Raw genomic sequence first — 144,179 nt, forward strand, 5'->3', positions numbered from 1 at the left:
TAGAGAAAACAGGTAACATTAACACACAAGTCAAGAAACGTTAGAAGAAATATTAGATTGGTTAAGCACAGAGAAAGTTAAAAATCATATACAATGAGTATGGAACTTCTTAAGCAAAATGTTTTTAAGATTTGTTGAAGTAAAGGCTGCTGACATTATTTATTTGTATAGGCAAATGATTCAAATTCAAAGAGAAGGGAGGAAAGTAAACTATGTTCTATATCCTCTCTCTCCTGCCCCATATTTAATCCATTGCTTAGTTTTGTCGATATGCCTCCCAACTATCTCAAATTTGTCCATTTCTTTCCACCACATAGCCTTTACCCCAGTCCAAGTCACCATTATCTTACCTCAACATCTGATTGATTTATTCCTTTCTCTTGTTTTATCCTAATCCATTTTCCACTAAGCAACTAATGATCTTTTTTAAAAGATCTGATCTTAAATTAATGTAATCTTATCACTAACCTAATCTCATCATGCCTTCCTACAAACTTCCCAATGACAACCTACTGCCTTTAGGATTAAAAAAAAAAATCAAATTTTCTTACCATAGGCCGTGTGAGATGTAGCCTTTGCCTAGCTCATGAATCTCACCTTGCACCCCTTTCACCCTTGAACACTAATGACCATCTATAGTGTTCTCTTAGTTCCTCAAACATGAACATACTACACTCTTTTCTATATTAGGATCTTTACATATGCTATTCCCGTTCAGTTTATAATATTCCTTATTTCCTTCTTAGCGGGGCAACTCCTACCCACCTCTCAGGTCTTAGCTTTAGAGAGGCCTTACCTGACACCTACTCCCCATCTTAATCAGGTTTCTGTATTACACTCTCATAACACCAGCAGAGACCATACCTCAATTTGTATAGTTAATTATTTAATACTTATCTCTCCACTTTTCTGTAAACTCTATACAAGCACAGACTATGTCTATTTTGTTCACCAATGAATCTCTTGAAACCAGCACAGTACCTGACATATACCATGCATTCAATAAATAGTTAATATATAAACAGATATAAGAGGATTTTTGATAAGAATAAATAAGAAATCATGATGGGAGATTTTAGAATATTTTATTCATTGCTTCCATTAAAAAAACTCATACATTTTTAAGAAAAAGTTAGCTGTTGGTTTTATTTATTCATTTATTTAATTTAATTTTTATTTTTTTGCAATTTTACATCTATTTTTTACGTTTTTATTTTTTATTTTTATTATTTTTTATAACTTTTTAAATTAGTTTCAGGTGCACAAAACAATGTAATAGTTAGACATTTATCACTTATATTAGCTGTCTGCTTTAGTCAGAACTCTTTCAGCTGAAAGTAATGAACAACCCCTCAAAACAGCTTCAATAAAAAGAGGAATTTATTGGTTCACATAACTGAAAATCTAAGGATTAACATGGAATACATATGGAGCCAGGTACTTAAATAATGTCATCAGGAATCTTTCTAGTTCAGCTTTGTTTTACCTCTGTGTTGGTTCCCATTCCCACTTTCCCCTTCCCCCCAGTTGCACATGGAAGGAGAAATGGGCCTAGTAAACCTAGGCTCCCAGGCTTGATAGAACTTTTAATTTCAAAAGATGAGAACTCCTTCCTTATAGCTCCCTCCAATAAAAGTTCTGGCAGCATCCATTGCAGCCTAGGTTGGTCCACATATGCGTCCCTGAACCTGAACCATATGGGCTGAACGGAGCAGAGGAGGTTCTCCAAAGGAAAGTCAGAGAGCTATTACCTCAACCAGTGGATATATACTGAGGAGGCCAAAGAAAAGATATTCACCTAACTAACTATACAGAAAAATTATCTGAAGAGCCATGCAAATTAAAAATAAAACTGCATATAAAATATTTACCTTTGAGAGAAATTTTAGAGGAAAGGAGTTTCCCTACTTGAAAAAAAATTAGATTCTGACTACAGAAAAGCACATTGTCATTTGAGCCATGAGACAGGAATAACAATAACATAAATACACTAACAGAAATGTTTTCAAATTTGTAGTTGAACTAAACCCATAACTAATTTCTGCAAATAGAGAATTAATACAAGGATGGGTCCTGTACCAGTGAACAGGCTGTTTCAAGCACCTTTAGGTTGTTTCATTAATTAATTGAAATCATGGTCTTATATGATTGGTTAATTTTAAATTGGTCTCATCTAGTTGTCATGTAGGTCCCTAAAGGTCCTTCAGTTTGAATTATTAAAACGTTTACCCTGATTTTGAATACTAGTTATTAGTCACAGCCTCTGGTCTCCTGCCTTTGTTTTTCCAGCTACCAGGATCGGGCGAGGGTCAATCAGCAAAGATTTGTTGATTACACATCTGATGTCTTAGCTCCACCTTGTGGTAACAATTGGAATTAAGTTTGCTTTCCTTCAGAGGCAAGATCTGCTGATTAAAAACAATGGAGCACAAGCAATATAATGGGCATAAATGAGAGTAAAAAATGGACTTCTAGCTGCTTCCCTATATCTACTTTATTCTAAATAAAGATGAAATTAAAATGATATACATGGATCTTTTAATATTTTCTTCCTGTTCCCCCGCAGTATGTACTCCCTGGATTATATTTGTCCCACTTTGGAGACCACTGACCTACAGAAATCTTCACACATATGCCCCCAAAGATGCATACAATAACATTAAAAATATGATAATAAGAATTAATTATAGTATAATAATATACATACAAATATGTTAATACAATAATATATTTTTAATAATGAAGAATTGGAGGCAACCTAAATGTCCATTAACAGGTAAATGGGTAAAATTTTTAATATTCATTCAATGGAATACATGTACTCAATGGAATACCCAAGAGCAGATTAAAATAACTGGATTAGAGCTACCTGTATCATGGTGGATAAATCTGAAAAACATGGTTGAGGAAAACGAAGTTGTAGCATATGTGTGTATGAGACCACTTTAAAATGAGCACTTTAAAATATGTTAAACAATCCTATATATTATTTATGGATATATACATATACAAAACTAGTTGTACATATGCATGGCAATCAAAAACACCAAGTCAGGACAATGGTTACTCTGTAAAGGGAAGGAGAGAATTGAGATTGAGAAGGAATCTGGAGCAAATGTGGTAAAATGCTAAGATTTGACACAGCTTAAAGGTGGGTACTATGTTAGCTATATATTATTCTGAATACCTTTCTATGTGCTTAAATTATTGTGTAATATGCAAAATATTCAATAAAACAGATTAGAAAAAAAGTTACCCTAAAGAAGATATGGGAGGAAAACTAGAAGGAAAAACCCCAAATTATTTTATATCTACTTTATACCAGAGCAAACCCTGTAGGCAATGTGGATCATCTACATGAATACTAAAATCACCAAGAATTACGATAGGCATACCATAGGAGAGAATGAACCAAGAACTAAAATCTTCAAAAAACAAGGGGGAGTGACCTTGGGGATTTGTAGATGACAGTGGAGATGCTGTGTGGTATGTTCTGATAACAAGCTGAGGGTTTTTAGGGAAGAGTGAGAGGGAGGATTGTCTGGAAGAAACAAGGAGAAGGAGCACACCTACTCCATGACAAGGCTCAGTGGGAGGAGGGGTGCAAAAGAAACAGGGTCCTAGGAGAGAGCCACGTTGCCTTTAGAACAAGAACGTTAAGGGACCATTTAGAGAAGAGGATGAAGATATACTGGGGGTGCTAAAAAAATGTATACACATGACTTCATCTTTCGTTATCAGTAGATATTGAGTATCACAATTTTAATAGTTTTTTCCTTTCTTAAAATGTGTATGCATTTTTTGGCACCCTCTATAGTGGATTTTACTGTTGATTGACCATGAGTTCTAGAGGGCTCTCGATAAATGAGTAAATATGAATGGATTAATGAAAAGTGCGAATTAAAATGTATCTAATGATATGTAATCCCTACGTAAAATACAAAATATAAAGTGCTACATAAATATAGGGCATCATTATTACCTTTTTAACTCCCTCCATGGAGGAAACTTCATTCTGCTTTCATGGTTTTCTTTACATCAATTTGTATTTTCTAAATTGACAATAATCTTTCTGGCTTTATGAATTTTTGTCCCTTTTGGCTTCTCTTACATTCCCTATACATTTTGTTCTAAAATCTGTTTGGAGAAAGGGGAGACAAACTCTCCTTTTAAATAAAACACTCTAATTGCAAAATCTATTATTCTGTTTACCTTAAACACAAATATAATGATGGCAGGAATTTTAGAGCTAGAAGAGAACTTAATGTAATGCAATCTTCTCATTTTACAACTGACCAGAGATTGGCGTTACTAGCAGAACCAGGATTAGAATCCATGCCTCTTATTCAACTTCCTTTTGTTTTTCTTTGAGCAGCAGAAACCTAGAAAGCACCTCCTAACGGGGCACTACATGCTGTGGTTGAGGGCAGGCTCTGATGTCAGACTACCCAAGTTCAAACCTGAATCTGCCATTTATTAGCTGTGTGACCTTGGCCAAGTAATCTAACTACTCTGCGCCTCAGTTTCCTCATCTACAAAATGGAAGACATAATCGTATCTACTTCATAGAGTTGTTATAAGGATGAAATAAATTAATGCACTTAAAGCACATAACAGTGCTTGGCACATAAAGAGTGACCAGAAATCTAAGCTATTGTAACTATTGAGCACACACTCTGCTAGCTGCTGATATAACAGAGATTAACGGAGGTTGGGATTTTACCCACAGCTGTTTAAGAAACCAAACCAAACAAAACCTTGAGATTATGTTTACAAATCTGGATATTTCACATAGAGATCTAAATTTCCAGTTTCTCTTGAAAAATGGGAGGTCTGACATCTAGGCCAGAATTCTGATGTAGTAACAGTTGGCTGGAGCTAAAAGCAGCTGTCCCACCTAGTCCACACCATTCATACCCTTCCAGTTTCTATCTTTTAACTTTACCTGCCTGACTACTTCATGCCTTTGAAATTGCATCTCAGACTAAGACAATCCCTGCTCTCAAGGAACTCACAATCCAATAGGGGAGATGCATGCGCTAAACAATTCACAATACAGTGTGACAGAGACAAGGACAAAGTTGCGAAGTACAAAGCACAGCAATAGCCTGAAAGAACATGAGTGTATATGGTGGAGGTGATGCTGGTGATGTATGTTGTTAAGTGATGTATGTTGTGGCTTTGAAAGAGAAAAAGAGTGGAGGAGGGTTACAGAGCAAATAGGAAGTGCAAAGACATTGAAGTGGGAAACGGTTTGTGTGTTTAGTAATTGAGGAGTTCAGTTTTGAAGAATATATTAAGAAGGGAAAAAGTAGGCTGACACTAGATAATAAAATCCCCCCGTTTGGATTTTACCCTGTAAGAGATGGATAGTCCTTGAAATGTTTTCTGTCACTAAATTCTAAATCTAACTTTAATGCAATTATGCCTGGATACCCTTATCATCCTCCGTCAAACGTCTTTGGAGCTCGTGTTTGAGAAAAAAATGCTACAATCCACAGTATTCTATCAAATGTCAATAGCAAGTTGCCACTCCAAGAAGAAGTCATGTCTTTGTAGCGGATAAAAAAAACAGGCAAATGAAATTTCTTCATCTGTCAATTTGTGATAATAATAGCACCTACCTCAGGATTATTAAATTGAGAATTAAACTTGACATAACCCATGTAAAGAGCTTACTAGAACACCCGATACAGTATAAAAGTGGTCAACTAATATGACTTATTATGATTATGACATTAATTGAGTCTTCCTTGTCTATCATTCCGTTCATTGAGAAAACATAACATTTCATTAAGCCAAATACGTATTTTTCATTGAAAACTGAAGTTAATCAAGACTGGTGGCATATTCGGTCTGCATTTGGTATAAATGCAAAATGAAATGCCAAAGTAACACTTCCTTCTATATTATTGCTTGCAAAAGTTTCAAGAATAATATAGAGATTTTTGTGCAAAATAGAAAGTACAAGTTATCGCCTGCAGTGACTGATTGAACATAACAGCTCATTGGTGCTTAGGTAGTAGAGACGTTTCTCCAGTTCCTCTAGGCTCAAAGAGGAGGAAAAACATTCGGGCAAAAGACCTTTTCACATCTGACAGCTACATCTTGGATAGCCAGGGAACTCAGACAATCACTTGGCGGGAAAAGAATAAATACAGACTAAATTTGCACAATCTGTTTTCTGTTTAGTTTATAAACTGAGATCGAGTCTGTCAGGTTTCGTGCCTTGTGGGACTTGAAGTCCAGAGGGAAGAAGTAATCAGGAGTGCAGAAGCTTGAAAGCCAGCAGCCCCTGAAGGTCCGAGCGATAAAGACTACAATTCCCGACAGACACCGCAAACCCTCTCCGTAATTACGGGCAACCAACCATACCTGAGCGGGGCAAGCCCCGCCCCCCCCGGCTCGGAGGACTACCTCCACCAATGGCAGAACTCCCAGCGCAGAGCCTGCGGGTTAGGTTGTGAGGCTCCGGCCGGAGGCGGGGAGGAGCCGAGGGGTTCAGAACGAGCTCGGCCGCTGGGTGGGTCGGGGCGTTCCGCGCGCCCTTCATTGAAGCGGCGGTGGCTGGGCTGGGCGCCCGGTGTGGGAAGCGACGGCGCGGCTGGAAAATGCCAGTCCATTCCCGAGGGGATAAGAAGGAGACGAACCATCACGATGAGATGGAGGTGGACTACGCCGAAAACGAGGGGAGCAGCTCCGAGGACGAGGACACGGAGAGCTCGTCAGTCTCCGAGGATGGAGATAGCTCAGGTGCGCAAACCAGCAGGGCTGGGACCCTGAGTCCTAGCGCGGGGATCGCGACAGGCCGCTTTCCGCACGCTGGGCAGCTGCGTCCTGCTGGGAGAGCGGGGCGGGGAGAGGGAAGGGGCGGGGACTGGCTCCCGGCCCTCGGCAGCACCCGGACGGTCGCGGGGCGCTGCCTGGCTCCAGGCGGGTCCCGGTGGGCGAGGCGGGGCAGAACGCGGGCCTGGGCTTGCCCAGCTCCCGGACGCTGCGCCGTCCTGCTCGCGGTCGGATCCGCCCTTGGGACCTCCAGGCAGTGCCCGGGGCTATCCAGGCAAGCGGGGAATGCCCCGCAGCTTGTCTGGGAAGACCCTGGGAATAGCTCCTCTCCCCAAACCAAAGACCTCTTTCCGTAGTTTTCACCTTTGCAACCCTGACTGCTCAACATGGGTGGGTTGTCTGGGCCAAATTTAGATTTGTACCGGATCTTGGCTGGCTTAGAATTTATTAACCTCAGCTTCCAAGTCAGCCGTCAATCAGCGCTTGACATCAGTCTGTTGCATCTCTGAAGTTTTCAAGACTGAGAAGAGCCCAACATCAGGAGTGATTTTGGATCTTCATACGCTAATAAATTGGCTGGTTTTTGGCAGCTTGGAAATTTTCCAAATCTTTCTTACCTGCAATCTTCTAACTTTGGGCTGTTTCAGGTGGTGGGTTGTTTCTTTTTTGTTTGCTTTTTCTGCCTGGGATTGGAGGGAGGGGGCAGATTAACATCACAAATCAATTTTGCAAATTTTTAGGAAGGGTTATTTAAAAAAGAAATGGAATTGTTATTACCTGGATTCTTTCCCTTCCTTACAAATGATGAGCATGAGACTTACTCTTTTCCTTGGCCTGATTTTGGCCATGTAAAGCAAGGATTGATGACAGTCTGTTGTCAGCCTGATGCCCTCTTTTTAGGTTTCCTTTTCAAAGCAAATCTCTATGGAAGTATGTAAATTCAATCAAATTAACCACCCAAATATAATTATTTATGAGTAACTTCCTTTTGCATCATCAAGCACTACTCAGTGTGAGGCATAAATAAAGTTATGTTCTGATTTCAATTAAATAGCTTTTATAAGTCACCACTTGGTTAAATTGCCAAATGAATGCTTAACGATAAACAATGCTGTAGGAATTCAGAGGCAGAGGAAATCTTTTCAGAATAGGATGGTCACAAAAGGCTAGTTGAAGAAGGTGAGATTACCTTATTTTGAAGAATGAATAAAATTTGGTAATGGTCTGGTGTTTCTAAACGGGGAGGAATGTGAGAAAAACTGCAAAGGCCAGAGCTTAAGTCTTATTCAAAAGAGTGAGAAAAAGAGTTTGGTTGGGAGAAAGATTTGAGCTAGAAAAGGAAAAGGAGAGTATAGATGGGAAAGATTTGCAAAAAAGCATAAAACAAGATTGATGAATGCAAGTTTAAAAGTGAAGGTAAGAGGGAAAACCCAGATACAAGGAAACTGGTGGTAGGATGAACAGTAATAGAGAAATGAAAGATTTGAAATGAAGATGGAAAATAGAGTATTTCAGACAAGTTGCTTTTGAGGTGATGGTAGTATATTTAAGTCAGAGTGCCCAACTGACAGGTGGAAACATTGCATTGAAACCTGCCTGGGGTAGGAAACATAATTTGGACATCATCTTTCAAACCATGAAACTGGTGAGATTTCAAACTTGAGGAATACAGAGAAAGAACATCCAGACTGTATGTGAATACATTTCCTGGCTCTGTAAAACATTTTATCGTCAAGTTTGTTTTTTGGATGGGAGTTAGGATATACCGTGTTTCCCCGAAAATAAGACCTAGCCTGACCATCAGCTCTAATGTGTCTTTTAGAGCAAAAATTAATATAAGACCTGGTCTTATGTAAGACCCAGTATTATATTATATTACATTATATTTATTATATAAGACCTGGTATTATATTTATTATATTACGTTATATTATATTTTATAAGACCAGGTCTTATTTTAATATTAATTTTTGCTCCAAAAGACACATTAGAGCTGATGGTTCGGCTAGATATTATTTTCGGGGAAACACGGTAAGGAAGTGACATTTATTTGTTAAGAGTCTCCCTCTCTAATTTTTATGTTGAGTGTTGTGAGTTTTTTCACTGGTTTTTATTCCATCCCCAAAAAGCACAAACAACTTAGTTTGTGAAGAATGTAATGATAATTTGAATTATAAGTCAGATTTTTGAAGTGCAAAGAAATTTTTAAAATAAAATTTGCAGTTTTACTTCTTGTAAAAGTATCTCTTTTCTATCATAGGTCTTGCATGTTCAACTTCCACAGTTTTATTCTTCAACCTTGGTCCTAAAGCTACAGAAAAGACTCTCCTGCCCAGAGGTACTGGGGAGTGAGTCATCTTGAGGGACCAAGTTTTAAATAGCCAAGGAGTAAGCTATTAAGAGTCAGGCATAATTTGAATGTCTTAGGAAAGTTAAGAAAGAGAACCATACACTTCCTTGCTATATAAAAATAACGGAACATAATTTAACTCTTTCTCTAGCACGACCTTTATTTGATGAATATCAAGATGCAGATCATTTATGCTTCAGTTATTTTGATGTGTTGCATATATGTGATGTAAAAATAGAAGATATGGAATATAGGACAGACCTGGTAATTAAAGTTGCTTTTTAAAAAAGTTTGCTTGTTTTTCTCCTCATTTTTCTCTTTCTCACTGGTAGACAATAATTTGGAAAGAGGGAACAATGGGAGTCTAAGAGTAGGAGATGAAGACATCCTATGGTAAACGTAATGAGATTAGTTTTCTTTTTTATGTGACTGGCAAATCAGCCATGTGAGCAGTTCTGAAAGGGGGATTCCAAAAGTGTTTTTGAGTAATATTAGCCTTTAAAGGACATGATCATTTTGGTACTTAAGTTTTGGTGAATTGGTGGAAAATAAATCCAAAGGGGGTTAACTATTTTATAGTCATAGTTTAATGTCAGCCTTTTAAAATGATTTAAAAATGTATAAAAATAAGGTCTAGAGACTGCTATAGTTTTAACTCATCTATTTTAGGTTAAAATCTACGGTGGAAATTATTTTGGATACATATTTATTTTCTCTTAAGGCTTAATATAGGCCTGCATATCTAACTTCATGTTACAGGTTTTTTTTTTTCTTTCTTTTTTTTTACCATTTGAATTAACATTCAGATATATTTGTGACATAAAACTAATTTTATCTTTGATATTTTCCTTTTTATTAACAGAAATGGATGATGAAGACTGTGAAAGAAGAAGAATGGAATGTTTAGATGAAATGTCCAATCTTGAAAAACAGTTTACCGATCTCAAGGATCAGTAAGTAGTGACTTCAAAAGGACATTGTCACTGGATCTCAACCATGTCACATGTGTGCTAGCATAAGAGAAATTATATTCACTTTGAAGTGGTTTTCTTTTTTGTATTTTATCGGACTGACTGATCTGAAAGAGGCTTCAACTATCGTTTGCCTGCTGAAGACCTCAGTAACTAGACTGAGGATTTTTGGGGGTATAATAAGATTTTTATGTGTATGTTAAATTGTTTCCCCCAGGTTGTTGCACCCTTGGGTCTAATCTGCTTCATTCATTCCTTTGCTAAATCATTGGATAAAGATAGCATTTTTTAAATTTGAGAATAAGAGACTATTTCCCAAAGATGGCAGAATGTTTTTTGTTTATGTGTTAACATTGGATAGTACATACATTCATGTTTTCACGTGCATTATTTAGTTTGCTTCTTGCAGCAACTCTGTAAGGTTGGAAGATAGTCTAATCTCCATTTTACCTGTGAGAAAATTGGTGCTCAGAGAGGTTAAGTGATTCACCCATAGTTCATCAGAAAGTGATAAATGAAGTGAGGCTTTCTGCCACCTAGTGCGACCATGTTCCCTCTACTAAGACATTGCTTTGGAGGAAATGTAATGGAGTAGAAAGAACACAGGCTTCACTTCCAGACTTTCTCAGCAGATTAAAAGAGTATAATAATAGCTTCCTGTTACCTACTGTAAGGATTGAAAAAGCAGTATGTAAAATTCTTAGCCATGTGCTTGGCATGTAGTGGGTGCTTATCAGATACTGTTTTTGCCCCTCTTTATAACGCCATAACTATTATATGAGGTTGGTTGCACAACAATGGGCCCAGTGATTTGAGAGAACAGAATAGACGCAGATGCAGATTTTAAAAAAAAAAAACAACCTTAAAGGTGAGCTTTCACTTTGGAACTTGCTGGCAAGGTCATGGGGCATATGTTAGGAATTACAAATGAAAGAGGGAAACTTCTGAGAATACAGACCTCTTAATGTATTCAGAAGCTGGCTCTTCAGTTTGTGAATTCTTCACAATTTTGCTATTTATTCTTTTTCTCCTACTTCTTCCCTAGAGAGGCCCAAAGACGAGATGAAAACCTATGTAATATCTAGAATTGCCAGACTAAAATGGGATGTATTTGTTTACCATGTGAATCCTGCTGTTTATGCCATTTCTGGTCTTAACTTTCATTGGTATTAGAGATGAATATATAGATAATGTTCCATGCTAGTACAACAAATTAACGTAAGCAATCCAAAATAATCCAAAGTTTTAAATTTGGGCTTTAACAAATGTGGTATCATTTTCTTATTCTAAAGATTTACATTATTAATTTTAAATTAAAATGTGTTTGGATCCCCAAAGAATTCATTGTTTGGGAAACAGGAAGAGTTCATCCAGAATCATTCTGGAAAAGAGGAAGCAAATTTGTATTTTTGTATTATAGCACAAGTAGTCCATGAATGAATAATTAACCACACAATTAATAAGATATACCTACTGAGCTTTTAAACTTTACGGTTATTCAAGAAATGAAAATTACTGTAAAGCTCTAGATATTACATAGGAAAACTTTGCATCTAGTCAAGTCATTAAGCCTAATATTGTTCATCCTGGGGCTGGCAGTTGCCTTGATTTTTGCTTTTTCATGGCTTATTATGACCACCAGTCAGTTACCCCTACCAGTTTCATTCATTTCTGAAAGTATTAAAATTAGACCCATTAACCACTGTTTAATAAGGTTCTTTCTCAAGGAATTGGTATCCAGAAATATGTTGTAGAAAAACAAATTAATCTTTGCACCTGGTTTACAATTATTTTTTTCTCTTGCCCTCATTCCCTTGTTTGTTATTTTTATCCTGTTATACTGTGTGTCTCTGTAAGCTGTCTCAAATCCTCTTTAGAAGAAGTGGGAAATATACTGATATAATAATAATGATGATGATGATGATAAGAATATAATTATCCTGCTTCTCCTGTTCTAGCACCACAGGGCACAATAGCACTCCTTTCATAAGGCAGAAAATCCACCATTTGCAGTTTGTATAGTGGTGGAAGGTGAGTTCTTCCATCTCCTTAGAAAGATAGAGGAACTTATGCCAGCCAAATTTCCATTCATTTCAATATTCAGTATTGGCAAGTTTATACTTGAATTCCAAGGTATAAAAAGTATACTAGTTTTTCTATTTAAAAAAAATAGTTAATTGAATATTGTTAATTCACGTATCTTCTTCATTCAAGATGCTGTTCACCTATTCAGGATACCTTATCAATGTTTTGTGTAAGTTTGATGTTTTTAGGTACAGTCATCCTTTGTTTCAAATTTTTAGCATTTTGCCTGAAGTTGTATAGTACGTCCTCACTTAACATTATCAATAGGTTCTTCAACTTTAAGAGAAATGACATATAATGAAACCAGTTTTACTTTAAGCTAATTGATATAAACAAGAGTTAAGTTCCTTGCATTTCATCAATGTTGTAATAAAATGGCATTGAACGAAACTATGTTATTTGAGGACCTGCTGTATTTATAACTTCAAAAACTATAAGTATGTGCTTTTCTAATTTTACACATTTATCACTGTATTTTGAGTTTTAGAAAAATTTAACCGAGACATGACAAAGTATCTTTTTGGCAGTCAACTCAGATGATTTTTCCCCTTTTTTAAAAAAAAAATATTTATTGCATTAACATACAAGCTTGCTTTATTCTTTCAGAATCATCATATAGAGCTCTGTGCTAATTATGATCAATTGTAGACAATATTGATTGTCTTAATTGTATTACTTTATGTTTTCAAGAGGAGAAACAGAATTTTATATGAAAGCCAGGTACCATCGTGTTTTCAAATCATCCTTGTGACATATTATGACACATTCTTCACCTAGGATAAAAAGTAATAAATGGCAAGAAAAAAGAATTTACAAAATGATGTTAAAATTGTTAATCTGCTTTGAAAATTTTGGGATATCCTTAAAATGCCAGGATTAGAAATGCCTTTCATAAAGACTGGCAGTGTAAACGTTTTCCTGTAAAAAGAGTTAGTTCTGTCCTGCAGAATTATTGCCAAAAGTAAACATTGAGTTGCCTCTCATATTCTGTCTTTGGTAATCAAGCTAAAGGTATTGGTATGACAGCTAGCAAATTAGTGTTTGTATGTGGACTTGTAAACATGGCAACAGGTATCCCCTGCCCCATTTTTCATTCCCCATCCATGAAACAACTCACTTTGTTACAGCGTCTTCAGTTGCAGTCCAGATGAACTGGGTATGCCAGATCACAAGTTGTATATTTTTTCTGTTTTTTGTAGTATTTCTGTTGGTTTTACCTCCATCACTCTACTTTCTCTTTGTTCTTTTTAAAAATCAAGTAGGCTAAATATTGTAATACTGACTCCTTTTCAGGAAAGGTGGAGAGCAGCCAGGGAATTACTTATTTTGACAACTAGTAATGTCTCTATCTAAATTGTTCAAAATGATTTCTTTGTTTCTTTTAAACTTAGTGCTTAAATGACCTTTTCTCTTAGAATCAATTTATTGTTCTGCAGTTAAAACAAAACCAAAAATCTAGAGTGCCAAAATGTAGTTATTTCAGTTGTGTTTTTGCATTGTGAATTAACTATTAAAGAAGAGTGATATATCTAAAAAAAAAACAAAAAACAAAAAAAACAACTTATTTTGTTTTTATGTAGATAAAGTCAAATAATATAATTAAGTTTTTAACTTGAGGTCTAGGCAAAAATACATTTGGTAGGTAATTAGAATGTGAATGATATTAGGAAGAGATAATGTATAGAAATGGTAAATTGTTAGCCTTTGTTGGGCTTTTAAAATTAATATCTTAATTTTTGCTTTGTTAAGACTTTATAAAGAACGATTAAGTCAGGTGGATGCAAAACTACAAGAAGTCATAGCTGGAAAAGCACCAGAATATTTGGAACCACTGGCAACTTTACAAGAAAATATGCAAATTCGTACAAAGGTAGCAGGTAGGAAAGTGAAACATCTTTTTCATGTAGTAGAGTATGAACTCTTCAATAGATTTTTAAGGTGTTTGTCAAGTGAGTATTGTTAATTGAATTACAACTATATTTACAACTGACCAGAGTGTTTCACTGTCAGTCAGCCCACAGTTAATTATTAAATGCGTCTTGTTTTTCTATGCTGCTGTGGGTGAATCAAAAAAAAGCCCCTAAGTTGCTCATAGTGTTTGTTGAGAAGATACTTCCACAAGTGAAACAATTAGAGACCATGATACTTTCATTAAGCGATAATGTTACTATCACAGTTTAATTTCTTATTAGGTAAATTAAGGTTCAATTTAGGTACTCATAGTATTTTTCATCTGTAAAAGTGATAAGGACTTTTGTATTTATAAAACATTTCAAAGTGTTTGATCAAGATATATAGAACAGGGAATTAGCCTTCAACCTGATAATTAATGATAATTTTTAATTTTTATAAGATTGTTGACTCATTTATGGCTATGAATAAATGAAGATGTACCATATTTATATGGTTACATGTCAGTCTTCTGTTTGTAACTGGGATCCAGCCTCAGAATTGTGTCCTAGCATTTGTAGCAAGGGATATATTTATTTAAAGATCACTGAATGCTTTTTCATAGTCAAACTAAAAAAATGAATTTTAGTTAATGGGGATGCTGATTGTTTTCTTTTGGGGGGACGCTAATACACTTGTTGTACCAAAGGCATTGTTGACAATAATTTCTTTTTGTACTAAACCCACCTTAATCCAACTTTTATTCTAGAATGCTGGATATTATCTAGATGTGATACTTAGCCTGCTATCTTTACACACCCATAAAAGTAAATATATCCATAATTTTCTTTGACATTCTGAAAGAACCAAGTGAGACTTACTGGATGTTTAGGGAATATTACTTGGGTCAATTACTCTTCTACTCTGGCCTTCCTTTGCTTTTTGGTTGTACAAGAGTAGTGTGCGTGAATGTTGCTAATGGTATAGTTCTAGATATCTCTCCCTTGCCTTTACTATATGAGAAAGAGAATTACATTTCTAGGGCCAACTATGGCACAGAGTGTAGAATATACATCTAAAGCTCTTTGCCAATTTTGTGATGGCAAATTTGCATGGCCATGTTGCTTTGATACCTTTAAGTTAAATTCCCTTGAGCATCCATCCTCTAGGTAAAAGCCCTGTCATGAGCATTCAAACATCATAGATTTTGTTATATCAGTTTATATGTTTAATTCTCTTGGAATCTTTGGACTTTGAAAATAAATAACAGTTTAAAAATAGTGGATTTTGATGGCTATGCTATCCAGTTGTTACTGTGAGTGTATATGATTAATGAAACCAGAGTTTATTGATTTGTTTCCATTATGAGTCCTCAGAGATTGTTTTTCATAGGAAAAGAGTTTTATTTTCATTTTCTTCATTCTCTATCAAATGTTTAGGATTATTCTTTTGAGGAATAGAGTGAGAACTAAAATTTGCAGTGTAGTTTCTTTCTAGCTCATAAACTCAAGTTTCCTAGTCTTCTTTGATACATATTTTAACTTGAACCTTTTTGTTTTTAGATTTTTAAAGATAAAGTTAGAATCACTTGTCAGTTTCTTCCTGATTCATCTTATGAAATACAGTTAGTACAATTCCTGTAGGGAAGTGTTAATGAAACTCCTTATTGCTAATATAATCAGAATAATTGTGTTTGGTTGCAGGAATCTATAGAGAGCTCTGCTTAGAATCTGTAAAGAACAAATATGAATGTGAAATTCAAGCTTCTCGCCAGCATTGTGAGGTACTGTTATTTTGCTTAACTTTTAAGCTGATTTCATCTCTTCAAGACTTTTCTGAGTACAGAAGTTAAAAAAGTAAAATAAGTGAAACAAAATTAAATAATACTTTAGCTCATTGCTTCTGTGATTATTATTATTTTTTTAAATACCGTTGCACTGGAAGCTGTATTAGAAATAGGATGCAAAGAAAGGACCATAGAAAAAAACTAAGTGAGATAATTTTAGAAGTTTTGCAGTTACCTTAAAAAGACTTTGTAATGATTGTCATCTGGCATCACTGCAAATATTCATATAATTAGTGTAATATGCAAATATGCATATCCAATAGTACAGTTATAATGTTGGACTATATTACCAATTTCTGACTAAATCTATTTCCACATCTTTGAGCAGAATTCTCTATTTATGGGTAAAAATAGATTTACTTTTTTATATGTTCTGTTTATTTTGAATAGTGTTTAAAAAACATAGTGTTATTTTTGCAGATAACTTTTCATAAAACCTAGACAAGATCATAAGTATGCTAGTGGAAACAAGAGGACAAGTTCTATAATGAATCTTATTTTAATATATAATATCATTATAAATTATTAAAATACTAAGAGTAGGTAAGTATAAAGTGGTGGTGCTTCTTGTTTCATTGTTTTCATTATAACTGCGATGAAACATTTTTTTGATTATAACTGCGATGAAACATAACAGCCCTTAATGGTGGGCTGTTAGCCTTTGCCTCATTAACTGTGGAGGTTCTCCATATATTCTGGATACCAATGCCTTGCTGGTTATATGTTTTGCAAATATTTTTACCCAGGCAGTGGGATGTTTTTTCACTCTTTTTGATGACATGATGAACAAAAGGTTTACATTTTAATGTAGTTGAATTTATCATCTTTCCTTTATGAGCTTTTTGTGTCCTTCCCACTTTGAGGTAAAAATATGTATTTTCCTTTAAAAGTTGAAATTTTGCTATTTTTAACATTCAGATTGCTAAACTACCTTTAATTACTTTTTATGTGTAGTATAAAATACCGATCTATTTTTATGTTTTTGCACATGGATATGTAATTTCAACATTCTTACATAATCCATTGTTTTCTCACTAATCAGCATTTGTAACTTTTTTTATATCAAATGTCCATATACGAGGTCTGACAATTAAGTTCGCGAACTTTGTTGCAATGATGTTGCTCACCTTTTTTGATATCAGGGATTATTCATTATGAATTTGTACCAACTGGACAAACTGTTAACCAAGTTTACTGTTTGGAAGTGCTGAAAAGGCTACGTGAAAAAGTTAGACCACCTGAACTTTTCGCCAACAATTCATGGCTCTTGCATCACGACAATGCACCAGCTCACAGAGCACTGTCTGTGAGGGAGTTTTTAGCCAGTAAACAAATCACTGTATTGGAACACCCTCCCCACTCACCTGATCTGGCCCCCAAGGGCTTCTTTCTTTACCCAAAGATAAAAGAAATACTGAAAGGAAGACATTTTGATGACATTCAGGACATCAAGGGTAATACGATGACAGCTCTAATGGCCATTCCAGAAAAAGAGTTCCAAAATTTCTTTGAAGGGTGGACTAGGCACTGGCATTGGTGCATAGCTTCCCAAGGGGAGTACTTCGAAGGTGACCATAGTGATATTCAGCAGTGAGGTATGTAGCACTTTTTCTAGGATGAGTTCGTGAGCTTAACACTTTGTAAGCGGGCATTTTGCCGCCAAATCGCGTCACAATGCGGGGCTTTTTTGACATTTTCTCGCCAAAATTAGACTTTCCGTAAAATATTCATATCTTTCGATCTATTTGATATTTTTCTATGAAACTTTCAGTGTTTTAGTTTAAAAAGAGGTCTCTATTTATTTACTTTGCAAAATTTTTGCTGGTTCCAACTAGAGGCGATATGACGAGTTTACTCGTTTCCCACAAAAAATGTGTTAATTGTCTGACTTTGTATGTGCTGGCTGATTTCTGGCTTTATCCATTTGTTCCATTGGTCTATTTGGCCATTTCTGCAACAGTGTCACAGTGTCTTTTTTTACAGCTTTCAGTCTAGTAAGCCTTGATAACTCAATAACCTGATAATTTTACCTTGTTTTCCTTACAACTGTTAAAAATTCTTTTTTTAGTAACATCTTTTTAAAAATTTTTATTTCCTGCTGCTATTATAGAAAAATAATTTTGTATGCTATTATACCCAACCTTATTTACTTCTTTTCTTAATTCTAATAATTTGATTACAGATTCTTAGATTTTCTATGTAGATAATGTCATTTGTGAATAGCAGCAGTTTGTTTCTTCCACTCTGATCTTCCTCTTATTTGTTTTACTTGTCTTACGACACTGATAGGATCTCCAGTACAGCATGGAACAGAAGCAGTGAAAGCAAATGGTCACTATGTTCTTGATTTTTAAGGGAATGCTTCTAACAGTTTTCCAATAAATATGGTATTTACTGTTGGTTTTGGTCAATATTCTTTTATTTAAGTTAAGGAGATATACTTTTATTTCTTTTTTTCTAAGAATTTTTACCATGAATAGTTGTTAGATTTTATTAAATAAATGTCTTGTCTACATCTACTGAATTAGTCATGGTTTTCTGCTATTAATATATTAATGTGGTAACTTACATTGTTAATGTATTTTCTAATGTTAAACCATCCTTGGATTCCTGGAATAATTATTTTTCTTATGCATTACCAGATTCAATTTCCTAATGTTTTGTTTAGAAGTTTCATTTCTGTTTTTAAGTGAGATTTAACTTTTAATTCTTATACTGTCTTTAATTTGATTTCAAGATTTATAAAATGAGTTAAGAATATTCCATATATTTCTCTTCCATGGAAATATATATTTAAGATTGCAGTTATCAGTTCCATGAGTGCTTAGTACTGTATTTTGCCCTGTATAATGTGCTCCCGTGTATAATGAGCACCCACATTATTGGCCCAAACTTTCTGGGAAAAAAATCTTTCATTCAAATTTTTATTTGTTTATATTTAGGTACTCGTTTTTTGTATTATAAAGGAATTTTAGCATTTATTTTTTTAACATGATGCAAGAAATTTTATGAAACAAATAATTACAAAACACAAGAACAGATACCAGGTACAAGAAATTTTATGTACTGGTAACAAATTTACGATATTTACCCATCATAGAAGGCCAAAAACTCTTCTTTGTTGCAAGTTCGTCATAAGTTCAATAAAACTGATTATCGTATTCCAGGGTATTTTTTTCATATGGATATTGTTATTGATTCTAGAGTTACACTTTTAACTCATAAGCATAAATAAAAGAATTAAAAACATTTATAGATACGGAATTAGTACTACCCATCTATAATACACATCCTTATTTTTCCCTCACAAATTTGGGCAAAAGAGTGTGCATCATACATGGCAAAATATAGTATATCTTGTATATCTTGTCTTTATGATATATATGTATATGTATATATATATGTATACATATGTATGTATATATATGTGTATACATATATACATATATATTTCCACTGGAATATTTATCAATTCATATGAATATTTTGGGCTGTTTTGTTTGGAAAGATAAAAAAATATACTTTTTTTTTAACATTCTCATGCTTATAGAAAAATTGCAAGAAAATACAAAGGACTTTTTTGGTGAATATGAGAATGAGTTGACAACATGGTGCCTCATCACTTTTGAATACTGTAATGTATATTTCAGACAAATGAGGACGTTCTCTTTTATAACCACACTGCAATCATCAAAATCAGGAAATGTACATTGATATCTAATCCTCAGGTTCCGTTTAAGTTTTAATAGTTGTCCCAGTAGCACCCTTCATAGCAAAGAGATCCAGTTCAAAATCACATGTTGTCTTTGTCATTGCATTTAGCTCTTATGTCTTTTTTAGTCTTCTTCAATATGGAACAATTCCTTAATCTTTCCTTGACTTTCATGATCTTTACTTTTCAAAAATTTCAGGTTGTTTTGCAGAGTGTTCCTCAATTTTGAATTGGTCTTCTGTTTCTTCATGATTAGAGTTAGGTTTTTGCATCTTTGGTAGGAATATCACAGCAGTGATAGCTTGTTTTTCTCATTGAATTCTATCAGGCAGTGCACAATTTTGATATGTACCATTATTGGTGATGTGCACTTTGATCACTTGATTTAAGTGGTATCTTCCAGGTTTTTCTAAGTGAACTTACTTTTTTTCTCATTGTGATTAATAAACATACATAGGAGAGAAGTACTTTGAAACTGCAAAATCTCATTCTTCAAAATGCTTTCAATTTATTTGTTTATTTATGTAAGTATGGACTCATTGTTTCCTTAACTCATTTTGTTTTTGTCTGCTACATCTTTCACTTACTGAGGGAGGTATGTCAGAATTTCTATCTGTGATGGTAGCTTCGTTAATACTTCCTTTCATGTCTTTCCTTTTTGGTACTACTTTTCTTCTTGCTAAGAAAATCCACATACTGATCTTTTCAAAATAGTAAAGTCATTCACCATTTGAGGTCTGGAGGACAAAGGTACTAAATGATGAGATGCCCCACAATGCACATCCACTGTCTCGGGTTCATTGTAAACCACTTATCTATTTTTGCTTTTGTTGCCTGTGCTTTTGGTATCATATCCAAAAATATCATTGCCAAGACCAATGTCGTGAAGTTTAGCCCATATATTTTCGTCTAGTGATTTTACAGTTTCAGATTTTATATTTAAATCTTTAATCCGTTATTAGTTGATTTTTGTATATGGTATAAGATAAGGGTGAAATTTCATTGTTTTGCATGTTGCTCTCCAGCTTTCCCAGCACCATTTGTTGAAGAGACTGTCTTTTATCCGTTAGTATTTTTGGCGCCTTTGTTGAACATTATTTGGCCATATATGCATGGGTTTATTTCTGGGCTCTCTATTTTGTTCCATTGGTCTATATGACTGTCTTTATGCCAGTACCCTACTGTTTTAATTACTATAGCTTTGTAATATGTCTTGAAATTAGGAAATGTGAGGCTTCTAGTTTTGTTTCTTTTTCTTAAATTGTTTTAGCTATTCAGGATCCTTTGTGGTTTCATAGGAATTTTAGGATTTTTTTAAATTTGTGTAAAAAAATGCCATTAGGATTTTGATAGAGATTTTATTGAATTAATAAATCACTTTTGGTAGTATGGACATTGTAATAACATTGTCTTTCAGTTCATGAACATGGGATGTCTCTCCATTTATTTGTGTCTTCTTTGATTTCTTTCATCAATGTTTTGTAGTTTTCAGTGTACAGGTCTTTCATCTTCTTATTGAGTCCCTGAGTGTTTTGTTCTTTTTGATGCTATTGTAAATAGGATCGTTAATTTCCTGTATCTCCTTGTATTTCTATAAATTTTTGCTTTATATGTATATTGAGGTTATATTATCAGACTCATATATTAGATTTATGTATCTTTTAATAAATGGGAAATTTTAATCCTTTTTTAATGTACTGTTTTCTCTGTAACAATGATTTTTACCTTTAAAACTATTTTATCTGATAATTAAAACAGCTATCCTAGTTGTATTTGGCCTGGCATATGTCTGAAAGGTTTTTTCATCCTTTTTTTTCTACAAACTTTTTTCTGGTCTTATATCTTAGGTGTATTACTTGTAAATAACATATGCCTTGATTAAAAAATATTATAATAATCTGTCTCTTAACTGGTAAATTTAGTCCAATTATATTTATAATGATTATTTTGATATTTAATACCAACCTATTTTGTTTTCTATTTGTTCTCCTTTATTCTTTTTTATTTCCTGACTTTCTGTGGGTGTATGCAACTTATTGAATTTTAATAATTACGTCATAAAGTTATATGCCGTTTCTATCATTTTAATGATTATCCCAATACCTTCCATTTCTATATTTTAATGATTACCTTAAAATTTCAGCATGTATCCCTACGTTAGTAGAATAAAAATACTAATCAAGAACTCTGCCCTCCTCCTGAACTAACTCCATTTATTCCCTCCCAAATTACCCATTTTAGTTGTTCAGTATTTTAGTTCCATCTTGCCTTTTCACCTTTCAAATGAGATATTATTTTGATTTCATAGATTTTTTTTTAATTAAAATTTATTAGGGTGACAATGGGTAGTAAAATTACATGGGTTTCAAGTGTACAATTCTGTAATACATCATCTATATATTACATTGTGTGTTCACCACCCAGAGTCTGTTCTCCTTCCATCACCATGTATTTGACCCTGTTTATCCTCATCTACCACCGCCTTCCCCCCTTACCCTCTGGTAACCACTAAACTATTGTCTGTGTCTATGAGTTTTTGTTTCTTTATTTGTTTGTCTTCTTCCTTTGTTGCTTTCAGTTTTATATGCCACATATCAGTGAAATCATATGGTTCTCAACTTTTTCTGTGTGATTTATTTCGCTTAGCGTAATAATTTCAAGATTCATCCATGTTGTCACAAATGGCACTATTTCATCTTTTCTTATGGCAGTGTAGTATTCCATTGTGTATATATACCACATCTTCTTTATCCAGTCATCTATGAGAGGACACTTTGGTTGTTTCCATGTCTTGGCCTCTGTAAATAAAGCTGCAGTGAACATCTGAGCACATATATCTTTACGGATAAATGTTTTCAGATGATTTCATAAATTTAGTTCTTTTTATAATACATTTTACTAGTTTCTTACTTACTATTTTTGTGTTGCAACACTTTCTTGCAGGTTCATTTTTTTGCTTCTTGAAAAAATTTCTAGGCATTCTTTCACTGAGAGTCTCTTAGTGGTAAACTCAGTTTTTATGTGTCCAAAAATAGCGTTATTTACAATAATTCTGGAAGGACAGTTAAGGGGGATATAATCTAGGATGATAATTATTTCTACTTTAATATTTTTAGGATCTTACTTTCCACAGTCTGTTTAGAAGTCTGTAGAAATCATTTGTAGATAACTTATATTTCTTTCCATCACTGGCAACTTTTACGCTCTTTGTTCTTCACAGTTTCTCTACTGTGTGTCTCCATAGAGATTATTTTTCTCTCCTGGCTTGGATTTGTTGTGCTTTCTGGACCTAAGAGTTTGTTTTCCATTAACTTTGGAAATTTTTCAGCTGTTATCTTTTCCAGTATTGCCTCTCAGCTATTTTCTCTACTTCCTTCTTCTGGAACTCTAGTCAGTCATATGTAAGTCCTCATTCTATTTTCCATATTGCTTAATACATAATTCATATGTTTTGTTGAATATATCATTATCTGAAGTTGTTCAGAGTCTAATTCTGCTGTTTTTGTTTTTATTTCTGCCAAACTTCACAGCTTATTTCTTTAATTTCGTGATTCTGGAATATAGCATAGGCTTATAATGAAAAACAGCAGTCCCCTCTCCCACAGCTAAATTCTGCATCCAAGCAGCAATTATCTAACTCTCTTAGCTACTGCTTCTGGAATTTAACCTTATGTTTCTAAATAACATCAGTTTTAGACATTACCTGTTGGTTTTCTATTATGGAAGATGAGGATTCCATGATAGTTTCCCTCATACCATTCTTCTAACATTGTTGTGTCACAGTTTTTGTTTTTGTTGTAATTGTAAATATTGCTCACTGAGCCAAGAGTTATACTATGCTTGAACTTCTCTTGAACAGCGATTTTTTAACTTTGGAATTAATAATTGTTTAATTTATTGTTTGTTAGTTTTCTCCATATTTATTCCTCCCAGAGACTCCAGGTGATCTGTGAAAGTTCCCTAATGCTGTTTTCCATGTGATCAAATGCATCAGATAATCCCTGAGTCCCATTTTCTTCTGGTGTCCTCCCTCCTGGGAGAAACCCCTCCACTCCTGGATCCCCTGTCCTCCCACTCCATCCTGCTCCATCCTTCGGCTGCTTTCTAGGCCAACTCCATCTCTGTAGTCATGGAGTGTCTCTTCACCATCACCCTGGAAATTGACCTGTTTCCTGCTATACCTTTTTTTCTTTTTTTCAGTTTGGTAGAGTGGAAGAGAAAAGGTAGAGTGTCATGAGAAAGGGTATATGGAAGTTAGTTTTTTGAGACCTCTTGTATTGATTATCTATTGCTCTGTAATAAAGTACTCCAAAGCTTAGTGGCTTAAAACAACAATAAACAGTTACTATTTTGCAGTTTTGGTGGCCAGGAATTTGGAAGCAACTGAGTTGGATGGTTCTGGCTTAGGGAATCACATGAAGTTGCAGTGCCAGCCAGGAAGGCAGTTATCTGAGGGCTTGATTGGGATCTGGAGTGTCTGCTTCCGAGGTGACTTACTCACCTGGTTTGCAAATTGTTGCTGGTTGTCTGTTGGCAGCCTTATTCCCACAGGCCTCTCTACAGGCTGAGTGAGGCCCCCATAACCTGGTGACTGGCTTCTCTCACTGAGTGATCCAAAAGAGTAAGACAGAAATGCCGTGTTTTTTATGACCTAGATTTCAGCTACATTCTGTTCATTGGAAGTGAGTCATTAAGTCCTGTCACATTCAAGGAGAGAGAATTAGGCTTTACCTTAATAGGAACATCAAAGATTTATTTATTGGACATGTTGTAAAACTTCCACATCCTTCATGTCCAAAAATGTCTTCAAACTTGAGTATGAAATTCTAGCTGGTAATCGTGTTTCCTCAGAATTTTGAAGGCATTGTTCCATTGTCTTCTAACTTCCAATATTGCTTATGAGAAGCCTCTTGTCATTTTGATTCCTGATCTTTTGTATGTTCTCTTCCTGAATACCTTTAAGAACTTTTCTTCATCATTGATACTGTGGAATAGCAAGATGATACACCTTGGCTGGTCTCTTCATTCATTGCGATGGATACTCAGAGGTATCTTTTAACCAGGAAATTCATACTTGTGTCTTCAGTTCTGGGAAATTTCTTATATTGTTTCTCTGATGTTTTCTTCTCCATCATTTTCTGTTTTCCCTTTTTGGAACTCTTATTGGTTGGGTGCTGGACCTCTAAGATTGATTTTTGATTATTATATTTTTGTTCCTGTTGTCCTTCCCTCTTTCTCGCCTTACTTATTTTGTTCCTTTTGAGAGTGTATTCAACTTTCTCTTCCAATTTTTTACTGATTATTTTATTTCTATTATGTATTTAATTTCCAAGAGCTCTTATGTCCTATGATTACTTATTTTTTTAATATATTTTATAACATCCTGTTGTTTTTCATGTGCAATCTCTTTTCTGTGTGGATATTAAATATAAGTTACTTTGAAAATTTTTTTCTGTCTTGTCTCTATTTCTTTATACTTCTTTTCTGTTTGTTTTTTTCTCAGCCTTTCATTTTGAAGTCTTTTCGCAAATAACTAGTCATCTTTAGCTATCATTCATATTTAAGAGTAAGTTAATAAAATCTGTGTCCAGAGCTTGTCAGCTGCTGAGTTCTAGAAGTTTTTGTTCCTTTTAGAATGTATCATGGGCGGCCGGATGGCTCAGTTGGTTAGAGTGTGAGCTCTGAACAGGGTTGCCGGTTCTATTTCCACATGGGCCACTGAGCAGTGCCCTCCACCGCGAGGTTGAAAACAACAAGCTGCCGCTGAGCTTCCGGTGGGGCGGCCAGATGGCTCCGTTGGTTAGAACGTGAGCTCTCAACAACAAGATTTCTAGTTCAATTCCTGTATGGGATGGTGGGCTGCACCCCCTGCAACTAAAGATTGAAAACGGCGACTGGACTTGGAGCTGAGCTGCACCCTCCACAATTAGATTGAAGGACAACAACTGATGGGTCCTGAAAAAACACACTGTTCCCCAAAATTCCCCAATAAAAAAAAGTTTTTGAAAAAATAAAAGAATGTATCAGCTTTCACTTGTGAGCCTAACGTGATAAGGAGGGCCTTCTGCTCTGCAGGCTTTTCGTGTATTTTTCCCTGGACTGCCATCCAGATTCTCCTTCATTTCTTTTTAGATTTGGAAGTAGTACTCAAAGACTTTTCAGAATATTGCTCCTTCACTCACGTTGTTCCTTTACAAAGAGCACACTTGCATACATTGTACATAGTACAGATCTTGGGGTTCTAAGTTTAATTACCGTATTTAGAGATTATGGCATGAGATCGTGCCCCTCCCTTTATTTTATAACTGCAGTTGTGTGTTGATTTATTTTGTACATGTTCTTTGTACATTTCGTTAGGTCTTTGGGAAGAGAGAGTTTGTAATCTGGGTTCATTTGCTGTCTTATCCTAGAAGTCGCTGCCTAAATTTTCAAATTCTGAATTTTTAATGTTTGCAGAGCAGTAATATGGATGTCTGATAATTTATGTAGCCAAGACTCTATTATTGGATTTAACTTTGTTCCGAATTTTATGCTTTGCAAGCACTGCTATTGTGAGCATCCTGTTACATACAACTTTGGCTGAGGTTATTTCCTTAGGATAGAATCTCAAAGTGTAATTACTAGATCAAAGGATATAATCATTAAGATCCTTAATACTTGTTTCTAAATTGCTTTCCAAAGTATTGAGTCAGTTTATATACTCAATATCAGTCAACATTGTGGATTATAATTTAAAAGAAACCTAACTTTGCTAAGTGAAAAATATCACATAATGCACATTTTAATTCTCTCTCTCTCTCTCTCTCTCTCTCTCTCTCTCTCTCTCTCTCTCTCTCTCTCTCTCTCTCTCTTTCTCTCTTTCATTTTGGCCTATTTTGGCAGTATTTGGAGATAGGCAGTGTTTAGATTTTCTTACTGAGTTATCTATACTTGTTTGATGCTATCTTATGGTTATTGAGCATTTATCATGTTACAGATATTTTTTACTATCTTTTACTTTTGTTGCTTTTTAATATGAATGTGATTAAATGTATTTGTCTTTTCCTTTATGGCTTCTCCTAATTTTTGTGCTTTGAAAAGCTTCCTTTATCCCATCTTTTATTTAGTTCTTTTAGATTTCATTTGTAAGTTTAACTGTTTAGTCCATTTATTTTTATGTGTAATGTGAGGCAAAAAATCCTGAGCTTTTTCTCTATGTAGCTAAACTCTTTTTTTCTGTTTTTATTTATTGTCCGATTTCCAGATGATTTGAAAAGTCACCTTTATCATACACTAAAATTTCCCATAACCAGGGTCCGTTTCTGAGCTTTTAAATTCTATTCTGCTTATCTTTTTATTCCATTGCAGCACATGTTTAGAAAATGATGATAGGCTTATAATATATATCACTCTGGTAATGCTAGTCCTTCAAAATCTCCCAGCACTCCAGTCCTGAAGGACTGTAAGGTGCCTAAGTCAGGGAACTGCCAAAGAGGACGTGGTTCTGAACACGGGTCAGGGTGAGACCAGCCCATGGAGCCACTTTCCTGGGCTCCTTGAAGCTGGCCTGATGAGAAACAGCATAGGTGTCAGCCCGGGGAAAGGCTCAGTGAGCAGGTTCACTCAGTCTGGGGATGGGGATTAGAGGGATGTGGGGTCTACTGGAACTAGTAGATCTGGGCTCTAGTCTGATTTGCCAGACTAGAAGCCTTGTCTCTTTTAGCAAGTCACTTAGTCTTCCGATAGCTTTGTTGAGAGATTTGGATATAATCAGTCTATAATTTTACAATTTTGACTATCATGGAATTAATTTTAAATGATTATAAAATTTGTACTTGAGTCTTTCTCTTTGTGATATGTTAGTCTATTTTAATATGATGTTGAGATAGTAGTGAGGAATAAAGGCCCATTTGTTGTTCCAGTGAGAAAAATAAGACCCATTTTATAATTACATATTTTAATGGACAGGTTTTCCTTTATTGTGACTGGTGGGCCCTGCATATATTTAAAAGGGGCCGTGGGAGCTTAGTATGAGTTTTTTATAAAGTAAATGTTTACCTCTTTATCACATATAAATTTAGATGTCCTTAAACAATTTAAATATAGATTTATGGCTAAATTTATATTTAGATTCTGTATTTTGTAGCTTTATTTCTTTCATATATATATATGACCTTTCGTCTTTAAAAAAGCGAACGAAACCACCATACATTAAAGAGTAAGTTATTTAGTATTCTCAATTTTTTCCCTTCTACTTATGTGTAATCTATTTTCTTTTTCAGAGTGAAAAGCTTTTGTTATATGATACAGTCCAGAGTGAACTGGAGGAAAAGATAAGAAGGCTTGAAGAGGACAGGCACAGCATTGATATTACCTCAGGTAATGGGCGTGATGTGATTGTGGCGTTCGATTTTAGTGATACTGAACCCTTGGTTTACAGCAGTGTCTCGTAATGTCTCAGTCACTAATATAAATGTGACGTAAATGAAGTGTTCTAATGAGAGAGGAAAAGGGAAGACGTCTAAAGAATTTGATAAGATTGTGACTGTTGTTTTGATTTGAACTCACACTTCAGGAAGAAGAAAATGGAGCACATGAAAAGGGACAAAATAGAAGTGTGAAAGGAACGATAAGAATAATACAAGAATAGTAAGAATATTATTATCATACGAGAATGGTATTGGAAGACAATAAGAATAGTCTTTGAAGACATCTAGAGTATATATTCTTCCCTCTAAGTCTTAAAAGATTGTCATGTGTAAGAAGGATTAAAAACCTTTTCTCTTTCTTCTTACCACACAAACTAGGACAAATGAGTAGAAGTCACGTGGAGGCAGATTTGTGTCTCAGAAAAAGGAAAAAACCTGTTAATAATTAGAGTAGCCCAATGTGAAATTAGCTTTTTCAGGGGTATTGTGGAAAGGCTTTCTCCATTGGGTGGAATATTTACTAGATTATCCTACAGTTCTTGCATACGTATTGTTTGATTTGGTGTAAATCCTATTTCTCTGGTATAAAGTAGGTGTAGTAGAGTCAGATAAGCTGAGCTCTAATGTCACTGCTCCATTATCTGCTAGTTGGGTAAGACAGTCATTTAGCGTTTCTAAACTGGTCTCCTCATCTGCAGAATTGAAGGAATGAGAATACTTACCTCAGAGGTAGCTCTGAGGATTAGTTGAGGCAATTCATGTAATATATATTTAACAAAGTGCCTGACATATATTCATCAATTATTAGTCATTAAGTGCCAAGTTGATTTTTACTTTAGTAAAGGCAGAGAAAAACTGATAAATATATAGCTGTTCATGAAATTATATATATAGTCATGTGTATATGTACATAGGTGCCAATGAAATTTTGCCACTGTGAAATTATATATAGTGCTTTTTTCCTCCTCTGATCTCCAGACATTAGCTAATACTTGATATTTATTTACTTGCCAGAGCTGTGGAATGATGAACTTCAGTCAAGAAAAAAGAGGAAGGATCCTTTCAGTCCTGACAAAAAGAAGCCAGTTGTTGTTTCAGATATCCTTTTCCAAATTTTCTGGGTTTTTTTGATGTTGTTTTTTTGCCTTGATGTTCATTTTTGTATTGTTCATAGCTTTGTCACTTCTATTAGTATACATTGCTTTATTTGCAAGATCTTGTAATAAGCAAATGATTTATGAAACTGATGAAAGGCAGAAAGATATAGTTTAGATTAAGAGGGGTAGAAGGGTAGAAATTTAGTTACAATCTCAACTTCAAAAATTAATACAGCTTTATAGTTCACAAGGGCTTTGATGCGAAACAGCTGTTTAGTATATAGCATGATTGCTTAATTCTTGTGTTCTTTTTAACATTTTTAATGTTTCTAATATTGGAGTGTCTTTAAGTTAAATTATTAGGTTGGTGCAAAAGTAATTAATGTTTCGGACCGTGTATTTTAAATAATCATAACTAGGCTCAAACACATCTTTATTAATCAAAATAGTAACAATTACAATCAACACATTTCTGCCAACGAGAAATAAGTTTGTTTATTCCTGTAGTGTAAAAATCCGTGCTTTGGGATTTGATGAACTCTTGGGAAGCATTTTCTGCATCCTGCTGATTGTGGAAGCGTTTTCCCTGCAAAAAGTTGTCAAGGTGCTTGAAGAAGTGGTAGTCATTTGGCGAGAGGTCAGGTGAATATGGCAGATGAGGTAAAACTTCGTAGCCCAATTCATTTAATTTTTGAAGCGCTGGTTTGCGATGTGTGGTTGGGCATTGTCATGGAGAAGAATTGGGCCCTTTCTGTTGACCTACAGGCATTTCAGTTTTCGGTGCATCTCATGGATTTCTGAGCATACTTCTCAGGAGTAATGGTTTCTCTAGGATTTAGAAAGCTGTAGTGGATCAGACCAGCAGCAGACTACCCAGCAGTGACTATAACCTTTTATTGGTGCAAGTTTGGCTTTGGGAAGTGCTTTGGAGCTTCCTCAGTCCAACCACTGAGCTTGTCATCGCCGGTTGTCACATAAATCCACTTTTCCTCGCACGTCACAATCTGATAGAAAAATGGTTCATTGTTGTTGCGTCGAATAAGAGAAGACAGCACTTCAAAATGACGATATTTTTGATTTGCGGTCAGCACATGAGGCACCCACTTACTGAGCTTTTTCACCTTTCCAATTTGCTTCAAATGCCGAACGACTGTAGAATGGTCGACGTTGAGTTCTTTGGTAACTTCTCGCGTAGTTGTAAGACGATCAGCTTCGATGATTGCTTCTAATTGGTTGTTGTCAACTTCTGATGGCCGGTCACTATGCTCCTCATCTCCAAGGCTCTCATCTCCTTTGCAAAACTTTTTGAACCACCGTTGCACTGAGTTGATTAGCAGTTCCTGGGACAAATGTGTCGTTTTTTTTTTGTTTGTTTTTTGCGAGCTGTCGCCACTGCTTTACGACCCATTTTGAACTTGAATAAGAAAATTGCTCGAATTTGCTTTTTGTCTAACATCATTTCCATAGTCTAAAATAAATATAAAACAAGCAGCAAGTAGTAAGCAGCAAATAATAAGTCATTAGCAAAAAAACATGAAGTGAGAAATGCAGATTAAAATGATGTATAACATAACCACATTTATTTAAGAATGTATTCTAATATCAAATGGCACATTTCAACAATGCAAAAACTGCAATTACATTTGCACCAACCTAATAATATGTGTATTAAATCTTGGCATTCCCTGTGGTACCCTCCCATCGCCCCTGCTTTCCACCCCCACTTCAAAACAGTGATTAGGTAGGTTGTATATCTTATAATGATATCATAGAATTAAGAAAATATGGTTAATAGCATTTGAAGTACTGGAATATATCCTGGTACTGAGGTTTTTGAAGAAGAATTTGAAGTCAGAAATCAGCATGGCAAGGGATTATATCCAGAAATCATTGTTCAATTCTCTGAAAAACAGAACTTTGGAAGTATAATTCAAAGTGTGAAATTCTTACAGCTGAATTGACCTTGACTTTTCAACGTCCATATATAGTTTATATGCTACAAGATCTTGATATTCTTGAAGACTGGACAACAATTAGGAAGGTATGATTAAAGAGCAATGGAATACAAGAATATTTTTATATTCTACTTTTTAAGATTCTGTGATTTTTCACTAATACATCAAAATATGATTATTATAAATATGCTTTACTTTGCAACAGTCTCTCTAAGGCAATACTAATACAGATAACAGTGGATTGTAGGAGTATTTTAAGAACGATAGGTCAGCAGTTTGACTGTATTTTTTCTTGTAATAATGTAATAATTTATGCAAAAGTACAGAAAAGCATTTATTTAGGGACCCCAAAATAACAAATAACCATTCTATGCCTAGTCCTTAGCCTGGTCCTGGCTCACAGAAGGCACTCAATAAATATTGGTTGAACGAATGAAAGTGAAAATTTGAACCCTTACTATATGTCTTCCATTCTGTCATTAAAGATTCAAGAATTATAGGATTTTCTGTGCTTGTTTGAAAGGGGAGACTTTTGTTTTCCTTAATAATTTTTTCATTTTTAGAAACTTTTTAGTTGAAAATTAGAGATTATTTCAGGTATTGAAACACCTCCCGGAGAAATTGTTATTCTTTATATGTATATTCCTTGTGGTCTTAGGTATTAACAACTTACTAGAACAGCTGAAGATTATATTTTACTGTGTTTGTTACTGAGCTTGTCAGTAGTCACTCTATATATTAAGTAGGTGCCAAAATATATGTTGTCTATGAACTCAGACAATGTCTTTCTTCCTCTTTCTTTTTTTCAAATGAAGGCGATGGCTACACTGGGTCCACACAGAGTAAAAACAGAACGTAAGTCATTTAGTCTGACTTCAGAAATCTTCATGCAGACTTGTTGAATCAGGGTTGCTAAATCATGCACATGCTAAAGAACTCCCCATCAGTGGTTTCATTTTATCAGTTAACACTATACCTGGAATTATGAGGAATTCTAGAGTTTTTGCCTCATGTTTCAAGATTTCTGAATGAAATGTATTTTTTCTTTTAGTGTTTCAGTGGCATTACTATTACAATAGTGGATCAGTAATTTAAAAAGTATTTAGTATTTTTTTATGGGTTCAGTAATTCTATAGGGAGACTGTATGGAGCCTGTGGCTTGCCTTCAGGGAGCCTGTGGATCCTCTGGAATTGTAAAAATTTTTTCTGTGCCTGCATTTTCTACAAGAGAGATTAGGTTGCTTGCGGTGGAGTCCATCAAAAAAAAATTTACACACCACTGGGGCGGCTAGATGGCTGAGTTGGTTAGAGCTCAAGCTCTCAACAAGGTTGCTGCATGGGATGGTGGGCTGCGTCCCCTGCAACTAAAGATTGAAAACAGCGACTGGACTTGGAGCTGAGCTGTACCCTCCACAACTTGATTGAAGGACTATGACTTGGAGCTGATGGGCCCTGGAGAAACACACTGTTCCCCAATATTCCCCAGTTAAAAAAAAAATTTACACACCACTAAGATCTGCACATTCTGATATACCTTAGTAAAATTCATATCAAATTATACTTTCTTGACTTGTTTTGAAAGTCTAAAATCACTGCCAAAAGTGATGGGCATTATTGTCTTGAACTATTTCTGCCGCCTTTCATTGTATATGAAATTTCCTAATCCTTCTAAGAACTATAAAGATAGATTTTTAAAAACCATGTTTTAAATACTAAGAAGAATCACTGTCCAACAGATAAAGTAATCTATAAGAGATCAAATTCTATTTTATATTTAAACCAAGGATTTCTTTAAACTTTATATCATGTCATGAAATTGTAAGTATATTGTACTAAACTACTTCCTTTGGGAATTAACTGGAAGGGTAACTCCCTAAATCTCTAGGTTGTTAACATTTGAGTCATTTTGAGAATCTCTCTAAACTATTGAATGGGACTCCTCTCCTTACCCCTTTTGTCTTTAGCATTGTGTCCTATTTGTTTTCTTCATGGCACTTATGACAATTTGTAATTTTTAATATATTGTTTACATGTTTATCTGTCTCCTGATAGTAACCGTGTTCCCCCGAAAATAAGACCTAGCCAGACCATCAGCTCTAATACATCTTTTGGAGCAAAAATTAATAGAAGACCCGGTCTTATTTTAATATAATGAAATACCGGGTATAATATAATATAATGTAATATAATATAATACACTATAATATAATATAGTATAACAGTATAATATAGTATAATATAGTGTAATATAATATACTATTATAATATAATATATAATACCAGGTCTAATATAATACTGGGACTTATGTTAATTTTTGTTCCAGAAGACACATTAATGCTGATGGGTCGGCTAGGTCTTATTTTCGGGGAAACACGATATTATAAGCACCACAAAGGTCGGAATAATATTTCTTTCAGTCACAATGCTTAGAAAAAATATTTGTTGAATGAATGAATGAATGAATGAATGAATGCTTACTGAACACCTTCTATATACCAGGCACTATTTGAGGTTCTGGGAATACAATGATGGAAGAAGTGGACCTCCTGGAACTCACTTGGGAGAGGCAGAATAATAAATATGGAAATAAATAATTAACAAGATAATGGCAAATTGTAATAATTGCTATGAAGGAAATAAAAAGTTGTGATGAAGATTAACTGAGGTGTGGGTCGGGTGGTTGGAGAACACCTTTCTGAAGTGGGGACATTTGAATCATGAAGAGGTGCCTACTTCACGGTATACTTTTGACAATGTGCTTCTTTCCTAAAGAACATTTTTTCTCTGCATGAGTTTATCTGATTAATGCCAAACCATTTCTAGGATTTAAAAAGTGAAGTTCTACTTAGGACATTTCCTTCTTAGAGTCAAAGGCCTGGGGAGCTCTTGGGATATATATTAAACTCTGCTTTTTGGTAAATGTCAGACAGCTTCAGGGAAGAAAATATGAAAAATAAAATTTTCAATGGAAACATGACAATTGCTATTTTAAATTCTACTTAAAATTGGCATTAGTAATTGATAATGTCTTGCTTCCCCTTCTGGCACTTCTCTAGTTAATTGATGATTTAGCATATATTATTTAGCTTTGTTTAATAATTATATTAAAAACTTAGGAATTGTATTTTAAAAGTAAGAAATTAAATTCTCTTATTTCTATTAGTTTTAGGTTTGTTATCTAAGAAATATTTTTAGTGTTTTTTCACATATGTGCATGGATTGGTGTTAATTCTTAATGTTCTGCACTTTTGTTCTGACAATGTCTTATTAATATAACAGTTTTTGAACTGATCCCTTTAGCGCCTGTGAAACTGGAAAAACACTTGCACAGTGCTAGATCTGAAGAGGGAAGGTTATATTATGATGGTGAATGGTATATACGTGGACAAACAATATGTATTGACAAAAAAGATGAATGCCCTACAAGGTAAAAAGCCTTTATCATTTTAGTGTTGCTTAGTATTAGAGTTTACAACATTGTTGTCAATAAATATTTGCTACCTCCATAGTGTGTTCATAATACATCATTAGTTGCACATGGATCCTTTTTTTCTCCTGACATAATCATTTGATTAGCAAGTGTGCATATCAGTATTAATATTTATATACCAGAGTTACATATTAACTTCATGAACACAAGCATTAACACAAGGGGAAATGTTGGAATTATTTAGCCAGGTAAGAGATCTGTTACTTCTTATCTTAGATGACTTGTTAGATGATCCTAATATTATGACCGTTAAACCAGAATATTATGAACTTGACAGTGTGCTTCCATAATATATGGACCTGTTAATTTTTCCCTCTTATGGTGTTTGATAGTATTTTGGATAAAAAGAATTTGGATCAATTAGAATAGGAAAGAAATGGAAAATTAATGAAAACTTTACGAGTTACAGTAATTAAAGTATAACCTGAAAATTGCTTTTTAAAAGACTTTATCTAGGCTTAAAGTTTATAGAATTATTGATATAGCCTTCTAAGTTTTGTCTTGTTGTGGACTTTGAAAAAATACTAATGCTAATCACTGCTTTAATTCCTTCAGCAGTTAAAGATATAATTTTCAGAGTAGTAACTTTCTACATTAAGAAAGTATCTTTCTAGGTATCAGTGTGTTTACCTAAGTAAAGTGTGTTTAGAATACAGTACTCATTTTCCAAATACAGTGGTTTTAATCGGGATTGTAATTTCAACTTGCAATTTTTAGGATACGAGCAGTATTGTGTGCAGTAACTTTTCTCATGGAAGCTCATCTAGCTAATTACTAGATTATATATGATATCCCTGGATTCTTGGCTTTATTGTACTGCTTTTGAAACATTTTACTGCTACTTAGCATAAATGTGGTTAAAAAAGAGATGAACTAACATAGAAGAGTATTAAACACAAATCCGTTTTTAAAGATAATTCTACATAAAGATCAGTAGTGTCCAAAAAAATCTATACAAATACCATAGATGCTTGACACTGGGAGTTAGGGATTGCTATTTAAAAGATTTTCTACAGCCAAGACTGATAGGAGTTGGAGGTTTAATACCAAATAAGTAGTGTTTTTCAGCTCCGCTCTGTCTGGTTTTGGGGGGTGGGGTGGGGATGGAGTAGGAACGATGTGCGTTTTATAGTTCTAATAGTAGGTTTAACTAACTCTCTTAACAAAAGAAAGAAAACTACCTATTAAGTGTGTCTGAATGTGATGTGTTTGCCAACCTACCCAGCCGATAGTCAACATTCTGGTAAAAAGCAATTACATACTTGAATCTATTCTTGTAGTCTAGCTAGTTTGTTTTATAGCTAGTACTCTGAAATGAGTAGAAGAGGCATATTGTAATTCATTCATTCATTCCTTTTTTTTTTTCCTTTTAGTGCCATAATTACAACAATTAACCATGATGAAGTTTGGTTTAAGAGGCCTGATGGAAGCAAATCTAAGCTTTACATTTCACAGCTACAGAAAGGAAAATATTCAATTAAACATTCGTAATCATGATTTAAGTGTTATCTAAATCTACCTTATTAGTGTTACCAAGTGTGATGTGCCATGGGAATAAAAAATGCATTCAATAACTTAATATTCTCATTGAATCATGAGAGACTGTATTTGTAGGTAGTACTCTAAGTAGACCAAGTAGACCTCATATTGACATGTTATTAAAAGAGACAGTAAAAAAGTGTAATCACGATCATCACATTTATTTGCCTTTTAGGTCTAATGACCAATAGGTATATGTAGTAGGGATTTCTTACTAAACTTTTTTCTTGGTTTTTATGCAAATCTATGTTTAGTGAACTATGTTGCTAAATGGCTACTTTTATCTGCAATTTTTAAAACTTTTCCACATCTTTGTTACTCATCATGTGTTTGTAAATAAGCCTCATAAAATGTTTCCTATAAATAGTTTGTACTAGTACATTAGTGTTTAATCAAAATTGAAAACGAGACTTATATATGTGAGTATGTATATATGGCACCATCAGCTTATTTAGAACTGATGGCCTTACTTTACAATCTTGTTTTACCCAAAAGTAAGCTTGGGTTTGAAAGAAAAGGAGCACTTTTGTAGACTAGCAGCTTACTTTCTTCTCTTCCGTGATTGTGTGGTGGTGACCTATTTTGACAAATTATACTTAACATTAATTAGTAAAATTGATGTCAAGTAATACATGCTTCTATCTGTATTTCTTGTGAACCTGTAGAGGGCAGGTATTTCTGCCCGGTGTTTATGATGCAGTTAGAGGTAGTGAACAGTACCTGACAGTATTGTGATGCTTGCTGTGCATGTCCGATCTTTTGAAACAGATTTTTAGTAAGTGTTTTCCAGAGGCAAAACTAGGTTCTTATCCTAATTTTATTGCTAGGGCAAAATAGACAGGGATAATGTCCTTGAATCTGTTCTCAAATTAATAATTTTATCTTTGATGTTTCTACACTTTAAGGCCACTTGGTGCAATTTAGAAAGTATTGGCCTCTCTTCCGTAGCCACATTCAAAATTAACTTCTAAAACCTCAGGAACAAGTACAAAGAATCGGAACCCTCAATATAGCAGCACACTTGGCTGTAGTATGTATTAGGGTACAACCAAATCAAGTATTCCTGGTGGTCTTGTGCACTTTAATTTCTGTTATACTAAGACGTATGAGGAGGAGGAAGAGATCTACTTATTAACACTTAGGGAAGGGATATCTGCATTATTCCATTTGTTTTCTTACTATTTTACCTCTGCAAACATACAGATCACTACTTCACAGTTGCCAAATGTTAAAATATTTGACTTCTGAAATTCGTTATTGGCAAAGTTATGTACTTTGTTCTGTTTCTAATTAACCTTAGCAAATGTACATAATGCCATAATCTGATAGTATTTGACAGTACTTGTGTATACAATGTTTCATAAGCATTTTTAATAAGATTTGTATTTTTAAATTTAGTATATAATAAAAAGATGTGTTTGAGTGTCATTTGTAGTATCTTGAATTACTTTTGCATAAGTTTTTATTATTTACAAACTGTCTGCTTCCAAGAAGGATCTGAGCCATTGTACATTCATAGATATGGAGTGTTGAACAAATATTTCTGCTTCCCTAAACCACAGTTCAGCTTCTACTGGGATATATTTAGATATTTGAGACAGCTAAGTTATACTTAATTTAAAAATATGCATATATGTTATACTTTAATAAAAACGTACTGCCTGAGTTCTGAAATTCTAAATAGAAAGTTTTTTCTTTTAAAAACTATGATGGAGCACATTTACTTTCAAAACTTTAATATTTATACTGAATATAACTATTTCATAATATTGGTATTGATTCAAGTAAGTATATGCTCATTTATGACTGAAGTACTATAAAATATAGTTTGTTATTGGCAGTTTGCCATTAGATGTCTGGTCAAAAGGTTTAGTTTAGGGGAATTGTTAGAATTTGTGAAGTGTGATGTAGCAGCTACTGCTGCTGCTATTATATTTATGATCAGCCTCCGTTTTAGGATCAATTTAAGGGCCCTCCCTGTCATAGCTTCTGGTATTTCATGTTCAGTCTACCCCTTTCTATTTCCCATTAAATAATAATAATTATTACACTCTTCATTCTGTCCCTTTTCTGTTCATTTTGGTAGGCTGGTCACTAAGTATTTTTCATTGCAGCCTTCTTCATCTAAAACTTGTTCTGAGATACATATTGTTACTCAGAACTCAAATACCACTGACAGAACCATGTACACCTCATTGATAATTATTTTTTCAAAAGAACAGGGACATTGGCTGTTATTTCTAAGATTTTTGTGTTTGGACCCAATAAGTCCTGTACAGTAAAATTGAACTAAAATGAATTTATAAGATAAGGAAAATGGATGTAGGATGAATGAATATACTAGTTGACATTTATGTAGTCTCTTGCCAGATTGGAATGTAAACTATTTTAATTGCTAAAGATAAGGAAATCTAAAATATTTTTAAAAGAACATGAAAGCTCAGAATGGGGTCAGAGAAATGCATGTTCCGTATATTGTTTTTATGGATGAACTACCGGGATTGTGGCTCATATGTCAGGTGGGGTTACCTGAGGCAGTTTTCTCCTTTGGTCACTGTGGCCCAGTCTTGCCCTTTACTTCATAGACCCAGAAACTTGAACTGTATATGTACTGTTAGGGCCTGAAATGTGTCTCCCCCAAATTCATATGTTGAAGCCATCACCCTCAGTACCTTAGAATGTGACTATACAGAGGGTGCGAAAAAAATGTATATACACTTTAAGAAAGGAAAAAGCTGTATTAAAATTGTAATATGTACCGATAACAAAGATGAATGAAAGTCATGTGAATACATTTTTTTGGCACCCTTGATATTTGGAGATAGTGCCTTTAAAGAGGTGATTTAGTTAAAATAGGCTGGGCCCTAATCCAATCTGACCGATGTCCTTATAAAGAGGAAATTTGGACACCAGCTGTGCACACGCAGGAAAGACCACATGAGGATATAGCAGGAAAGCATCTATCCAAGCCAAGGAATCCGGCCTCAGAAGAAACAACCTGCTGACACCTTGATCCTGGATTTTCAGCCTCCAGAACTGTGAGAAAATAAATTTCTGTTGGTTAAGCCACCCAGTCTGTGGTATTACGTTATGGCAACCCTGGCAAACTAATACATGCCCCAAGGCGACAGCTCTGGGGAAACTAGACTGACCAAGTCACGGGATTGAAAGGACAGCGAGTGTCAGTTTAATAATTTATGCTGAGAAGTATAAATGAGAAGGAGAGCTGACTCCTCAAGTCAAGTACTTGGCACATTCCTTCCTTCTAGGAAAATCCATGTGAAAGCAAACTTGCTATCAGAATATTTCTGTTTTGGTGAAACTTCAGGTTGTCACCAGTCCTGTCCTGGCGTTGTGCTGGACGCAGTCCTATAATCTTATTTTCACTGTGTTTTCTTTGTGCCCTGATGACCGAGATCTTTCCTCTGTCAAGGTGCTGTGCAGGCCTTACCCACAGCCCCCTCTAAGTTCTTTCTAAACTATGTGCTTTACCATTCTGGCCAGTTTATCGGACCAGTGTGTCCCTCGACTCACGGCCAGCCAGTGATAATACTTACAATTTGAGTGCTTACCATGTGCCAGGAACTATTTTTAACGTGTAAATGAAAAGTCATTAATATATTTCATGTTCAAAACAAAATGAACATAAATGTAAGAATTCTGATATGCTTACTCTTTCTAAATTTATCGTATATTAGGACTGTACGATCATGATGTTTTTCTCAAGGTATGAGAGGCAAAACACTGTGGCAGTACTTACATTTCGAGTTCTAAAGCTGAGCAAGTTGCTAATCTTTTTGAAAAAATGGTTGTTACATCTATCTACCTAGAAAGCAACTGTAAGTCTAAAGTTGCTTCTAAGCTTGAAGCTAATGTAGTCTCTTTCAAAGACTGATTTTGTTATTGAAGGAAAGTCAAGGGAAGAAGTCATGTTATAACAGTTTTTGAAGTTCATTTTTCCTATATCCAATATAGCTTGGAGGTGGGTGACCTTGTCAGGAGACTGTTGCATTCTCTTAAGGCGAGAAATGCCTTAATTCTAGTACAGAAGCGGGCCACATAGTAGCATTTCATTTCTGCTAGTAAAGATTACAGATTCTGTTAAACTGCTTACAAAACCAGGGCTTTAAGCAGAGGTTAAACGACATCTGCTGTTAGAGGGATGTTGAAAGAAATATATTTCATTTATTATGGAAAGAATTTGAAAATGGCCTTATTAATGGCAGAGATACTAAAGTGCAAAGACTTCAGATACTCTTTAAAGTATTGACTACAGCAGTTTTTGATTTGAGGTTTTCACTCCATGGTGTTAACTTATATTTTATCAATATACTTATATCTGCATAAATAACACAAGGGCCAACTTGGTGTGGGCTTTTCCTACCCACACTTGAGCTGCTCATGCTCAAGGGTTCCGTTGGAGGTCTCAAGCTTAGAGGAAGTGGAGCCCAAGGGTGGTTCCACTCACCGCCCTCCCCTTCTTTAGAGCTCTCCTTCCTCCTGCTCAAGTCAGTTCTCCGTGCGGGGCATGGCGGAGGCCCACTCTGCAAGGCTGCCAAAGCTGTCAAAGCAGGAGGAGACCCAAGAAGGAGAAGCTCCTGCCCTGGCCATCACCTGTAAGATGCCTTCTGTATGTATCCTCTCCTGGTTCTCTTGACCTCCTCTTTTTCCACCTCCATTTTGAACTTTTAAAAGAGTCTGTAAGATTCTGTGCCCTAGATTGGTTATTTTTTCTGCCGGTAAATAGAATAGGACATAGCAGGATCTATTATTTACAGGAATATTACATATATTCTGCACTTCTCTTTTCTTCTTTTTTTTAAACATATCTTGTGACCTTTCCCTGTCAGTCCCCACAGATCTACCTCATTCTTTTTAATGACTACGTGGTATTCATTTTTATGGAGTAGCCACATGGAAGTGCATGGGATGGAATATCAGCACAATATCAATGGACATTTAGGTTCCTTTCCTCTCTCCCTTCCTCCGTTCTTCTCTTTCTTCCTTCTTACCAAATAGGGCTGAAGTGAACATTTGTATATACATCTGTGACCATTGGAAAGAGCATATTTGTAGCATAAATTTCAAGTAGAATTGGTTGGTCAAATTGTACAGGAATTTTTTATTTTATTAAATATTGCCAAATTTCCCTGCAAATAAAGCACACCAATTTGGAATCCCACTAACAGTGTATGAGGATGACTGTTTTTCCTTATCAGAAACACTGATTCTGATCATTAATTTTCATGGTCTTTCTTTTTACTTCTATTTAATTGTTTTCCTTCGGGCTGCATGGTAGGCCCTCATCCAAGTCCTTTGAGAAGTTTTCACTCACTTCATTGATTTCAGCGGCCACCTGTGTCCCGACAATCGCAATTCTAATCTCCGCTCTACCCCAGTTACATATTTCAAGTCTGCTGGGTACTTCCATCTGTTCCTCACACTTTTAAAACTTAACACATAGAAAACCAAATATCTCCTCATGACATTCCTCTCCCAACCCTACGTGCACTCCTCTTTTGTTCCCACCCTTGATTCATGTTACCGCCCATCCAAATTCAGACCTTGGGGAGGCTGTGGCAGGTGGTTAAATTCATGGACCTCACGGACTTTGGAGGAGACAAACTGGGTGTGAACGCTGCCTTCCCAGCTGTATGGCCTTGGGCAATTTCTTACCCTTTCTGTGCCTCACTATCCCCATCTGAAAATGGAAAGAATAATACTTAATACTTCATAGGGTTGTGGTGAGGATTTAATGAATTACTGCATGTCATGTGCTTAGAATAGTGCCTGTTACATGATAAATCCTATTTATCTATTTTGACTCCTCACATCTATTTAATTATCAAGGCCTATAGATTGTAACTCTGAAACATTTCCTGATATCATAGTTTTTTCTCCAGTTGCACGAATGCTGCCCTAGTTTAAGCCTCTAGTATATTTTACCAGGATGATTGTCGTGACTTAACTAATGTCCTTGCTTCTTGTGTTGTCCCTCTGTAAAAATATAGCAAACCTTATATTTCTAAAACCCAGAACTGATTTTTTAAAAAATTTTACCCCCTACTGGACTCCAATTCTTTTGCCTATCTGACACCCCAGTTCCACTTTTTCCAGGAAATGCTTCTTCCCCCAACCACATGGTTCTAATAGGAGCATCTATTTCTCTCATGCTCTGCCAGTCTGGGTCACAGTTGGTCAGACTAGTTGGGCATATAGTAACTCAGGCTGTCCCTGGGATCTTTCAAACTGTCATTGTGAAAAGGGAGTCAGTCTACCTCTGGTGCTGAAACTGGGAAGACAGCGATGTTTAGGAATTATGGGCAGTTTCCTGCCCTGGGTAGAAAGATGACACAGAGAGCTGAGGAGATGAGCGATGGACAGGTAGTTTATTGGCATTTAAATTCCTACTCCCAGCTGACACATCGTCCATCTGCACCCCATCTTTCTCATGGATCTTCTAATGAATTCCTTTTTATATAATTTGTTTTTGACCTGGGTTTCTGACTCTTGGAAAATTTATCACAAAAACAGGGCTTCATAGTTGGTTGATTTCCATCTTAAAAATCATAGTAAACTTCTATAATTTCATCACAAATTCAAGGAATAAAAAAATAAGGTATTGCTAGAATTGCAGCAATGTGAGAAATAGAAAAGCAGTTCCTGACAACTACTGTGTTTCCCCGAAAATAAGACCTAACCGGAAAACAAGCCCTAGTATATTTTTCAGGGTGACATCCCCTGAACATAAGCCCTAATGCGTATTTTGGAGCAAAAATTAATATAAGAACCGCTCTTATTTTTGGGGAAACACGTTAGGAACTGCCTGGCACTCACTGCTTGTCTTTGCTCTTCTGTTGAACGTAATCTCCTAAAACACCAACATCAAACAAGGCCACTCTGTGACTGTGATGAAGTTAGACAAATAAGACACCTCCCCCTCATAATCATGTCCAAGTACAGATAAAACAAGGTCAGTCTACAAAGCACAAAGATACTAACCATCCCCCTACTCTGGGTAATGGGAATGCTGCTGCTTTATCAATTACAGTTTGGGCTTCACTTCATTCCTTCTGTCTCATACATAAGATTTATTACGATCATAGTCATAGAACTGTCCCCACTTCCTGACAGTAACCTATCCAGAGCAAAGCCCCACTTCCTTGAACCCAACCAAAATCTCCCATGACAAGCCCAAATCTTGTTTTAAGTCCTTTCTGATGATACCTTCTTTCTCAGGTACCCACAGTTCCCCATGGTGTGCGTGCTCTCACTGCAATGAGCAAAAAACCCAACTTGTTCAACTATGGATGTGTTTCTGGTGGTCTTTGGCTGGAGGTCATTGACACAGGGAACATTTAAAACAATTTGGCTTAAAGAATTTTTCATTAGATTTAGTCTAAAGATATTTAAGTATATTTTAGACAACTTTCTGGGAGCTCCCAGAATATAATTATGGTTTCAATGACTAATACAATGCAAAGTATCAGAATATACTTTGATTTTCGATTTTCAATATTGTGTTACAGAGGAATCAGACAAGAAAAAGTGAGAGTACATATCATGAAAGACATTTGTACTGCAACCTAAGTTAAATAGCACTTTGCTCCCCAAAAGAGAAAATAATGTTAATATTTCTACATTAATCAGGGGCTGTCTCCTCAAATGTAAAATCTGCAGTACCAATCATTTTGATTAAAACCTGAAGGTGGCAGTAAATTCCTACAAGACTTAAGTGCTTAGTTCAGAATTTGTATTTTTCCTTCTAATTATTCAAAAGTAAGGCTGCAGTTGCTTTTAATTTTACTGCTTACTAATTAAGGGATATTCAGGAAGAAGATACAGTTCTAAACAAGGATTATATTGTTATTATTGTTTAGTGACTGAAAAGAATTCACCATGTAAAAAGCTTAGGAACATTGCAACAGATTATGTGCTTCAGAGTTACTATAGAAGCGAAGTATGTAATTAAACAAAAGTAAACATTAAAACTTTCAATACAGATCAAAGTGCTCTGAAGGGATGTGGCAGTAAACAGATAGCTTATATTTGTCTATTAAAGTCATAACCCTGTTGTAGGCTTTTGCCCCACAGTTTCCCAATTTTATCCTCACCATTTTAAAAATAGAATTTTGTATAGTTGTGTTTTCACCCAATGATCTACTTATAATCAATAGACTATTATTAATCAGGAATGTCCTAACTGATAATACAGAAAATTTATAGGATGGCCGGTTAGCTCGGTTACAGCACGGTGCTCTTAACAACAAGGTTGCTGGTTTGATACTTGCATGGGCCACTGTGAACTGCGCCCCCCACAACTAGATTGAAACAGCTACTTAACTTGGAGCTGATGTGTCCTGGAAAAACACACTTAAAATAAATAAAAGTTTAAAAAAATGTTTACTAATAGCAAATTAATTAATAAAAGTAAAGATAAACAGGTGCCGTACGTATTAGTGTGTACATGCACAAAGTTATTTTTGTTGAGCAAGATAAATGATGCTGATATTTTAAATATCTTCCTATGACCATGCTGGCATAGGAATAATTATCAGTTTAGAAATTATTAATACGGATGATATGAATTTTTTTTGTACCTTTTTCTTTTGGATGATATGAATTTTCAAGATGTTATTTAACCTCTCCACTTAGTTTTATTTAGCTATATTTAAGGTCTTACTATAGTAATAAACTATTAACTACAGTAAATGCGAATTTAATTTTCATAATTCCAAAGAATTTATTTTTTATTCTTTTTTATGGTCATTTTTCTTAGTAGTTAGAAATTTTACATAAAGACTGAAAAAGGACAGTTATGTATTTGTTTTTAACCAGGGAATAATTTAAAATTAGAAGTATAGACATATGACATAATTATTCCAGGAATATTGACACCTGTTCATAATAAAAAATTTCCAAAAAAGTTATTTGTAATATAAAAATTATTCTGAATAATTACAAATGATTAGTCCGTTTCATTTTCAAAGTGTTTAGATTTGTGTATAATAGTTGAAACTTATTTTTTAAAGTCTTGTAACTATAGATTCTGTATAACTTAGAGCTATTTTATCTATGGTGCTTTAATTCCACGTTTTCAGTTGGAGAACATAATAGTAAATATAAATGTAACTCCCTATGTGTGATCACCAGCTTAAAACAGTATGTACCAATGAAGTCCGCCTTATTTTGTAATTATTGAGTAGTGGTGGTTAACGCAGGCTGCCAGCAGAGGGCGCGTTGAGGTTTATCTGTTAGAATTCCAAGACATTGGTGGCCAATAGTCCACTTGTCTTCAAACTTTTCGTAAGAGTAAGGGCATTTCTAATATTTCTTTATTTCCTATTATTTCCTGTCTCCTTTTACAAATTCCCAAACTGTCTGGTAAGGGTTAAGAAGGCCATCTAAAAAACCAATAGCAATTCCCACCTGATCGCACAAATAGGTGTGTAAGAGATGGGTCATTGGTGAAATCTGAGGAAGGCAGGAAACTCCCTGGATTTTTTTCTTGCAGCCCCTTGGAAACTCCATCACCACTGTCCGCAGTTCTCCCCTAGAGATCTGTATGGAACCCAGAAATAAAAACATAGGGTTTATCGGGAATATAAAGTACAGCATAGGGAATATAGTCAATAATATTGTAATAACTATGTGTGGTGTCATTTGGGTACCAGACTTATTGGTGTGATCACTTCATAAGTTATATAAGTGTTTAATGACTATGTTGCATACTTGAAACTAATATAATATTGTATGTCAACTGTAACTGAAAAAGTTTTTTTAAGCATGGGGATTAAAAATAGTTTAATTTAGTCAGTAAGGAAATACACACCAAATGGAAAAGAGGAAGCCCCAAGGGAGCCAGTGTCAATAGACTTTGTATGACCAAGGGCAGTGGTTTTCACGGTTTTTGACAGGGACACATGTCCTGATACATGTGTATGTATGCACACACACAGATACAACACACACAGATATAGAACAAAGTCTCTTGAAACAATATTTACCCTTATAATTAATGTATGAAAGAGGTATATATAATTTTAAATACTTAAATGAAATATGAAAAATAAATTCTAACTGGGTTTTTCAAGGAACCCGACAAACTTGATTTGCAAATGTATATAGAAGAGCAAAAGGCCAAAAATAGCCTCCAAAGATGAACAAGGTAATGAGATATGAGATACTAGAATTTTACCTTACCAGTACTAGAATTTTAATAAAGAGTTAGTAATTAAGAAAGTGAGGTATTAGCACAGAGATAGATGAGGAGACCGGTGGGTGGAACAGAACAGAGACCTCAAAAGCACACTCATCACATTTGTACAAAAGTCTGACAATTAAGTTTGTGAACTTGTTACAATGATGATGCTAACCTTTTTTGATATCAGAGGGATTATTCATTATGAATTTGTACCAACTGGGCAAACAGTTTACCAAGTTCACTATTTGGAAGTGATGAAAAGGCTGCGTGAAAAAGTTAGACCAATAATTTGGTCTAACTTTTCGCCAACAATTCATGGCTCTTGCACCAGTTCACACGGCACTATCTGTGAGGGAGGTTTTAGCCACTAACAAATCACTGTGTTGGAACACCCTCCCTACTCACCTGATCTGGCCCCCAATGACTTCCTTCTTTACCTGCAGATAAAGGAAATATTGAAAGAAGACATTTGGATGACATTCAGGACACGAAGGTAATACGACGACAGCTCTGAAGGCCATTCCAGAAACAGAGTTCCAAAATTGCTTTGAAGGGTGGACTAGGCACTGGCGTTGGTGCATAGCTGCCCAAGGGGAGTACTTCAAAGGTGACCATAGTGATATTCAGCAATGAGGTATGTAGCACTTTTTCTAGGATGAGTTTGCAAACCTAGTCGTCAGACCTTTGTACATCTAGCGATGCTTAATATAAAACAGAGGGAGGATTGCAGAGCACTGAGGAAAGAGTGGACTTTACAACAGTGGTTTTGGAAAAAATAGTTACCCATATGGGAAACTATGGAAATTGGACTTCTATTTTTATATGACCATCAATTTCAGTTGGAGAATTTTGGAGAGATGATAAAAAAAAGCAGAAGGTGCTTTTCAAATGATACATACTTGTAATTGTCTGCTTCCAGAACACGGGAGGTCTGCAGCCCAGCTCTCCTGTTTGAGACTTGCCAGAACCACAGAGCATCCCTCCCTACCTACCACAGATGCCCCTAACACCACAGGATTTGCTGGATCGTAATTTACATGGCAGGGCTGCTTGTAGCACAGCCTAAATCTGCTGCAGATCACTCTCTTGCTCTGGATGACATTCAAAACTGGCAGTGTTTGGAGTCATCTGACCTATGGGTTGGATTCCCAAATGTGCACATTACATTGTCTCCAAAATCTGAAGAGGGCTACTATTCATTGTGCCTCTTTCTTACTGGTTGAGGTACATGGTGCACTAAAGGGTTCTTTACCTTGGATAATACATCTCAGCATGACCCAGGCCATCCAGTCTCACTCAGTTTGATGACTTCATTAATGGAGCAGGTCCTTGAATCATTGCACGGTCTTCTTCCACTTTTTGACTCACATGTTTCTTATCAGAGCATTTAAAGTACTTGCCTCCCCCCCTCCATCGTCTCCCCAACCCCCCAGATTGATTAACAAGATGCCATCAATATAACTGACATGCATAATGCTCTGTGGAATGTCCAGACAAAGTCTCTTTAGACTATATTATAAAAAGAGAGCAGGAGAATTAATATATTTATGGTACAAGACCCATGAATGTGCATTGATGTTGCAAATGAATGTGAATTGTTTCTGATTTTTTTTTCCTGGTAAGGATTTAAAAGACTGCATTTGCCAGATTAATAGCTGCATACCATATGCCAGAATTTGTCATTCTGTTCCATCAAACGTAGCATGTTAAAATTATAGCACAGCAGCTATGATTGGGGCTATCCTTTGGTTATGTTTATAGCAGTCCACTATTCTACCATGATCTATATTTTTGCTGCAACTGAACCTGTGTATTAAAAAGAGATATGATGAGGACCACCACTCTGCACCCTTTTTAAGTGACATTTTTAAGGATGTCACTACTCTCTGACATTTCCCCTTAGGATATAATACTACTTCTAATTTACTGATAAAACTATTCTGACTCTTAAATTTCAAGTCACATGTATCTCTATTGATATTACTCTGAACAAAATCTATACTAGACTTAAACCACAATAAGCGTCTACATTTTCTGCAATACTTCCAGATTAAATAAAAACTAAAGATATATTTAAATTTATTAGTTGATTTACTATAAGTAGTTGAACACACCAAACACACCATATTCCACAATTCTAGAAGAATTTTTCAGCACTGTGAATGATTTTCTCTTTTGTCACATATTTTGATGTCACTGTGGATTACTCAGGATTCTCCAGAGAAACAGAATCAATAGGGTCTAAAAGGAAGAGATTTATTATGAGGCATTTGCTCATGCGATTATGGAAGCTGAGAAGCCCCACTATCTGCCATCTGTAAACTAAAACCCAGGAAAGCCAGTGGTGTAATTCAAGTCCAAGTCCAAAGGCCTGAGAACCAGGGGAGCAGATGGTGTAAATTCCAGTCCAAGGGTAGGAGAAGACCGATGTTGCAGCTCAGACATGTAGGCAAGAAGTAAAAAGAGGTGAATTCCTCCTTGCTCTGCTTTTTTGTTCTATTCAGTACCTCAAAAGGCTGGATGATGCCCACCCTCATTGGGGAGGGCAGCCTACTTTACTGAGTCCACCGATTTAGATGCTGATCTCACCTGGAAAGAGCCTCATAGACACACCCAAAAATAATGTTTAATTGGGGCACTCCTTGGCCTGGTCAAGTTGACACATGAAAGTAATCATTACAGGCAGGTAACTGTATGGGTTTTTTTCCCCCCCTTTCTTTCTTTGACAATATTTGAATTGTTTCCAGGTGACTTTCTTGTTAATTAATTAATTAATTTTTAAAATTAGTTTCAGGTGTATACAACAATGCAATCCAAGTGACTTTTTAAATTTGGAAGTTTAAGCTTTCATTTGTAAGTGTATTATTAGAAATTGAGATCTCTCTTAGTTTCCTTGGGTTTTGCACTCTTGTTAAAAATTATATTTTAAAAATTCTTTATTGCTAGGTCTTGCACATAATAACTTTTTTTTTTTAAAAAACAAAGTAGTTTAAATAAAGTCTAAGGTTACTTATTATTGCAGTGAAAGCTATTTTTAATATTATTACTACTTATATCTCCAGATCCAACACTTGAACTTGAACATACCTCTCTCTATTTTTTTACTTTATCATTTTTCTTGTCTAATAATAAAACCATATATTTTAAGAAAAAATTGTACCAGTTTTGTCATAGTGATATAATTTTCCTACTAGAAAAATGTTGTATTTCCTAATATACTTTGTGAAAAGCACACTGAAAATTTGTAACAAAACTTATTTGAAAGTTGTGAAATCGTAACACTTTGCTAACAGTGGAAAAATACTTTCATAGTTCTCTTCATAACTATGAATTATATTAATATAAAGTTAAACCATAAAACATTCAACATTAATTCTCCCATTAAAGTGAAAAGATTGATCATCACATTCCAAATAATCAAACAAGATGCCAGTGAATAAAATATTAAATGACTCTTTCTTAGCTGATGTGTGCATTTATCACATCGGCTCCACTGTTTCTCTCAGATTACTCATAGTAGTTGGCTGAGTAGATGTTGTAATACTCACATTTCTTCCTAAGGATTCTTGTTTTGCTCTCTGATATTTTCTATTCTACTATGGTAACCAGCTTCCAAATTGGCTCCCAATCGTTCTCATTTCTTGATATTCATATCCTTGTGTAGTCCTCTTTTACATTGAATATGACTGACCTATGTAGCCAATGGAAAATTACATAAATGATGAAATGTGACTTTTGAGGGTATGTCACACAAAAATATATATACAGCTTGTACCTTGCTATCTCTTGGATCACTCACTCTGAGAGAAGCTGGCTGTGATGTCATGAAGACATCCAAGCAGTCCCTATGGAGAGGTCCACATGGTGAGGAATTGAGAGCTTCTGTTAATACATCACGTTGCCAACTTTTGAGTGAGCTATCATTTCAAAAAGGTTACTTAAATGAAATCATGTCATATGTAATTTGGGGGAATTGGCTTTTTTCACTCAGCATAATTTTCTGGGGTGGGGCCGTAACTTTTTCTGTGGTGCTTGGTTAGAGTAAAGTGGTTATTGTCTAAAAGATTTCTGTCTTGCTAGACTGACTCTTTCTTGATTTCTCTAGCTAGAGAAAGGTATTTGTTGGGGCTTTTTTGATCCACACCCATTGACAATTATGGGTTACCAGCTTCTTTAGCTCAAAGCCGGAGATACATGAGACAAAAAGAAAACTCAAGAATTAACCGTTATGTTTTTTCTCAGATCTCAAGTCCTCTTCTCAGTCTGCCTCCTTTTCCCACCTTACAGCGTCTTCTTATGTTTGTTTTGTATGTAATGTCAGTGTTTTCAGTTGTGGCTGATGAGAGGAATAGGGAAAATTACATCTACTCCCTCTTCCTAGAATAGGAACTCCCCAGAACTGCCTCTTAACGATGAAAGAAAATGCTTTTTTTTTTTTTTTTTTTTTTTTTTTATGATGTAGCTTTATACATTTTTTTATCCTTATGGTTCAAATATTTTAATTGCTGTTGAGAACATGTTGATCTTTATTCATTTATTTAAGGCTTACAATTCAGTTAAAACAAAAATAAACAGAATTCAGCTAAAACAGCATTCAGCTAGAAATAAACTAACTCGTTTGACAGGTCCCTGTTACTTCTGATAGTTTTTACATTAATTTGGATGGGTTGAGAGAAGATGACAGAGTCTGAGGGGTCATAAGCAGTCTTTTACTGACTCCCAAGGTATTTTTAGAAACCTCTCACTCAGCAAAAAGTCTCTTCCACCAATGAATTATAGCCCCAAGATCTTATAACATGTGTTTTCTAAGTGACAAGCTTAACATGGGCTCTATTGTTTAAGTAAACACCCAGTGAGTGACAGACAGTTCTCAAATTCCTTGGCCTTGAGTTGTGCTTTCCTTGTGAATGACGGATGGGTTTGTCGGAACCCAGCAATACAGTACAGACAGCTTGTCTTAATTTCAGGTGAAGACGTCAGTTCCAGTCTGAGTGGTGTACAGATAGAAAAGAGGTTTGAGTTAGTACAGAGCCAAAATTGAACCAATATTCATGTTTCACCAAGGTTGTGAGGAAACATTACCCCAACTGTGCAATGAATTATTTTAAGATCAAAACTGCCCACTTTTAATTTAAAAAGACATCCAAGATGAAGTAACTTCTTAGACCTTCAATGTCATCATTTTAAATTGACTTTCTCTTTGTACTCTCCAAAAGAAAACAACATCAGTGTTAAACTGGATTGTGGGCTTTAGCCCATAGTCTTTTTTTTTTTTTTTAAAGATTTTTATTAAAAATATAGTTAACATGCAATATTATGTTAGTTTTAGGGGTACATTGTAGTTATTCAACGTTTATATACCTAAAGTAGTGATCTCCATGGTAAGTCCAGCAACCATCTGACACCGCACCGTGCTATCACAATATTATTGACTATATTCCCTATGCTTACATTACATCCCCATGACTTATTTGTTCTATACCTGGAAATATGGACCTCTTATTCTCCTTCACCTTTCCCCCATTGTTTAGTTTTTCAATTACATTTGACATTCAATGTTACTTTATATTAATTTCAGGTGTACAGCATAGTGGTTAAGCATTTATATAATTTAAGAAGTGATCCCCTGACTAGTCTAGTACCCACCTGGCACTACACATAGTTATTACCATATCATTGACCATATTCCCTATGCTTTACTTTACATCCCCATGACTAGTTTGTAACTATGGATTTGTACTTTTTTTTTAAAATTAAATTTATTGGGGTGACAATTGTTAGTAAAATTACATAGATTTCAGGTGTACAATTCTGTATTACATCATCTATAAATCCCATTGTGTGTTCATCACCCAGAGTCAGTTCTCCTTCCATCACCATATATTCAATCCCCTTACCCTCATCTCCCACCCCCCACCCCCCAACCCCCTTATCCTCTGGCAACCACTAGGATTTGTACTTCTTAATCCCTTCAATTTTTTCACCCATCCCCCAATCTCCTGCCATCTAACACCTCAATAAATCTAGTACCCATCTGACACATACCTAATTATTACAATATTATTGACTATATTCCTTATGTTATACCCTATATCTGATAACTACTTTGTAACAACCAGTTGTTATTTCTTAATCCCTTCCCCTTTTTTCACTCATCCCCAACACACCTCCATCAGGCAACCATCAAAATATTTTCTGTATCTGTGAGTTTGTTTCTGTTTTGCTTATTTTGTTCTTTAGATCCCACATATAAGCGAAATCACATTGCATCAGTCTTTCTCTGCCTGACACACTACTCATCAAAATGTCCTGCAGGTTCATCCATGCCACTGTAGATGGCAAGAACCCATTCCCTTTCATGGCCAAGAAATATTCCACTGTATATATACTTCCACTTTATCCATTTTTCCATCAATGGACACCCAGGCTGTCTGCACATATTGGCCATTGTAAACAATGTTGCAATGAACGTGGATGCACATATCCCCTTGAAGTAGGATTTTGGGTTTCTTTGGATAAATACCCAGAAATGGGATTACTGGGTCCTTCATTGTCTCTTGTTATGGTCTTTTTTTTTCTTTTAAGTCTATTTTGTCTGGTATACACACCACTACCCAAGGCTTTCTTGTTTATTTTTTGTTTCCATCTTCACAAAACATCCCCTTCCATCCTTTTACTTCCCATCTGTGTGTGTCTTTCAATCTGAAGTGAATCTCGTAGGCAGCATATGTAAGGGTTTTGTTTTCTTATCCATTCAGCCTTCCTATGTCTTTTGGTTGGAGCATTTAATCCATTTACATTGAAAGCAATTGTTGATAGATATGTAGCTATTACCATTTTATTACTCATAATTTTGATTTTTGCTTTTTCATCTTAAAGTAGTCCCTCTAACATTCCTTGTAATATTGGTTTGGTAGTGATGAACTCCTTTAGTTTTTTTCTCATCTGGGAAGCTCTTTATTTGTCCTTCGATTTAAAATGATAGCCTTGCTTGGTAGAGTACCCTTGGTTGTAGGTGCTTGATTTTAATCATGTTGAATGTTTTGTGCCAATCCCTTCAAGCCTGCAAAGTTTCTGTTGAGAAATTCTCTGACAATCTTATGGGAGCTCCCTTATAAGTTACTAGTTGCCTTTCTCTTGCTGCTTTTAGAATTCTCTCTTTGTCTTTAACCTTTGCCATTTTAATTATAATGTGTCTTGGTGTGGGCTTGTTAGGTTCATCCTGTTTGGGACTCTCTGCACTTCCTGGGCTTATATGTCTATATCCTTTGCCAGGTTAGGAAAGTCTTCAGTTATTATTTCTTCAAATAGTTTCTCAATCCCTTGCTTTCACTCTTCTTCTGGTACCCTCATAATGTGAATGCTGTTATGCTTGATTCCAGAGGTTTCTTAAACTATCCTCATTTTTTCTTTCTATCTTTTTGCTGTTCCAATTGGATGTTTTCTGCAGAACTAGCGGAACTGTTCCAATTGGGTGTTTTCAGCCTTGTCTTCCAAATTGCTGATTTGATCTTGCTTCATATAGTCTGCTGGTGATTCCTTCTAGTGCACTGTTCATTTCAGTTATTGTATTCTTCACTTCTGACTGGTTCTTTTTTTTTTTAATTGGGGAATATTGGGGAACAGTATGTTTTTCCAGATGTCAAGTCGTTGTTTTTTCAATTTAGTTTGGGGTGAGGGTGCAGCTCAGCTCCAAGTCATGTCAATCTAGTCATGGAAGGCACAGCTCACTGGCCCATGTGGGACTCGAACCAGCAACCTTGGTGTTATGAGCACCAAGTGCTCTAACCACTGAGCCATCCGGCCACCCACCAGTGGCTCAGCTCCAAGCTCAAGCCATCATTTTCAATCTAGTTGTGGAGGGCGCAGTTCACTGGCCCGTGTGGGACTCAAACCAGCGACCTTGTTGTTAAGAGCTTGCGCTCTAACCAGCTGAGACATATGGTTGCCCCCTCTGAAAGGTTCTTTTATATGGTTTTTATGTCCTTTTTTTATGCTTGGTATCTCTCTGTTGAAGTTCTCACTAAATTCTTTGAGCATCCTTATAACCATTGTTTTGAACTCTGTATCTGTAGGTTGCTTGCCTCCATTTCATTTAGTTCTTTTTCTGGAGTTTTCTCCTGTTCTTTCATTTGGGATGTATGTCTTCATTTCCTCATTTTGGCTGCCTCTCTGTGTTTGTTTCCATTTATGAGGTAGATCTGCTTTGTCTCCCAGTCTTGTCTGGGTGGCCTTATGTGGTAGGTACCCTGTGGGGCCCTAGCACAGTCTCCTTGATCACCTGCTTTGGGTGCTCCAGGAGTGTCCTTTGTATGGGTTGTGTGTACTCTCCTGTTATAATTGAGCCTGGGTGGGATTGACCCTCAGGCTGATTGGCTGTGGGGTTTGGCCATGTCACAGCTTATAGGCTATATGGTAGTCATTCCAGTGAGCTCTGATGCCTGTTGAGTCTGTCCTTTGTGTGTGCTGCTTGTGAGACCAATTGGGCAGTGCTCTGCTGTGGTCTGAAGTCAACCTCCAAGTATGTTGGTTCTAGAGCCTCTTGGCAGGGGTTCCAGTTCAGGTCCAGGTCACTCACTGCACGTAACGGACCAGGGACTGCCAAGAGACGTAGGAACTACAAAGTGATCTGTGGTTGTTCCCTGCCTTTGCTAAACCTGGAGGCACATGGGAGAGGCCACATTGGGAACTGAGGACAGCTGCTACCAGTACCGGGCATATCCATAAAAGCTAGGACACCCTGAGACCTGCTGCCACCTGCCAGCTCCCCTAAGGTTCAGCCATTGATAAAGCCTCATGCAGTATGCAAGCTGGGTGAAGCAGGGCCTCAGGGAGTTACTAGAGTGGGAAGAGTGGTGGTCACCAGGTTAATGTAGATTCTGATTTGGTGCCAGTGCTGAGCCTTGTGGTGCTCAGCAAAAGTTTCAGAGCACAGTGAGGACAGTCACCACCTGCCTGAGGCCTGCAGACTCTGATAGTTTTCCAAGAAATAGTGCCTGGCTGCTCACTAAGAAAGTGCCTCTGGTTTTGGGGGAGTTGTGTAGGGCAGTATCCCAGTGGTCAGCAGGGTGGAGCAGTGGAGCTGAGCAGACTGGTCCAGATTCAGATTTGGCCTGTGGGCGGTGGGCCCAACACAGGAAAGATGGTGCTGGCCTGCTGGCTGCACAGGAGAGGGACGCCACACATGGAAAATTGTGACTGTCCTTCAGCCCTCGCCTCGAAGTCACACACCTCAGTCTGCCCCCTGTATGCCTCTGACACCCCGCAAGTCACCAGACCTCCACTGGAGTCCAGGGTGAGTGCCTGCGAGCAAGTGAGTCTGTGCACAGGCCCTTTAAGGGAATGTCTTGGTTTCTCACAGCCTTTCATCCCACCTGGCTGGTTGGAATCCCCACTGTTTTTCACAGCCAAATGTTCTGGGGGCTCCTCTTCCCAGCACCAGTACTCTGGGCTGGGGAGCCTCATGTGGGGCTGGGGTCTCTTGTTTTTAATGCAGGTATCTCCATTGCCGAGATATCCCTCCTGACACTCAACCACCACACGGAGGTTTGAGGCCAGCCTGTTCTGCATCTCTGCCCCTCCTACCAGTCACGATGTGGCTTCTGCTTTATATCCTTGGTTATCAAACTTCTGTTCAGGTAAACTTCAAATGATTCTCCAGGTTGATTGTTCTGTAATTTAGTTGTAATTTTAATGTGTTCATGGAAGGAAGTAGGTAGTGTTTATCCACTCTACCATCTTGGATCTCTCTCCTTGCCCACAATCTTTTCAACTTCAGTGTCTCCTCCTTGGTTTACCTTTATTTTTCAGAATATGCATGATCTTTCAGTTGTAATTTTCTTTGATTTTCTATGCTTTCTATTTACTTAATTTTTTTTCATAAGAACACCTCAATATATCTAATTGTCCTAAACTTATTTTAGCCTTAAGGAGATTGATTATATCACAGTCACTTAACATTAGCGACAGCTATTTTTTATACAGTCCTTTGTGCCCAGAGCTACCTTCTGTCAGTAATAACTGCAAAAGAAGCCAAAGAACAAACTCATTGTTCTTCTAAGGTAATTTTAAGGCTTTGGTTGCTAGTATCAGTCTTGTTCCACCTAACTTACTTTCTTTCCCTTTTTTCTATTTCATGTAGGTGTTTACTTGCATTGATTGTCATATCTTGGTAATCACTTATCCAGTGTAACTCTGATATCTTTATTTTTAGATCTTTAACTTTTTATTGGCAATTAATATCTCAGATTCCGTTAGCTAAACTGATCTATTTCCCAACCTGAGGCCTCCTCAAGATTAAGAGTCCGTGGACTCCCTAATGTCTGATTCCTAGAGTTTGGCTTATTTTTGACCATCCACCAAAATTACCAGCTTTTGGACCCTTAACTTATTTCTGAGCTTCACCTTTCCTCACACTCACATGTGGCAACTTTGCGAAATGTGAACTCCTTCTTGCCAGACATGGGTCTAGGACCCTATCCAACCTCCTCCAGGTCTACATCTACATTTGGAAAATTAGGCTTTCCATATCCAATTGATAATGAAACCCTGTCAATTTTGTGTCCTAAAAAATCTCTAAAACCTATTCCCTCAGCATTAGACAGGACTGGTTTAATTACAAATTACAGAAACACAATTCAAGATAGCTTTGCCAAAAAGGGAATTTATGCTTTCTCATTGCTAGAAAAGTTCAGAGATTTTGAAGATTTGAAGCCTGAGTAGGCTTCAGAGTCAATTAGATCCACATATAGACAATTAAGTTTGCAAACTTGTTGCAACGATGTTGCTAAACTTTTTTGATATCAGAGGGATTATTCATTAGGAATTTGTACCAACTGGCAAACAGTTAACCTAGTTTACTATTTAGAAGTGATGAAAAGGCTGCATAAAAGAGTTAGATGAAAACGATCTGAACTTTTCATCAACAATTCATGACTCTTGCACCACGACAATGCACCAGCTCACACAACACTGTCTGTGAGGGAGTTTTTAGCCAGTAAACAAATCACTGTATTGGAACACCCTCCCTACTCACCTGATCTGCCCCACAACGACTTCTTTCTTTACCTGAAAATAAAGGAAATATTGAAGGAAAGACATTTTGATGACATTCAGGATATGAAGGATAATACGACAACAGCTCTGATGGCCATTCCAGAGAAAGAGTTCCAAAATTGCATTGAAGGGTGGATTAGGCACTGGCATAGGTGCATAGCTTCCCAAGGGGAGTACTTCGAAGGTGACCATAGTGATATTCAGCAATGAGGTATGGAGCACTTTTTCTAGGATGAGTTCACAAACTTAAATGTCAGACCTTGTATTCAAACAATGACATCAGGAACCTGCTCCTGTCTATCTCTCAGTTTTGTTTCTTTTGTGCAGCCTTCACTCTTTTTTTCTCCCAGTTTAGTTCAACTTAGCTTTATTTATTATTAATTTTAATCTCACTAGCAAAAGAAAGCAATGCGGAGACCTGGGAGTAATATTCAAATCTTGGCTGCTAGCAAGTGAAAAACAGATTGAATAAATTTGACCTTTGATTCATTCCACAATTTAAAATCACTGCCCTTTTTATTTTATTTTATTATTAGTTTCAGGTATACAAAACAATGTAATAGTTAGACATTTATACCCCTCACAAAGTGATAACCCCCTTCCACTTCAGGGATGGTGTAGATGCCTGATCACTGCCCTGTACACCTGAAGCTGAAGCTGAATAATAATGAATGTCAACTATAATTTTACATATATTATATATATATATATATATATATATATATATATATATATATATATACATATACATATACATATACATATACATATACATATATATATATATATATATATATATATATATATATATATTCACAAGAAGTGGAGTACAGCATAAGGAATAGAGACAGTGGAAATATAATGGCTGTATGTGATGTCAGCCTTCACTCTTGAGCAAGCAAAGATTTTTAAGGTGGGAAAGGCAGCCCTCTGTAGCTCTAGGCTCACACAGTGCTTGCAGCACATGACTCCTGGGTAAGGAAACTGGAGGACTAGGGCACAGGGGCAGAAAGGAGACTCCTTTGGCAGGATTTGAACTTTCTATCTGGTGCTACTGATTAATTAAGTGAAGCAATACATTATTACAAATTTTATTATAACGTGGAAATTGAATCCATAGAGATGAGCTAAGTAGAAAAAAACACACCTGCCTATTTATTAGGCAGGAGGTGAGAAGAGTATGGTCAACAGTCTCCAGGGAACAAGCAAGTGAAGAACTGAAAAGTGTTGATTGGAGTGAACAATATGGAGGTCAGTGATGAATTGGACAAGGGGAGTTTTGTTAGAACTAATAGCCAGAATGTGGTGGGTTGTGAAATGAAAGGGAACTGAGAAAATGAAGAACAGAAAAAGAAGGAGCTTGTAGGAAGGGTGATGTTGGAAGGCTAATGAAAGAAGCCAGTAAAGAGAGGCAGTTTGAAGATGTAAGACAGAGTAAGGTACTTGATAAGTCATAAGTGTTGGCTACTTATTCCTCTGAAACAGAAGGGGGAAAAAAAAGAATAGTCGTATATATATATATAGGTTTGTGTTATTGTTCTAGGGGCAGGAATTCAAGGAGATCCTTCTGATAGCTTTTGTTTCTTCATGAAAACAAGTCTGATTTTTCTCAGATTGCCTGCTGAGTTATTTGGCAGGGCTGGGAGGGTGTGTGTGAGTGTGTGTGTGTGTGTGTGTGTGTGTGTGTGTGAGAGAGAGAGAGAGAGAGAGAGAGAGAGAGAGACAGAGAGAGAGACAGAGAGACAGAGACAGAGAGACAGAGAGACAGAGAGAGTGTCGTGCAGGGCATCCGGCGGGGTCTCAGCTCCTGCTCCCCACATAAGAACGCAGGACATGGTGAGGCCAAAAAGGAACACCCACGGAGCCATAGGTAGGGGAGTCATACCACTATACTGTCGCTGGCAGCTGGATTGGAGAAACAGGAAACAGGAGCCACACAATTCTCAACCCTCACTGCGCCGCTTGCAGGCTCAGCCACCATCCTCTTGCTAGCCCCCATTTTTTCTGCTAGTGTAGCCACAGCAGTTATATTAGTGGCCAATGGTTCACTGTTTACAGCTGACGGCCAACTAGCCACAGCTGTTGGCCATGCAATCACAGTTGATGGCCATTTACTACCTGAGCCAGCACCTTTCTCTGTGAGGCCGAGAGCCTGGAAACTGCTTTCTGGGGCTCTGTCCTCACAGAGAGATAGAGAGACAGAGAGAGAGAATTCAGAAGTTTGAAAAGAATAGAGAAGATTTTATCTATGTTACAGAGATGTGGAGAATAAAAAAAGTAACACAAATAAAAAGATATTAACCTGTAGTTTCTTTTCAGTGCTGAGAACTCATTTGAGGTTAAATTGACCATAAAACTATATTCACCTACTGGACTGTGATTTTTTTCTCCAGCAAACCTCAGAAGACAGTTGAAGAAAATACAGAGTTGGTCTTACCCAGTGTTGGAAGGACAATGGGACAATGGAATTTAGGGCTGTGCTCTTAATATGTAGTCTCTTCTGCCTTATTTGACATTTTCCATTCCTTTCATGGATATTGATCTGATAAAGCAATACTTATCATTTTAACTTTTTTTAGTAAATTCTATATTTAAAAATTTTTAGCTTAGAGTTGTAGATAGTATTTTGTAAAGAAAAAACCTTCCATATCTATGGTGATAACCCCAATTTTATTTCTTTCTGAACATATTTTTTCTTTTTTCTTGATTAGCTAGAGGTTTGTTTGTTTTCATTTATCCTCCTCAGAAAAACTGTTCTTAGAGTTACTTTTAATTTCCACTATTTTTAGGCCACCTTTAGGGACTCTAATGTCTTTCACAACCATGGGATTCAATCCATTTTCATAGGATTAACTTAAATCTTTATTTTAAATTAAGATATAATTGACATGTAACATTATATTAGTTTCAGGTGTAAAATTTAATGATTTCATATATGTATATATTGTGAAATGATCACCATAATAAGTCTAGTTAACATCTATTACACGTAGTTACATTTTTTCCCTGTGATGAAAAGTTTTAAGATCTACTCTCTTAGCAACTTTCAAATCTGTATACAATATGATATTAAGTATAGTCACCATGCTATACATTACATCCCCAGGGCTTATTTATTTTATAACTAGAAGTTTGTACCTTTGACTACCTTCACGCATTTTACCCATCTCCAACCCCTCACTTCTGGCAACCACCAATCTGTTCTCTGCATCTATGAACTCTTTTTTATTTTTAAGACCCCACATGTAAGTGAGATTATATAGTATTTGTTTTTCTCTGTCTGACTTATTTCACTTAGATTAATGTCATCAAGGCCCATCCATGTTATCGCACATAGCAAGATTTCCTTCATTTTTTTGGCTGCATAATATTCCACTGCATATATATACCACATTTTCTGTATCCATTCATCCATCAATGAATACTTAGGTTGTTTTCATATCTTGGTTATTGTAAATAATGCTGCAATGAACATAAGGGTGCAGATATGTTTTTGAGATAGTAATTTCATTTCTTTGGGATAAATAGAATTACTGGATCATATGGAATTACTGGATCATATGCTAATTTTATTTTTAGCATATGATCCAGTAATTCTATTTATCCCATATGCTAATTTTATTTTTTAATTTTGAGGAATCTCCATATTGTTTTTCATAATGTCTATTCAGATCCTTTGCCTATTTTAAAATCAGGTTCCTCTTCTTCTTCTTCTTCTTCTTCTTCTTCTTCTTCTTCTTCTTCTGCTTCTTCTGCTTCTTCTGCTTCTCTTCTGCTTCTCTTCTGCTTCTGCTCCTCCTCCTCCTCCTCCTCCTCCTCCTCCTCCTCCTCTTCTTCCTTCTTCCTCTTTCTCTTCCTCATCCTCTTCCTCTTCCACTGCTGCTATTGAGTTGTATGCATTCTTTTTATATTTTGGATATTAACCCCTTATCAGATATGTGAGTTACAAATATTTTCTCCCTTTTTGTAGGTTGCCTTTTCATCTTGTTGATGATTTCCTTTGCTATGAAGAAGCTTTTTAGTTTGATGTCCCACTTATTTATTTTTGCTTTTGTTGCCTTTATTTTTGGAGTCAAATCCAAAAAATCATTGCCAAGACTGACGTCAAGTAGCTCCCTGCCTGTGTTTTCTTCTAGGAATTTTATGGTTTCAGGTGTTATGCTCAAGTCTTTAATGCATTTTGAGTTGATTTTTGTATATGGTATAAGATAGGGGTCCAGTTTCATTTTTTTTTGCATGTTGCTGTCTCGTTTTCCCAACACCATTTATTGAAGAGACTGTCCTTTCCCCATTCTGTATTCTTGGCTCCTTTGTCATAAATTAATTGACCAAATATGCATAGGTTTATTTCTGGGCTCTGTAGTGTTTCATTGATCTAAAACTTACATCTTAATGTACAATAATGTTCTTTTATACTCTGTAAAAGAAACTAGAGATTTTATTAAATTTGCCCTAGTTTCTTTAGTTTAGGACTTACATGTGTACGTTTTGCCACTCCCAAAGAATCAATGGAAAAATTTTTACATATTATATTTTAAGGGTTAAAGGGTTGTACTTATGGAGAGGAGTTATGTAGAGAGAAGATGTCAGAAAACTCTATTTTATGATTTCTGAAAATGGAATTAAGAACTGATGTTTGAAGTGTTATCCAAATAGCCACTTAGTAGCTTTGGGTATAGCTTCACTGCACAGTGCTAAGTGGTATGAATAAAAAAGAACTGAAGAGGTTAATTTTCTTTCTGCAAAAATGTTTTGGTAGAGTGTTAGTGAGTGGGTGAGATAATGGGCATATGGGCATTCTTGTATACTGCATGGGGAGGTGTATATCATTATGGCCTGTATCATTAAGGGTATTTGGCAATATCACAAGCCTTAAATATGCATATACCTTTGTTCCAGAAATGCTGCTGCTAAGAATGTTTCCTATGATAATAACATAGATAAAAGGGCAAATATATATGTATGTGCATAGATATTCATTGCATCATTGTTTAGAATAGAAAAAATTGAAAATAATGTAAATTTTGAATAATAGTAATTTGTATAGATTTGGACATACCTATACAATAGTGGGCAAATTATGCAGGTATTTTGTAAAAACATGAATGTGTGTGTATGTGGGTGTTTATATACCAGTGTGTGTGTGTGTGTGTGTGTGTGTGTGTGTGTACAGATACATAAAATTTACTTAAAAACTTAGAAATCTAGACAGGGGTTAGTTAAGGTAGCAGCAGGATATATATGGCACACTCAACTTGAGTAATTTGAGCGGAGCTCAGTATAGGAATTATTTACAAGATGTAGGCAGGATGTAGAGAAACAAAAAGGAATAGTACAGAACCCAGAGCTGTTAAGGGTGTGGAGGATAGAATGTGCTTACTACCTCTAGGCCCATTTGAAGCGGCTAACGGAAGGGCTGTTAGGCAGGGAGAGCTATGTGGAGATGGCCTTTTTATAGGATTTATCGCTTTTGCTAAAAGAATGCAGCCTTCCCATAGCAACTCTACATTGTAGTTGCTGGGAAATGAATATCTTGGCCTCTCTTTCCTTCCTCCCCCTACTCTCTTAACAGTGTTCTTCATTCACTGAGCTTAACCAGAAGTCAGACTGCAAAGGGATTCTTTGATCTAGTCCGTATAGATCAGTTTCTAAAAGCACAGAGCAGGCTGAACAGGCTTGAGAGTGGATCTACAGGGCAAGCAGAAAATACCAGCTCAACAGATGTACACTGACATGTTAATAGAGGTTATCCCGGGCAGTGAGATTAAGGGTTCATGTATTTGTCCGTTTCTTCTGATTTTCTTTTTTTTAAATTAACACACATTACTTGTGTAATTTTTTAAAAGTTTAAAAGATTTCTTTCTTTCTTTTTTTCATGGAAATAGCTTACCTTAAATTGTTTGAAAATTATGAACTTGCTTTGCCAAAATTCAGTTGTTTGGTACCTACACGGCTGAATACCTTCTCTTAACCTTTTACCCTTTTTCACTTAAAAATATCTTAATTAGAAAACAAGGAGTTTACCTAAGTCTAACCAAAGTCAGCGTTTGGGGATGGGGTGGGGAATTGGCTTTATTTGAGAATACTTATTGCCTCTTGGTGAAATTCTTGGAACCATTGTGACATTTAAAGCCATTATATATAAAAGCACTCTGAGAAGAAAGGACATTTAAAAGCCCGATATAATTCTGTAATCCTGATAGAGTATAGAATTTAGTTGGATTAAAACATGACATTATTAAAGCATTTTTCTTGAAATGAACTTATTAGGTCAGGTTAAGATAAAATATCCTGCTTTATGTCTTTCACTGGTACATATAAAAACATTTATGTTACTGATTTGTGAACACTATTCCCCCATGGAACAACTTTAATGTATACTTTTCCCCTTTATTTCGAGGTCTTAAGACTTTGATAACAATGTATAATAATTCTAAAAATGTTGTTGATATTGCCTACAGTTAACTAAGAAACAAGCAATATTTTTTTTAAGGTCTATCTTCAATAGAAAGTGTTTTGTAAAAATAACCCAACTACACATTGTAAAACTTTCTCTTGCCCTTTTTTTCCAGCTATTGCTTTTCCCCTAACAGAACAAAATTTTTTTAAATTTGTATTTCCTATTACAGGAAATACAGTGTCTTTCTGGGGAAAAGATGGGAATACATGTGTGGCATGTAATGATACTATCTATCAGCGATAAAATGAAAATCTTAAAGACAGCCAGAGAAGAAAGAAGACACTGTATTAGATTTCTATAGCTTCTGTAACAAATTACATCAAACTTTCGAGGCTTAAAACAACACAAATTTATTATCTTATAATTCTGTATGTCAGAAGTCTGACATGGGTCTTACTTGGCTAAAATCAAGGTTTCAGCAGGGCTGTATTCTTCTGGAAGTTCTAGGAAAAAATTCTGTTCTAGCTGCTAGAGACCATCCACATTCCTTGGATCATGGCCCCTCCTGCCATCTTCAAAATCAATACATAAGCATCTCTCTGATCCGGCTTCCACTTTGAAAGACCCATGTGATTATGTTGGACCCACCTAGACAATTCAGGATAACCTCCCTATTTTAAGGTCATTTGATTAGCAAACTTAATTCTATCTATAACTTTAATTACCCTTTGCCATATAACCTAACATATTCACAATTTCAGGGTATTAGGGCATGAACATATTTGAGGGCCATGATTCTGCCTAGCATAGTCCATCTTCTGGTCCCTAAGTATACCCTACACATGTCCCATATGTAAAAATACATTCATCTCATCCCAAGATCCCTAATTATAACATCAACACAAAGTTTAAAAACCTCATCTAAACCTTATTAGCTCAAGAGTTGTAAATCTCATCTAAATCAGGTATGGGTGATTTTTCTGCCTACCACATACATACATGTTACATACAGAGGAATAAAGATGATGACAGTAGATTGCTCATATGAAACAATACAAGTGATAAAATAGTAAACAACCTCTTTCAAGTAGTGAAGGAAAAATTGTCAATTTACGATTCTTTGCCCAGCAAAACATTTATTTTATTCAATCCAAAAGAAGGCAGAAAAAAGAAAAATGGAAAAGAATGGAAGGAAACATATAGAAAAAGTAGTAATATGATCAATTTTAACATAACCATACTAATGATGGCATTAAAGTAAATGGTCTGAATACCCTAATTATAAGGCATAGATTATCAGATTGGATCAACAAGCAAAACCAATTATATGCTGCCTACAAAACATGCTTTCAAATAAAGACACAGATAGGTAAAAAAATAACAATGGAGAAAGAAATTTTCATGCTAATACTAATCATATAAAAGCTGGAGTGATTACTAATAGCAAGCAAAGTAGATTTCAGAACAATGACTATGAGCAAGGATGAAGAATGTGCTTTCATAATGATAAAAGAGCCAATTTATCAAGAGGACATAACAATCCAAAACATTTATGCATCTAACAGAAATTAAAAATACAATAAACATAAGCAGATAAAGCATCAAGGAGTAGACAGAGGTTTTAAAGTCAGAGGTTTTAAAACTTGTCTCTCAATGACTGATAGAAAATAAGCAAGACAGAAAATAAGCAAGAATGTAAAAGACTTAAATAATGCTATTAACAAACTTAATCTGTTTGACATTTTTAGAAGACTCCATCCAACAACAGCAGAATGCACATTCTTTTCACATGCACACAGACCATTTACCAAGATAGACCATATCTTGGGGGCATAGAACATGTCTTAATAAGTTTAAAGGTATTCACGTCATAAAAATACATTTTCTCTTGTTACTATGGTATTAAGTTAAAAATCAATAACCAAAAGATCTCTGAGAAATGCCCCAATATTTGGAAACTAAAAACCACATTTCTAAATTCTAAATAACCCACGGGATAAAGAAGAAATCAAAAGAAAAATTAAAAAAGATTTTGAACTGATTAAAATTAAAGCACAACACATCAAAATGTATGGGATATTGCTGCTAAAACTGTACTAAGTGAGACATTTATACCACTAAGTGCCTATGTTATTAGAAAAAAGAAAATTCTCAAATAAATTAGCTTCCACCTTAGAAAATTAGAAAAAAGAAGAGCAGATGATACCTAAAGTAAACAGAAGAAAAGAAATAATAAAGACAAGAGTAGAATAAATGAAAAAGAAAACAAAAATAATAGAGAAAAATCAATGAAACCAAAATCTGGTTCTTTGAAGAGATCGATTAACCTCTAGCCAGATAAACCTCTAGTCAGCGTGATCAAGATAAAACGAGACAAGACACAAATTACCAATAACAGGAATGAGAGAAGAAATCACAATGGGTTTTACAACTATTGAGAGGATAATAAGGAACCATTATGAACAACTTTATGCCAATAAATTTAACAACATAAATGAAATGGAAAAATTCCCTGAAAGTGCAAACTACTAAACCTCATTCTAGAGAAATTGATTACCTGAATAACCATATATCTATTAAAGATTTTGAATGCATATTCAAGGTAGTTAAAAACCTTTACATAAAGAAAATTCCAGGCCCACATGTCTTCAAAACCAATACTACATGAACACTTCCAGAAAATTGAAGAGGAAGGAATACTTCTCAATTCATACTGTGAGCCCAGATTACTCTCACACCAATAAGAAAACTATAGACTCATATTTCTCATGAACATATACGCAAAAGTTCTAAACAAAATTTTAGCAAATAATATCCAACAATATATATGAAACATACATTGTAACCAATGGAGTTAATTTATCTCAGAGGCATAAGATGGGTTGAACACTTGAAAAATCAATAAGAATCAGCATATTAACAAAAGAAAAAAGAAAAACCATATGGTTATCTCATAGATACATGAACAACATTTGACAAAATCCAACACCCATTGCTAATAAAAACTCTCAGCAAACCAGGAATAGAAATCTGGAGCTAACATCATTCTTAATGGGCAAAGTCTCAATGCACTGCCTCTAAGATCAGGAATAAAGCAAGGATGTCTGTTCTCACTTGTATTGAAGGTACTAGCTAGTGCATCAGACAAGAGAAAGAAATAAAAGGCTTCCAAATTAGAAGGGAAGAACTAAAACTGTTCTTTAGGCAGATGACCATGCAGAAAATCTGGTGGATTTTACTAAAATGATACTAAATGTCACATTACCAAGGTAGCAGAATATAACATATTCGATTGTACTATGTTATAATATATCATAAGTATTATGTTATATATAATATATTATAATCAATTGCATTTCTATAAACTAGTAATGGACAATTAGAAACTGAAATAAATAATACTATTTATGTAGCATCAAAGATATGAAATACTTAGGGATAAATCTGACGAAAGATGTGCAACACCCATATACTGGAAACTGCAGAATATTACTAAGAGAAATTAAAGGCCTAAATAAATGGAGAGATGTATCCTGTTATCGATAGCAAGACTCAATATTGTTAGGATGTTGTGTCCCCAAATTGATCTAGAGATTCAATGCAATAGAAATTTTAGCATATCTTTTTATAGAAATTAATAAGTTGATCTTAAAATTGATATAGAAATGCAAAGACTATAGAACAGCCAAAACAATTTTTAAAAAGAAACAAAGTTCATGGACTAATACAACCTTTGTTCAATGTTTATTATAAAGCTGTAGTAATCAAGACTGGCCTCAGGATAAATAGATCAAAGCTTTGTGGGTGGCAGGCCTCTCTGGGACCTGAATTGTTGGAGCTCTGTTAGTGTCCTACCTGGCCATCAGGAAACGAGTTGAATACTTCAGACCAAGTGTATTAATAAAACTAGATTGCACTACCCACCCTTACACACCAAAAAAAAAATCAAAAAAAATCAATGTAACAGAGTTGAAATATACCCATACTTTTTAGTGGAGGAAAAAAAATCTTTTTAATAAATATTCTGGAATAGTTGTTTATCTACATGCAAACAAATGAACTTTGATCAATACTTTGTAGTATATATAAACATTAAATAAAGATGGCTTATAGATCTAAGGTAAAACCTGAAATTATAAAATTGCTAGAAGAACATATACAAGAAAATCTTTTTGACTTTGGGTTAGGCAAAGATTTCAATTTCTTACACATGACAACAAAAGCACAATCTACAAAATAAAAACTTGATAAACTCAACTGCATTAAAATGAAAACCTTCCGCTCTTCAGAGACACAATAAGAAAGGAAAAGACAAGCCACAGATGGGAAAATATTTGCAAAGCATACAGCTAATAAAGGATACAGAATCCAATTTATAAACATGCAAAAGATTTGAACGGAGACATCACCAAAAATATATACAGATAGTAAATAGACACATGAAAAGATGCTCAACTACATTATTCATTAAGGAAGTAAATGCAAATCAAAATTGTAATGAGTCCCACCACACACTTTTAGAATGGTTAAAATGAAAACGATATACCCTTTCAGGAATTATGGAGAAACCAGACTCACATGTGAAATGTAAATGTAAATGAGTACAACTTAGGAAAACAGTTTCAGTTTCTGAAAATGTTAAACATACTCTTAACATATGACCCAGTCATTTTGCTCCTAGGTATCTACCCAAGAGAAATGGAAGCTTATGTTTGTACATGGACTTGTACATGGATGCTCTTAGCAGCTTTATTTATAATAACCAAAAACTAGAAATAACCTAGATATTCATCAACAGGTGAAGAGATAAAAAATTGTGTTATATTTATACAGTGGAATACAACTCAGAAATTAGAAAAAATGACACATACAACTACCAAAATGATTCTCAAAATAATTATACCAAGTGAAAAAAGCAAGACACATATAGTACCACTTGTGTCAAATTCTAGAAAATGCAAACTAATCTGAAGTGCAATGTAGATTGTGGTTGCCTGGGAGGAAAGGTCAGGAAGAGGGAATACAAACAGGAATGAGGAAAGACTGTGGTGGTGATTGCACGGCTATTTACAGGTTAAAATTTGCCAAATTATATATAATCAGTTTGTTGTAATTATGTTAATTATAGGTCTAAAAGTTTTTTGTTTTAAAGATGCTATATTCATTCTTCATTGTTGAACTAGGAATGAGTTGTGATTGTGATGAACAAATTCTTAGAATGTTTTTGAGCTAATTTTTATATGTAAAATGTTAGTTTGGGAGGCACAAAAGTTTATAAAACCACTTTTTAAAAATAATTCTCTTTGAGTGACATGCTACAGTATTCCCATGTAATTACCTTTTGTTTATTATCTATGGAGAGTTAGCCAAGTATTATAGAGCACAAATTTCAAAATCTTTTTTATTTCAATGTTATATAAATAATAGTGATAAACACTTTCCAATGTTTACTTTGACAGAATGTGAGACACCTGAAATTGACTCGTTATCTTCTGACTCGTCTCCTTTCACATCCTCAGCAGGCAATGTGCATGTCACAGCATTCTAAAAAGCCAGTACATTGAGCTGGTATCTGGCTAGGTGGGTTCCTGGCAATCTCATGCACACGCAAAGTTTCTTTCTTTTAGATTTATTTCCTATGAAATAATTAACTGGATTTTTTTTTTCTTTGATGCAAATAACATGACATTTTTTGAAGCTCAGGATACAAAACATACTTCTACACAGTAAGTGTTCTGGAACCCTGGAAATTCTGGATAGCAGAGATTTTCCATGAAATTTGTCATTAAGGGTCATTGAAAATTTGGGAGTCTTATCCCCCTGGTTTGTATTCTTCACTAAACACTAGACCAGAGATTGAGTCTTCACTTAAAGATTATTCCACAACTTTTTCAACTGGTGCATTTTAGTTCTAAACATGTAAAATCAATCTCTTTACAATGTGTTTTGCATGTATTCTGAACTGGTCTCCCTCAATTGCCAGTTGCCTCTAATTTTAACCTAACTATATGGTAGCTGACGTAGAATCCAAAATAATTGTATTGGTCACTTTTGTTGCATTTCAAAAATGCAGGCATTAAGGAGGTCTCTAAAGGTAAAACAGGGAAATGGACACACAGACATCAATGGACATTACCTTTTTTTTCTCTTTAGTCAATTATATATATTTATGGCTCATTAAGAGCACATGTGGCTGACATTTCTAGTTAGAGACAATTGGGATAGGTGATTTGTCACTTTCTGAGATAGTTATTAAATGTCTTTCAGCCCTGACTGCAATGCTGTGGGGACAGAGCCAGGAGTGCAGTTTCTAGGCTCTTGCCCTCACCTTGAAAGGTGCTGGCTCAGGTAGTAAATGGCCATCAACTGTGATTGGATGGCGATCAGCTGTGGCTAGTTGGCTGTCAGCTGTAACCAGTGAGCCATTGGTCACTAATATAACTGCTGTGGCTACGCTAGCAGAAAATGGGAGCTAGCAAGAAGATAGTGGCTGAGCTAGCAAGCTGCAGAGTGAGGGTTGCGGATCATGTGTCTCTTGTTTCCTGTTTCTCCAACCCAGCTGCCAGCGAGACTATAGTGGTATAACTCCCCTATCTATGGATCCGTGGGTGTTCCTTTTTGGCATGTCCTGCGTTTTTATGCAGGTAGCAGGACCAGAGACCCCACATTACAACCTGCATGACAAATGCCTTTGGCTCAGCTGACATTCTTACATTTGTTGGGTTTTCAAATTATACAGAAGGTACCAAAAAAAAAAGTATACATATTTTAAGAAAGTAAAATGGTATTAAAATTGTAATACTTATATATACCGATAACAAAAGACGAATACAGGTCACGTTTGACTTCTGCAATTACAAGAGGTGCTCACAGTGGTTACCATCAGCAAGATGGTACGGCGACCTACCTGACTACGGCGAACTACCGCTTCAGCAATGTTGACCAAAGTGTCCACTTGTATACATATTTTTGGCACACAACAGTCATTAAATTACACAACAGTCATTAAATTATTTTATCCTTTAAAAATAATCGCCTATGTGTAAATATATGTTTTTAAACAATTATTTTGATAAGCTGTATGAGTAGAAATACAGCATAAATTTTATCAATTATATGCTGTACCTTATTTTTCAACTCATAAAATTATATATAAACCCTATTGGTGTTGCTATGAAGTAATTACTAGTTTTTGTGTGTGAGTTGTAGCATAGGACTCAATGCTTGGTAATCTGATATTCATATATTTTGTTTTATTTTTGTTCTTAGAATAATCCAGATATTTGAAAAATTTGTGGCTCTTTTCTTTTAAAAGTCAAAACATTTAAAAATACTTACTTTGGGTGTTATCAGAGTTCAGTTCTATGGATAAGGAAATAAAGAACTAAACTGATCAATCTAAAGTTTAATACAATTAAATTATATCTAAGGCATATTTGTATCTCCTAAACATTTTTGAATCTTTGTCTGGGATCTTGTAACTTTTCACCCAGACTCTTGAAATATCCTTTCACTTGGTTCCTGTTCTGCTCAGACTGTAGGGTGGATGCAATGATTCACACCTGCTGTTGTTGGTGCCCTGTACAATCCCCTCCCTTGAAAACCAGCTGATAATCAAGATTATCCTGGGTGGGCCTGATTTAATCAGCTGAAAGTGCTTAAAAGAGGGTCGAGGCCTTCCCTGAGGTGAGAGACTCTCCCCCTTGCTGGCTTTGAATAAATAAAGTGTCACAAAGTCAGTGGCCATGTTGGAGGAGCCCATGTGGCAAAGAACTATGAGTGACTTTTTAGGAGCTGAGGGTGGCCTAAACTAAAACAAGAAACTAAAACCCTCAGTCTTACAGTGGCAAGAAAGTGAATTCTGCCAACAATATGAGGGAGCTTGGAAGTGTATCTCTCCCATTTGAGTCTCTGATGACCCAGCTGACACTTGCATTGCAACTTGGTGAGGCTTGGACGCAGAGAACTCAGCTAAGCTGTGCCCAGATTTCTGACCCACAGAAACTGTTAGGTAATAAACGTGTTGTTTTAAGCTGTTAAGTCTGTGGTAACTTGTTTACCCAGCAATAGGAAACTCGTACAATCCCCTTATCTTTACGCTCTTCCTTCTAACGTTTTTTTTCTTGCTTCAGCTAACATGGTCTTTCTAAATGAAATTTTTGATAGTATTTCTCCTACTTAAAATCCTGAATAACTTCCTGTGTTCTAAATGATGAAGTCTAAAGTTTCTAATGTGTTAAAAGTCTTCATGATTTATTTATCTTCTCTACCCCTTGACAGATATTAATTTTATTCCCCAGTGTTCCTGTTCTCTTACTTCTAGGTATATGTGGGGACAGAGCCAGGACAGCAGTTTCCAGGCTCTCGACCTTACGTGGAAAGGTGCTGGTTCGGGGAGTAGATGGCCATCAGCTGTAACCAGTTAGACATTAGCCACTAATACAACTGCTGTGACTAGGCTAGGGGGTTGTTGGTTGGTTGGTGAAGAAGCAGTGGGCGGGTTGCGCACTGTGTGGAGCCTAATTCCTGTGTCTCCACCAGCTGCCAGCGAGAATATAGTGGTATGACTCCCCTATCTATGGCTCCGTGGGTGTTCCTTTTTGGCCTCACCATATCCTGCGTTCTTGTGCGGGGAGCGGGACCAGAGACCTGCATGACAGTATACTAGAGGATGGCACTTCACTTCCCCATTAAAATGAGGTGTGACCATGTGATTTGTTTTGGCAAATGAAAACAGAGCAGAAATGACATGGGACTTATAGGTAGAGACTTGAAGAGCCAATGTGTGATTTACCACATCCCCCTTTTTTTGCTATAGCAACTGATGATGCTTCAGACGATGGAAGCTCTGTCAGTCTGGGTCTCAGAGTGAGGACACATGAAGAGTCCCCAAATCAAGTCAGGTTTTGTGAGGAACTATAAATCTGTGTTATTATAAGCCATCAAGATTTGGGGATTTGAGGTTCCTGTGGCATAGTTTATGTTATACCGGCTGATGCATCACTCCCTCTTGTCCACATGTACACCCTATAGGACTTGGCTCAAATGTCTGACCTCCCCAGACAGAGTGAGGTGTATTTAAGATCTGTTAGAAGACAGATCTTAAATATACCTCTTTATCTTTTTAGTATCTATCTCATAGATTGCTGTGAGGATTACTTGAATAAATATATACGGTGCTGGCACACTACACGTGCTCAAAAAAGAATTAGCTATTATCATTACTATTTATAGCACTTCTCTTGTTTTATTGCAGTTCTTAAATATTTGTCTTCTTTACTGGAGGCTATGGTGCTGGTGGCCTGTGGGCGGCGGGTGGGGCAGCCCCTGTTGAAAGCCGTGCGCTGCTGGTCACCAACACACTGGACTGCAGGGTGGTCCTGGGGGCCGGGGGCTGTGTGCGCCCTGGCGGGAGATCAGTGCCTGCCAGGGCCAGAAGTTCCACCTGTGGCTCTCAGAGAGCATGTTTGCAATGAGCTGCATCATGGGTCACTTCTGCACTACTGCGACCTCTGGCTGGACTTCCAGTGTCCGGCCTGCGTGGCTTCCCAAATGTACCCAGGAAGGTCCTCGAAGAGCCAGCTGGTGGCATCTCCTGTGCTGGGCATCTGGTACTTCTTGAGTCTTGGCTGCCTAGAAGACCCGACTCTGTGCGAGAGCTATCAGGGGCTGCGGGACAAGTTCGGGAAGTTGTACAAGGCTGACTGGTGCGTGTGGCCCTCTGCGCAGCTGATGAACTTCCTCTTCGTGCTACCCCAGTTCTGAGTCACCTACATAAATGGCCTGACGCTGGGCTGGGACATGTACCTCTCCTCCCTGAAGTACTGGATGCCAGGTCCCTGGAAGCCCCCAGGCTGAATGGCGGGGGGCACTGCAGATTGAGCTGAATGGATGCCAGACAGGAAAAGACTGACTTCCAGCTGACCACCCGCTGGGGCGGGAAGGCAAATGGGCTCCCACAGCAGGCCATGGTCCTGGGCCAAGTCCTAGCCTCACCCTGACTCCTGGGCATCTGACTGGACTGCCCCTTCCAAGCCCACTCCCGGGCCTCAGATTCCCCATCTGTAACACAGCCATGAATATGGACAGTCCTTCTGGGAGCCTCAGTGACCAGTGAGGGGGATGTCCCATCCTCAGCCCTGGGCCCCAGCCAGCCAGCCAGCGAACCAGCCAGTTGCAAGCCCCAAACCCTCAAACTACTGTGGGCTGGGCTCTGGGCCCTGGGACCAAGATGGGCACATCACCCATTCCCTTGGAGCAGAGCCCCTACTCGGCCCCCAGGATTTGGAGCCTTAGGTTGCTGCCAGTCTCATCCTCTGGTCATGGAGGTAGAAATTCCATTAAATTCTCTGTAATTGAAAAAATATATGTATTTGTCTTCTTTTAGGCTGAACATTTGGAGGGGAAGGACTATGTCCTTTTTCATCATTGTATCATAGATACCCGCCCAATACCTGGAACATTGAAGGCACCTACTAAATATTTGCCAATAAATGTATATTTAAAATATACCGGAAATCCTTATTTCTAAGTTTCCCCATATAGAATTATACTCCCAATGTGTATTTTTGTTACTATAAATTATAGACAGTGTATATGAGGAAGTTGTACTTTTCATTATTTTCATCACTGTTGAAAAATGAAGTTATTAGACTACAATATTAAAGATTTTAATGTTGTAAAATTAAATATTAAAATATTCATTAAATATTTAGCAAATCAACATTTATCATTAATATTCATTTAATATCAATGCCAATGCATCATTAATAATTAACATCTATAAATTAATATTATATAAATCAACAAATTAATGTTTATTAATAAATCATCATTTAACAATATGTAATTAACATTAATTAACAAAATACTTATTACATATTAATATTAAATATTTTATTAAAAATAAAAGTAGGAGTCCAATGCTTTCCCCTTTTTTCATAGAAATGATGTAATAATTTTTACCATATGCCTTGAGTTTCATACTCTAATTTTAAGTAACATGGAAAAGCACATCTTACATATCTTTCTTGCCAATATCATAATTACATCTTTTCTATCTCAAATAATCAAATATTATCTCTATTAAATCTAGATGTACCATTTTTTTACCTTGCATCTTTAAAGGTAGCTGCCCAAAATAATCTTAGTGGGTTATGTTTAACTCATCCTACAAAACCTGTTCAATTCTTTTCAAATGAAATTGCAATCTAGTTGAAACTAAGTATCCTCTTAGAAACAGAATAGAAGAGTGAAGATTAAAAAAGAAAACCGTCCAAATTGTGACATTCCTCTGGTTTGAGGTTTTAAAGAGACATGCAAGAAGAACAGAATATAGATTTTCATTTTGTAGTGAGTAAAAAATGACCTTAGTGGTAAAGTGGATACCATTTTGCATGAAATACTGCAATTTCTTGAAAGAGTAATCTAAAAACTTATTTGGATTATTGTTAGCAAAGTTCACACCAAGTTTCTTGAAAACATAGCTCTTAATCTTTTCCCAAACTTTTCATAGAACTATGATGGTAGAATGAGAAAAACATTATATTAGAAAATGTTTCCCCTGCATCGTCATGAAATCCCCATTATCAGTTTATTATTCTAGCAGGACTTATATTAATGTAATTGAACTTTTGGTTCTTTTTTCTTTCATCTGCCATTTTCCAGTTGTGGTGAATACATATTTGGAATTGATTTTTTTTCTTGTAAAATGGTTTAAAAGTTAGAATCATCTTTAAATGGTTGGGACAGTTTTTCATCTGTTTAATTTTTAGAAGAAATTAAAATACTCTGTAATTATGACTTTTTTGGTCACAGTTTTTCTCTTTGTAAAGTGGAAATAGAACTTATTGCTACCATTAAGACGAGTATTTTAAAATTATGATTGTTATAAACTCTAAAATGATTTAATAAAATACTGTTTTGTTTATGGATCTGTTATTTTCATACTAGAAAGTTTCCAGATTAAAAAATTCATATGTAGAATTGGCAATTATGTATTTATTTGCATATGTAATAGCATTTAATTATAATGGCAATGACACCAATATTTTCTGATGTCATAGAAGTTAATAGCAAATATTTAAATATATACCAAATATTTAAAAGTTAAAAGTAATAATTAGTGATTGGTTTGTGTATATAGCACTTATTGTACTCATATAAACAACAAAATAAGAACTTAAACAATTTCTTCTGAAGAAAAACTGACAAAAAAGAGTCATAATAGATGGTGAAACAAAGTATTATGATTTCTTCTAGAAGTTAAATAGATGAAAAGCTGTCCTAACCATTTAAGGGTACTTGTAACTTTTGAAACATTTTACAAGAAAAAAATCAATTCCAAATACTTATTCACTGCAATTTATATTTCAGAGTATTATACTATTTACTTTCTTATTAAATACTGCACAAGAAGAGCAATTTAGAAAAAGCCTTTTATGAACAGAACATGCCCTGTTTCAACTTTCTAATTCATAACAACATGTGCATTTTCAGAGGTATAAATTGTTTGTCATGACAAAACCACCATATTCTAATGTTGGGTAAAGGTCAACATCATCGCCAAAGCCATCCCTTCCACAGTATAGCGTTTATGATGTACTTGGGTTTGGAAGTCAGATAGACCTTGGCTTCTTCCTTGGTTACTGTTTTTGCTGTGTGGAACAAGCAAGTGTCGTAGTGTCTCTCAGTCTCAGACTATAAAATGGTGATAATAGCATTTATCTCCCAAGGTTGCTGTGAGGTTTAAATAAACCCTTGTAGAACATGCTGCCTGGTACAGGGTAAGCACTTAATACCTATTGCTATTGTTATTACAAGTGTAGTACTTTATATTTTACACTTTACAAAGTACTTTCACATACAGTCTCTCATTTGAGATAATTAGCTCCTGGATGACAGCACAACTTTTATCACTGAACTATATGCAAGTATTTAATAAGCATGATTGTTACTGGATTTGTCAGATAAAAAAGCAGCAGATTACATTCCCTTTGCTTTGATGGAAGATCACCATGTGTTAAAGGTACCAATTTTTTACACAAATTGTACCTGACTTCAAACCATTTAAAGACACAATTTTATTCATTCATCCTCATCAGGCTTTATCCCACAAAGCTAATGTTTATAACCACTCTACAGATGGGAAAAAGAAATGTAAAATAACCGGTCAGCTCTCTATAACCAACCTTTGCTTGATGATGGAATGCTCAGAACGTGGTATCTTCTGTTCTGGCTCTTGATGAATCCTGAAATTTAAAAAACTTGTTTGTAAGCATTTGAATGCACAGAAATAAACAGGAGGCATTGAAACAGTGGTGGTGTGATGCCTTTGGTAGTGGCTCTCCCATCCAGTCTTTGCATTTATGCCTTGAATCTTTTCAGTGATCAGCAAGTGTCAAACCCATTTTTAAAAGTATCCTGTAACCTCCAACCTCAAGAGGATGAAACATAGTTTGGGGAGCAGTTAAAAGACCCATTGTTTGTTGAGTAATTTATTTTTACGAGATTTCCTGAAAGCACTCACATTTTACCCAAGGGCTGAGAATTTCTTTCTCTTGGTCTAGAACTTAGGTTCTTGCCTGAAGGAAACAGGGTAATACTGGTAATAGTCTCAGAATGACCTATGAGAACACTCTGCTTAGGGGGTATTTCTAGAGGCAGATAACAGTTGCTGCCATTCTCTCACAGCCAAACATGCTTGTGATAGTGGTAGCCAATTTGCATACTCAGCAAAGATGCTGGGGTTGCAGTTGAGCTACTAGACAAATTTCAGGTTTTTTCCTGGGGATGAAAAGTTGTTCTAAGAGCCTTGTGGGAAAAGGGGACATATGTGGAGCCCCTATTATTCCGTTCCGATTTATGCACATTGCTATTTATGAATGGCTTCCTTTTAATTAGGTGTTTAATTTAAAACAGAATTTGTGACTGTAATAACTCCCAAAGCACAAACTTGGAACATTAACCATTTGGGGGGGATTAAAAAAGTCTTTCAATCACAAGGCTATAATTGATTGTACAGCACATGAAAGAATTCTTTATTACTTTACAGGATAATTCAGGAAACATTATGGAAAACAGCTTCCATTGCTAAATAAAATCTAATTTTTGTTTTCAAAATTATAATTTTTGTTGTAAAAAGTTCTACCTCAATGAACATATTTTTCACTTTTGAATAAGGGAAGTTAGAAGAGGCCTTTGATTTGGGTGTTTAACAGGAAAACTGATTTTAAAAAGGAAAAAGGAAAAGTATTTCTTACTTTCTTCTTCCTTTGGAGATAGTTTTCAAATCTGAAGGCATGACTTAGGACAAAAGTAAATGCAAAGAGGCATTTAATAATTAATGGTCATAGGGAAGAAAGCACATTGAATGGAGTCATCAGTAAATTACTGTAATCCCAAGACTCTTAACACCCTTGAGGGAAAAAAAATGCATGGCAAATAATGCTTTAAGGGTTTATTTAATAATTTTCTCCCCCAAATTAAACCAAAAGTGTTTTCTGCAGTCATTCTGAGATAATGTTAGCAGTATTAGCAAAAAGGAACTACTGCATGGGGAAAAGTCTTTATATTTTAGAATAGCATTCTGTGATTATTTTTAATGGGAAAATAAAATATAGGTGACTTCTCCAGAAATCAATATCCTCTTTTCTCCATTCTTGGTGTTTTGCAGGCTGATTAATTTGCAGAGGTTGGGTTTGATTGTTGCTGAAGTAGAAAGCATTATAGGTTCTGTTATTCTTCAATCCACTTGGCTGAAGTCTATGGTTTTATCTCTATGTATTTATCTACCTTTCTACATAGTGCTTAGTACTGTAGCTCTGGGCTTCTTCTCAACATATTGTTAAAATCTATTATGCTGAACTCTCAAGTCCCTTGCTGTGAATAGGTAACTACTCTTCCTCCACCCCACCCCCACCCCAGGAGAGCTGTTGTATTAGGTAAGGAAATGAGCCAGACAGAAACAGGCATTTAGAAGACAGCTTTGACTGTATATGAAGGATGTATCCAGCTAAGTTTTGAAAACAAAAAGGGGAGGAACTGTAGGTCATAAAATTTATATAATTCATATAGCAATTAAAGAAATAATGACTGAGAAAATATGCTAAACATCTTATGTGTGGTATTCTTAAATTGTTGAATAGAAGAGTTCAATATTTCCAACCATTAATACCCATGGTGTACTGTCTTGGTTATGGCTGTTGGCTATCAATCAATCCTGTATAAATTTTTTTTTTCAGTTTTGAATGAATAGTTAATTAATGAACGATATCATCAGTATTCTCTAAACCACCTCTTTTCAAAAGTTTGAGATAGAAATAAGGCATAAAAAGATGATGTTTTTTGTCTAGTCTAGCTAGAAATGTTTTTGATAGATCACTTCTTTAATCAAATATTTCTCTATATTTGAAGTATTTCAGCATTAAATACTGAAATTATTGTAAGTCCTTTGACTTTTAAATGTAGGTATATTTGAAGATGCATAAATGTGGGTTTGAAAAAAACTGGGTAAAGTTTGTACAACTTTAAAGGTGAAGTTGGTTTAAATACAAACTGGGTCAAGTATTATCAGATAAAAGCCTTTCAATATATTATACTTGAACCATTTTCAGTCATATGATGATAACTTAATGGTACAGCTTGTTAGAGAAATTGTCAAAACCATGTTAAAAACACAAACTATTTAAAAGGATGCCCTTTTGAAGGATAACTCATTTATAAGTTAAATACATTTCTTATGCCGAAAGAGATTTATGCTTTAATAATTATGGTGATCTATAAATAATACAACATTAGTTATTCTTTAATTGGTAGTTGTTGAACTATTATTTAATTCATTATATTTTCTGAAAAATAAATATAGCACTTTAATATAGTCTACGTATAAAATAATCTGAATTCTTTCACGGAAGCAAATCTAGAATCATACTGGTGAATAAAAACCATTACTGTTACTGCAAACAGCTACTTAAGAAATCTGCTCCCAGTTAACCTTATAGGCAAATGAAAAACCATCTTCTAAAAAACGGGCACATTTATTTATGTAAATATGTAAATTCCTCAGCATTTCTACAGTGTTGAAATAAACTGTTTTCAATTTATATTTATAGATCAGAGTTGGGAGCAATTTCTCTATCCTTTACAAACAGCCTTGACTGCCTACTCTGAGTTCAAAACTGCCTTAAATTGTGTCATTTTTTGTATACAAAAGGCATTCTAAAATTGTATTATGCATTGATTGTGCTGAAAGAATGACCCTTGCCATGCTTTGTTTACTGAATGTCAAATTTTCATTTGTATTACAGCTGTGTACCATAGCAGTTTCGGTTTTGTATGAAGGGCAACTAATGCACAAAACAGTCAAACCACAGAGCAGTAATTAGTCTGGAAAAGATCAAAGTGTGCTCTTCTAAATCCAGCCAATTTGCTCTGGGTGTGCAAAACCAATAGTCTTTCTTTTGCTAGGTCTCTTATTAATTTTTGCTTTCGTTTGTTGCAGAGCAGCTGCTTTACTGTCAATCCAACATCCTGCTTTAAAAAAATCCATTTTGATGCTACAAATGCAATTTCAATGGGTTTAGGAATAATAACCAGCTTTTTTTTCACCCCACTTCTAGGAGATAGAAACTTGAAATTAAACTTTTCAGCATCTGTAAAGTGAAAGAAAGCAACATAAGACACAGCCCTGTTTGGATTTTTTGCTCTAGAAAAAGCTGAAGAAGAGTGAACTGTAAATATTTCTGCTTTTAATGCTTTTAGTCAGCTCTACCTTTATAACTATATGTCTGTTGCTCTCTTCTTTTCTTAATATGAGTTCTTTTTCTCCTTAGGGTCACATTGTGGTTTTTCATAGGAAAATTGAATGATCCAATTTAGTAATTAAATTCAATCCAGCAGGAAAAAAACCCTTACACTAATAGTTTATACATCTCAGGATAAAAACAGTAAAATAGATCATATCACTTGCTATTTTCTTGATGTAATTATTATTATTTTTGAGTGAGTATGGAAGTGGCAGTTGAGGAGGATGAATAAACTTTATCATAGGAAGTAAGTGAATAAAACTCGTGAAGGAGAAAAGCGTACAATATCATAACTTAAAAAAAAAGGAAATACGATCTTGGACAACAGATTTTTAAGTGTAGTTTATGTATTTCTCTCTCCCCTACTCCATTTTGTCATTTTTCCTCTCACTATTCTCTTCAGCAAAAAGTAGAGAGAGAAATAAACTAGTTAGTTCATTGATTCCTATTAATATGGCAGCTTTTTTGTAATTGTCACCTCGAACCCTGCTCAAATATTTATATATGTATACGTGTTTATGTTTCTTAGTAAATTTCTTACTCAAGCAATGAATATTAACATGTATTAGCTGAGTAAATATATTTTTATGTGTCTAGTGTTGCAAAAATTTTCCTGGTTTCACTATAAACCATTTAAATTTGATTCCGAGTTATAGTCCACTCCAAACATGTGCCAAATATTTGTTTTAGTGTTAGTATGACTAACTAACTAGATACTAAAATACATCCAAGCAAAACAAAAAGTGTAATGATACAAAGACTTTGCATAATGAAAAGAAGTACATACAAGTAATTTACAATAATTGATTCATAAACAAATACATAATGTCCATGAAATGATCACATGGGTTTGTTCTAGAAATGTTTTCAACTAAACAGGAATTTAGTACTTTTGATAAATAACAAAACGATCATATTGAGAAGTTAAGGTATATGTTTCTTCATATAACAGGTACAAATTAGGCACTAACTCCCGATTTTACTTTGAACTAACCATGACATATTAAATGAACCCGAGCTTCAGAATTCTTCATCCTTTTATATCATTTGGTGTCTGATTAACATCTGTTGTTACCTCTATAGCCTTTATGATTCATTCCATTCTTTCCCACTTTTTATTATTTCAGGGGCCAACTCTAAAGATGATAGTGTGATGGGAATAAATCTGTATTAGAAATGAAAGAAATATATTTAACCTATATTTACAGATGTTATTAGATGAAGTCTTGACGTTCAAATAAAATCTCATTGATTTCTTTTCTCCACCATCATGTAGGACTTAAACTAAATCTCTCTATAAGACATCTTGAAACACGGCATTTAGTAAATAAAATGGCCTCGGAATGTGTGCACAATCTTATTTAGAAAATTCTGAAAATATTTGGACTGAGATTTTAAAAAATGATATTGGGGAGAATGAGAGATTCTAGAAATTTTTTTTCAAAATGGAAAAAGAAAAAGAAAAAAAGAGAAAGAGAGAAGTTAGTTTGCAAGCTACTGATTAGTGGTATCGTTATCAAGTTAGACTAAATTATTAAGAGGGTGGTTTGGGAATTCTTGCACAAGTAATTGTCTCTGGACAATGCAGTAAGGCAAGAAAAAGATATAAAAGAAATGTAAGGACTGGATGGGAAGAGACAGAAAACTTAAGACAACTTAAGACAGAAAACATAAGACAGAAAACTTAGACTATTAAAACTAATGAAAAAATTCAGTAAGTTTGCTAGATAGAAGTCCAGTAATTACAATGGCAAAAATTTCAACAGAATTGTTCTATACTTGCACTAACTAATTAAAAAGATATAATGGAAAATCTTATGCCTTTTATTATAGCAACAAAACTTGAAGTTTATGGAAAGTGACCTAACAAAATATAGAAAATACTTATAGAAAAATATTAAAATTCTACTAAAAGACACAAAAAACCTTTTGTCTAATATGATCACAGCTTTTAGAGAAGAGTTTGAAACATGGTAAGCACTGAAGAAATATTCAACAAATGAATGAGAATAAATGGAGAGATATGCCATTTTCATAGACGGGAAAGTTAACATTGTAGAGTCCTCAATTTTTTTTTTTTTTTTTTTTTTACCTTTTCAATGCAGTTCCAGTATGGTGGGGGAAGCCATAAGGAGAAGAAATGGGATTGGAAATGTCGTATATGGTAGAACAACACAAAAAGTAAAAATAAAATAAAACAGTGGCCATGCAGATACTGATGATGATAGGGTACCAAGAACCAATGATTCAATAATGGGTACCTGAAAGCCAGGAGGGGCAAAAAAAAAGCACCAAATTTTCAATTAACAGAAGTTAGCAAGTGATGGAGGTGGAAGCTACGTCTGATGTACTTGATAGTGATCACCATCCAAGGATAGCTCGATAAACTGATTGACGGGTTCAGTTGAGCAAGTTAAAATGAAATAAACACGAGGGGAAAGTCTTGTTCCAAGGTCCAAAAAGCCAATGGCAAAAGCACAGTATAAAGAGAACTGCCTTAACAGTAATACCCCATGTGAAAAAGCTTTGAGTTTAGTTTTAAATTCACTATGAATTAACAGGATGATATAACTGATCCTCTTTTCTCCCCCATAAAGAAAAGTAATCTATTTTTAAGCTGCATTAATGAAGTATAATCATATAAACTGACAACTCTCAACTCTGTATTTGTAAGCCCAGCCTTCTGACGTCAATATTTATCTCTCATAGTACTTATCTCAGATTTAGCAGGTGTCTTAGCTTTTTCTCCTACTGGTCTGCTGGTCTCCTGCTAGTTCCTGTAGGGAAGTTCCTGAGTTGGTGAGTACAGCACTACCAATTACTTAGACTCCAGTTACTTATACTCCAAACCAGGTGTCAGGTTATCCTTATTTCAGATCTTTCACTGACCCTCACATACAGTTGGTTTTTCAAGTTCTATTCACTTTAGTCACTATTCATCTCTCTTCACTGCTATTGTGTTGATTTAGGCCTACTTATCTCTACCCCACTGTCAAATTTTCCTAACTTGTTTGTCTCCAAACTTTCATGGCTATCTATACTATTTCTAGAGTGTGCATGTGAAAACACAAATCTGAGCATGCTACTTCCCAGCTCTAAACCCTTCAATAAGTTTTCTTTCAGTCTTCCCACTGTCTATGTGCCCTATCCATAAGAATATTTGCATGCATAGCCAATATAAATACATATAACTAAATATATAACATAAATGAATATGTATTTATTTTGCACATGATAAAATATACACAAAACAGAAATTTTAAAAGGATGAGATACAATAAAAATTTATTCAAAATATCATAGAACAAATACAAATAGCTAACCTATTTTTGCCATATGTTTAAATATGCTTCATTATTTTTAAAAGTCTTGGCTTAGCATTGTTTTGCTCTAGTGATTCAAAGTTCAGTTTATTTATTTTTACTTTAATTTTATTTTTTATTTATTTTTTATTAGTTTCAGGTATACAAAATAACATAGTGAATAGACATCTACATACCTCACAAAGTGATAACCCCAATAAGTCTACTACCCATCTGACACCATACATAGTTATTATATTACCATTGACTATATTCCCTATGCTGTACTTTACATTCCATGACTATATATGTATATATATAATACATATATAATGTATATTATATAATATATATTATAGTTTCAGGTGTGCAAAGTGACATAATAGTTAGACATTTACACCCCTCACAAAGTGATAATCCCCCTCCCCCAAGCTACTACCCCTCTGACATCTTATATAACTGTTACAATACCATTGACTATCTTCCTTATGCTATACTCCACCTGTGAATATATATATACACACATATATATGTGTGTGTGTATATATATATATATATATATATATATATATATATATGCATTTTTTTCTTATAGTTGACATACAATATTATTATACTTCAGCTTCAGTTGTACAGCACATTGGAGTTTAGTTTATATTGATCCTTGCTTTTGATTGCTGCAGTGGCTAAACACAGCATACCTTAAAAACAGAAAAAGCACATCATTGGCTATAGCTAAAACACAATATTTATTTTTCAGTCTCATCCATCAGTTATTCAAATCTTTTTTTCTGAAATTTGATAATGCATTTCCATCTTCCATAATTTCAAGTCAATTGTTTTTATGAACTAATTAAATAGCATTCTATTTCAATATTCAACAAGAAATCCACACTGAAACCATTTATTTACAAAATTTTAGAACAAGTTAGATATTTTAATTTTTGTGCTTTTAGGTGTGCAGATATGAAGATAACACTTTCACATTGTTTTTGGTAATGACATCTCATAATAATGGAAATATAGCCATTCAAATACGCTCTGTCCATACATGCTTTTTTGGAAAAGAATTGCTTTCTCATTCATTGTTAAGCTTTAAAATATTTTCTGAAAAGATAGACTAATTCTGTTTGTTTGTTGTTTATTGAACACAATTTTCTAAGAGCAGTTTTAGGTTTGCAACAAAATTGAGAGGAAAGTACCAAGATTCCCCCTATACTCCCCCTTCCTCATACCTCCTCTATTATCAACATCACTCACCAGAATAGTAAGCTTTTTTACCAAAGATGAACCTACATCTACACATCATATTCACCCAAAGTCCATAGTTTACCTTTGGATTCACTTTTGGTGTTATACGTTCTATGGGTTTAGACAAATGTATAATAATATATATATGTCATTATAATATCATACGGAATATTTTCACTGCCCTAAAAATCCTCTTTGGTCTGCCTATTCATCTGTCCCTCAACCCCCTTCCTTGGCTAACGTTGAAATCTTTACTGACTCCATAGTTTGTTTTTTGTAGAATATCATATAGTTGAAGCCATACAATATGTAGCCTTTTCAGATTGGCATCTTTCACTTAGTAATATGCATTTACTCCATGTCTTTTCATGGCTTGGTAGCTCATTTCTTTTTTAGTGCTAATAATATTCCATTGTCTGGGTGTACCACAGTTTATTTATCCATTCATCTACTGAAGGATATCTTAGTTGTTTCCAAGTTTGGACAATTATGAATAAAGCTGATATAAATATTCCTGTGCAGATTTTTGTATGGACATAAGTTTCCAACTTCTTTGATTAAATACCAAGGATTGTGATTGCTGGATCTGATGGTAAAATTATGTTTAGTTTTGTAAGAAACCACCAAACTGTCTTCCAAAGTGACTGTACCACTTTGTAGTCTCACCAGCAATAAATAAGAGTTCTTGTTACTCTACATTCTTGCCAGCATATGGTGTTGTCAGTGTTACAGATTTTGGCCATTCTAGTAAGTATGTACTGATATCTCATTTTTGTTTTAATTTGCATTTCTCTGATGACATGCTATAGAGAGCATCTTTTTAAATGCTAGTTTGCCATGTGTATGTCTTCCTTGGAGAGGTGTATGTTCAGATGTTTTGCCTGTTTTTCCATTAAGTTATTTTCTTCTTGTTGAGTTTTAAGAGTTCTTTGTATATTTTGGATAATGGTCCTGTATTAGATGGTGTCTTTTGCAAATATTTTCTCCAGTCTGTCACTTGTTTTCTAATTCTCTTGATATTGTCTTTTGCAAAGCAGAAGTTTCAAATTTTAACAAAGATCAATTTATCAATTTTTTGTTTTCATGGATTCTGTCTTTGGTGCTGTCAAGGTATCACCATGAGATATTACTAGGAATTTTACAGTTTTGCATTTTACATTTAGGTCTATGATCCATTTTGAGTTAATTTTTGAGAAAGGGTCTGTGTCTAGATTAATTTTTTTGCATGTAGATGTCCAGTTCCAGCACCATTTTTGAAAAGACTATCTTTACCCTATTGTGTTACCTATACTCCTTGGTCAAAGATCAGTTGACTATATATGAGTATATGGAGGTCTCTTTTGGGGTTCTCTATTCTATTCATTGGTCTGTTTATTCTTTTGCCAATACCACACTGTCTTGATTACTATAGCTTTATAGTAAGTCTTAAAGTCAGGTATCATCAGTTCTCCAACTTTGTTTTTCTCTTTTAATATTGTGTTGGTTATTCTGCATCCTTTGCCTTTCCACAAAAACTTTGGAATCAGTTTGTCAGTAGCCGTAAAATAACTAGTGACTTTGCTGTTCATTTATTTTTTAAAAATTTGCTAGATAGTTAGCTAATGGCAATCTATTCTCATTATAGAAAAGATAAGCAAATAAGCAAATTTTGGACATTTGTCTATTTGTAAAAGAAAAATACGTAACTCATTTTTCCATATGAAAGCTCTTTTAAAATTCTTTGCTGTGAGATAACAAATCTCTATGTAATACCTCAGATTTTCATGATTTTTTACCTCATAAAGGTGATTTAAAAATATTATAAAGGTATGGACTCCATTTTAAAGACTTTTGTTTTTATTAAATTAATACCATCAATGAAATTTTCATCTGGGTTCACCATTTTTGCACTCAGATTAGCCTATATTGATGTTGGTAATGATTTTAGTATGGTGCTAACTTTGTCACTTTATCCTAGGACCACTTCCTAGGTCACCTTAAAGTTTGTATTTATATGCAGTAGTTCCTTAACATAGTGTTTTAAAAGATACCAATACTAATGAGAAAATATACTGTCCATTACATTTCATTTTATTGGCTCACAAAAAAGTTATTTTTCAATTTCCAAACACAAAGAAATTCCCGCAGATAATTTGTGGGCCCTTTAATTCAGAGCCCCTGAGTTTTCTGTTGTGGAATGAGATTAATGCACTTGACCTTTAACCTTTGGCCGAGTGTGGAGGAGGAAAAACTCCAGCTCTATATAAGAAAGGCTTTTGCGGCCTTTTTCTCTTAGTGCTTAGGACAGAGTGCTTGCACTCCTCTTTTTCTCCCTGCCACCCAGCTCCCGGAGCAGGCGATGCCCTGTGTTGTGGAGACCTGAAAACACCACTGGCCTGCAGGTACTCAGTAACTACCTGGAGGACAAAAGCTACATCGAGGGTATATGCCATCTCAAGCAGATGTGGCCGTATTTGAAGCAATCTCCTGCCCACCACCTGCCAACTTATATCATGTCCTGCGCTGATATAATCACATCAAGTCTTACGAAAGGAAAAGGCCAACCTGCCAGGAGTGAAGGAAACTTTGGGCAAGGATGGCCCTGCTAATTGGAAAACATCACAGGAAGTGGAGCTACAGATAGTAAAGACCTTGATGACATTGATCTCTTTGGATCTGATGATGAGTAGAAAGGCAAAGCATCCAAAAAGCAATGAGAATGACTTGCACGGTATGAGTCAAAGAAAGCCACAAAACACATACTTGTTGCCAAATCTCCCATCTTATTATATGCCAAACCTTGGGATGACGAGACAGATATGGCAAAATTAGTGGAGTGTGTCAGAAGCATTCAAGCAAACGGCTTGGTCTGCGGCTCTTCTAAACTAGTTCCAGTGGGATATGGAATTAGAAAACTTCAACTATAGTGTGTAAATATGATAAAGTTGGAATAGATATGCTGAAGGAGCTTGATATCGTCCCAGATGTCTCTTAAATTACCCTCATTTTTTTTGGATTCTTTTACCTTTTGCCTGCTCCAATTGGGTGTTTTCTGCTACCTTGTCTTCCAAATCACTGATTGGATCCTCTGCTTCATCTAGTCTGCTGGTGATTCCTTCTAGCATTCCTCATTTCAGTTATTGTATTCTTTGCTTCTGACAGGTTCTTTATTTCATTTTTATTTTTCATCATTTCTATGTCTTTTTTTTATGCTTGCTATCTCTCTGTTGAAGTTCTCACTAAGTTCCTTGAGCATCCTTATAACCATTGTTTTGAACTCTGTATCTGGTAAGTTTCTTGTCTCCATTTCATTTAGTTCTTTTTCTGGAGTTTTCTTCTGTATGAGGTAGATCTGCTATGTCTCCCAGTCTTGCTGGGTAGCCTTATGGAGTAGGTACCATGACAGTCTCTTTGATCAGCTGCTCTGTGTGTCCCAGTGGTGTCCCTCGTGTGCGTTATGTGAGCCCTTGTTACAGTTGAGCCTTGGTTGCTGTTGGCATGCCAATGGGTTGGATTGACCCTCAGGCTGAGTGGCTGTGGAGTTTGGCCATATCCACAGCTTACTGGCTGCTGTGCAAGGGGCTTACTCTGCTGAGTAGGATTCACCCTAGTGGGCTCTAGGGCCTGTTGAGACCACCCTTTGTATGTGCCACTTGTGGGGCTAATTGGGTGGTACTCTGCTCTAGCCTGTAACCAACCTCCAAGTATGTTGGTTCTGGAGCCTCTTGGGAGGGGTTCTGGTGCAGGCCCAGGTCATCCATTGCCTGTGACCAGCCGGGAACTACCTGTTAGGAGTTACAAAGTGATCTGTGATTTTTCACTGCCTGTGCTAAACCTGGAAGCACGTGGGAGAGGCCATGCTGTGAATCGAGGATAGCTGCCACCAGTACTGGGTCTCGGGTAGTTCCGCAAAAAACCAGGAAACCTTGAGGCCTGCTGCCACCTGCCAGCTCCCTTAAGGTTCAGCCACTGATAAAGCCTCATGCAGTACCTGAGTTGGGTGAGGCAGGATCTCAGGGAGTCACTAGAGTGGGAAGAGTTGTTGTCATCAGGTTAATGTAAATTCTGGTTTGGTGCCAGAGCTGAATCTGGAACTACTCAGCAAAAGTCTCAGAGCACATGAAGGCCTGTTGCTATCTGTCTGGGGCCCATGGACTCCAGTAGTTTTCCAAGAAAAAATGCAATTCAGGCAGGGCTGGCAGCTCTTGGAGAAAGTGCCTCTGGCATTAGGGGAGTTGGGTAAGACTTGGTCCCAGTGAGTCAGCAGGGTGGTGTGAGTGGAGCTGACCAGACCAGTCACATTCAGAATTGGCTATCTGGGGACGGGCTTAACACAGGGAAGATGGTACCCACCTGCTGGCTGCACGGGAGAAGGACCTCACACAGGGAAATGGGTGACAATCCTCCAGCCTTCAGGTTGAAGCCATACATCTCAGTCTGCTTCCTGTATGCCTTTGACACCCTCCAAGTCACTGCCTCTCTGCTGGAGCCCAAGGTGAGTGCTTGCAAGCAAGTCAGTCTGTGCATGGGCTATTTAAGAGAATGTCTGGGTTTCCTGCAGCCTTCCATCCCACCTGGATGGTCAGAATTGCCACTGTTTTTCACAGCCAGATGTTCTTGGGGCTCTTCTTCCCAGAGTCACAATTTCAGGGCTGGGGTCCTTTGTTCCTCCAAGGGGAACCTCTGTGGCCAAGATATCCCTTCCAATTTTCATCCACCACTGGAAGTTTGGGACCGACTCTACCCCTCCTATCAATCTTGATGTAGCTTCTTTATATGCTCAGTTATAAAACTTCTGTTCAGCTAGACTTCAGATCATTCTCCAGGTTGATTGTTCTATAATTTAGTTGTAATTTTAATGTGTTCACTGAAGGAAGCACAGTGCTTATCTACTCTGTCATCTTGGATCTCAAGAACAAGTATTTTTAACCAAAGTTATTACTATTAAGTAAAAACTCTACAAAAGAATGACAGGGTGATGGCCACCTATCCAGCCCTGCACATTGTGGAATTCCCATTTTTGCTTCAGGACGCTTGCTGTGTATGACATGTGACAGTTTGACATTAGAAACTTTTGAGGATGTCAGTTCAAACTGAACATTGGTAAAGCTTAATCTTTTCCTAATTCTTGGGGTAAAAATCAAATCAAGTAGATGTTTTCATGTTTTACCCCAATAGATAATTTTGTGCATTCCCTGTGGTATAAGCACCCCATTTTGGAGTCCACTAGACTACAGGACATAGTTCAGATGCCTTAGCAGAGCATACACAGTCCTTCACCATTTGGCCCTTGCCTGGTTCTCCATCCTAAGCTATTCCCTTCTCATGCTCCATACTCTGCGTTTCAATTATAGTGAATTTTTTGGAGTCCCCTGAATTTATCATGTTGAATCATATGTCAAAGATTTGCGTATATTATTGCTTCTTCCCAGAATGCTCTTTCTCTTTGGACTACCTGGTAACACCTCCTCTATGAAACTTCCTGGCCCTTTCTCATTTCTCAGTGAGCACTGAAAACACACGTATTCTCAACCTTAGCCCTCAGCCCTTTAGTTGAACACATTTACTAACATTCTTGGCTCCTCCTGTACTTCATCATCTCCCTGAAATCAAAGATGTTGTCTAATTTATATTTGTATCTCCGGCATATAGACCAAAACAGGCACATGCCAGTAATTATGCTGTTGAAGTAACGGTGGAGGTGATAGTCCAATCGTACACTGTGTTGGTCAGGCAGTGCAGAGGATTGTGTTTAGCTCTGGGTGCTTCTTGAAGAAGGACTTGGAAAACTGATGTGTACTCAGAGGAAAATAATTCCAAACAATGTCATGAGAGCAATTCTAGCCTGGGCCCAATGTATCGAATGACAGGGAAGAGAGACTTGGTTTTAATATAAGGACGAATTATCTAACCCTTAAAGCTGCTTGAATACAGGATGAATGGCTTTTGGGGATGGTGAGTTTCTTGCCACTGGAGGTGTTAAAGCCTGAAGGTGTTAAAGACCTTCTTGAGCTGGCTGAATGAGGTCTGAAAGCATCTGGAATGATCAAGGTGAGTAGAGGAGAATTTAGATCATCTCAGGATTGTAAACAATCAAGCTGAGATTTGAAATCATTTGATGTGCATAATGATTGGTCTAAACTTTAGTAGATATTTAGAAAAAAAACGGTGAAGCTATTTGAAGTAAATAATTTCTCTGTAATTCAGTCTCTGGATCTAGGTGAGATACAACATTAATGCTACTTTGCCTTCTCATTAGTCAGGCTAAGCAAGTCTTTGAGCAAGTACTCATGCTGTTATTTTTCTTTGTGAGTGTACCTATAGACATCTAGTAATTTGCTTCCTCTTTTCATCTTAGAAGTAGGCCAACTTCACACTGCCCAACTATGGATTTAAAATTTATAGTTTGAGAGTCTATAACAAAGTGATACCATCTCTTGAGATTTGGAACAGAGGCAGTTGTCTTCATCTTCTATGTATTTAGGGCTGCCTGAGACCGAATTTTAAAATATGGAATCAATTAAACTTATTTCAGGAAGTAAATAGTAGGCATATATAATAGATATAAATAACACGGTAGATAGTATAAAATAATCTAATTATAACACCATCAAAGGCTCAGAAACTGAGCCTCAATGAGGTTAAAGGACTTGGCTAAATGCTGTACAATTAATTGGTTTCAGAACTAGACCATGATCCATCACATCTAATTCCACTTCCATGGGTTTCTGCATTTTACCACACAGCCTCAAATCTAGAAGATGTGGTCCCTACCCTGAAGGACTTTTGCAATCTCATAAAGGGAAAAGACATATCTATGAAACAGAGAATAACAAAAGTAAAATCAAGGGCAATACATGTGTTACAGCTATGGAGTAGTTTGGTAGGTCAACAAGGTGAGAAATCACAGGCTAGAGGATATGGAAATTCTTATTAAGAGCAACTTTGAAAATAGCTTTGATATATAATTAGGCTTACAGAATTTTTCTTTGGGTCCCAAAGTGTGTGTTGGCTTTGTCCACATTCATCGGTGCCTTTCCTTCTTTTTTATTTTTTTTTCAGTTTTACTACTCTCTATCTTACTGGCCAATAGGATGTAAGCATCTAATTGCAGCAAATTCTTATACATTCTAAGTGACCCCCACAAAAAACAGGTTGCCATGGTAACCAAACAAAAGGGGACTAGAAAACAGAAACAAAGTATTTACTTAATGTCTGATGGTCTCTCTGCACTATTTTTATTAGATTTGTTGCTGGCTTTTTTTTTCAGGCTTGGGTGCCAGTCACTGCTTATTTTTTAAGCTGTTAAAAGATTGAAAATGTTATCAGGTCATTTTATATAGAAAATTATACTAAGCAGTGAAGTCTCAGCTATTGATTTTTTAAATATATAAATCTTATTTAGAAGTGTTGATTTATTTCACCCAGAAACTTGCAACTCTTGCCAATGGAATTCAAGAGAACAGAGGGCCATTTGATGATGGTAAAAAGTCTTTTACCAGGTGAAAGTAGATTTGAAATAATTTTGTCAAAGGCCCTGCTCTTTATTTTTGCCACATCAATAATAAAAGCGTAGACTAATCAGTTGGCACAGAGACTTCATTGCTAATTATTTCATGTACAAAGTCTTTAATTAATAGACTATATGATTAACACAATCTACTGTGTCCTAGCTGGTTTTAATCCTTCGGGGAAGAAGATTTTGATGATGAAACAGAAAGCCATTTAGACTCACAAAACATATATAACATTTTCTGACTTGGGGAACAGACCCACTCTTCAGTCCTACTTTTGTCTTGATACCTCTTTGAAGTGCAAAAGCACTAGAACTTCAAAGACAGTCCAGGAAGATGGCATCTGCAGCTGATGGCAAACTATGGAAGTATAGACAAATACTGGGCATGTCTCTAGGTAGTAGGTTTGCTGGGGATCTTGGCACAGTTGAGTTTTTGTTAAAAAACACACACCACAAAACACAGAAAAACAAAAAACAAAAAAGAACTAAAATCTATACATAATAAATTTGCTTCATCTGACACTTGCTTTTAAAAATCACACTCTATATCTTGCAAAAAAGTGACTATAATGTAAATGCCATTTGTAGGAGTAGAAAACAAAGCTGGAGGCGTGTTTGGAAGCTTAAAAGGCAGGAGGGAAAAAAAAGTATTTCATAAAAAAATAGATCTATGGAATGTTGCTGCTCTGTGATAATAGATCCACCCATGTGTGTGTATCTGAATAACTATGAAACTAAAATACTTTTTTTTTCATCTTTCTATGCTAATTCTCTTAATCTAGCAGCTGAGTGTGGGATTCTTGGAGGGAGATTTTCCTTCAATGAAGGGATTTCCCTCTTAGGAGATGAATCAACATAACACCAAGCTAATTCTGCTCTAAGGTCACAAGGAAGAAAGGTAAAAACATGTTTTTTTCCCATATAAGGGACACTTGTTTACAGTAATAAGAACAATAACAAAATACACAGGAGAATGTTCATTACGTATGTATGTCTATGCTATTTTTGTACTTTGGGATGAATAGCTAACCCCTCTGCCTCGTGAATGGGGCTTTTTATGTGAAGAATGGTAATGTAGTCTTCACCAGTATCACCAACATCTTGTTACTGTTATAGCCATAGAGGAAGAATTAGAGTTAATGTGATAGCTAATTCCTATTTGGAATGTTTCTATCTTGCAAACTCCCAATTCAGTCATTCTTTGGCAAGGAGTTGGTAGATTTAAGTGAATTTTTGGAGTTAGGATCCCACAAGAACAAACGTCATCGAGTTTCAGCCTAAAGGTTAATGGAGGCAGATTTTGCTCTGAGAAGGGTTGGTAGACATATTCCTGTGCTAACGTCCCTGCATTCGATATCTAGTACATGAACTGAAAAGACAGGGTTGAAGACAACATTGACAGAAGCTTGTAAAGAGTTCTCTGAAAAAATGTAGGCTGGTGATAAAAAAAAGGATTCTTGCCAAATTCTTTCTGATTTATACCACAGCAGCATTTGAATGCTTGGTTTTCTCACTTATGAAATGATTGATACTGACTTTTCCTCACTTAACTATTAATAGTATTCATTCATTGTTCGATTTCTGCCCAGTGAACAAATGCTAACAACATTTCCTGGGTGTGGTCTTAATTATCTGAAACATTTATTTAAAGTCAACAATAAGTGGCTTGAGGATAATTTAAAAAATTAGTCCCCGCTCCCAAACAATAACAACAAACCCCACAGCATCCTTTCCTTGATTGCATAAAGGCTCTAGGAGAACAACCTCAGCTGCTTTCGTTTTTTCATTTGTCTGGTGAGCCTTGTCAATAATCCCTTAAGTATCTACAGGAATTCCTCTCTTTCTTTGGTTTCCTCTCTCCCACAGTCCCATTATCTCCATTAGCCTGCTTAGAGGAAGAAGAGACATCCCTGACATGGTCTAACTTCTCTGAAGTCAAGGATGCCTTCAAAAGCAAAGTTTGGGTGGCTGGGGAGGAGGGACAGAGAAATGGACAGCAGGGAGGAGGGAAGGAATTGTAAACAAAGGGATAGCTAGGGATTGGCCCATTCTTTCTGGGCGTTCTGTGGAGCCTCTTTAGAGTCAAAGAAGAAAATAAAACCCAGAGGCATCTTTTTTAAGAATGCTGTTTAAGGTCCTAACGTTTTAAGGTGATCTCCATAGGGAATAAAGATGAGAGAAATAATGCAAGCCAGGTGGCTAGGTACAAACCCAATCCAATTTTCACTTATATTTGTTATTTTTTTAAAAAAGGACTATGACATTCACTATTTGACAATATACCCAAGGAACCAAAATGGGTAACCTATCGCGTCATATGGTTGCAGTTTCCTGGACCAAGATCTAAATATCCTCAAATGCTATCTCAGTTGGAGTGTGGGCTCTACAGACATCAGTCCCCACAGGAAGCCATAGATTTTTTTAAAAAATTACAGTTTATACCTTAAATAGCTTTGGGTGAAGTATGATTAAGGAAGAGGGAAATTATGGAGAGAGAAGACAGAAATTTTTTTCTTGATTAACTAATTTGGATTTCATTTTTTAAAATTAGCAAGTTGTTTCTCTTACTAGCATGTCATGCAAATATTTTGTTTTCTTAGGGAATTGAGGGCAAAATTCTACTTCTGAGGAATAGAAGACTGAGGATAAATTTACTTTTTAAAGAAATAACTCTTTTTCTGAGTACAAAAATAATTCATGTCCATCATAAAAACTTAGGGAACCCAGAATGAAAACTCCCCGAGGAAAGGAGTTCATTTTATCCAGTTGTATTATTCTCAGTGCCTAGAATAGAGCTGGGCATGGATATCAACATGATTTGATCTCAAAGCCAACGCTGAGTGAAAAGAGCAAGTTAGATCCATTTGATACATCACTTAAGAAGGTTTAAAAACTCAAAACAATACTGTATTTTGTAGTAAAAGTATAAAAACAAACTGCAAGGCTACCCACTGAATTCATCAGAGTGGTTGCCTCTAGGGAAGGGGGGAAAAGGGCCTGGGAAATGAACAAGATGGGTTTCCAATTTATCTGTAATGTTTTTTTCTTGGATTAACAAAAATTGACACGAGGGGCAGCTGGATAGCTCAGGTGGTTAGAGCACGGTGCTCTTAACAGCAAGATTGCTGGTTCGATCCTCACCACTGGGCCACTGTGAGCTGCACCCTCCACAGCTAGATTGAAACAACTACTTGACTTGGAGCTGATGGGTCCTGGAAAAACACACTTAAATAAATAAAAGTGTAAAAGAAGAAAAAAAAAAAGGCACGATATCACAACTTTGACATTTAATAAACTTGAGTGGAAAGTACAAAAAAATTAGGACAAAGCAATAGATTCTGCTTTACATAAAAATCACAATAATTTGCAAAACCACCTTTATTTGCTATATAATTAATGTGACCTGAGAAAATAGCGAAGAACTTACTAGAGTCAAAAGATGAGGGACAGTGAGGAAGAAACCTTCTTTGATGTGGCTACAAAGGGTAAAGCAGAAGGATTTTTAGGCTAGCTGCAGGCTCTGGGAGACCGTCACCTTCCCTCTTGGGCCCAAGAACCACTGACCTTGAATCTTATTTACCATAAACCCTTCATGTATATGAGCAACAGCTTGTGTGGGAGTCACTTTGGGATTGAAGCCCTAAAACAAGGTTTCCCTAGGGCAGCTGTTTAGCACCAATTGCTGCTTAGAGACCAGGTATGAAGTCCCAGAAGGCCCCTGTGCAGGAACCAGAGAGATAACGTGTATCCCACAGAATTCCCTCCCCAAACACCATCCCTTTTTGAAATGCTAGACCAAAGCAAGTTCTTGGGGCCTACTCTATAGTTAGGAGCTCCCCAAGTTTAGCACTCTGGAATATTGAAAAATAACTTCCATCTGGGTCGAGTTCCACTTTGTGTGTGTGTATGCCCCGTGTGCTTTGCGCTCTGTATCTCAATAGAGTAACCATCTTCAAACATAGCTGAGACAGTGAAATATCTTAGACAGTTTTGTGTGTGTTGTTATTTTTGATTGGGGAGTGGACAATTGGTTTTGAGGGAGCTGAAGAGCTGAAGTAGTTTTTGTATATGTTGACATGTAGTGAGGGGCCAAGCAGAATGTTGGGTGCTCCTGGAAGGCTGAAATTGTCATGAATGCGACCTGGCTCTGCAGATTGTCACTAGGATTTAAGGAGTAGAAGCCTGGAAGGCAGAGAGGTACTGGTCCATCTTGATGTCAAGTTTAAATGATAGTGGGACTATGGTTTTGGGCTATTATTCCAGGTTAAAATGTGGGAATACTGTATATTTGTGAATAATTCATAAACCCAGGGGTCTTACAGTGAATTTAAAAATAATTATGAAACTCTTGACTTGTTGGTTCCTTTTATGTTTCTTCTCAGGTATATCTATTTAGAAGGAAAAAATTGGGAGCTGCTCGATCCTTTTCTTTTCCCGTTCATTTGCCCTGATTTTTGTTGGAGGTACAGGGAGGCTGCAGAATTCATTTGGTCATCATAACTGCATAATTTAGTTGCAATTCAATATGTTCTCTTAAGGGAATTAGCAATATAGGGCATCACATAGCAATATGTGACATCTGTTTTGCACAATCAAAATATTCCTTTGCTGAACTCAAATGCCCTTTTAATGCTTTGGGGGTGATTCCCAAGACAATGGTTTATCTGCTTCTGTACATCTATGATAAAATAAAAGGGCTTTAATAAAGCTACTCAACTGGAGGTGTAAACCTCAGAACAATTGGAAACAAACCATGCCTATTTCCTCTCCCACCCAAAATGTCTCCATTGAGCTTGTGCCAGAACCAGAAAGAGTAGGAGGCAAATCTGTACATTTATCTGGAGGCTGGAAGCTGGAGAGAGGATTGAATTGCCAGTGAACTTTGCACTGTGATTTCATATTGAAGTGGCTGCATCTGTGCCACCTGTTGATGGCATGATTGGAGCATTAGTCCTGGCTCAGCCTCTGCGCCATTGATAACTCTGCTTAACATCACCCCAGGGGAGGCTTTATTGGAAGCCCAGTCACTTTGCCTCGGCAATGGTGTACATTGGCGCCTCATTCAACCCTTTTTTCTGACATTAGCACATTTGAATGGGCCACCAGTGAAGCCATTCAATGAGAACATGCAACCGGGGTTTCTGGGTGGCCTAGGGCTGAGCTGAGAATTCTCGTTAATGGACTGAGAGACTTAGCCTATTGAGGTACATGAACTCAGTGACCAAAGAAAAGTGAGACAAAGATGTCCCTCACAGGAACATGTAGGTCAGAAGTGGACAAAAGCAGACATGGACCAGTCAAAGCTATTTGATTACTGAGCTGAAAAGGGAACACAGATCCCCATGGGGTGGGGGGGGCAGTGTGACTGATTTGACGGAAATCTCAAAAATGCCTGCACACTCTGAGAGCAAGGCGTTTACCAGAATTGCAGGTGGTGTGTGAAGTTATTTTAAAAATGTTTTTTCCTTCCACTTGTCCTTGTGGTCATTTCTTATTTGTCGGTACTTAGAAAAGGCCCCAGATAACTAGAATGAAAAGAAAGAGTCACAAAATTGAACTGGAAAAAGCATGCTTAAAAGTGAAAGGTGATCGTGGGCAACATTCCCCAAACCACTGGTGCTCTGGGTTATTTTCAAGCTCTTAAGGGGACAGAAAGTGTGCTTTGAGAGCCAGAACTTTTGCATGTTTAGGCTTATAACTTTAACTCATGAGTGTAGTTTCAGAACCTCTTTACTCTAAGATGTAGGATAAAAAATATAAGTCTTCGAAATTTTGCAAAAAGATAAAGAACAACTGAAAAAGATTAAGGAATCATTTTGGATCTATCAACATGGTCAATACCGTGTTTCCCCAAAAATAAGACCTAGCCAGACCATCAGCTCTAATGCGTCTTTTGGAGCAAAATATAATATAAGACCCGGTATTATATTATATTAAAGATTTGATCTTATATCACATTATATCATATTATATTATACCTGGTCTTATATTATGTTAAAATAAGACCAGGTCTTATATTAATTTTTGCTGCAAAAGATGCATTAGAGCTGATGGTCCAGCTAGGTCTTATTTTCGGGGAAACACAGTAATAGTATGACTCTGCGCTATTCCTTCTTGTTGTATAAGTTTTTATGGGAGAGACACTGGTCCCTTATATTTAAATATGTGATCTATGCAAATGTTTAGAGATCTAATACTCAGATGTGCATGAAATTTGAAAAATTCTATAATTTTTTTAAAATGGCATTTAATAACTATATGAACTGTTCATTCCAAACAAAGTTTATTTATTAAAAAGTTTAAAATGTGTACTTCTTGAGATAGCAGTATATTTAAAAATGTTCAGAATTTTGGTTTTAGATATTGGGAAGCTAAAAATGCTGTAATCCTGTTCTTCTATAAAAGGAGCAGAGAAGCAAGTGTTTTTTATCCTATCATAAATAATGCAACTATTTTTAGGAGGAACATATTCAATTTAAAAAAGAGTGACTGAAGGAAAAGGAAGAGTCACATCTTAACAAGAGTCATATTCATTTGTATTGAATTTTATGAGGGAGAGAACTTCAGGGTCCATTTATTCTATTGTTGTATTCATAGTACGATTGAGGCCTACAGAAGTTTAACAGGTTGCCAAAGACCCAACTGATACCAGGACTTAAAAGTACATTGTGGGCATTGTTTCATTAGAGTAGGAATAAGTCTTTCTTTGTTAAGGGCTAGAATCCTTAAATTTAGGAGATATTTTACCTCATGTTGAGTTTATTAAATATAAAATTGATTTACACATTATATACATATCTTCGTTGTGATACTTCTATTAAATGTTTCCCCAACTTTTTAAAAAGTAAAAGATAAGAACAACTTGAAAACTTGACTCCTTGAAAAAAGAAACCCGACTCCCTGAAAACAAACTTTTAAAATAGTTTAGCTTTCCCTTTTTTGTTTTTAGGATTTCTAAAATCAATTCCTTTTCTTTCCACCTTCATGATAAGAAGTCTTTCACTTTCTTTTGGTATATCCTGTCTAGTCCACTTCACATATTTCTCCCTTAGGCTACTTCAAAATGTGCAGGTAAAACAATTTTATCTATCTGTGTTATTAAGAAGAATTTGTCTCTGGAAACTCTTCAGCTTGAGCCCTAAATTGCTTTCCTAGTGAAGGGGTCCAAATTATGCCACCCCAAAAGATGTGACTTTAGCATAACGATCACTTTGAGCTGAAGACAATTGAGGAAGATACAGAAAAGTTATTCGCCCTCCCTCTTTATGCCTAAAAGCAGGGAATAAATTTCCTTTTGTAAAGGTTATGTTAATTTCCATTTGTAAAGGTGTTCTCCTCTCCTGTACCAGGAAGACAAAAGACAGCCCTGAGTTTAGTCTGCATAACAAACCTTACTAAACAGCCACCTTCCTACAATTTACCACTCTTGGAGGCCCAAACTCCTTTTCTTTGTCTAGTCACTTCTCCACAATTTATCACTCCTTGTTAACATGATATATAATGCTCCCCACTCCCAGTCTAACTGCTTCTTTCATTTTTTCATTTCTTTTCTGTGATACTTCCATGCATGTAAAGCATAAACATCCACAAAGTTTGTATGCTTTTTCTCCTGTTAATCTGTCTTTTGTCTGTTTAATTTGCTTGCTCTTATGTTCAGAATATGAGAGGGCAGGAGAAAAATTTTTTGCTTCTCTGCCTAGGTAATCACTAAATTCTCTCTCCTTTTGCTCCAATCAAGCCTATTGTATTGCTTTTTCTCCTCTGGTTCCCAACTCTTTAGTGCATTGTTCTTCAATGTCATCTTACCCAACATGGTTTTTATCTCATTTGTATCATTCTTTTCAGTTAAAAACTTTAAAGTCTCCAATGCTTTACAGTTAGAAATGTCTTGGCAATAAGTGGAAATGGTCCCACTATAACATCACCTTTGTTAGTATGTTTGGAGGACATATCCTAGGGTTAGAGAACTAGGAATTTGTTTATATTTGAAGTCGTCTTTTCTATAAGTAATTAAATCTTTGGGTTCTCTTTGAAGAGGCAATGGATTTAAATACTTAAATTTTGTTTGAAGATACAGTCAAAGCAAAGTTGGGATAAATCAATTGATTATTATCTGCTGAAATTTCAAAGCTTTCCCATATACAAATTAATGGAAATAGGGGTTAATTTGGGTTGCCATATCTTTATTTTTCCACCCAAGAAACTGCTGAGTTTGGATTTATTACTATATTTGTTGTGGAAAACGCGGCCAGGACCAAGAGACTCAAGCGGCATGCAGAGATCAGGGAGAACACAGCTTTATTACACTGGCAAGCTCAGTGGGATTGTTCCCAAAGACTGAGCACTAACTGGGGCCGGGAGCTTTGTTTTATAGGGTTGGGCCTATGGGTTGGGGGGAAAATCTGGAAAATCTGGCCGGGGTGCCAGGGAGGTTCGTCCCTAGCAGCTGTGATCGCTCAACCTTGTTTTGACGGGGAGGCCTCTAACTATGGTCCCTGCCGGAGACAGCTCCAATAATAAGGTTTCGGAGGAGGAGGGGGATGGAGCTCCTAGCGGGGCCTGCTGGAGAAACCGTCCCAACATATTAATATAATAATAGTTTCCTATTAGCCAATGATACTACTGTGTTTCCCCGAAAATAAGACCAAGCCGGACAATCAGCTCTAATGCGTCTTTTGGAGCAAAAATTAGTGTAAGACCCGGTCTTATTTTTCTATAATATAAGACTGAGTGTTATATAATATAATATAAGGCTGGGTCTTACATTAAGTTTTGTTCCAAAAGACGCATTAGAGTTGATTGTCGGGCTAGGTCTTATTTTCGGGGATACACGGTATATATAAGTAACTGTGTTAAACACTTGACATGCATTCTTTTATTGAGTTTTCATAACAACTTTATGACTTAAGCACTTTATCATCCCTGTTTGACAGACGGGAAAACTTACACTTTGAGAGAGATTAAGTAACTTGCCCATGGTTACCTGGCTATTAAGTGTGGAATTTATTGATAGGTTTTGGAAGTGGTGTAGGCCTGGCTCCTTTGAAGAAACAAGAGCCTCATTAGTAATTATAACACACATTGTGAGTGCCCTTTCTCTTTATATTTTATTAATGACACATGGTGCTTTCTGAGCAGTTCAAGGTCTGTAAGGGCACAGCCAACGGCAGGGAAAGGGTACCTGGATATGTCAGACCACTATGGTGGCAACTAAGACTCAGGGCCAAAGGTGCCCTCACTGTCGGAGGGGATGCTCAGCATTCCAACCGATGCCTGGATACATTTTTATCAGGAACTCGTTTTTCAGCATTAGCAGATGGCTAGGTGGATATGCTAAATTGCTCTTATGCTCATATGTTTATTTTGATTTCTGCTCCCACATGTCTTGCTCTTATGCTCGTATGCTTATTTTGATTTCTGCTCCCACATGTCTGCATTGCTTTTATCATTCAGGTAGTCTGCTTTCTGATTTGGTTTCTCTGGGACACATATGAAAATATTTTCCAAATTATGAAAGTCCAAATGATCAAATAATGCAATATTACAATTACATTTCTGCTATTTGGATGATTATTTTGCTGTGAAACCTCACCCAAATTTTTGGTTTAGGAAAATGTACCTTCATAGTTTTCACCAACTGAAGAAAAAACAGCATTAGTTGCAATTATATATTTTGATAAAGTGAAGCACTAATCTGTCACATTTTATGTTAACAACAGATGGGATTCAGGACATGCTACATCAAATTATGGCACCTTGGCATATTGAATATTTTAAGCTGAAGGAATTTGAGAAATGACAGGTGCAGGAAAGACTTTCTGACCTTTCCCTGAAGCAGATCATAAAACCCTCTTGTGAGAAGTGCCCTTGTAACAGTGACCCTATATCTTTTATTTTTGAAATTTAAACCTCTGATGTAATTTGATTTGACAGTGATTTGTTTTGGGACTTTTTGAAAGTTTTTTTCCTTTCTTTGCTTCCCTCTCCTCCCACCAAGCCTTGATGACTCTGTTTACTGTATATTTACTATGCATACCAGTTCCAATGGTTCTGTTTACTTCGGACCAGTGTGCATACCTGGCTGGGTAACTTGGGAGGGGTTTTTTGCATCTGTATGGGATTCACTCCTGACCCTGGTGCAGACCAGTCTCTAGGAAGTGCCTTTTCCTGGAGCTGCCTGGCCAACGTCTCCTTCCTTTGTTCTGCCCCTCCTGGCATGTTTATAAAACCTTTGGCGGTATTGAGAGAGGAAGGCAGTCTGTGACAGGGAGCCACTGTCTTCCCTTAATGCTGGCATTTTGGAATAAAACCTGTCTTGCTTTCCACCAACCTTGCCTCTGGAGTTTTGGCTTTTGGGGACAGGTAACACCCTCACTATACCTGGAGGACAGAAGCATCCTTATCTCTGATGACAAAGGGACACAAAGAGGAATCTGAACAAATAGACCTTGCTAAGTTTTCCCATTTACTACACTTATATCCTTTGTCCCATCCATTTTTTAAAAAAGACTTTCTACTCTCATCACATCTAATATAAAAACACTTAGGTTTAACTATTTCTTTTGGTTTTTATTTCCTTTTGAAGGCTCCCATGTCACATAAAATTACAAAGTTCAGACAATTAAGTTCGTGAACTCATCCTAGAACCAGTGTTACATACCTCATTGCTGAATATTACTATGGCCACCTTCGAAGTACTCCCCTTGGGAAGCTATGCACTGATGCCAGCGCCTAGTCCACCCTTCAAAGCAATTTTGGAACTCTTTTTCTGAAATGGCAATCAGAGCTCTCATCGTATTACCCTCGATGTCCTGAATGTCTTCCTTTCAATATTTCCTTTGTCTTCCGGTAAAGAAAGAAGTCATTGGGGGCCAGATCAGGTAAGTAGGGAGCATGTTTCAATACAGATTTTGTTTACTGGCTAAAAACTCCCTCACAGACAGTGCCCTGTGAGCCTGTGCATTATTGTGATGCAAAAGCCATGACTTGTTGGCGAAAAGTTCAGGTGGTCTAACTTTCTCACGCAGCCTTTTCAGCACTTCCAAATAGTAAACTTGGTTAACTGTTCAGTTGGTACAAATTCATAATGAATAATCCCTCTGATATCAAAAAAGGTTAGCAACGTTGTTGCAATAAGTTCTCAAACTTATTGTCAGACCTCCTATATCAAATACATGTGTATGCTTTTCTCTTGTTAATTCGTCTTTCCTTACAGGGGTCCCAGTCAAGAACTAAGAGTAGAGGAAAAATGTATTTTTCCTCCCCTATACAACCTACATGAAGGTCTGATAAATTGTCTGAAATTTGCTTCTATCCTTTCTCCAGAGACAGGATGACAAACACTGCTCATAAGAGAAGGCTGACATGTTAAAATACATACCCACCTACAACTGGTACTCCAGATTACTCCAAAGGGGGTAGAAAGTTGGTAGCAATGGCTGGTGCCATTTCACTTAAGGAGAAGCACAAAACAACACTTTTTACAATCACCCTGGGAATTGTTTAAAAATCTTGAAGCCCAGTTCCCACCCCAGTCCAGTTAAATAAAAATATATGGGGGTGGGGTCCAGGCATCAGATTTTCTAAAAAGCTCCACAGGCGATGCCAATGTGAGGCCGGGGTTGAGAAGCACTGATCTAGCACAGCATACAGATGAAATATCATCATGTATGACATCGTACAAAGTTATCTGGGAGATGCAGAAATTAAAGTTAAGACACGGTCCTTGTCTTCAAGGAACTTTTAATTTGGTTGAAAATGCCACAAAAATGGTCACTTACAATATAATGCAGTTACTCATTGGCAGTAACTGATGTCCTAGTTTTAGTAGAGAGTGAGTAGCATGTAATGGTGTCTAAATAGCGTCCAATCCTTATCCTCATACCGCCAAGTAATAATAATAGCTGCCTCCTTTATGCCAGGTAGTTTATATACCTCATTTCATCTTCTCAACTGCTTTATCAGTTAGATATTACTCTCATTTTACTGCAGAAAACTAAAGCTTGGAGATATTGTTATCTGTCTAAGGTCTGAGAAACAGGCTTTGAACATAAGGTCTGTTGGGGACTAACTTCATGCTCTCTAACCATTAAGTTGTACCATTTGGTCCTGGTAGGTACATGGTCAATGGTAGTTATAATAGAATGAGTTGCATGACATAAGTGTTCAATATTTTAATATATTTACATTTCTTATTTTTAAACTATATATCTTGAAAAGTTCCAAATCACAGAAAAGTTGAAAGAATAATACACTGAACACTGTATACCAGGGGTGTCCAAACTTTTTTCAACGTTTTTCACCAAGGGCCATATGCGGTAAAATAAAACAGCCGGGCCACTCACTCGAGGTGAAGTACGTATTGCCTCACCTGGTTTATTTAAGTAAACTAAATATATTTTTGGAATTTGCTGCGGGCCAATTAAAAATGGATTGCAGGCCGCAGTTGGCCCGTGGGCCGCAGTTTGGACACCCCTGCTGTATACCCTTTATCTACAATCAGTTGTTAACATTTTACTATATCTGCTTTATTTTGTTCTCTAGATATATATATATATATATATATATATATATATATATATATATATATAAACTAGATATATATGGAGTATATATACATATTCCATATATATATATAGTCCATATATATATATACACATATATATATAGTTGTTGAACCATTTGAAAGGAAGTTGCTGATATCATGATAGTTCACCCGTGAATACTTCAGTATGTACTGCCTAAGAATAAGGACAATCTCCTATATCACCTTAGGTGTACTATTCACACCTAAGAAAATTAACATTAGTTCAATTTTGTCATCTAATATAAATTTTTAAATTTCCCCAATAACAATATGTCTACTTAGTTGCTGTGGTTGACCCACGATCCCATCAAGAGTTATTAATTTCTTTGGTTGTAATGTTTCGAGACTTTGAGGCTAGAAGCTGTCTTTTACTTCTAGTTCTGGAGGCTGGAAGTCCAAGATCAAAATGTTGTCAGGGTTGGTTTTGGTGAGGTTTCTCTTCCTGGCTGTACACAGCTATCTTCTTACAGTGTCCTCATATGGCCTCTTCTGAGGGTATGTAATGAGAGAGAACTCTTTGGGGTCCTATAGGATTACAGCCCTACCTTATGACCTCATTTAACCTTAATTACCTCCCTAAGGGGCCTATTTCCATATACTGACAAATTGGGAGTTCCTCTTTTATTTTTCCCTTTACTCCTCTTCTTTCTTCTTTCTTCTTTTCCCACCCTCCCTTTCTCTACTTTTGAGTTTCACTATGGAGTCATGCATTTATGTCTCATTTAATATAACCTATTTGTCATTATTCATTTTGTTGCTCAAATTGTCCAGGATGTGGCCTGTGGGAGTTCCTTCAAACCAGCTCCAGTATTCTTTTGATATGACTCTGTCAGTGTTTAAGCATTTCCTTGCTTTTTTGAACAAGATGTTCCAGGCTACCTTGGATTTTCCTAATCCCAACCACTTCTGGAATCTGTCGTTTCTCCAAGGAAACCTGCGTTTTTTAGTGAGAGATGGTATTTAGAAACACTGTCTGTGTGGTTGTTATTACTGGCTGTGATTACCATGTGGATCTGTTATTTTTAATACAGTTCTTCATATTATAGCTATAGAAACTGTAACAATGAAGACTTTATTGAATTACAGACTAACTCTTCAAGAGTACAATCAGGCATTTAGTAAGCATTTGAAAAGTGGTTCGGAACATAGCATGTACCTAGTAGATATTGATGAATGAATCAATGAGTGGCCTCAAATTATGGGGTTTGCTTGGTCTGCTGAAAGGGTTTTCTAATCCAAGTGAATTTGCCCAAGCTGTAGTGAGTGGAGGAGATTGGGATCATTCCTTATATTGGGATTAGTCCTTATATTTTATCTACCTGTAGCTCTCTCCCTCCTATTGAGAAAAATCCAGATTCCCATCTCCTGACTCTCTATCATCCCATATTTTTGTTTCAGGAGGTGATTCTGTGGAGCCTCATCTGTTGTTCTCAATCCCTTCAGATTTCTGGGTTGTGGGGGGGATGAGATAACTTACCTTGAAAAGAATACTTGAAAAGAAATATCTTTTTTGGTTTTACAAAACAGCTAGCTAAGGAATATTTTTTTTTCCCACAGATGAAAAGAATCCAGCTAAAATGAAGCTAGACATACAGATTTCAGAGCTCTTGAGACTCTAGCATATTTACTATCTATTCTGAGGAAGAAGGATTCAGTCACAACCACTCTTTTGAGGATCTATTTACTGTCAAATTGTAATTGGATTTTGATATATAGCAGTTCACTTCGGTAAGGGTGGAGATGGGGAGGTGATTACAAAGTAACAAACAAAATGCAAGTGATGGTACTTTTGTTTTTTCTTTTTCTTTTTTCTTTTCCTGCTCCTGGATCTTTGCAGATACTAGGAAGAAACCCCCTATCTCCCACAGTGGTCTTAGAAAACACAGCGTACACTTCAGCTACTTCTGTTGTGAATAATCCATTGAAGCCAAACAGTATTATACTAGATTCATCAGTGTTCACACAAAGGTCATATCCTTATATATCTCTTTGAATTTGTGGGACGCATATGGTGTACCACTTCTATAGAAGAAATATTTTCATTTTAGAATTCAACTTTTGTAACCTTTGGCAACATGTAGTATCAATGGCTCTTTGTTGTTCAAAAAAAAAGTGAAACTGTAAGCTATCCCCAAGGATATGCAGGGCGTTGCTATAGCAACAGAATCTGCCTCCCAGCACCACAAGAGAAGCTATGAATAAAAGATGGTGTTCTAGGGACAACAGAATAGAAGAGGTTGTTTCGATCCTTCTAATACCTGAAATTTGCTGTTATTTTGTTAAATGCAAAATAAAAATCTTGCGAAAAGGCCCAGTTCACTAAAAGGATGAATTTCTGTATTATACTTCAGATGGCTCGGGGGAAAAATACATGCTTTCCAAATAGAGTCAGCCCATAGTAGGAAGACCAGGGAAGGGCCAAAATATTTGATTTATATATTTTTTAATTTAGTTTTTTACTTCAGATGAAATCATTCAAAGACAAATATGTTACTCTGACATACCAATAATGGGACTATTTTAAATTCTCACCCAAAATAGTCTTCTGGTTTCATATTTAAACATAAACATACTTTACATAAATGATAGAGCAAAATAAAGTACTCTAATTTCAGCTTGCATTGTCTATTCTGAATCCAGTTATTTCATGTATACATACTTTAGTCATTGAGTTCAGTTCCTAGTAACTTCACCATAGCTGTGTTATCTACCTATCAACCTAGCTATATTTTATTAAACAGGATATTTTAGGATCTATATCTTAAGGTGATAGCTAAAGGTTTCAGATGACACAGAAATGAATGAACTTTGAATCTCTTTCTTTCTCTTTACACACACACACACACACACACACACACACACACACACGCATATCTTTCCACATCTGTCTTTATATCATGTTTAGTTTTTAAGAAACATTTTTGTTGAGTAAAGTTGTTGGTGAATTGTTATTCAGAGAAGAAGTAAAGAACTCACCCCCATAAGTGCTTATTTTCAATATAATTAAGAGGTAAATGAAATTATTGCCAGAGATCAAAGGAATTGCTATAGACTGAGTTGTGCCTCCAATTTATATGTTGAAGTCCTAACCCCAAATGTGACTGTGTTTAGAGGTAGGGCTTTTATGGGAATAACTCAAATTAATTGAGGTCATAATTGTAGGACCTTGATCCCATAGGTTTAGTGTCCTTACAGGTAGAGAAAGAGAGAACAGAGAGGTCCCTTTCTTTGTACGTGTGCGTATACACACACACACACACACACACACACACACACCCCAAAGGCAGCCATCTTGTGATCACACAGCAAGAAGGCAGCCATCTAGAAGCCAGGAAGAGAGGCCTCACCAGAAACCAACCACGATGGCACTCTGATTTCAGACTTCTGGCCTCCAGAATGGTGACAAGATGAATTTCTGTTGTTTAAACAACTCAGTCTATGGCATTCTGTTATGGCAGCCCAAGCTGACTCATATAGGGATTAAAACATTTGGTATAATTACTCCTAAATTTTCTTTCAGAGTCAGTTTAGCCTCTGTTTGTAGGGGGAACAAGTACGCACATAATTCTCAAAGTTTTTCTAGGACTTTTCTTTTGCTCCTGTCACCGTGGCAACATTACACAATTGGGGATCTAAAGGTTATGAATTATTACATACTTGTTTAAAAACCACTTTTGACTATGATACCTAGAGTATGGGACTTTTTGTTTTAGCTGGAATAGTTTTCCCACTGAATTTATGGGTAAATACAATTGCAGAAGCTTAACAAAAAGGTGACATTTTGCTCTTCAGCTCTATCTCAATTTAGGTGTTGGTAGACAGCTTAGGAAGGATGGGTTAATAGACTGTATATTAGTGCTAATCTTACAAGAATGAATTCTGGATAAGCATTGCCAAAATTTCAGAGACCTCCTTTTTCTTTGTTACGGTTTTCTTCTCCTTGGATCTCCCCTCAATTCAAAAGCTGCAGGGATTTTTTTCTTTTATTAGCAAGGAATTTATTCAGTTGAGCTGGTCATATGACTTGGTTGTTTCTCCTACTGTTGAAACTAAGCAGTACACTGAAATGTCAGTAATGGGTGGTGAGAACAGAGGTGGGAACATAGATGATTTTTCTTCTCCTTTTCCACTTATTTTGTAAATTTTGCATAATAACTACTCATTACTTTCACAATGGAAAATAATACAGTTAAAAATATCAGGTATTAGAAGAACTTGTAAAAATCCTGTCTTCTTTCATGAAGGATTTTAGGTGGTTTACAATAAAAGACATTTGTACAATAAAGCTAGGTAAGCAAGGAATCAGAAATCTAAAAGCATGAACATGGATGAAAAAGGGGCCACATACTAACCCTGACATGCTCAGGGGAGGGCAACGCGGTAGGCCCTACAAACTCAGAGCCTGAAATTAACCACGTAGGATGGTCTGAACAGAAAAATTCCTAACTAAGAGCGGGTCATGGCGGGTAGGCACATCCTTGGCTTGTAGCTTCCTTGACAAAGGTCAATCTTTACCATAAGTGAGCCTGTCTATTGTCTTTTTGCATGAAAGATAACATGCCTTTGGAATGTCAGAGTAATCTCTTTTCCGGACCCTTCAGGGCACAACCCGCCACACCAGAGCAGGAAAGTACAAAATCCCTCATTGGTGTTGTCCCCTGATTACCATCTCCATATGCTGTAAAATGCTCACTATTTACTATCCTGTACCCACCAATGTAAAAGAAGTACCTGTCTCTCCAATTTACTTGTATCTAATCTCAGAGATTTCCCTGCTTTGCTTTCTCCCACCCCCTTAATCTGCTACCAATGGATTTCATGTAACCCTCCTCCTTTGATTTTAATGTACAAAATATGATACAAAACCGCCATTTTCTGGAGCATTTTCTCAATCCGTTGAGATTTTGCTTCCCAGCAATTGTCGTCAGTTTTGTTCAAATAAACTCTTACAAGCTTTCTCTTAGGCTGGATGTTTTTTTGTCAACAAACAGAAGAAGGAAGTAAATACTCTAACCATGAGATTTAATATAGTTATGGTAACTAAACGTTAAATTTAGCTCTGAGCTTCCTGACAGTCAAGAAAAAGAAATAGAAGATTAGAAAATTCTCGTTATCTGATCAAAAGAAAGTGTACCAGCCTTCCTGAAAGAACATTTTTTTCCTTGATCAATTCCTAAAAAGAACTTGTCAACGTATGCTCTTATTTGTGTAAAACATAAAAAGGATATTTTTATGTAAATACAGAGAAAATGTCTGATACCCAGGAAACTGTGGATGGCAATATAAAGTCATCAGATGCTTTTGCTGCTTCACACATTTTCCCCATCTTTTGATGACAATGTCCCTCTTCCTCAAAGGACCTGCTCCTCTTTTATTTCAGCCATGAGTTTCTGGGCACTGCCAACCACCATACTCCTTTGACCTAAGCAAGCCAATTAGAGCATGTCCCTGGGGTTTTTTCTAAGGAAGAAAAAAATCCCTTTTCCTGTTGGATGACAGGATGCAAGGATGTGATCCCTCAGTCACCTGAAGCCCTGTTCTCCACCACCTGAGAAAACTAAGAGAATAACTCTAACATGCATGCAGAGCCAGAGACAGGAGTTTCACACTGCAGGTCCATTCCCTGGAGCCCTGGGTACTGCCCTGGTTTCAGCAGTGGTTCCTTTGATTCTTCACTCTACTCCAGGGGCTTTCAAATCCCTCTCTTGCATTTCACTTCCTTCAAATGGCAGGTCTGTCACTTGCAATGGAAAGAATCTTGACTACTTGAATACCTCTGGGGGTTAGAATTTATGGGCAGGAAAAGAGGGGTATGGGAGCTTTTATATTGCTTGAAAATTTTTTTACAGTAAGTATATATTACATTTATAATAAAACACCAATAGAAATAAAAACAAGAGAACTATGTCATAAAAAATGTGCAGTGTTATAAGAGACATCAAACACTACAGAGGGCAATATCTCCAGAAAAGCAAATACATCAGGGCTTTACTTGTGTGTTTATTTCTTATATTAGGCTTTGCTAAAATGTGAGGATAACACTGAAATTGTACTCAGTGAATGAACTAAGCTAATGGGGTGCTCTACATTTATACTAGAATGGACGACAGAATATTTAGAGGAGTGGCCAGAGAACAAATATCAGGCTATTAGCCTATTGACCTAAGGGTCTTTGACAATTCCAGGTGCAGTTTTCTGGACGAAAAGTTAAGTGTCCATATATTGTTGAAGGCACAGTGATGTGCTTTGGATTGCAGACAAGCAGATGGTAGGGGTGACATTATTTTATGAAAGAAGATATGCTCTTCTTTTGTTCTTACTTGAATGAAAGTTTACCTCACTTGCAAATGGAAGTGCGTCACTGAAATCCCTGAAGGCGGGACCAACTTTTGTCAAGAGGTAAGTTCAGATCTGCTCAAGTCCTTGTAAGAATTTTACTGAGGCTTTAGGGTAGCTTAAGATAGATACAGCACATCATAGAGAAAGAGACTTGAACTCTACACTTTTCCCGTGTGACTCACTTACACCTATAACCTTAGCAACCTCCCACTGCTGTGTTCCCTTTGAGCAGCTATAGATCCAGAGATCCAACTGCTTTTTGGACTAATGTGTTTGGAAGGACTTCAAAGTCAATATGTCTGAAACTAAGTTCATATATTCCTGAAAACAGGTCTGTATTTCTTTATTTCATCTCTGGTTTTAGGATACTTTTATTTATCCAGTCGCCCAAACCAGTAATCTAAGAGTTATTCTAGATTTCTCCTGTTCCCTCACTATCAATATACAATTGCCCCTTTCTTAAATATTGATAGAGTTTTGTTTTCTCCTCTCCATCTGCACAACTTCTGTTTTTGGTGCTGCGCTAATTATTTCACATAGAAGTAATTCAACACATATTTATTGAGCATGTATTATGTGTCATGCACTGTGCTGGGTACTAAGGACTTATTAGTGAGCAAAACCAACAGTCCCTGCCTTCATGAAGCTTATAGTCTAGGGAGTTTCTATAATACATCTCAACTGTTGTCCTTCCTCTAGAACACATGCTCAGTCCATGAGCTTGAGCTCTTTCTAAAATACAAACCCAAAACGCAACTCTGATTTAAATTAATTTCTTTCAGGATAAAATACAGACTCCTTAGCCCGGCACACCAATGACTCATGACCTGGCTCCACCTCTGTCTTCAGTCTTTTTTTTTTTTTTTTCTCAGTATAGAAGCACAGTGACTAAAGAGTGGTCTGTCCTCCAAAGCCACTGCTGGAAATTAGTGTCATTATTTATACCTGACCTCACAAGTAGGGTAAAGTCATGAGGTAGTCTGTATTTATTAAAAAGATATGGAAAGAAAATAGATGTTCCCCCTCTCCATTTAAAAACTTTGTATTCAGTTTCTTGACTCAGAATATAATGGATTCAGGTACTTGATTTGGAAGTTCCTTTGCCCTTCATTAAGTACTCTCTTAAAAATAAAGAGGATTTGCAGGTAAATTACTAGGATTCACAAGAGATATCATCAATGTTATTGGATACAAGTTTAACATATATAAAAAATTAGAAAATATAAGAAGCAATGTCACTTGCAAGAGGAACAAAAACTTCAAGATACTGAAAATACAGAGTGCAAAAACTGTACACACATTTTAAAAAAGGAAAAAAACTGTATTAAAGTCGTAATACTCAATATATACCGATAACAAAAGATGAATACAAGTCACGTTTGACTTCTGCAATTATAAGAGATGCTCAAGGTGGTTACCATCAGCGTCCAGACACTTCTGATTATGGCGAACATTGTTTGGTAGACTTCTGTGGCGAGTGTGTAAACTGTTCCAACACCACAGCAAAAGAAGCAGGACTTGCTGCTGTGCGAAGCCTCCCTGATCTTCCCTTGTGCACATCACACACAGCACCATGCGTCTCAAACTTATCACGAATGCGTGCAGTTGTTAGGTGTGTTGGAGGTTCTGTTGCATACTCATGCCTCCGTTGTTGTACTTCCACAACGTTCTCGAATTTCAAATACCACTTCAAAATGGTCTTGCACTCCTCAAATGGTAACTATGCTTCCACCATTTTCTTTGACTGTCCCGCCTGTCGAATGGTGACGCTAGCTTAGCATTCATTTGATTAATGCCATCTTTTGAGTGAATGTCATACTACACATTGCGACCGTAATTCAATTCAACTTTGAAAAGTTATACATAGATAACATCCCTTAAAATTTGTATGCATTTTTTTTTGGCATCCTCGGTATATTTGACAAAAGATATTGAAAACCTTATAGGAGTTAATTATAAAATTTTCCTGAAGGATATAAAATATAATTAAATAAATGGAGACATGTAACAAGTTTATGGATGAGAAGACTCAGTATTGATGTCATTTTTCCTTTCTCCCTGAATTAATTACTAAAGTCAATTTATATTATTAAAAATTCCAAGGTTTTTTTTTCTCATCTTGAAACTTGACAAGTTGAAACCAAAATTCCCATGGGATAATAAAGTGCTAAGAAGAGGCAAAATAAGTCAAAGAATAAATTGGGGGAGGGATACCCTATTGGATAACAAGATTTAATGTGAAGTGAAAGAAATTAAAACAGTGTGATATTGGCACAAGGATAGGCAATTAGACCACATATACATGTGGGATATTGATATACAACAGAGGTAGCAGCATAAATTAATAAGGAAAGTATAGATCTTTTTGTAAACAATCCTGGGACAATTGGCTATTTATATGGGAAGAGAACTGGACATTTATTTCATACCACACAGAAGAAAATTAATTCTTCTAAAAAGACCTAAAGAGAAAACAAAAACTTTAAAACTTGAAGATGTCTTTAATCTGAGTTAAGAAAGAATTTCTTACATTAAAAACACAAGTCAAGTAAGAAAATGAATATATTAGCCATATTAAAATTCGTATGCAAAAGGCATTACAAAGTTAAAAATAAACCATTTTGGGTAGATATTTGAAATACATTATCTAACACTGAGCTCATTGACTGTTACTGAAAAATTGTGCCTGAATGCCTTTATTTCCTGTCTGGACGAAGAGCATAATAATAATACATCCAGTAATCCAAGCCAATAACTAATATATGGAATAAACTAAGGGACAAAATAAAATTATGGAATAAAATAAGAAAAATAAAAAACTCCATAAAAAAGGGGCAAATTATATAAAAACCAAATCATAGAAGAAACACTAATAGTAGATAGATGAAAGATATTTAACTTCACCAATGATAAGGTAGATGCAAATTAAAACAATAAGGCACTATTTCATGCTTATCAGATTGGCAAATTTTTACAAGTTTCATGGTAGCAAGCATTGGCAAGAATGTGGTTAAAGAGGAGCTATCATATAATGGAAGCAATTTGGTAAGACCCGATAAAATGGAAGACGTAGAGCCTTTAGTGATTCCACTTTTATATAACACTCTAGAGAAGGTCTTGCACATGTATGTATAAGAATTTTTATTGTTGCATTGTTGTAATTGCAAAACTTTGTGACATTTGAAACTTCCTTGAGGGCTGGGCTGGATAAATGCACGTCTTAGTTTGTTCTAGCTGCTATAACAAAATACGACAGACTGGGTAGTTTACAAACAACAGAAATGTATTTCTCACAGCTCTGAGCTTTGGAGGCTGGAAGTCCAAAATCAAGGCATCAGCATGGTCGCTTTCTAGTGAGGGTCCTTTTCCCGGTTCATAGCCAGTACCTTCTCCCTGTGTCCTCAGGTGGTTGGAAGGGGGTAGGGATCTCTGTGGAGCCACTAATCCCATTCATAAGAACTCCACCCTCATGACCTAAGCACTTCCCAAATGCTCCCCACCCCCAATATTATTACCTTGGGCATTAGGATTTCAAAATATAAATTTAGAAGGGACACAAACATTCAGACCATAACAGTGCATTATTGTATATTCACATATTTAATGTAATTACTGAAGTACTTGGGTTATATATACACTTATTTTATCCTTTATTTTGTATTTGTGCCATGTTCTCATTTCCCCTTTATCTACTTTTTCTGTTTTTTTGTGAACTAAATATCTCAAATTATTTCATTTCCCCCTCTATTAGCTCATTAGTTTTGCCCTTGTATACTATCCTTTTAATGATACATGTAATGTTGAGATTATATGTATTGTTGAATAAATAGTTGTAGGTACTATAAATTACTACTTTTACCACTTCCCAGTAAATACAAGGTCTATAGAATACTTGTAACCCCCTCGCCTTTTGTGCTATTATTGTCATTTATTTTACTTCTATGAGTACATATATTTTAAACCTATATTATTGTTTTATAAAGTCAATAATCATTTGAATTTGACCACAGATTTACTTTTTCTTGCTCTGCATTCTGTCCTGTATTTCTATGCTTACATCTGGAATCATTGTGCTTTTGCCTGACGAACTTACTTGAATATTTATTTTAGTGTGGGTCTTTTGGCAGTAAGTTCTCAAATATTTTATTTGCTTGAACACGTCTTTATTTTTCTTTCGTATTTGAAGGATATTTTTGCTAAATATGTAATGCAAAATTGGAAATTATTTTCTTTCTGTACTTTACTATCATTCCATTTTATTTTTTTTTTTTTCCAAGTCAACTAATTGTCTTATTGTTTCTTCTTTAAAGGTAACGTGTCTTTCTTCTCTGGCTGCTTTTAAGATATTCTCTTTGACTTTAGCTCTAAGCAGTTTTGCATGAATCATTTAAGTGTGGTTTTCATGATATTTATACTGGTTTTTTTTTTTGGGGGGGGGTTAGTCATTTGTTTCTATTTCCTGGCATGCTTAATAATTTAAAAAAAATGAACATACAGATTGTATAATAAAAATTGTAAAGAATCAGAATGATGTTATCCTATTCCAGATAGAAGTCAGTTAATCAGTTAATTGGGTTTTTAAATGGTAGTTAGAGTAAAGAAAAGTCATCTTAATCCAATTTGGGAGGAAGACAGTCAAGGCTGGATTTAAGTCTTTGTGAGAGCTAGTCTATTTCTGTTTTGCTTCACTGCAAAGCCTTTGGGGAGAGGGTCTGAACTGAAAGCGTGGGGTATTTATCAGACCATCTCTTCCTTGGTGGGCCTTGAACTTCAATTTTTATCACTCCAACACCAAAAGACAGCCAACATCTTGGCTTAGATTTAACCTTTTAACTTTGCTTTCTACTTGATTTCCTGGCTTCTCACCTTTTGTGGTTTAGGAATTAGCAAATCGCTCAAGGGTAAAAATGGCCAAGAATTTCCAGGTCACTTCTCTGTGATTCCCTTTCGCCTGGATCCTGTTTCCTTCTAATTCCTGTCTGTCCTAAATTTTAATTTTTATCTTTCTATCCCTACAAACTGACAAAAATCTCTGAGCCACTGTTTTCTACTTGACATCTTAGCTTGGAGCATTTTAGGAAATGGTAAATGCCTTGAAAGAAAAGGTGATAGATGGTGTCATGGTACTCCAATTCATTTTCCTTCTCTCAAGGATTAGCTCTCAAGTTTTGGCAGCTTTGGTTGCTCAATGTCTTAGACAAATGACCTTTTTTCAGGTAGCTTATTAAGATTTTCTAGTTATTCCTGGCTTCAGGTTGGTCTTATACAAGCTGCTCTAGCAGAAGTTCCTAATCTCTTTTTTTTTAATTGTTCCTTTTCTGTTGTTGATGACTTATTCCTGTTTTAAGATGACACTTTAATCCATTACACTAGCTAACCTCTAACTGATCCATTAGTATTACTGTATATATTAGCAGAGTAAAACTTATCAGAATGAGTAATATTATTGGAATTTACCATGGTCAGAGAACTATGCCTGATTCTTGTGTTTAGAGATTTAAATCACTTTAGGATTATTTATGTTACTTGCTTTCTCTGAAAAAAGAATGAAACTATCCATGAAAAACATGGTTTTTAGATTTTATAATGTCATTAAAACTCAGCAATGAGGAAGGCTAATTTGTAAAACTTTCCTCTATTGACTTAATTAACTTTAAAAAAGATTTTTATTAAAAATATAGCTAACACACAATATTATATTAGTTTCAGGGGTACACAATAATTATTCAGCATTTATATACCAAAAAAAGTGATCACCGTTAAGTCCAGCAACCATCTGACACTGTACCACGCTATCACAATATTGACTATATTCTCTATGCTGTACATTAAATCCCCTTGACTTATTTTTTTATACCTGGAAATTTGGACCTCTTAATTCTCTTCACCTATTCCCCCTTTTTAATTTTTTAGTTATAGTTAAAATTCAGTATTACTTTATATTAATTTCAGGTGTACAGCCATAGTGGTTAGACATTTATATAATTTAAGAAGTGATTCCCCTGACTAGTCTAGTACCCACCTGGCACTATACACAGTTATTACCATATTATTGATTATATTCCCTGTGCTTTGCTTTACATCCCCATGACTATTTTGTAACTAAGAAATTTGTATTTCTTAATCCTTTCACCTTTTTCACCCTGGCCTCCAACCCTCTCCTATCTATCACTGCAATAAATCTAGTACCCATCTGACACCATACATATTTATTACAATATTATTGACTATATTCCTTATGCTGTACTCTACGTCCCCATAACTACTTTTAACAACCAATTTGTACTTAATTCCTTCACCTTTAAAAAAAAAATTTATTGGGGAATATTGGGGGACAGTGTGTTTCTCCAGGGCCCATCAGGCTCCAAATAGCTCCTTCAATCTAGTTGTGGAGGGCGCAGCTCAGTTCCAAGTCCAGTTGCCATTTTCAATTTTTAGTTGCAGGGGGCACAGCCCACCATCCCATGCGTGAATTGAACCAGCAACCTTGTTGTTAAGAGTTTGTGCTTTAACCAACTGAGCCATCTGGCTGCCCCTCTGGAAGCTCAGCAGCAACTTGTCTTCAATCTAGTCGTGAAGGGTGCTGCTCACTGGCCCATGTGGGAATTGAACCGGCAGTCCTGTTGTTCAGAGCTCGCACTCTAACCAACTGAGCCATCCAGCAGCCCTCCTTTAGTGTTTTTTTATACACACTCCCACCCCTGTCTGGTGCAGGTCCAGGTCACCTACTGTGACCAGCCTGGGGACTACCTGGTAAGTGCTACAAAACAATCTGTGGTCATTCACTGCCTGTGCTAAATTTGGAGGCACGTGGGAGAGGTCACGCTATAAACCGAGGATGGCTGCTACTAGTTCAGGGCCTAGGGTAGCTCTACAAAAACCCAGGATGCCCCAAGGCCTGCTGCCACCTGTTGGCTCCCTTAAGGTTCAGCCACTGATAAAGCCTTTGTAATGCAGGGTCTCTGGTCCTGCTCTCGGTGGGTGGGCAGAGAATATGAGGCCAAAAAGGAACAACAATGGAGCCATAGATAGGGGAGTCATACCACTATATTCTCGCTGGTGGCTGGGTTGGAGATAGAGAAAGCAGGAGCCACATGATCTGCAGTACACTTCTTTACCAACCAACCTGCCAGTGTAGCCACGGCAGTTATATTAGTGGCTAATGGCTAACTGGTAACAGCTGATGGCCAACCAGCCACAGCCAATGGCCATCTGATTACAGCTGATGGCCATCTAATAACTGAGCCAGCACCTTTCCACGTGAGGCCAAGAGCCTGGAAACTGTTCTCTGGGACTCTGTCCCTGCCGCTTTGTACGGTATGCTAGTTGGGTGAGGCAGGGTGTCAGGGATGAGTCACTAGAGTGGGAAGTGTTGTGGTCACCAGGTTAATGTAAATTCTGGCTTGGTGCCAGTGCTGAGCCTGCAGCTACTCAGCAAAAGTCTTAGAGCACACTGAAGCCACCTGGGGCCTGCAAGACTCCGATAGTTTTCTAAGAAAGTGCAATGCAGGTGGGGCTGGCTGCTCATGAAGAAAGTGACTCTGGCATTGGGAAAGTTAGGTGGGGTGGAGAGCCAGTGACTCAGCAGGTTGGAGCAGTGAAACTCACCAGACCAATCAGATTCAGATTTGGCCATGTGGGGGCGGGCTTAACATAGGAAAGATGGCGTCTGCCTGCTTGCATGGGAGAAGGACCCTTCACAGGGAAAATGACAACTGTCCTCCAGCTCTTGGCTTTAAACCACACACCTCAATCTGCTCCCCATACAACTCTGAAGCCTCCTGAGTCAGTCTCTCTGCTGGACCCCAAGGTGAGTACCTGCGAGTGAGTGAGTCTGTGCTTGGGCTGTTTAAGAGGACATCTGAGTTTCCAGCAGCCTTCTGTCTCACCGACATGGTTGGAATCCCCACTGTTTTTCACAGCCAGATGTTGTGGGGCTCCTCTTCCCAGCATCAGTACTCCAGACTTGGTAGCCTGGAGTGAGGCTGGGGTCCTTTGCTCCACAACTGTGGCCAAGATATCCCTCCCAATTTTCATTCGTCATATGGAGGTTTGGGACCAGCCCATTTCACATCTCTTCCCATCTTACCAGTCTCAACGTAGCTTCTTCTTTATATCCTTAGTTATAAAATTTCTGTTCAACTAGAGTTCAGATGGTTCTCCAGGTTGATTGTTCTATAATTGAGTTGTAACTTTAATGTCTTTATGGAAAGAAGCAAGCACAGTGTTTATCTACTCTGCCATCTTGGATCTCCTGACTTAATTAATTTTTAAGGTCTGGGAATTATGAAAAATTCCCTAACTTTCATTGCTCTACTGGCTAATGGGAATTTATGGCCTGAACTTACTGAATCAAGAAAAATCTTATTTAGGAGTCACATCAGACTTTACCTATACTAAATACTCTTATTCATTAATTCTATTATCTCTCCACTGTGAATTTTATAAAAGTTAAGAGGCAACGTGAGTTAGTGGGAAAGAACATGAACGAGGAGTTCAGATACCCAGTTTCTAGACTTGCTCTGCTACTGATTGTGTGATTCAGATTATACAGACTTCTCCAGGCCTCTGTTATCTATAAAATGAAACCAAGTATTCAGTGGTTGTGGCAGACTTTATTTTCCAAACATAAGGCCACACCAATCAATTTATCTCATCTCACATGTTCTTACAATATAAGAGACTCTCTACTTGCTGAGAGGTGGGGTCTATGTTGTTGTGGGGACAGAGCCCCAGAAAGCAGTTTCCAGGTTCTTGGCCTCACGTGGAAAGGTGCTGGCTCAGGTAGTAAATGGCCATCAACTGTGATTGGATGGCCATCAGCTGTAGCTAGTTGGCCATCAGCTGTAATCAGTGAGCCATTGGCCACTAATATAACTGCTGTGGCTACGCTAGCAAGAAAATGGGGGCTGGCAAGAAGATGGTGGCTGGGTTGGCAAGCGTGGATTGCAGTTAGCACAGTGGAGTGCGGATTGCAGATTGCAGAGAAGTGGACAGCAGGTTGCTCCTGGAAGGAGACAGTGTGGCTCCTGCTTCCTGTGTCTCCAACCCAGCCGCCAACGAGAGTATAGTGGTATGACTCCCCTATCTATGGCTCCGTGGGTGTTCCTTTTTGGCCTCACCATATCCTGCGTTCTTATGTGGGGAGCGGGACCAGAGACCCCGCCGGATCCCCTGCACGACAGTTGTCCTCCCCCTACCTTATGTTAATCTAGTAGAACTTGTAACTACTCCAACAGGGTATGGTAGAAGTGATGTTATGTTACTTCTGTAGCTCGATCATACGAAAGACACAGCTTCCACTTGGCTCTTTCAGTCTTGGAACTCAACAAGCCTGCTCTGAGCAACCCCAAAGTAATTCATGCAGAAAGACCAGATGGAAAGAAACCTAGGTGGAGAGATCTATTTTTTCTGTTTCAGCCTCACTCTGTTCTGCCTTCAGAGGTAACAGGTACCTCCAGTTCTTGTGTCCTTCTATAGAATTGACTTCTTGTTGGCTTTCCTTACTGTATGCAGGTACTTAGTTTTGAACTTTCTCTGGTCCACTAGGTTAATGACCATTCATTCTTCTGCTTTCCACATTTCAAAATTTTGTCTTTATCTCTCCTTTGCTGTTGTCTACTCTCCTGTATTCTTTATCCTTGGGGCTTTAGATTGTTTTATTTCTCTTATTTTGTTTAACAAGGTTGAGAATGAAGCAAAGATAAGTATTTATATTTTTACAAGCTCCGTGTTTAATTGGATGTGCCGTTTCCCCTTTCTACATTTTATATTACAACTCCATTTTCTTCTTTGACTTTGCATGATCTTTGCGAGTTCTGACTATAATAACTGCTAAAACTTCCTGCAGGATCAGGTATCTGCTATGATGTTTCTAGTGAAAGATACTCTTGGGTGCTTTGTTTTAGTAGCCTGTGGAGAAAAAAGTGGGAAATAAAAGGTAACCTCTCACACATATATGATCAGTTGATTTATTTTTATTTTAAAATAATTAATAGACCCTATTTTTTGAGTAATTTTAGGTTTACAGAAAAAAAATTGAGTGGAATGATCAGTTGATTTTTTCAAAGATACAAACCTAATTCAGTGGAGAAAGAATATCCTTTTCAACAAATGGCACTGGAATAATTGGGTACTTGTACACAAAAAGATAAATATCCATCTATACCTCATACCATATACAAATATGAACTCAAAATGGATCATAGCCCTAAATATAAAACCTAACCTATAAAATGTAAAGAAGAAAACAGGTGAAAGCCTTTGTGACCTTGGGTTAGATACAAAATTAAAAATGGATAAGTTAGTCCTCATCAAAATTAAGAACTTCTCTTCAAAAAACACTGTGAAGAGAATGAAAAGACATGCTACCACAGACTAGGAGAAAATATTTGCAAATTACATATCTGATAAAGGAGTTGTATTTAAAATATTCTGAAAACACAACAATAAAAAACAATGAACTCAGTTTTAAAAAGTAGGTAAAATTTTTCAACAGACACTTCAGCAAAGAAGATATGTGATAACAAATAAGCACGTGAAAAGAAATCCTTAATATCACTGGTTGTTAGGGAAATGTGAATAAAGACTACAATGGAACACTCCTACATACGAATTAGAATGTACACATATAACATTAAAAAGATTGACCATACTAAGTGTTGGTGAGGATATGGAGCAACTGGAACTCTCATACATTGCTATTGGGAATATAAAATGACATAGACACTTTAGAAAACAATTAAACATACACCCACCCTTAGACTTGGTGATTCCACTCTTAGGTATTTACTCAAGGAAAAATAAAAGCATATGTCCATACAAAGATTTGTACACAAATATTCATAACAGCTTTATCTGTAATAACTATAAGAATTGGCAGACAATCCAAATGTCCATTAACAGGTGAATAGGTGAATTACTGTATAGCCAAACAATGGAATACTACTTAACAATAAGTAGAAATTAACTATTGTTACATGAGCAACATGGGTAAATTTGAAAATATTTGTGAGTTAAAGAAGCCAGACTAAAAAGAATATGTACTATATGATTACCTTCATATAAAGTTCTAGAATATGCAAACTGATCTGTAGTGATAGCAAGTAGATTAGTGGTTGCCTGAGAATGAGGTGTAGCAGGAATAAGAAGGAGGCGTTACAATGGGGTGGGAAGAAGCATTTGGAATGATAGCTATGTTTGCAATCTTGATAGTGGGGAATGGTTTCACCCGTGTATACATGTGTTAAAACTTACCAAATTGTACACTTTAAATATGTGTAGTTCATTTACTGTCAATTATAGCTCAATAAAACTGTCGAAAAAGAGTGACCTAGATAGTTGTGTCTTGAATGTCTTTTAGTGATTTTAAGGAAAAAAAAAGTTAAATGAGAAATTCTGTTTCTGAGGAGTTAAACGTCATCATTTGAAAATGCTCCACTAACATGAAGTGTTTCTTGCCTCTTCTCATTTGGAAATATAAAATGATGACTAAAGACTACTCAATATGTATGCCAAATTGAAGTTGATTAATCTCTGACCTTTACACATCATGTAATGAGGCAGCACACAGGCTGGCATGAAGCAGGCTCTGTCAAAATGTTGAGTTTGAGATGACTCCTTTTCTGGAGCTCTTTGTTTTGCTCCCAGCCCACCTAATTTGACTCTTGTCATGCTCATATGAGGCTGGGGCCTTGATGTGAATCCCAATCAGTCACAGTTGTTGGCAGAAGCAGCCTGGTAGAGAATGACAGTGTGGTTTTTCATGTATAAAAAGATGTATGTGATCAACAGAAAATAAAATTTCCTTTTGTTTCTGGTGAGTCCAATTTAGCAATTATTACGGTATTTGAAGAAAATGTCAGTGTAGTGATTTTGTTTAGATTATTTTGTATCTTGATGAGCTACGAAAAGAGAGCGAATGCTGAGATAGGTGGTGTGTGAGAGAGAGCCGACTACATTTTCTGTGCTGTACACAAAGACTGAAAACAAATTGCCCACAGATTGAAATAATTTCTGTGGGGTCACAAATGTCAACAACATCTTTCAGAACTGGTTTTCTTTTTAAAACTGGGAATTTCTTTCATGGTGTTGTCAAGCTATGAAAATAAGTCTTGCATAAAACATATTTAGAGCCCTTCGAGGACAACTTGGAGCTCTTGGTAATGTGTCATCTTTTTATATTATTTATTTCTATCAGTATTATCATTGTGATCATCACCATTTATTGATTGTTACGTGCAGGCAAAAAAAACAAGAAAAACACACACAGAAATTATACACTTAAAGCAATGTGAAAATTATATACTCCGTTTATATAATTTCACTTAATCATGTGACAGGTCTATATATGTATAGAAATATCTGTAATTCTCACATAAGCAATGGAATTTTTTTTAAACATTAGCTTTTAAAAACAATGTAGTACCACAGCGGGTGATGATTATTAGTGTGAGGCTAAAGCAAATCCTTCTAGAATCTTCCTATCTTTATTATATACAGTTGCCTAAGGGACTATTAAGTTTCTTCAAATAGAAGCAATAATTTGGGTCTTAGTTTCATAGAAACTACCTGCTACCTGGGAGAGGCCATGATGTAAGATGATTTTCTTATTCATTCATCTGATCAAGATAAAAAACACAAACTCTTAGAGGGAAAGGACCACTCTGTCATCTATCTCCCACCATTTAGCGGGCATGCATTCATTTTTGTCATGCAGTCATTCAATGATACTTACTGAGCAGCTACTATCTAGGAATACATATAGGTAATAAGCAATTACTTTGGTGAGAATATGACAGCACAGAATTATGATCTAGGTATTATGAGAGGCACAGAGGTGGCTCCTAACTTGATATTGGGGCTGGGGGGTGCTCAGACAAGGCTTTCTGGAGGAAGTGATGTGTCAGTGAAGATCTGAAAGATGAGTAAGAATTAACAAGGCAGAAGAAGTAAGGAAGTAGAGAAAAGCCAGGGGTAGGGGCCAGCAAACGTGAAAGCTGAGAGGAGAGAGAGAGCGTAAGTTTGGCACTTTTGCAGACCTGAAGGTAGTTCAGTCTGGGTGGGGTAGAGGATTAATGGAGGAGAGATGAGGCGTGCAGCTGGGAGGTAAGCAAAGGCCAGAGCAAGGCCTAACGTAAAGGTGAATGGTCTGGCATACAAAGTAGTTTAAGCAGGGGATTCACATGTTTAGAATTTCACTTTAGAAAGGACTTAATATTGTCTGGTCAGAAGAATAATTAGATTTGAAAGAAGATTATTACAAAACATTATAATGGAAATGTGTTAAATATATTAATGCTCGTAAACATATTGTGATTTATTTAGCCCTTTCTAGATGTGTAATTTGGGTAGTTTTCATTGTATTTCATTGCAGCATGCCTTTTGAAATACACTCATATTCATGTATGAATATATAATGTAGAATTTAAAACCACAGGTGGTAGGCTACTTTCCCTGGAGGTGGGGAAACAGAAGCCTCTCCCATTTCACTAAACTAAGAAAAAATTCTCCGTGCACCAAGCACATTCATAGTGTTCTCAAAAACACAGGTTCCATGAAAACAAACCAAAATGGAAATAGAAAAGAGGGCAGAATCCTGTAATACTTACTCATCATGTGACATGGGGTTGTAGTTTTATGAATTATTTAGGAAACCTCAATGCATTTGAGAAATGGAAATTAGGGCTGGAAGTCTCTGTAGTTTGAGGTCAAGATTTTCTACACAGCTATGCGTGAACCATTGTATAAAGTAGTTAATTCATGGATTCAGCAAACATTTATGGTAGCAGACCAGGTGCCAAGAATGGTGCCAGAAGTTTAAATGAACCAGGTAGATACAGCCCCTGCCCTCATGGAGCCTACGGTCAGTCTGTGAGGAAGTGGCACATTGACCAACTAGTAAGTGGGATGCAGGCAGGGTGGAATGTTCTCATAGTCAAAACTTCCTGACACCTGGGGTAGTAATGTGCTCGCTCGAGTGCAAGATGGAGGAGGGTGGTTTGGATCTCTCTTGCTGGTCTCTGAAGAATCCCTGGAAATTCTCCAATCTGTTTTTATATTCAGTCATCAGCACTTTAACTTTTACTGATCTGGCTTCTTATATCAATTCTGGTTTTTGAATATGTATATTTTTTCACTCTGCAAGCTAGGAGTTTTGTTGCAGAACCTCTCCATTGGGGTGATAAGAGGGCTGATTCCAAAGTCACTTGACCACTGTAGGATTAAGGAAGAGGCTGGAAGCTGGAATTTAAATAGACTTTTTTTTAGAGAAACCATGAACTTGGACATGGCCTGGGTACTTCATGATTCCTGGTGGTGGTCAAGCCCCAGACTATGTTAAATAAAACAGTTTTTGTTCCCTAATTAAAATCACTTTTCAAATGTTATCATTGTTGTTCTACAAAACTTGTGTTGAAGTCCGTATCTTTTTTTAACTGATGGGCAAACTGGGTCCATGGAGATTAAACCAAATGACAGGCTCAGTGGTTCTTTTATTTTTCTTAAATCATATCTTATTTGCCCATGCTAAGTCACATGATTGTTTTGATTGCAGAGTAGGGCCTTTAATTAAATAAATGGGTATGAAGTTGGGCCTATATGTGTTTGCTTCTTTAAGACATGGGTGGACCTGAATCTTAAAAGAACTTTATGCATCTTTGATGGGAATAGAATAATCATAGGTGGTGAAACATCATAGAGGTGACTTGTTTTTATTTGAGTTTACTTGGTAATGAGATTTGTTTGAGGGTGGAGCTAGATTTGGGAAGGCAAAAGAAAAAGCACTACATAGTGTTTTTCATGAATGTTTTAATTATGTTTCCTTTTTTATTACTGGAAACAAAACAGTCTTCTGTTCTAATTTCCTCTAGCACATTGCCAAAAAGTTTCCACCCTTAGTTTCTGAGGCTCTCTGACTTAAAAAGTCATATCCAGCCAAATAGCATGTGCATTAAGTTATTTGATACACTACAAAAAAAATTATATTTCACTAAATTTGACTTTCATAAGCTGCATATCTGAACAAGTAATCTTTTTTGTAGAGGGAAACTAGATTTCATATGATTATGGACTCCAAGAATTCAAATCCATTTGCTTACTGGTGTTGGTGCATGACTCATGGAAATGGATTTTTTTTTCTTCAAGGCTGTACTCTGGATATACACAATGAAGCCAGTCTTAAATGCTTCTAAGACCTAATTAGTGGAACATTAGAGATACACAGGAAATCCCCTTGTGGTAGGTAGGGCTCTCTCTTATGCTGTCATGCCTGGTATGCTTCACACTTGGTTTCTCCACTGTACAGAGAAACTGGTATACAAGGTGGCTCTGGGAATTAGGAAACCTCTAAACATTTATATAGAAATATAAGCACAGTACAACTAATGGATCCTGTTGGATTTAAAATATTATCACTTTTGTTTCCTATTTTGCAAAACTCAAAAAAGTGATTTAGTGGACAGAACCTAGGAGGTCCACAAGGCATAAGGATAAATCACCCCCATCTGACAGTATCATCGTTACAGAGTATTCAGTAATCCTGTCACTCGTATATGCCAACATTCTTGTATAATCTGAGCAATTGTGATCTCAGAAACAGCAGGACAATCAGTTGTTTATTTTATTACATTACTGGGCAGTAGAGCTGTGGAAAACCATTCTGCACTTCTGGCTTCGTTATTGCAAAGAGCTGAGTCTAAGGCTACCACTTCCTAGCTATGAGGTCCTGGACAAGTTTGTTTTTTTTCTTAACCTCTCGAAACTTCCGTTTCTTCATCTGTAACATGGGGATAACAACAAACCCTTTCTGAGAGAGGGGTAGTGAGGATTAAATGGGCCAGGGTACCTAAAGCACTTAGAATAGGCCCTGGCACACAGGCAGTGCTCAAACATGTGGTTTTGCTCTTGTCAGCCTGTTAGGTGTCTAGCGGGGTCTTGAGAAAAGAACCCCTTCTTTGTAAATTTGCTTGTGGTGTTCTTTTCAAGTAGGAATTTACCTGCCTGAAAGTAAAAGCTATGGCAGATGCTAACTCATGTTTTCAGACTAAGGGGGACCCTCCCTAGGAGAAGCAGAGTGTGATGAAGAATGCCTTGGCCAGGGGTGAGAAGACTTGGCACCCTGGTCCAGAGTTTAAGACTAACTGTATGACATTAGATGCTCTAGACCTAGTTCCTCACCTCTCCAGTGCCTAGTACGTAGGAACTTAGAAATGTTTGTTGTCTAGTTTAAGGAATTAATCTGTGAAGATTGGGTGGAACGAGCCAATTCAAATCCTCTGTCAGGGATCCCATTTCTAATGGAGAAAGATCCTCAGTGACAGGGCATTTGCTCTAACTCTGCCATGTAGAGCTTTCTCTAGGGTGCCTCCAATTGATTTGATTGACACAGGTGCCAGTTTGCGGAGGTAGTGTGCTTACGGGAATGACTTTGGTTTAAGAAAGTAGCTGCAGGGGAATAAAGAAATGGTTTTGTGAGAAAAAGCTAAAAAAAGAACAAGGATACTTCGATAGACAATCAGCCCTATACTCTCCGTTGCCCCTGGAATACGAGCCTGTTATTCTTTTTTGTTATTCTCTTTAGTTGTTAAAGAGAATGGGACTGGAATCTATCAAGCTCTGCCTTATATGTTTGTTGTAATCCTTTGGTAATTCTTTTTCTCTTCAAGATTACCCTTGATATTTTTACCCAATTTTATGAAAGATTTTCAGTGAGGGCAAGTGCAGGGGCAGGGGGACGGTAACATAATTTAATCTCATCATGACTCTTATGCATAATTCTGAGCCCTTAATGTTTTCAGGGATGATCAGACTGCTCTCTTCCTACTCTTTTGGGGCTGGTTATAAGAGCAGCTTATGAGAAGTTGCCCTTATGCCTTTGAGCCCAAGTATACTTTGAGATGTGTTTCTTTCATACCCATCATACTAGGGAGAGGTTGCCAGGATCATCCAGAGTACCTGAGCTGCCTTGTTCTTCCACTCTGGGTGAGGATCAATAAGAATTATTCACTTAAGAAGGAGGGCTTGAGAGAGGAATAAAGAAACCCGAATGGTGAGAAATGAACTTTGGGCTGCGTCTGGTGAGGTCAGCATTTTAAGAGAATAACGTTCTGGAGATTGTATATTATATTATATTATATTACATTATATTATATTATAAAGACCGGGTCTTATAGTAAAATAAGACCAGGTCTTATATTAATTTTTGCTCCAAAAGATACATTAGAGCTGATTGTCTGGCTAGGTCTTATTTTCGGGGAAACGCAGTATATATATATATATATATATATATATATATATATATATATATGTGTGTGTATATATATATACACATATGTATATATACATATGTATATATACATATGTATATATGTATACATATATATACATATATATTCATATGTATAATATATAATATATATGTTGTGAGGACGGAGTCCTGGAGAGCAGTTTCCAGGCTCTCGGCCTCGCGTGGGGAGGTGCTGGCTCAGGTGGTGAGTGACCATCAGCTGTGATTGGTTGGCCGTTGGGTGTGGCCGGTTGGTCAATTGGCTACTGATGTAACTGCAGGGCTGCGTTGATTGGTTGGTTGGTTGGCAGGCAGAGACGTGAATGGTGGACTGCGGATCGTGTGGCTACTACTGTGTGTGTCTCGCCCAGCCTCCAGTGAGACCGTAGTGGTATGACTCCCCTACCTATGGCTCCGTGGGTGTCCCTTTTTGGCCTCACCATGTCCTGCATTCTTATGTGGGGAGCGGAAGCAGAGGCCACACAGGCTGTCCCGTACGACATATGTATATATAATACCATTACATTTAAAGAAAGACTTACCATGTATCAGACATTATATAAAACTTTAAATGTATCACCTCACTTAATGTTCAAAATACCACATGAGGTAAGAGCTGTATTTATACTTATCCTAAAAATGAAGAAACTGAGACACAGAGAGATTAAGTCATTTGCCTGAGGTCACCCAGCAAGTTGCAAAGCTGGGATTTAAACTCAGAAGTTCTTATTCCAGAGCCTGTGCTTTAGTACAGATATAACTTACATATGTATCATAGTCTGGTTGCCTTCAGCTTAGTTAGGCGACATGCAACCAAGTCTTGTGGGGGCCTGCATATCTTGAATAATGCTCCAAATTATACAGGAAAATATGGATCTCCACTAGAGCCAAAATAGACCCAGCAAGGGCAAGCCACTCCTACAGCTATTTCTGAATCTCAAGGGCCCTAGATTGTCACTCTATATTTCTGTTAGAGATATACTTGCCTTCCTAGGTCACACTACAGTGATTCAAGTCAGCACTCACAATTCTACTTCTCAACCAACTGCGTTTAGCTCCTGTTGAAATGAGACATCACCATCTTATGCCATTTAATTCCAATAACTGTCTTGGTTTTGGACAGAAGTTCATATTCAAATATATTTGCTCTCTGTTCTTAGTCCCCCTTAGAAAGTACCATAATTAAGAAAAATAATACATAGGTCCCCATTCTTTTTGCATCCAAGAATGGCCATATGACTAGTGCTTATGTGAGCAGTGGAATATGACCAGTGGAATGACCAGTGGAATGTGAGCAGATGGGGGCCACTTCTGAGTCTGGTTCTTAACACAGTGGGTATGTTCTCTTCCATATGTCCTCTGTCCCTTCGTGGGAGCTGGAATACAGAGGTGCCTGTGACCTAGCTTTCATTAAACAGGCATGGACAATGCCTCACCCTCTTCCTGTTTAGAGTGTGGTCCACTGCCTGACAACGTGGAATCATCCAGGAGCTTGTTAGAAATGCAGAAACCCAGGCTCTATCCCAGACCCCTAAACCAGAATTTGCATTTTTAGCATGAGTCCCAGCTGATACACATAAGCATTACAATCTGATGAAGCTACAACAGAAAAATCCTGGTTTTCTGAGTGATCACATGGAGTGTGGTTTTCCTGATAACCCGTCCTCTCATCTCAGGACTATCATGTGACAGAGTAATAAGCATCGATGGTAAGCCACCATAATTTGTGGTCTCTTTGTTGCAATGGCTTAGCCTTCACCTAAGCAATGCACTATTGTTACCCTGGTTTTAAGGACAGGAAAACTTCGATTTAGAAAGCATATCATCAGGGTCCTCACAGGAAATAGGGTTCAACTTGCATAGTTGGAATAAAGAGATTTTAATAACGGGAGGTGTGAGCACGGTGAAGGACAGTAGTCCTCTTTCAAGAAGCTTGGTAGTGAAGGGAAATAAACCAACTACTAGCTAGAGATTACAGTCTGGGAGTTACGAATCTGAATATATTTGTGGGCTGTGGGAAAGGAGCCAGTGAGATGTTAGAGACTGAGGTTAAAGGACATGATTGATTAGATCTGGAAGGAGACTAGGGGCAGAATAAAAGCATGGCTTGTGGGGAGAGGGGTGTTTACTTCTCTAAGATAGGAGGGAAGAAGGGATAGATGTGTGTGTGTGTGTGTGTGTGTGTGTGTGTGTGTGCGTGTGTGTGAATGAGAGAGGGAGGGAGGGAGGGAGGGAGGGAGAGAGAGAGAGAGAGAGAGAGAGAGAGAACACTCAAACACTCATGCCTTCTCTGTGAAGTGGAGATGAAGTCTTGTGCTGAGAGAGAAGGGACAATTTCCTGTGCTAGCTGAGGCGATTTTGTATGAATCAGGTGGGGTAAGATGGTGGATCGATGTGGGAGGGCTGTGTCTAGTTTGAAAATCCCTCTGCTGTAGGTATTCTGCTTTGTTCCTGGGCACAAGCTGGTCAAATTGGAGAACTATTCTGGTCTGATAGGAAGTCCTAGTTCTGGTGAGGAATCGCCTACGTTAGATACAATTCGGTAGAGAATTTCTTTAAAGTCTAGACGCCGGCATCATATCCTGCATTGCCAGGGACCATTTGAGGCACTAAAATTTCATTATTGTTTCTTTGTCCATTGGCAGAAGCTGCCTTTTGGACCCAGGGCTTGAGCCCACATGCTCACCTGGTTGCTTCGAGAGACTGAGCCTATGTACAATAGAACAGCTGCTTCACCCTCTCTCATTCAAGCCCCTGTTCAGTATCAGATGTGGTGAATCTGTTTGGAAGGTGCCATAACCTGCACTGGTTGCCAAAAAATTCTGTGTATTACGTGCCAGATGGCCTGGAAAAATGGGGACTTGCCCTGGGGGACACAAGGTGCTTACCACATACTCTGCAGACTCTGGCTGGGGATGCTTGAGCCCCGGGATGTTGCTCTTTTATAATCATCTCCATGTTAGCCGGCTTTGCTGGCCAAACCATCAGGCCAGCTGGTGGCTTCTCTTTGGCAGCTGTTTTAAGAAAAGGACTTTTTTTTTAATAGAGACAATGGATTTTTTCATCCATGTTTGAATGGATTTGGGGTCTCTTTTCCAGTGCTGAATTGTTTGTCCAGTTGAAAAAAAAAAGTGAACAAGGACACATAATTCTCAATCTCTCTGTAACTTCTGACTCTAAGTCTAGAGGGTAAAAGTGTTCTTCTGCTTTGTACTTGCTGCATGTAACCGTTTCTAATTTTTTTTTTTATGTTGGAATGTCATGTATATAGGCAGGGGATGATTTTAGAAGCATTAGTTAGGGCTTTTACAAGTTTCATATAAGGAAAGATTAATATAAACACAAAATAATACAATGCATGAATTACTAGACATCTAGTTATATGTTTTTTGACATTAATACATGAAAAAATTTCCTATAAATTCTTGGCCTTTTGCTTAACTCCAAGAACTAAATAATTGGGTCCTTTTGGGAGAATGACCATTTTCTAAAGGTTGTTTCTTTTTAGTAGAAAAGATAAACTTGATTATCTAATTATTTACTAAACATAAAGAGGCAAGTTAAAATTTTAATGGAATAATTTATTGCTTTAGGTTTTTCATGTATTTCTGGCTAAATAGTGAATTTATTTTGTTTATGAAAACTTAAAATTATTTTCTAATTACAGGCAAACATATCCAAAACTAAGCATTGCATGGAAAAACTGTTCATAGATGTTGTTAAATGGAAAATACAAGTTATAATATGTATGGTATGATTCCAAAACTTATCAAACAAAAGAGTAATATATGCATATACAAATACACAGAAATATATTTGCATGTATTTAGATGTATATAAAAAATTGGAAGATATGCTGAGATCTTATTTCATTTTTTTTTTACTCTTTCTTGCATTTACTGTTTTCCTGGATGGAGATGCTTCTCATATGTGGGCAGATGGGAGTAGGTTCTTAGAAATAAAGAACATGATGCTTCTCAGATGAGGATAGGGACTGAAGCCTCCTGATGAAGTTGAAGTGTTGAGAGATGTCATGTTATTTTCCAGGAGGCACATAATGATGCAAAATTGGAAGCCTGAAACAACTGAGCCCTTTTCTGCTCAAAACTAAAAGAAATGTAACATTGTATATTCATTTATTCTCAATTGTTGTACTGCAGCACTATATATTTGAGGCTTGGATAAAATGAACTTAATCAGAAAAGATGATTAAAAGTAAAGGCAATTTCCAAGTGATTAATACAAACAGCAATTTGTTAAGCTATACAAAACATACTTAAGTCAAACAAATCACATTCACTACATTAACAGGTATTCTAATGAGATAGTGGTTTAGGAAATAAAAATGGAGAAAGCCCAAGGAAGAAACGAACATACAACACATATTGCCACTGTGTGTCTCTGGCTCATCTTACAAACATGCATGGTTTGGGGTGTGTTAAGTTATTACAGAAGACATGCCAAGTGCTGACCACATTCATGTATATAATAACATTATTATAGCAAACACATTTTATTGCAGCCTAGGAGCCAATGTTGCCTGCTTTCTGGAAACTTAAAATATACCTACAATTTAAAGTAGACCCCAAGAGAAGCTTGTGCTGAGCCATCTAGCCCAAGGCAATTTATTGGCAGAATTAAGTTCTGGCTAATTTCTTTAGTGCCAGTGAGTTAACGAGAGTTAACTCTCATTAACTATACTAGTTAGCAAGGGAAACTATGTTTTTCGATGCAGGGCACTTTGCTAAAAGGGAGGCAGCCTCCTGTGCAGTGCCTGGAAGACTGGTTTGGAGTATTCTGAAGTGTTTTGAGGGGTCTCCAGAGACTCATAGAAATAGTATAGTGTCTCCTTTAGGGGCTTCTTTGTGTTATCGCTTCTGTGTGTTACTGTGTGGGAAGAAGAGGTTCGGCTCTACAGCTCACCTCCCATTGTGGGGAGAGGGACGTGAAAGGGAGAGCAGAGTACCTGAAGGAGGGATAGGAAGCAATGGAAGTACCAAGGCTGGACATTCCAGGCACAGTTATTTCCAGGGCAGAAGAAGTAAAGGATAACTGCAAGCCAGAGCGCATGCCATATATTGATTTCAGGCATCTACAAGGTTGGCTGTAGTGAGCTAGGGAGAGGGTAAACTGGGATGGCATAAAAATCAAAGTGCCTTTGGGTTTAGAGGGTGAGTGGTTACCAATGCAACACAGACTTCTAGAACTTTCTGTGTGATAACTTCTGTGCTTCTACTCGACAAAGTCCCATTATGCTGTTGTGTTTTCTGTTCGCCAATGTAAGTGACACTCAAGTAAAGGAATGTTGATGTTTATCTTCAGTCTCTAAATTGGCTAACATCTTAATGCATTGGGACAGGGTGGCGAGTAGAGGCACAGAAAGACTAGACTTTAGCCAGATTGGAGAACATGACTGTCAAAGAGATGTGGGCATTGCACCTGTGGTAAAGGATATGGCAGAAATAGTTTGGATTTATTCTGGAGCAGTTCACCTTTTCCTTGCAAGGAAAGGGAGACTAGTTTGTGTATCACTAAGGCATTGGGGGTGATGTCATCCTGGGATGGGGGAACTGTGAGATGAAAGTACAGGGTATATTGAGACCAGGGGTGTCACTGGAGCCAACAAAAGACAGTGTAATTAGAATCCTGAGAGTACAACCATGAAAAGGAGAAAAAAAGGAAAAGTCAAAAATTCTCCTAAGGATTGTAGTACAGCTCCAGGAAATCGAACAAGTTAGATTTATCAGCAGATGTCTGGAGGAACCAGCTAGAATAATTTACTTCATATGCTTAAGAAAAACAGCTGCGGAAAATCAATAAAGGGAATAGTGAGGAATCAGGATAAGATACAGAGGCATTTTTCAAAGGATCCTCCAAGCCCATGAAGCATCAGAGAAAGCAATTACATCTATTATGACAGACTTGGTGTTTTAGAATAAATTCCACCTTTAGTGAATATATCATATAGTGAACTATGAACAGCAGGTTTGTATAATTTCAGTGCATATGTACTGTTTACTTACTTGCTTATGCTCTGTGGTTAAAGAGAAGGGACTCATATATTCTCACGTTTTTTGCTTTAGATGCTTATATTTCTTTAATTCTTTGTGTGTTAAAATAAAATCTTTTTTTTTTTTTTTTTTTTTTTTTTAAAGATACCAGCACTCTTGCCCTCTTAATGAGCTTCCCTAGCAAGAAAAGGCAACCTTATAGCTACGGTTTAGTTTAGTTTAATGCCTTCAGAGAGCATAAATATCAATTTGGGCAAAATATTATGAGAATTCTTTTAGTTGTATCTATTTCAAAGACTTAAAACAATAGGTAATTTTTCTAACAGGAGTTCAGTTATATACTTCTGTATATAATTGATTATATTCTATGCATATTTATGTTACTATGAAAACTACTGTATGGTAAGGTTAAAGTTATTAATCTCTCACTTTCTAGTTTCTATAGCTATAGGGTAATACCCTACTTTTTTTTTTTAGAGTATACTTTTAAAGGTAATATTTGAAAATTATAATACTCTTTCCTTATTAGATTGATTTTCCAACACAAGAGAAAAAGCATACTGGTATACTTTTTTTTGGCTTCCAGTATCTGAATCTTTTTCCAATGTTAGGGAGTTTTCTAAAAGTTGAAAATGATTGATAATTTCCCAGCTTTCCAAGCAGCTATAATATAGACATGTGACTGGGACTTGGCCAATCAGATGCAGGTACCCTGGACTTTGAATTGGGAGAGAATAACAGAGAAGCAGGGAAAGCAGGAGTCTTGTTTGTCAACAGGAACAGTGACAGCAACAGCCACTACACAGGAGCAAGACAGACAGCAGGACAAATAGGCTGGGGCATTGGCAGCCTGGTAGTGTGTCACTGGTGAGTTCTGCGGTGCGAGTTTGTTTAGCAGTGGTTCTAGCTGCCTGGTCTTCCTTGCTCCTAGTCATTTTCTAATCTTGGTCTTCTAGTCTTCTCTGTGACTTTTAGTTACCCAAAGTCCTCCCAATAAATCTCCTTTTTGCCTAAATCAGCCAGTCAGTGTCTGTTACTTCCTATTGTATTTTATATTTGGTAGGTTTACCACATTGAAATAAAAGGAACCCAGGTATTTTTCCTTTCGGTCCTGTGACTAATTAACAGGGTTTGCCCAGGACTGAGGGGGGTTCCTGGGACATGTGCAAGACACTATATTGAGCTAGTCACCCCTACTAAGTAGCCATGTGGCCTTAGACATATTTCAACCATGCTGTATCTGTTTCTTCATTTGCAAAATAGTGGCATCTATTCTTATGAAGATCTAATGAGATAGTTGATATGAAAGCTCTTTGAACCCTGTCAGGGGCTATACAAAAGCAAGGTGGCATTATTGTTGAGTAGTGTTAGACAGAGTTATGGTGTGACTCCTTAGTCAGAGTGAGAGTGTGATTCTAGGACCATCTGCATGAGAATAACCTACTAAAATACATATTAAATGTTAAAATGCTTCTTAAAAGTATAGATCCCTGAGCTCCACTCCAGATCTTTGAGCAAAAATTCCTGGGAGAGTGAGTCCCAATAATTTGAGTTTTAAAAAGTTTTCAGATGATTCTAATCCACACTAAAATATGAAGATCCCTGCCTTAAAAGGAACTGGAAGAGGGTGTAGAATATCCTGCTTTCCTTCCCTTTTGCCCCTGGGTCTGCTCGGAGTTCTCTGGAGACATTTTAAATTCTCGCTACTCTGAGTGGATCATGGACCAGCAACACTGACATTCCCTGGGCACTTGTCAGAAATGTAGAACTGGAGGCTCCATCCCAGTGCTGCTGAATCAGAATCTGCAGTTTAACAAGATCTTGGGTGATTTGCATGTACATTAAAGTCTGTGAAACACTGCTCCACATTAAGTTAATGTCAAACAGCAGGGGAAGGGTTTCCCTGTTAGGTGGGAGGGTTTGGGCCCAACAGATAACCCTTTGCTCTTCCCAAAGCTCTCGATGGAGAGACAGACCCAGCAATCAGACAGATGGGGGTCAGAATGCCTTTTTTTTTTTTTTTAACTGAGAAAATCTGTATTGGAGGATGTGACTTAGGTGGAGTCAAGTATGTGTATTAACCCTTTCCTGAATTAAAGTAACTTCCCAAATGTCAGTCTTACCCAACAGCTCTGGCCCACTACACTGCCACGTGGCCGGGGCACTAGACCAGAACTGCCACCCTTCCCCCCTATCCCCCATCCCGCTGCACCCCCAGCCACCCCGCAGGCAGACAGAGCCAGAAGAAGGAAAGGACTGCCAAGGTCTCGCTTCCCACCAGCCGGCAGGTTACTCATTTCTCCTTGCTGTTAGGAAAGCCAGGAGTCCTATCTAGGCAAGTTGCTTCACCTGGGGTTCCTTCTAACATCAGTATGTAAAAATGCCTGGAGAGCTTTTTGTCCCTTGGGAGACCATGAGAGTCATGTGGGGCAGTCAGACGGGGTGGCCCCAGGGTCACTGTGACGTAGGGTCTGCCATGGCATCTTGTAGAGTCTGGGTAGGTAGCCCCTCTCTTCTATCCAGCTGCCTCTTTATTTCTGTCTTCCCATAACATGCTGATTCCACAGCTGCCAGAGCTGGGGGACCCCTTGGAAAGCCAGGTGGTGGCTACATCTGCAGAGGAACTTCTAGAGGCAGGAGACAGTTAGTGAGCTGTACATTTTTGATGAGAGGGCCACATTTCACCCCAGGCTAAGATAGGACCTTGGAACCTTCCCTTAGCCCATGAAGATGCTGCTTTTCTTCCATGCATAGGTTTCCTCACCTCCGTTACATGAAAATGACTCTGAATTCAGAATTATTGCCTTATGCCTAATCGAGTGTTAGTGATATGCAAAACCAGGCATTGAACTCCAGTGTGTCTAGCATAGCCTAATCGTTTAATTGGCCATAATGATTTTATTATCTGGGTTTTAAAATGGGACAATCGGCAATTTTTTCAAAGTGCTTCCAGGTTGATTACAAATGTAAAGGGGAGGAGGCATGTAATATCTATATGCCCAGTAACTGCTTTTTCAAATTACATTCATTCCTCTTTATTTTATTTGAAAGTGTAGGGAGTTCAATGTAGTTCAAGGAAAGCATTGTGGTAAGCAGCCAGCTTAAATGTGAGCAGTGTAAAGAGCAGCAGTTTGCAGAAATATTGCTATAGATACTGGGACCGTATCCTGCCTCGATACAGACCACACATAATTGAATCATGTTCAATAGAAGGCCATTACAAAACCGAACTTATTTGCAATGCTAATGTGGGGAAGACAGCTGTCACAGGGAATTAAATATGATCATTCAGAGCTTGAATAAATGAGGTGTCCATTATCTCCTGGCTGTGTTGCAGGCTGCTTGAAGAACACAAATAAATGATACTGTTGCAGGAACCAGCCCATGGTTTTGTCTTTTAGTCATAGAAATATGAGAGAGATGGAGGCAGGGGTGGAGAGATAGGGAGACAGAAAAGAAGCTTGGTAGATAAATATAGACAAATGGGCAAAGAGTTTTATTTCCCCCTTTCCCAGAAGACACCATGGATGCAAGGACGTAATCAAAATTCTATTTTTGATGCCTAAAATAGATTTTTAATTCTATTAAAGATTTTTATCAAGATTCATCCTTTCTGCCTAAGACTCCAATCACAGCCAACTCACAAAGGAGGCTGAATGTAAAAGGGTTGAGTGGGGAGTAAACAAAGCTAAGCCTTTTGTCCCTTCCCCAAGGCCTTCCTTCTCATCCAAAGAGATAATAAAGATAACAGAGAACGTCTTCATGGATAATCAATCTGCCAAAGAGCATAAAAGGTACTTGGATCAGTGCTAGTTTTAAAAATGCCATTAATTATCTGATTAACAGAAAGAGAGTCTTTCTTTGATTGGCTCTGAGCAACTTGTCTACAAATTAGTTTTCTTATGTTAATAACATAGGGAAACTAGGCTGTCATCTTTTTGTTACATGAAAAAGTTAGAAACAATCTTTTAGAAAGCACTTAAAAACAGACTATTTCCACATAGAATGTCTACTGCAGTTAATTCTAGAACATGGGTTATTAATCTGAAATTACATGACGCTGTTGTTGAGAGAGAAAATCCAGCCTCCACTGAGCAGTGGCTGGTAAGACTGGCTGGCCTTTCTTTGGAAAGACAGCTACTGGTGTAAAATAACCCCTTGGAAGTAAACAAGGGCTGTGAAAAAGTCTCAGGTTCTTGTCTTTTGCTCTTTCCAGTACACAATCAGCAAGGTTAGCAGAGAAATAAAAGAGAAATTGATAAGATTATTTATATATCTGGTAGCATTGGATGTTTTGTGTATTGCGGTATATGAATTACATTTATGCAGCATATAAATTCAAGAAGGTATTATATTTTTAGCTTCTAAGGACATTGAATACCTTAGTGCTGCTGGTCTGTTAATTCCAACAGGTTGGTTTCAGACATTTGTGTAATATTTTAGAAATGAAATGTGAATACTTAACTGGAATTCCAAGCACATTTGCAGTGTGACAGAGCTGTAAATAAAGATTATTCCTCCAAACTCACAATACAATACTGTTCTTATCAGGGCTCATATAATTTAGAGGTCTTTAAAAATCTATTCCTTTTGAGAAAAGACTGTTGGTGTGATATCTTTTGTGATGCTTCCCAAAGAAAAAGAACTTTGGATTTAAGATTCTAAAAGAATTTTCTAGAACGTTGGCTTGGAAGAAACTTGAAGGAAACACAACATTTTAATGCCTATGTTGAGAGAGCTGCTCCTAAACAACACAAGAAGTCATCCTGTATTCAGGATGATACTAAATAGGTGCTCCAACTATTAATAGATCCTTAAGCTTTTATTCTGAAATGGATTTTTCTATCTGACTGTAAAGAACACACATGTTGATAGCAAGAAATTTCAAACAATACAAAAATGTATGATGTAGTGAGTGAAAGTCCCACATATTTCCAGCTTCCTAGAGGTAATAACTATAGACAGTCTCATGTATACCATTTCAACATTTTTCCTGTGTATACATAAATTTTTTTTCCCCTAAAGTTATACATATGGTATGATTCCACATTTTATTCACTTAGTTGTATGTCATCAGCATATTTTCACATCTGCACATATAGATCTACTTAATTTTTAGAAATGACTGAATAACAGTCTCTTGTGTGCAATAATATTTATTATCATTAACCCAGGGGTTGGCAAACTGTGGCCTGCAGGCCAAATCCTGCTCACCTCTTGTGCCTGTTCATGTTTCATTGGAACACTGCCATGCTCATTTGTTTATGTATTGTCTATAGTTGCTTTAGCCCTACAAAGGCAGAGTTGAGTAGCTGCAACAGAGACTGGATAGCCTGCAATGCTGAAAGAACTTGGCCCTTTGCATAAAAATTTTGCTGACTTTTGATTTAACCTATCCTCCATTAGTTGGGTGTAGATTGTTTCTAATTTTGTACCATAAAAATAATGCTGTAATAAATATATTTGTAAACCTATCTTTGTGTATTCACTCATTATTTCCTCAGAGTGAATTCTAAGAAGTACGACTGCTGACTGTGAGGGTTCTAGTTCATGAATTCCTGTCCTAAATGATACCCTGTAACAACCAATTCTTAGTGGCATAGATTTAGAATCAGGCAGACCTAAACTTAACATTTTGGTTTCACAGTTACTAGCTTTGTGATTGGGTAGGTTTTTTGAGTGTAAGCAACAGAAATCAATTAAATTGTATTTAATTTAAGCAAAGAGATTTATTGGATGTTGTGTAGGAAAAGGTTAGCTCAGCAAGCCCAGGCTACTCAAGCCTTACACACTCCAAAGTAAGGCCTGTTTTCAGGAGGACTGCTCTTGACTGGCTGCTGGGAGATAACCTCTGAGTCCTTGGAACATACTGCCTGATAAGAGTCCTTTTGTATTCCAGAGGCCGTGGGCCATGCTATATTAATCGTTTGATAAGATAGTTACTGCAAACAACGAGACTTAATAGTTTTTGTTCACCTGAGGCCACACTGTATAAGTCTGACCTCTGGGAGCTAGAGACGGAGTAGCTAAGATCAGTCCCACAGGTGTCCTATGCCTGTATGACTGCCCCCCCTCCCCCATAAAAACCCTAGGCACCAAGGCTTCCCATGGTGAACTTCCCTGGTTGGCAACACTTCACATGTGTTGTCACACACCCCTGCAGGAGAATTAAACACTGTCCGTGCAACTCCCAAAGGACAACTGGGAGATTGCTCGTTTCCTCCTGGATTCTGCCCTATGTTTTTAATCTGTGTCTTTGCACTATAATAAACCACAATCATGAATATAACAGATTTTCTGAGATCTGTGCATTCTTCTGGCAAAGCTTCGAAATGGAGGATGGTCTTGGGGATCCCTGACTCAGACATATATAGTTAGTAGCTCATGCATGTGATGAGAAGGCCAGAGAGTGAGGCTTAGAATCAAGACAGAACCTGCACAGAAAACATGGTATACTATATTTCTGGTCAGGCCAGCGCCATTGAAATGATCAGGCTGTAATTTGTCTCTGTTTCTGGGACCCTGCTTAACAGTGGGAGTTCCAGGGGGGTGCGAGCTTGTGTGCTGCCTGCCCTGTTTTGATCTGAGCATGTAAGATCCCTGACTGCTGATATGGGGAAACAGTGCACACATCTCAGTCAGCAAACATTTAGTATCTATTACCTCCCACTGTTCTAGGCACTGGAGATATGTTCCAGAACAAGAAAATGTTCTTGCCCTCAGAGTGCTTATGTTCTGCAAAAGGTAATTCTTCAAAAGGGTATTGATGTGCTATTAGGAAGGAATAATGGATGCTAAGTAGCTAAAACAAACAAACAATAATAATAATAAACGACCCAGTAATTGTTCACAGCAGTGTTTAAGTTACTCAAATTTTCTGTTTCCTCCTCTGTAAAATAGGGAAAATAATGACTATGTAGACTATTATAAGGATTGCATGAGATAATCTTTATGCTTGACACACAGAAAACACTCAATAAATGGTGTTTATTTTTGTGTCCAAGAGTGAGAGTTTTAAATTCTGAAGTCAAACTGCCAGGGTTCAAATTCTAGCTACCGTGTTTCCCCGAAAATAAGACCGGGTCTTACGTTCATCTTTGCTCCAAAAGGCGCATTAAGGGCTTATGTTCAGGGGATGTCATCCTGAAAAATCACGCTAGGGCTTATTTTCGGGGAAACATGGTACTTGTTAGCTCTTCATCTTATACAAGTTACTTAACTTCTTGGAGTAGGAACGTCTTCATACATGTGCAGCCTGCGTAGTTGCACAGGACCGTGCACTGGTTTAATGCCCTGCTTCCAGTTCCTTGCAATTATTAATAATTTTTGAACAAGGGGCCCTGCATTTTAATTTTCACAAGACTGCAGATTATCTAGCTGGTCCTGTCTCTGAGCTTCTGTGTCCTCATGTGAAACGAAGATAATAATATATGCCACATTATTTTTCAATGGGCTCATTTTTAACTCTTGATTAAATAACGTTTTCATCCTTTTCCATTTATTTCCTTTTCAGACATTATCTTATCACACTGTGCTCACATGGGTCCATTTCATTTATTTTATAGAAAGAAAACATTTTTTTTATAGGAAGGTGAAATTTTAGTAAGTTCAAAGCATACAGTCTCACACTTTACAATGAATAATCGTACACTGAATGTTTCAATATCTTTCACAGACTACTCAGTTTTAATATGAGGAAATTGTTGCATTTAAAACTGAAGATATAACAAAATGTATAACACTCATGAACTTATATAATAGGAATCTAGCTGGCCCTTGAAGATTGTTGCTTTGATGTAGAGCATGGTATGAAAGCAAACTTCAATACTGTTAAATGCCCTCTTATAACTAATTCTTGCAATTTAGGTTCCCATAGTCTAGGGCAGAGAGAAATAAAGAACCATGTTGCACTATATTGGAGAAAGTAAATTTGAATGAAAGATTGAAAAGGAATAAACCATTTCTGAGTGCTTCAAGCACAATAGCAGAGTTGTCTTTTTAAATAGAGTACTTGTGTTTAATTTTCACCCATCAGCCGGTAGGAAGAGAAATAGGGAAAAGTGAAAATAGCTTTACAGATCAACAGAGGCCTATTGAGGTAATAAGAGGTCTGACGTAAGCACATGTTCAAATCCTAGCAATTTAAAAATTTTTGTATTTGGATTTCTATCTTTAACACTAGAAAATTAAGTGTTGGGTGTGAAATTTAGTACCATTTGGAGTCCCAGCCAAATTTCCTTAAAAGCTATGAGGCATCTAAACATGCCAGTAAGGTGTGTGTGTGTGTGTGTGTGTGTGTGTGTTATGAAAGGAGAAACTACTTGAGACTGCCTCCTGGTGAGGTGAAAGTACACTTCAGCTTTGCCTTTCTTGGGGGCTCTGTGAAGACTACATGCAAATGCACCAGGAGTTTACAATTTGGCAAACAGGGTGTGTTTCAATTCAGAGAGAAGCTGTATGCAAAACAGAAAAAACAACAACAAAAAACTAATTTACGAAATTACCAGTGGCAGCATAGGTTGTAAAAAGTAAAAACACCTGAGTTGAGTTAAAAATAAAATTGCCAAAATTTACTTAATTAAAAAGCATTTCTCCTAACTTCATGACTATATGATCAGAAATGAAAGAAGAGAAGGAAGAACAAGTGCAGTCGCAGAAGCAGTCTCTCTGTTACGTGGAGTGAGGGGGCTGGTGGGCGTGAAAATGGTGGACCCTTCTCCAATGAAGTGCTTTTAATTTTGCAATTAATAGAATTTTAATACAGTGTTTTCCTTTCCTAAAATGTGTATTTTTTTTGGCACCTTCTGTATCTATCTATCTATCTATCTATCTATCTATCTATCTATCTATCTATCTATCTATCTATCTTACAGTTTTTTTCAAGGGCTCCAGAGATAACACAACTCGAATCCATGCCATGGAGTTGGTCAAAGTGTTAGGAAGAAGTGCAGCTGGGTTCTACAACATATATGGGGACTTAGGCTGATAGAATAGTCTAGATTTTAGATTTAGCAACTTTTCCATTTTTTATTATGTTTCAGAGAGGGATGAAGGGGCTGCTGGTAGGGGTGAAAGGCTATGGAGATACAAATTCATTATGCTGTTCCTAAAGAAGAATGTGCTAAAACCTTATAATTGGCAAAGTTTGGGGAAAATCATGAAGTTTGAAGATGAAACCTAACAATGGAATACCTACAACGACAAGGGACATGGAAAAATTTCAGGAGAGATTTTATATTTGTCATGTTCATGAAATATTCTTGGATTAGAATGTAACTTTGGCTGTAATGTAACTAGACAAATAGGCTTCTGCTGTG

The 144,179-nt window shown here is 36.7% G+C and overlaps 2 protein-coding genes and 1 pseudogene across 3 annotated transcripts; all 3 read left to right on the forward strand.

Moving 5' to 3' along the window:
- Window positions 1–6,458: 6,458 nt before the first annotated feature.
- Window positions 6,459–37,558, forward strand: BRMS1L (BRMS1 like transcriptional repressor). 2 transcript variants are annotated; one of them, XM_019750457.2, is made up of 10 exons: window positions 6,459–6,753; window positions 9,999–10,089; window positions 13,942–14,069; window positions 15,786–15,865; window positions 27,902–27,998; window positions 29,063–29,146; window positions 31,122–31,186; window positions 31,916–31,955; window positions 34,402–34,528; window positions 35,965–37,558. In XM_019750457.2, the coding sequence occupies exons 1-10, from the start codon at window positions 6,612–6,614 to the stop codon at window positions 36,080–36,082; spliced, it is 972 nt and encodes a 323-aa protein (XP_019606016.1). In that variant the 5' UTR covers window positions 6,459–6,611; the 3' UTR covers window positions 36,083–37,558. The 2 variants fall into 2 exon arrangements, with proteins under 2 accessions (XP_019606016.1, XP_019606015.1); XM_019750456.2 differs by having other exon boundaries at window positions 6,475–6,753; window positions 34,381–34,528.
- A 3,100-nt stretch (window positions 37,559–40,658) lies between these two features.
- LOC109457484 (mpv17-like protein 2) lies at window positions 40,659–73,790 on the forward strand. The gene is given in 7 exon segments (XM_019750415.2): window positions 40,659–40,746; window positions 73,075–73,191; window positions 73,194–73,277; window positions 73,280–73,309; window positions 73,312–73,367; window positions 73,369–73,660; window positions 73,663–73,790. Coding segments are annotated over 7 exon segments (795 nt in total).
- A 230-nt stretch (window positions 73,791–74,020) lies between these two features.
- On the forward strand, window positions 74,021–88,121 carry LOC109457481 (elongation factor 1-beta; annotated as a pseudogene).
- Window positions 88,122–144,179: the final 56,058 nt, after the last annotated feature.

This window comes from Rhinolophus sinicus, linkage group LG03 (genome assembly GCF_036562045.2).
Source record: "Rhinolophus sinicus isolate RSC01 linkage group LG03, ASM3656204v1, whole genome shotgun sequence".
NCBI lineage: Eukaryota > Metazoa > Chordata > Mammalia > Chiroptera > Rhinolophidae > Rhinolophus > Rhinolophus sinicus.

What these genes read in the sequence shown, in the direction of transcription:
- BRMS1L (XM_019750456.2), top strand. Translation starts at nt 6,612, where the DNA reads ATGCCAGTCCATTCCCGAGGGGATAAGAAGGAGACGAACCATCACGAT. An exon ending in CAGCATTGATATTACCTCAG is followed by an intron (nt 27,999 to 29,062) that starts GTAATGGGCGTG and finishes TTTACTTGCCAG; the next exon opens with AGCTGTGGAATGATGAACTT. An exon ending in ACACAGAGTAAAAACAGAAC is followed by an intron (nt 31,956 to 34,380) that starts GTAAGTCATTTA and finishes TTAATATAACAG; the next exon opens with TTTTTGAACTGATCCCTTTA.